A 129,840-nucleotide genomic window follows, 5' to 3' on the forward strand; every position below is an offset into this window, starting at 1 on the left:
TGCATCCTGGTTTAGCCAGTAATTCATCACATGACTTTGGACAAGGCAAAATTTCTCGTAACCCAAATTTCTATAAAGCTACAGAATTTGACTCAACCATCTCTATGGTTTTATAATTTTGTGCTTAAAAAAATTTTTTTTATTTGTACCAAATCTTCTAAATTAAGATGATCTTCAGGTCCTTACAAGAAAATCAAAAAGCAAAGTCAGCTCTCTACTTCAAAAAAAATTAAATTTTCCTTTGTTGTCCTCTGAGATTTTATCAATAAATTTTTTTGTTTTTCAAATGGCCTTCTATTGAAGTATTCTCCCCTGATGTTCCTGATTGTGCATCTGACCAAACCAATGTGATGTCATCTGTGTCATGAGGGTTGCTGTCATTAGCACTGCAGCCCACGTGGGCTGGGCTGTCCCCAGGGTCTCTTTAATGGTACCCAAGAGTTCTCCAGCTACAGATCAGCCCTACATCTGTTGAACAAGGTTGAAAATGTCATCAGAAGTGACATTTTCATGGTGTTGCTTAATGTGATTCTGCCTCTTTCTCTCTCTTGGTGGTGCCCTGGGAGTTCTGATCATCAAGGCAGACGTAGAAGGTACCCCTTCAATCTGGGACCGTCAGCTCTGAGTGGTCAGTTTCACTATCATCCTCAGGCCTTTCCAACCACTGGTTCCCTTGGCAATGACATCACCAACATTGCTTGGAGGATGGAAGCTCCTTGAAGGTAGGGACTGGGTTTGTTTCACTCTCTAGAGTCCGGCATGTAGCAGACACTCAGTCAAGTCCCATGAACAAGTGAAAGGCTGAGTGTAAAGCTAGCACTGCCTTCTAGAAGCTGCCCTTGATGGGTCTGCACTCTCAGGATGAGAAAGCCACGCTGCTCAGCAGCGTTTGTTGCACACATGGGTCTAGGGAATCCTGGGTTTGCGCCCCTGCTCCCAGACACCACGACCCAGCAGGACAGCACCCATTTGGGAGCCAGTGGAGCTGATGTCTGTTGCATTGTCATTGATCTCTCTATGGTTAATGCCTGACTCCCACATAGTCTGTAAGTTTTTGAATAAAAGGGCTTAAGTGGAATTTAACTACTAGACTTGGAGCATCTGGGCTTTCAAGTGCTTCCAAGTTGGAAGGGGCTGGTGTGTACACCGTTGCTGTAATGCTGTCCCATTTCTTGCCCTATAGTAATACCAAAACAAAAAACAAAAAAAAAAGATGCAGGAGAACAGAGGCAGAGTGATGACTTCTAATGGAAGGAGAGGCTTCTCAGATGACACATTTAACCTGTGACACTGAAAGATAAATGATGAGAGCATCAAAGAAGGGAGGCTGGCTTGTGAGACTCCTGGGTGAGGCTACAGCTGGAGGGACGTGGAGGCTGGAAAATTTGTGGAAAGCAACTGGTCATGCATTACCAGCAAAGAGGAGCTGAGTGAAGTCTGGGAGAGGATGCAGTAAATTTACATTAGAATCAGATAGTGATGGACCAAGCATCACTTGGCAAGTGCGTTCGGACTTAAGTTTGTCAAAACAAAAAGCCATCTAGGCTTCTATATAGAAATCTGTGTTTTGGGAAAAAAAAAGAAAATTGCTTAATCAGCTTTGGAACCCATTGAATGTGATTAGTGAGGGAAATGAGTCGCATGCCATTAAAGTTTCTGGTTGAACTAGTAGGTGGATGGGGATGCAACTAATCAAGGTCCAGCAGAGGCGAACAGGTTCGAGAAGGGAAAGATGGGAAGGATGATAATGTTGTAGTGTTAGACATATTAAATATTGTTTTCCTATAACCCAGTACAGAGACCAGTGTGTTGTGAACATTCTGTAAATATTGATGAATATGATGATATTTACTAGAAGATCAAGGCAATAAGCAGCTTCATCATTCAGATTATGAGCGTGGAAACAACTTACATCTGAACAGGTTTTCATAGAGCATTCCATCCTCCGGAAACCCGGTGAGGTAGATATGACCCTGTCACAGAAGAGGAATCCGAGACTCGGAGAGTTTGTAAGTGTTCAGTGACTTGCCCCAAATCACACAAGTAGTCAGTGTCAAGGCCATGGTCCCAATCTGAGCTTGGGAATTCCAGACTTGGTCATTTCCCACAGCATCCTGCTGCCCATCATGTCAAGGTGGGGCCACAGGGGCAGAAGGCAGGTCTCCTGGCTTTGCCATGTGCCAATGTGGCTCATCGAGGGGTGGGCTCTTAGGGCTCATGTCACTGACAGATGTACACATCTTTTCGTGGGAGTTTATAGTGTTTAAGGCAGGAAAATGAGGACCCATTGGGTTCCTTGCTGCTTCTCAACTCTGAAAGAAATATATAAGGTATTGCTGAGATCTTGGAGGCCGAGGAATTATAGATGAAGTAAGTATAGGTCATCATCTCCCAAAAGTGCTGGATCTGTTGAGATGCTGGGAGGAGAGTTAACCCTTAACAAAGGGAGATGTCATTCTTTGACATCAAGATCCAGGTGAATTAAGGGAATTGAGGAAATAGGAATGAGAAGACTGGATGTAACTTCTCTGTAGCTTTAGACTCTAAGTCCTAATAACAAAAGCCAGGAGAGAAGTGGAGGAAGGGAGAGGATCAGAAGTAATCCAACCATTTCACCCACACACGCCCCACAAACAAGTCTTCTCCTGGAAAACCCCCTGAAAACATGGCACATGGATGAGACCTTCTTCAGTGCCTCGTGGTTCAGCGCATGCCATTCCCCAGAGACTGGAATTGTAAAGATTTTTGGCCTCTCTCATGCCAAGAATGCTCTGCATCTCTGAACATAAAGAACTGCAGGTTGATAAAGATTTTGTAGTCACCTTTCCCTTGCCTCTGTCTTCAGGGAAACTAGCCCAGGGCTGAGGCATCTCAGCTTCTAATATCAACCACACGTGTTCCTAAGCCTTCCCAAGTCTCCTTTCCAGCCAGTTTGTACCCAAATCATATGAAAAGCAAGCCCCCAGAATAAATGGCATAATGACTTTGTTACCATATTGATAGGGATGTTGTGACTGTGTTTGTTGAGTGTCTCGGGCCAAACTCTCAACTTTGTATTTCCAAAGCTTTTGTTTTCCTCAATTCCATTCTCCTCTATAATCTTTGGCCCATTCCCTGGGACTTTTTTCTACAGCCCGGGGAAGAAAAAGTCAAGGTGTGGTGCCAAAGCTAATTTATTTTTTCTCTCCAAATGCTCCATTTCCCACTTAGTACAAGCTGGCTGCATGCTGACTTGCAAAAGTTGATGCCTCCCAGAAATCCACTCTTAAGTACAGAGTTAGCCAAGCACATTTCCTGTGAGGACCCCCCTGACCTGACAGAGCAGGATGGGAATCCTTCCTTCCTGTGTCCAGGTGGGCTTATAAAACCTTTCTGATCATAGACTTACAATTATGCTCAAACCTAACTTGAAAGAGATGTGTTTTTTTCATTCCCACTTCCTGTGGCCTAAAAAAAAAAAAAAAACCCTGACAGTTCCTGACAGTTTGAATTTTATCTTTCCACTCTGGGAGCCAGCCACACGGCAGAATTAGATTCCTTAGTCAAACAAACGAGCTACAGAGGCTCCATTATGTTGCCGCTTCAAAACAGGAAGCTGGGGTGAGTGATGGTGGAGGGCTGGTTTTACATAATGAGGGAGGCTGGGGGCAGCCCTCACCGCCCTGCGGGGTCCAAGCTGGAGTTTGGGAAAGCGGGGCCCTTTGGGGGGTCTTCTTCCCACCCCGGGGTCTCTATTCAGCTTGGGCAGTTGCCCCCTCAGACCCGGATGGCCAGGCTCCTTGCCCTGGAGTAGGGCGGCCCCCATGTCTGGCACAGAATCCACTTGTATCTCTGAGAGTCCACAGTGCTGTGGGGAAGTTGCCAAACACCCTCCCCACTTATCCACTCTCCGCCGGGCCTCTGGGGTGAGTTTGCCTCCGGACCCCGTGTAGGTGGGCCCAACCACAGAGGGGGAGCCCCGCTGACCTCCAAAACCACCAAAGGAAAGGGGAGCATCCAAAGGGTCCAGATGTGAACCATCAGGATGCATAGAGGAAGACTGGTGCTCACCATCCTCCCGCGCCTCTGCGGTCGCCCTACCCAGAAGAGGCTAGGGCTTCCCTTTGTACCCATGGCTCCCACGACTACAAAGAACCTTCCAGAAGGCCACTGGGAGGTCCACATTTGAGAAATCCATCATTTCCCCGCCTTGGAGAATCGGCCAGAGCAACCTAACCTTGGCTTCACCTTGGGTAGCTGGACTTGGCTTGCATCTCTTTGAAAGAGTAAACCCCAGATAGGCCCCCAGAGAGCCCTGTGCTGCTCATTTATGAAGCTTTAAAACAATCTCACGTCCTCTGCAAATGGCCTTCAGGGGCCACCCACACGGACGTGAATCACTGGCTTGTGCATCGCCTTCATCTTCCAACAATGCCACCCACAGGCTGGGGGACCCAGGGGCTTTCAAGGGAAGTTTCAAGCAGGGAAAGGAGCCGGATTCAGGTCCAAGTTCTCTCTGCTCACTGGGGGGTGTGTATCCTTCAGGCCATGGAGGAATCAGGTCAGACCCCCTTTGAAATCCTTTCTAGGGACCCACGGGGAGTGAGTTAAACCAGCAGGAACTTGGTTTCCTTCTTTTCCAGCCCTGATTGCCTATCCAAAGACTGAGACGGAGAGCACAAGAGATTTATGACCAGGGTCCTAGAATCCGTGGTAACTTGTGAATTTTCCCATCAAAGGCTGTTAAGAATACAGCTTTATAATATGGCATGTGTGCACATTTGTATTTTTACTTTTAAAAGGGACCATATGCTCAAAAAACATTGGCATCTCTGGTCAAAAGTCACCATGAGAAATCAGAAATCCATTCTTCCCTTAAAACTTGAATAGCTGAATCAGGTCCTCCACTAAGCCCAGGGTTCCCAAGCAGAAATATATTACTTAATTGGTTTTAAAAAAAAAAAATTAGGCAAGTTCCAGAAATGCAAACCTCAAGCTATGGGCACAACTGATTTATCCCATGTTCCTTCCCACCTAAAGAATGTGAAAATAAGCTTAATTTTAGTATGAAGGGACTTACACGCCCACCCCAGGCAGAATTTCAGGAATCACCGGGGGGACAAGATTTTGCTTTCAATACTGGGAAATAAACTTTAATCTGTCAGGTATAGAAATGTTCTTTGGAATTAATAATGTTAATAGCATAGTGCTTTCTAAGTATGGCTATAAAAGACTGAAATGACCTCCTGTCATATCAAGCTGTGGATTAACTTCATTTTTCAGAAGATCCCAGGATCTGAGAGTCAGGGTTTGAACTCTTTCTGAGAAAAACCAATGCTAAGCCCTAAACGAGCACTGTGGAGGAATTCTAGTCACCCGCTGCATAGCAACCATTACCAGTGCGCAAAGGGAGATCCTACTTGTGCAAAATGAAATGCCCAGAAAGTTTAACATCACTGAAACTAGTATGTATGAAAACTCCATGAATATTTTAAATGCTTAACATCTGGTCAAAAAAAGATGCACACTAAGCCTTGGGCAGATTGTATAGGAATCATTGCACTTCCATCATCATTTTTAGAGAAAGGGATGAAGGCAAAATTCAACTGGGGTGACATTTTAATTCATCAGCTATCAGGTTCCCATTTGGGGACTCCATCTGGCCAGGCTGGGCTGACTAGGACACTCTGGTTATTTGGTGGCATTCCATAGTGCCAGCTGACATCTTAGAAATAACACTGGGAGCAAGAGCAGAGAGCAACAGGATTTCGTGGCAAGAATGACACAGAGGGTCACGGAACTGAACAAGAGGGATTCAGGGGTGAAGTTACAAAAAGTAGCCACACACCGAGATGCCAGAGTTGTCTCCGCCCCCGGGCCACTGCAGAGAGTCTCTTAAATTTAAAAAGAAATTTCCAAAACAAAAGAAGGAAATGAGAGACTTCCCTGGTGGTCCAGTGGTTGAGACTCTACCCTCCCACTGCAGAGGGTGAGGATTCAATCACTGGTCAGGGAACTAAGATCCCACATGCCTCAGCCAAAAATAAATAAGCAAATAAATAAATAAACAAATACAATCCTGTGAACCTATATATCAGCAGTCCCCAACCTTTTTGGCACCAGGGACCCATTTCATGGAAGACAGTTTTCCCATGGACCTGGGCAGGGGGATGGTTTCCGGATGATTCAAGCACATTACCGTTATTGTGCACTTTATTTCTGTTATTATTACATCAGCTCCACCTCAGATCATCAGGCCTTAGATCCCGGAGTTGGGGACCCTTGTTATACACTAAAAAAAAATAGGGAAATGCGTCTGAAAGGATATCTCCCCAAGGCCCTCGGCCTTCCCAGGCCCACAGGCCTACGTTCTCAGAAGGCAGATGCCCATGACTTTGGTGGGATTTCCCAAAGTCTCCTGCCAGGAGATGCACTCAATGAGATGGAGTTTCAGGGGTCAACCTGGGGCTGACTCTGAACACAAGAGTCTGCAGGTGCTTCGGGCAGGAAATGCCTCCTGCAGGTTGTCTCCTCTGCTCCTCTGACAGCCTGTGCTGGAGAGATGCTCAGGCCTCTGCTTCCTTTACTGCAGCTGGTTGGTAAATTGCCCCTTGGTAAATTCTCCTAAGGGTGAAATCAAACAGAAAAAAAATAAAACTGAGGGATGTGGGGAGACAGAAGTGAAAACAAATTTGTTTGCAAAATATGGAGAAGATAAGGGCAGGATCCCTTCTCCAGGCCTCCGGATGACAGGCTATGTCCCCATGAGCCACAATGGTGGGTGTTTACACGGCCATTCCAGAGCAGGGCGAGGCTGCTGGGGACTGAGGCCACGTCCTTGGCATTTGGGTTCCCCGTGTCTTACTCATGCCTGGGACATAGTTGAAATGTGGCAAGTGCTCCTGAATGTGCAGGTATTATATTAAAGAAGTTGGAGTGGATTTTACTTGAAAGTTGGAAGTGTTAGTTGCTCAATTGTGTCCAGCTCTATGCAACCCCATGGACTATATAGCTTACTAGCTTTCTCTGTCCATGGAATTCTCCAGGCAAGGATACTGGAGTGGATTGCCATGTCCTCCTCCAGGGGATCTTCCCAAACCAGGAATCTGCATTACAGGCAGACTCATTACCATCAGAGCACCAGGGAAGCCCTGGATTTAACTTAGAAGATGGTTAAAAGGAAGGTGTGCACTATGCCCACCCCTGTAAATCCGCAGAAAGTGATTCAAATTAAGATCAATGTGAAGGCAAGATTTCTGGGGGAAAGACTTGGCAGACAGAGGAGGTAGGACTCTAGATTGTTCCTATGATCTCCTCAAAGACCTTTTCAAATACAAACTCCATCTTCACTTAGGATGGGCAAAGATCCACTTTCTCAGAGGTAGATCTTGGGATTATATTTACTGGCAACCTCTTTCACCCAGTTAAAAGGGACTTCAATAGGATAACTAAGGCTGTGGGCTGGGGACCTCCTCCCCCCACCAGAAATCTTTATTGTTGGGACTGGAATATTGGCCAGGGCAACTCTCCTAAACTAATATGCTGTGTTAGCTTTTTGTTCAGTTCCCCCTAAAATGATTTATAATGTAAATGTATATACTAAATATTTATATACATTCACATGTACACTTATATAAATACATCTATTTGTATATGTATAAAATACATTTTTAAGTTCAAGATTTGGCCTGTGAAAAGCCATTTTCTTTTTTTTTTAGAAGAATTTTCCACAGGAAATTGAATTTCAAAGATGTTTTCTTTCCAAATGGGAAGCTGAGCCATAAAACAAAAAATCTTCATTTTAATAATTAACTTTTTATCTAGTCGCTAACATACTGAGAGATTTTTTTTTCTTTGGTCCATTTTTGGGAGAAGAACTAAAAATAAACATTTTCCCTGAATTTCAGTCATCTCAGGATCAAGTTTGGTCCCTCATTTAATGTTCTGCTTCTTAGAGCTTCCCTGGTGGCTCAGACTGTAAAGAATCTTCCTGCAATGCAGAGACCCGGGTTCGATCTCCAGGTCCAGAACATCCCCTGGAGAAGGAAATGGCAGCCCACTCCAGTATTCTTGCTTGGAGAATCCTCTGGACAGAGGAGCAGCCTGGTGGGCTACAGTCCATGGAGATGCAAAAGTCAGACACAGCTGAGCAACTAATATATTCACTTTACTTTTCAAAAGACTTTTGCATCTCCTGTCAGGAATGCTACAATCTAGAAGGACTCTGGGAGGGTTCTAGGAGGATGACTGAAGTACACAGACAGATTAAAACAAAGGAAAAAAAGATATGCTATCCAGCTTCTCCATGCTCCCAGCATCCCAAGAGTCCCTGAAGTATGAGAATACTGAGACAGCTAAAGAAGTTGATCCCCTGAGCCCTGTTTTCACAGAACTTTTGCTCACACGTGTCATTTCCTTGTAGGCTTTTCTCAGCTGAGACCAGCTCTTTGACATAATAGCTTCAATGTCCTTTTTCATTCTTTGTTGCATGCAACAATTCTGTGTTGCATTACACAGCAATGCTTCTCCTTATCTGCTCATTAGTCCTAACACAGTTCATTCATCCATTCCATAACAGTCATTATGAAATAGTGACATAGCAATTGTGACACAGGATCCCTGGTGTCATGGAACTTGCATGCCATCAGCAGCCAAACCATAAAACAACAACTAGTTATAAGGAAATTTTGGAGGTTTACTACAGGGTGAAGAGAAAGCAATTTAATTGACCCCAACGGAAAATATGGGGCTTCCCTGGTGGCTCAGTGGAAAAGAGTCCATCTGAAATGCAGAAGACTCGGGTTTGAGACATGGGTTTGGTCTCTGGTCAGGAAGATCCCCTGGAGGATGAAATGACAACCCATTCTAGTATTCTTGCTGGGAAAATCCCATGGACAGAGGAGCCTGGTGGGCTTCAGTCTATGGGTCACAGAGTCGGATAAGACTGAACAACTGAGCATGCACACACATTGACATACATACACTGCTATGTGTAAAACAGATGCTAGTGGGAAGCTGCTATACAGCACAGGGAACTCAGCCTGGTGCTCTCTGATGAACTAGAGGGGTGGGTTGGGGGAGGGGTGGGCAGGAGACTCAAGAGGGAGGGGAAACATGTATACATGTAGCTGATTCACTTCATTGCACAGCAGAAACTAACACAACATTGTAAGGTAATTATACTCCAATTTAATTTAAAAAAAAACAACAACCCTCATTTTAAAGATGGTTGTTGAAGACCAGCGGTGGGAAGCCACCTGCCCAAGGTCACCTGGCTTGTTGGAGACAGATTTGAGGGTCCTGACTTCCAATTCCCAATTTGAGATCTTCCCACTAATTGCACTCCAACCCATGGAAAATGTAAGAATACATACATGTAGCCCCTCCCTCTTGAGGCTCATCAGATCATGGATTCCTTATTGCAAAATTCAGACTTAAATTGAAGAAAGTAGGGAAAACCACTAGACCATTCAGATATGACCTTTATCAAATCCCCTATGATTATATAGTGGAAGTGACAAATAGATTCAAGGGACTAGATCTGATAGAGTGCTTGAAGAACTACGGATGGAGGTTCGTGACATTGTACAGGAGGCAGTAATCAAGACCATCCCCAGGGAAAAGAAATGAAAAAAGGCCAGATGGTTGTCTGAGGAGGCCTTACAAATAGCTGGGAAAAGAAGAGAAGTTAAAGGCAAAGGAGAAAAGGAAAGTTATACCCACCTGAATGTAGAGTTCCAAAGAATAGCAAGGAGAGATAAGAAAGCCTTCCTCAGCAATCAGTGCAAAGAAATAGAGGAAAACAATAGAATGGGAAAGACTAGAGATCTCTTCAAGAAAATTAGAGATACCAAGGGAACATTTCAGGCAAATATGGGCACAATAAAAGACAGAAATGGTATGGACCTAACAGAAGCAGACGATATTAAGAAGAGGTAGCAAGAATACACAGAAAAACTATAGAAAAAAGATTTCCATGATCCAGATAACTGCGATGGTGTGATCACTTACCTAGAGCCAGACATCCTGGAATGCAAAGTCAAAGTGGGCCTTACAAAGCATCACTACAAACAAAGCTAGTAGAGGTGATGGAATTCCAGTTGAGCTACTTCAAATCCTAAAAGATGATGCTGTGAAAGTGCTGCACTCAGTTCAGTTCAGTTCAGTCACTCAGTCTTGTCCGACTCTTTGCGACCCTATGAATTGCAGCACGCCAGGCCTCCCTGTCCATCACCAACTCCCGGAGTTCACTCAGACTCATGTCCATCGAGTCAGTGATGCCATGCAGCCATCTCATCCTCTGTCGTCCCCTTCTCCTTCTGCCCCCAATCCCTCCCAGCATCAGAGTCTTTGCCAATGAGTCAACTCTTCTCATGAGGTTGCCAACACATTGGAGTTCCAGCTTTAGCATCTTTCCTTCCAAAGAACACCCAGGGCTGATCTCCTTCAGAATGGACTGGTTAGATCTCCTTGCAGTCCAAGGGACTCTCAAGAGTCTTCTCCAACACCACAGTTCAAAAGCATCAATTCTTCGGTGCTCAGCCTTCTTCACAGTCCAACTCTCGCATCCATACATGACCACAGGAAAAACCATAGCCTTGATTAGATGGACCTTTGTTGACAAAGTAATGTCTCTGCTTTTGAATATGCTGTCTAGGTTGGTCATAACTTTCCTTCCAAGGAGTAAGCGTCTTTTAACTTCATGGCTGCAGTCACCATCTGCAGTGATTTTGGAGCCCCCCAAAATAAAGTCTGACACTGTTTCCACTGTTTCCCCATCTATTTCCCATGAAGTGATGGGACCAGATGCCATGATCTTTGTTTTCTGAATGTTGAGCTTTAAGCCAACTTTTTCACTCTCCACTTTCACTTTCATCAAGAGGCCAGCAAATGTGGAAAACTCAGTCGTGGCCACAGGACTGGAAAAGGTCAGTTTTCATTCCAATCCCAAAGAAAGGCAATGCCAAAGAATGTTCCAACTACTGCACAATTGCACTCAATCTCACATGCTAGTAAAGTAATGCTCAAAATTCTCCAAGTGAGGCTTCAACAGTACGTGAGCCGAGAACTTCCAGATGTTCAAGCTGGATTTATAAAAGGCAGAGGAACCAGAAATCAAATTGCCAACATCCACTGGATCATAGAAAAAGCAAGAGAGTTCCAGAAAAACATCTACTTCTGCTTTATTGACTATGCCAAAGCCTTTGACTGTGTATATCACAACAAACTCTTCAAGAGATGGGAATACCAGACCACCTGACCTGCCTCTTGAGATATCAGTATGCAGGTCAAGAAGCAACAGTTAGAACCAGACATGGAACAGACTGGTTCCAAATTGGGAAAGGAGTACATCAAGGCTATATATTGTCACCCTGCTTATTTAACTTATATGCAGAGTACATCATGTAAAATGCCGGGCTGGATGAAGCACAAGCTGGAATCAAGATTGCCAGGAGAAATACCAATAACCTCAGACATGCAGATGACACCACCCTTATGGTAGAAAGTGAAGAGGAACTAAAGAGCCTCTTGATGAAAGTGAAAGAGAGTGAAAAAGCTGGCTTAAAAATCAACATTCAGAAAACTAAGATCATGGCATCTGGTCCCATCACTTCATGACAAGTAGATTGGGAATGAGTTGAAACAGTGACAGCCTTTATTTTGGGGGGCTCCAAAATCACTGCAGATGGTAACTGCAGCCATGAAATTAAAAGATGCTTTCTCCTTGGAAGAACGCTATGACCAACCTAGACAGCATATTAAAAAGCAGAGACGTTACTTTGCCAACAAAGGTCCATCTAGTCAAGGCTATGGTTTTTCCAGTAGTCATGTATAGATGTGAGAGTTGGACCATAAAGAAGGCTGAGCACTGAAGAATTGATGCTTTTGAACTGTGGTGTTAGAGAAGACTCTTGAGAGTCCCTTGGACTGCAAGGAGATCCAACCAGTCCATCGTAAAGGAAATCAGTCCTGAATATTCATTGGAAGGACTGATGCTGAAGCTGAAACTCCTATACTTTGGCCACCTGATGCAAAGAACTGACTCATTGGAAAGGACCCTGATCTTGGGAAAGATTGAGGGTGGGAGGAAAGGGGTCAACAGAGGGTGAGATAGTTGGATGGTACCCCCGACTTGATGGACATGAGTTCGAGCAGGCTCCAGGAGTTGGTGATGGACAGGTAAGCCTGGCATGCTGCAGTCCATGGGGTGGCAAAGAGTTGGACACGACTAACTGAACTGAACTGAACGGGGAGCTTAGCCTGGTGCTCAGTGATGATCTACCTAGGGGGTGGGATTAGGCATTGGATGGGGCAGGAGACTCAAGAGGGAGGAGAAATATGTATACATATAACTGATTCACTTCATTGTACAGCAAAAACTAACACATTGTAAATGAATTATACTCCAATTTAAAAAAAAAACAACAACACTCATTTTAAAGATGATGTTGAAGACTAGAGGTAGGAAGCAGCCTGCCCAAGGTCAGCTGACTTTTTGGAAGCAGACCTGAGGGTCCCGACTTCCAATTCCCAATTTGAGATCTTCCCACTAATTGTACTCTGATCTGTGGAAAGTTTATGCAGACAGACAGCAGAAATGTACACTCCTTCTGTGAGGTGTAGCTTGAGCAAAGTGGCAACAATCCCACTCAAGGCCCTAAAGAAACTCTTACTTCTCATTGTCAAGATTAAAAAACAAAAGGAGCAAAATGCTTCCATATTCCCATCACAATATAGTCCAGAGAAACATAGATGAGGCCAAAATCGAATTATGTCTTTGCTCAGTCCTACAGAGTACTTGGCATTTCTATTTCAGCATGTTCTGGTATTCCCATATGGAATTAAACACATAGGGCACATTTAATTTCAGACTTAGAACAAATCAGATGTGCCAAACCACATAGCTCCACCTCAAGATAATTTCCCCCAGTGGGAGAAAATGTAATACAGCAGCAGCCAAAGGGTGTTCCTGGGCTGAAAACACCCACATTCCTAACCTAGGTCTTACGACACTATCATCTGTGCATCTCCCCACCTCTTCCCAACTCTCTCACAATCCCCTCCAGCTCTTTGATTCCACCAGAAGAAGAAAGGAAACTTTCATGCCAAAACCTCGATGATGGATCAATTGGCCTTGAAATCAAGTTCAGTTAATTCATGACTGTGACTCTGTGAACCTGAATAGTACAGATAGCTGCTGGAAAAAAGCTTTTCATACTAAAGGGCAGAAAAGCAGGAATGAGAGTAAGGTTTATTTTCTCAGTCTACTCAACCTTGATATAACTCTTAATCTAGAAAAAAATGCATTTTTGGATAACAGACCTTAACTTTTTAGCACAGTGATGGCAAATTCAAATGGTTCATTACTTATTATTTGGCAGACAAATAATTAACAATCAGTCTAAAGACCAATGGGATTCTCAGGAAAAAAACAAAAAAACTGCCCTAATTACCAAAGGAAATAAGGGCAGTTTCAAAAAGCATAATAGATTGGACGAGAACTAAGATAGCTTTTAAAAGCTGTTAATATATCTAAGCTATACAGCATCTATATAATATTTTCATGATTCATCATAAGTTATATCCAAAATGATATATAATGAGCCTTAGATAAAATCTCATGGTGACATTTTATTAATAATTTTACATTTATTATTTTGCCTGTCTTTGTCTTTTCCCCTGAAATGAAATGGTAGTAAATTGGCACTAATTAACATGTATTTGAAATATGCCAGGTTAAGCTGACAAGCCCATGTCAACTTATCCAGGCAATGCTTTTGCAGCACTGAGACCAGAGTGAAGGAATGAAATCCCCAGGGACCCGCCTTCATCACTGGGTCCTGGCCCAAGCCAGCACCTGCCCTGGGTCTGAACGCAGAGCTCAGTTGGGGTAATAGACACAAAATATACATTCATTCAACAAAGTCACAGAGAATCATAGTGGAAATACAATAGTTTAATAGAAAATGTATTTGTAACTACATTAATATTATCAGGAGATAAAGTCTCCCCTGCCCACCAAAACTTGATGTTCAATACATTCAAAATATTTGTAACTAATTCTTTCAGAAGAGTTTTCCCTGAAAGAAGAAAGGCAGAAGAAACTCCACCTACCGGTCATGGTATGATAGTACTTTAGGGCGATCATCTCAGAACTGGGTTTGTGCAGCTCTGGGGGCAGGGAGGAGAGTTAAAGGGGATCCATTCTCAGATTCTCAGCTTCCACGATGTATTCTTCCTTAAAACCACCCATGAGCATTTTGCATTTTCTGATTCTCTTTTTCTGTCTCCTCTTTCACAGTCACTCTTTTCTCATTTGACTAAGGTAACTCTTGCTTCCTCCCATTTCACATCTTTGTAGGTATGCATTGCCCTAAGGTATAACAATGTATATCAAACACAGGATCATTTAAAATATAGGGGTAAAGGATATAAAAGAGGATGTACATATGTGTATAACTGAGTCACTTTGCTGTACAGAAGAAATTAACACAACGTTGTAAATCAACTATGCTTCAATTTAAAAAATTAAAATATAATCTTTGGGGTAGGTGAGGCTTCTTGTTAATCAATACCCCAAATCTACTCCCTTTGCAGCCACCCCATTAAGAGGCATGGTTCCAATACATTTTTACTATTAAGTTTAATAATTACTTATAAAAGTATGTAAGATAGTTATGATATTTTCATAGACATCTCACTAATGACAGTTGCATTGAAGAAAAGAAATGAAAGCATTTTTAAGCTTTGATTTTGTAATCATATTTTTGCTTCAGAGAAGCAGGAGGGTTACCAATATGAAATTTTCTAATGAAAGTATTCCAAGGTGGTATTTGGGCTTCTCTACTGACTCGGAGGTAAAGAATCCACCTGCAATGCAGGAGCCACAGGAGACTCAAGTTCGATCCCTGGGTTGGGAAGATCCCTTGGAGGAGGGCATGGCAACCCAGTATTCTTGCTTGGAGAATCCCATGGACAAAGGAGCCTGGCAGGCTGCAGTCCATAAGGTCACAAAGAGTTGGAAATAATTGAAGTAACTTAGCATGCCTGTAAGGTGATATTTAGGGAAGAAAATGGGATAAAAATATGGTTTTAAATAAAATTTCCCACTCATGCTTGCCCATGCATTTTTTTAATGAACAGGTATCAAATAACTGTACTATTCAGATTCTACTAGATATATTTAAAGAGAACTATAACAGGTTTATTTTTCAATGCCAGTGTTTAGACTAGAGATTTACATCTTTTGTAATCACTTAAATTTTAGGTGTCAGCCTAAAGATGGGCCAGCAGATATATAATTTTTCTAAATCATTTTAGGGGGAATTGAACAAAATGCCAGAGGACTACTGTTCAGGAAGGTTAGTGGACAGGGCAGAGAGAAAGATGAGACAAAAGCAGGTTATATCAGATGTTGAGCTGAGTGGTTAACTTGAGGCCCCAAATAGTAACAGGAGGGGAAAAGGTTGTAAGAGTGAGATGCTCTTAATGAAGAAGCAGGAATGAACCAGGGGCAGGTTACTATGACTTGAAATTGAGGAAAAAAGCACATCAAGACATGTGTCATCAATGATCACTCAGGAGTAACAGTCCATTTGTAGCTGATTCTTGAATGTAACACATTCCCTTCCATTTTGGACAAAAAACAGAAAGTGGATTCAAAACCTCATCGTAAAATCCAGGGTTAGGAACCAACAAATGGAGTGGTTATTCACACACATAAAAATTTATGCAGAGGTTCTTTCAATTATGGAAGCCTGATCTCAACTCTAATGTTTATGACCTTCCTCTTAAGAGCTGAAATAAAAACCTCAGGTTGGTGAGAATATTCATAGCCTAGACTTCAATACTTCCAGTTAATTGCTCCTGTCTGGAAAAGAAAATACTGTTTTCACAATAGGCAGTTTCACACGTGTATTGAAAGCCACTGATTAGAAAAAAATTACGACTACAACTTCATTTTCTTCTTCCCTAATTTGGATTAAAAAGAAAATAACTGGTCTTCACACTAAAATTCATTCAGCAGACAGATTCACTTCAAAAATGTAATTAAGGCCATGTGATATCACGAACATGTGGAATCTAAAATAAGACACAAATGAACTTATCTACGAAACAGAAACACACTCACAGAGAGAACAGACTTATGGTTGCTCATGGGGAGGGGGCGGCAGAGGGATGGAGCGGGAGGTGGGGTTAGCAGATGTAAACACTTTCCTCTCCGAGAGCCAGCGGGGAGAGTGAGGGCTTATACTCTCAAAGTCCACCACCTTGTGAGTTTAAGATGAGTGGGAGTGCTTTGGGGGCCTGGGAAGTGTGGGATCTTGCTGGGCTGGGTCTCCTATTCCAGGCCTGCTCTTCAGCAGGACAGTCTCAGTTACGGCGTAAGGCCAACTGGGGTCCCCATCCCGTCTCTGACAGTTCCATGTCCACAGTTTCTTAGGGGCACAGTGTCTCTCCCTAAGCCATGAGTAGGCTCAGTCACCCCTTCCTTGCCCAGGAGCTTCCCTGCTTTCTTGAAGCATTTATTTATTGCATGGGTCCTGGAAACCTGGGGCACAGGGAACAGGATAAGGAGGGTGGGGGACTTCTCCTGTGCTGGGACAATTCCCTGGACTCATGGGCAACTTGGGACTCAGAACTCTGGGAGGTGAAGATGCATCTATACTCTAAGCAGGGACCCAAGAAGGCAGGTTGGGAGACAGGGGTCATCCTAGGTCCATCCTAGGGGTCATCCTAGGTCATCCTGGGTCATCCCAGGTTTCTCCAGGCCAACCAGTCTAGGAGCCAGGGGCCTGCTCCAGGCCCAGGGGGACAAGTCCCTGGAGAATCAGGCTGGACATGGTAGACCCCCTTCCTTGGGGTCCTGTGTCCTGTTGAGATATGAGAATAAAGTGCTATTGCTTTATTTACACTTGAGAGGAGAAATTACAAGGACTTCTGTATATATGAAGAACTGTCAATTTAAAAAGTCTTCAAGCTTTCTTGAAAAAAAAGATGGGTAGGAGTTACCTGAGAAGGTCACAGGTGCCATAAAAGTCATGTGTCCCCCATCAGCACCCAGCTCTCAGGAGAGGCCAGGATACCAAGATGGGAGGCTATAAGCAAGGATCAGCAGGAACAGAGCAAAGCGGACAGGAGAAGGTAATGACTTCATTCTTAGAAGATGAAAAAAAAAAGGAAAGCAGAATGTGAGGGTTGCCTCTTGAGAAACCTGTATGCAGGTCAGGAAGCAACAGTTAGAACTGGACATGGAACAACAGACTGGTTCCAAATAGGAAAAAGAATACGTCAAGGCTGCATATTGTCACCCTGCTTATTTAACTTACATGCAGAGTACATCATGAGAAATGCTGGGCTGGATGAAGCACAAGCTGGAATCAAGATTGCCAGAAGAAATATCAATAACCTCAGATATGCAGATAACACCACTCTCATGGCAGAAAGTGAAGAAGAACTAAAGAGCCTCTTAATGAAAGTGAAAGAGGAGAGTGAAAAAGTTGGCTTAAAGCTCAACATTCAGAAAATGAAGATCATGGCATCTGGTCCCATCACTTCATGGCAAATAGATCAGGAAACTGTGGAAACAGTGACAGACTTTATTTTGGGGGGCTCCAAAATCACTGCAGATGGTGATTGCAGCCATGAAATTAAAAGACGCTTACTCCCTGGAAGAAAAGTTAGTGACCAACCTAGACAGCATATTCAAAAGCAGAGACATTACTTTGTCAACAAAGATCCATCTAGTCAAGGCTATGATTTTTCCAGTAGTCATGTATGGATGTGAGAGTTGGACTATAAAGAAAGCTGAGCACTGAAGAATTGACGCTTTTGAACTGTGGTGTTGGAGAAGACTCTTGAGAGTCCCTTGGACTACAAGAAGATCCAACCAGTCCATCCTAAAGGAGATCAGTCCTGGGTGTTCATTGGAAGGACTGATGTTGAAGCTGAAACTCCAATACTTTGGCAACCTCATGCGAAGAGTTGACTCATTGGCAAAGACTCTGATGTTGGGAGGGATTGGGGGCAGGAGGAGAAGGAGACGACAGAGGATGAGATGGTTGGATGGCATCACCAACTCAATGGACATGAGTTTGGGTGAACTCCAGGAGTTGGTGATGGACAGGGAGGCCTGGCATGCTGAGGTTCATGGGGCCGCAAAGAGTTGGACATGACTGAGCGACTGTACTGAACTGAACTGAGAGTTGTAAGACCCACTGTCCTGAACAATTCCCTTCAAGGCCACTGGGTTCTGTGTGCTGCCTTCACCTTCATCCACACTGATCTGGTGCAGAACATCCTCAGGATTAGACTCCTCATCTTCCCCAGGGGACCTTCCCTCCTGGAAGGACAGGCTCTCTCTCCCTCAGGGCCTTTCCTGTCCAGTGGAGGCAATCCAGGTGTCAGCTGTGACATAGAGTATTTCCTGCCACAGCAATACACAAGGATGTCACAGTCATCAGCGATTCCAGCCCTCCATAACACTCAAGAAGGAGGAGGATCCCTGAGCTTGGCAGACATCAGGCTGCAGCCACTCCCTATGGGGAGCCCTGAGCAACTAAGGATGTGAAAAACACAGGATGCCTGACCCACATAGCTGAGATGCATAGGAAAGGAATGATTTCAGTGAGCCCAGACTCTTGCATCTTTCCTTACACAGGAAAGCACTAAATTCGTTATCTTGGGATATCTGCTTTTCTTTAATTAACAAAAACACTCTTCATGTTCAGACTACTTGCCCTTTTGTTGCAAACTTCTGTATAACCTGACTCTTCCTGGGAACAAAATTCTCTCATAATCCTCAACTTTTAGGTTGTCACTGTTTTTTAAGTCAACACAACCTTCCTCCCACACATGCTTGGGGCCACACAGGTGGGGCTGCCGCAAACATCCAACTTGCTTGGAATCCTAATTAACCTTCAGGATCCTTGGTCCTTGGAGAAGGAAATGGTAACCCACTCCAGTGTTCTTGCCTGGAGAATCCCATGGACAGAGGAGCCTGGTGGGTTACAGTCCACGGGGTCACAAAGAGTTGGACATGACTGAAGTGACTTAGCACATCCATGGTCCTGTCTCTTCTTTCCAAAACCAATCTTATCCCTGGACCTGTGCTCTGATGCCATCTCCTCGAGCTCTGCAATTTGGCAAGTCCACGAGATAAAAACAGATCAGCTGTTTCAAGAACTCAGAGCTGTTCACAGTAATAAGATGTAAGTGGGAAGTTTCCAATGAGGTCCTTCCACATCCCTCTGTAATGAGGTCATTCATCAATGTCCCTGCAGTGTAACCAGATGACCTTTTTGAGACTGGACCCCAAATCTTTCTTTTTTAAAGCTTGATAAATTAAATCTCAAAACATTCATAAATGAAAAGCCACATGTGTGTTTTTCAAATTAGCAAGAGATGACCTGATCTCACATTCTGGACCCGATGAAATGTCTTTGTTCTGGTGTTCTGGGGGTTGCCCTTAGTTTTGTGATCTCTTAAGAATTTCTTGATTTGGGAAGGAAGAAACTATTAGTTGTGCCTAAAATTAAAGTGTTGATTGTTTTTGTCAAATTTCAATTAATTGTTCTCAAGAGACACGCAAAGTAGTTGAATTCAGGGTAAGCTTACAGGAACCGTCTTCACTACTGCCCCTTCCTTGGAAGGTAATGTGTCCTAAATGGGGTGAGGGTGGGGCTGCTGATGCCCTTGTTAATTTGTATTTAAGACCTAACATCCCAGAACAAACTCCTGATGGGGCTCTGCATTTTTTGAGAAATTGCCTTTAGAGGCCAGAGAGAAGATGATCCCACTGTCCATCAGCCTGAGAGCCAATCCTGGCACAGGAATTGTGGTTTGGGAGGAGGGTTTTACCTTGAAGATGAGGAAATAAGCTTGGCCTTTCTGTGGGTCAGGGTCTCCTGGTGCAGATACACTGTGGCAAACAACCCCCATGAACCCCAAATCAGCTCTGGAATGCAGGCCGGCATGTCGGCAGTTCACAGAGAAGGACTGTCAGATCAACACCTGTGAGGATGTAGAGAGCGGAACTGAGCAGAGGGGGACGTGGGCTTGCCACCAACACAACAAAGACCTCAGCCAATCCTATGATGTGCCCACGACCCAATGTCCTGCAAAGTTGTTCCAAATCATGGCCTTTCCTCTCCCTAGTGACTCATCAAATGAGGCACGTCCACGCCAGCTCTGGGGGGATCTGAGCTCACCACTGAGAGAACTCTCTTTGGAGCCAGGATGTGGGCTCTTAGCCTATGGCCTTGGGCAGGGTGTTTCGCCTCCACAAGGCTTGGTTTCCCCATCTTTCATGAAGGAAAAGGTGGCACATCTTTGGGGCTAGGGGCAAGGATTCACTAAGACTGCAGGTGCCAAGCACTGTCACAGAGCAGCCAGTGGCACTCAGTACAGACACATCCTGGGGAAGACAGTGACACAGACAGGGATGCTTTGGGGACAAACGGGACAGTTCTTTTTTATTTTAAGATGGGGTGGATATTTGAAATGGAGGAGGCCCTGGAGGAGGCTGTCTGAAAGGGAGAAGGATCTGCAGATGGAGGCCTGGAGAGGACCCCGCGAAGTTCCACCAATTTCAGTTTCCCTGAGCAATCTCTGAAACCCATGATTCAGTTTTTCAGAAATTGTGTTTTAAGACGTGACCAAAACCACTCTCCATGAGCCTCAAAGCTGGGTTAGGGAGAAGGAGCTACCAGAAAACGCATCCAAATGAACATTTCCCGGGGAAGCCAGGTCGGAGCGAGGATTTACACCTCTTCTGAAAGCCTGAACACATTTGCCTCACACATCATCCAAAGGTTGGCGGCTTTGCTGCCAAACCCAACACACTCGGGCAGGCAACAGGTCAGGCTCCAGCCTGGCCGCGTGGGTTGTGTGATCCCACGATTGGGAGCCCTCGGTCCACATAAATCACAACAGCTCCAGACTTGGTAGAGGAAATGAGCTCAGAGAAACGCCATGTGTGATAAAAAGTGAAACAGATTGACATTCCAATAAAATCAGCTCTCCTACCCTCTGTACACTCTTGGGTCCCTGGAGAGGCGTATATACCAGAAATAGCATTGCAGTCACATCATATTCTTGGTTCAGAACTACCCGGGCTCTGCTCTCCCATCACGGCCAGAGGGCAGCTCTGATTGATGTCAAGTCCGCCTGCTCCATGTAATGCTGCCTGTTATTATTACTAATGGTGACAGATCCTTACCAGGGCACTGTTTGCAGGGAATGTGCAGCCTTGAAAACACAAAGGGAAACAAACTCATTCAATGCTGCAAAAAGCCTTACGCTCAGACAGCAGATCGTGACATTGACCTTTCTCAGCACAGGAGCAGATGGCAAGGTCAGGGAAGGTGGAGGTTTTTACTCGCTGTTAGGAGATCTGGGTTCCACCCCCCTTTTTTTTTTTTAAATTTTATTTTATTTTTAAACTTTACAATATTGTATTAGTTTTGCCAAATATCAAAATGAATCCACCACCCTTTTTGATGCCAATTCATTCTGTGGCCCAGGGCTCTTTGTCTCTCCCCAGGTTTCCTGCAAGCTTTAAGGGTCAAGGAGCCAATGATGGTGCTATTTGGAGGTGAAGGACGTGGAATTAAAGGGCGATCTCTGGGTTTCTGAAGGAAGGGTTGTCAATGTTGAAAAACTGTCTTTGACAGGGTGTAGTATGTCTTGTGTTCTGTGTCCTGCCTGTGACACTCAGCACAAAGGTCAGCCTGCTCTTTTCTTCCCACCACCCCCATGATTAAATAGCCAAGAGGGAGTAAGGGGACGAGGAAGGCAGGTAATCACATATTCCAGAAACTTCACCCTTTTCTGTTTCATACACAAGTATTGGATATGAGAGTCAAAATCCAGTGAGATTGCTCAGGATATAAGATTTCTACCTACTTAAACCACAGGTTCAGAAAAGGGAGATCTGGGAAACACCCTTTAACTGATGTGGGGAGGAAAGATGGAGGAGGGGAAGTCAGGAAAACATTTCTGATTGATGTCTTTTTTAAAAGCAGTCTTGCTAATGTAAAAAAAAAATTAGGCGATAGATCTGTAATGTATGCCTCTGCCTTGGAATCCCCTCCCCTTTCAATCTAGTAGAATGCCACCTCTTGTTCTTTTGCATTCTTTTATTTTTAGAAGTATAAACAATATGATAGAAAAAATACAATTGAAGACCTATGGTCACCCTTCCAAATTTACCCCTCTTTTAGCCAAAGGTAATTTACTGCAACAGCATATCTATACAATCAGAAATGTGAATGCACTTAGGGTCAAGTTTAAAAAACAACAACAACAACAACAAACTATTATTGATATCATACTGTCGATTTTGGGTTGGATTGAATTGTATTTGACTGGACTGAATTATATGGATTGGAATGGATTGGACTGCCTGACATTGGACTGGATGAGATTGACTGGATTGGACTGGCCTGGATGGGACCGGATTTGATTGTATTGCATTGCATTGCACTGAGTTTAATTAGACTGGCCTAGCTTGGATTGAATTATATTGGACTGTATTGAACTGTTTTGGATTGCATTGTATTGAACTGGACTGAACTGAACTGAAGAACTATGGATGGAGGTTCCTGACATTGTACAGGAGGCGGTGATCAAGACCATTCCCAAGGAAAAGAAATGCAAAAAGGCCAAATGGTTGTCTGAGGAGGCCTTACAAATAGCTGGGAAAAGAAGAGAAGCAAAAGGCAAAGGAGAAAAGGAAAGATATATCCATTTGAATGCAGAGTTCCAAAGAATAGCAAGGCGAAGTAAGAAAGCCTTCCTGGTGATCCATGCAAATAAACAGAGGAAAACAATAGAATGGGAAAGACTAGAGATCTCTTCAAGAATATAAGAGATACCAAGGGAACATTTCATGCAAAACTGGGCATGATAAAGGACAGAAATGATATGGACCTAACAGAAGTAGAAGATATTAAGAAGAGGTAGCAAGAATACACAGAAAAACTGTACAAAAAAGATTTTCATGACCCAGATAATCACGATGGTGTGATCACTCACCTACAGCCAGACATCCTGGAATGTGAAGTCAAGTGGGCCTTAGAAAGCATCACTATGAATAAAGCTAGTGGAGGTGATGGAATTCCAGTTGACCTATTTCAAATCCTAAAAGATGATGCTGTGAAAGTGCTGCATTCAATATGCCAGCAAATGTGGAAAACTCAGCCATGCCCACAGGACTGGGAAAGGTCAGTTTTCATTCCAATCCCAAAGAAACACAATGCCAAAGAATGTTCAAACTACTGGACAATTGCACTCATCTCACATGCTAGCAAAGTAATGCTCAAAATTCTCCAAGCCAGGTTTCAACAGTACGTGAATTGTGAACTTCCAGATGTTCAAGCTGGATTTATAAAAGGCAAAGGAACCAGAAATCAAATTGCCAACATCCATTGGATCATCAAAAAAGCAAGAGAGTTCCAGAAAAACACCTACTTCTGCTTTATTGACTACGCCAAAGCTTTTGTGTATATCACAACAAACTGTGGAAAATTCTTCGAGAGATGGGAATACCAGACTACCTGACCTGCCTCTTGAGAAAATCTGTATGCAGGTCAGGAAGCAACAGTTAGAACTGAACATGGAACAACAGACTGCTTCCAAATAGGAAAAGGAATACATCAAGGCTGTATATTGTCACCCTGCTTATTTAACTTACACACAGAGTATATCATGAGAAACGCTGGGCTGGATGAAGCACAGGCTGCAATCAAGATTGCCGGGAGAAATATCAATAATCTCCGATATGCAGATGACACCACCCTTATGGCAGAAAGTGAAGAAGAACTAAAGCTTCTTGATGAAAGTGAAAGAGGAGAGTGAAAAAGTTGGCTTAAAGGTCAACATTCAGAAAACTAAGATCATGGCATCTGGTCCCATCACTTTATGACAAATAGATGGGGAAACCGTGGAAACAGTGACAGACTTTGTTTTGGGGGGGCTCCAAAATCACTGCAGATGGTGATTGCAGCCATGAAATTAAAAGACGCTTGCTCCTTGGAAGGAAAGTTATGACCAACCTAGATAGCATATTCAAAAGCAGAGACATTACTTTGCCAACAAAGGTCCATCTAGTCAAGGCTACAGTTTTTCCAGTAGTCATGCATGGATGTGAGTTGGCCCATAAAGAAAGCTGAGCAGCAAAGAATGGATGCTTTTGAACTGTGGTGTTGGAGAATACTCTTGAGAGTCTCTTGGACTGCAAGGAAATCCAACCAGTCCTTCCTAAAGGAAATCAGTCTTGAATATTCATTGGAAGGGCTGATGCTAAAGCTGAAACTCCAATACTTTGGCCACCTGATGCAAAAACTGACTCATTGGAAAAGACCCTGATGCTGGGAAAGATTGAAGGTGGGAGGAGAAGGCGATGACAGAGGATGAGATGATTGGATGGCATCACTGATTCAATGGCCATGAGTTTGAGTAAACTCTGGGAGTTGGTGATGGGGAGGGAGGCCTGGGGTTGCAAAGAGTCAGACATGACTGAGTGACTGAACTGAACTGAACTGGCCTCGCCTGGCCTGGACTGGCCTAGTCTGGCCTATTTTGAACTGCTCTGTCCTGGCCTGGATTTGATTGTGATTTCATGGAGTGGATTGGATTGTGCTGGATTGAATTCCATTGGACTAGACTGGATTGCACTGGCCTAGGGTGGATTGGATTGGATTGGACTGGATTGGATTGGCATGCATTTCACTAGCCTGGATTAGACTGGCCTGTCTTAACCTGGATTGGATTGGATTCAAATGGCCTGTATTGAACTGTATTGGCCTGGCCTGAAATTTATTGGACTGTCCCAGATTGAACTGGACTAGCCTGGACTGAACTAGATTAGATTGGATTGGATTGAACTGGCTTAGGTTTGCCTTCTCTTGACTGAATTGGAGCAGATTGAATTGGATTGGATTTTCATGTTTTGTACATATTTATCATCTATTTCCCTTAATGGTATGAGAAATCTTCCTGTCTCTCTTTATCCTTATTCCTTTAGAATGCTGATCAAGCTCTGGCTCTTCCATGAGCTCTTTTCTGCCACCTCCAACCCGTGCGGTTTTTTGAAATGAGCTGCAATAGCACAGAGGGCCCTGTCCACCTCTGGGCCCTTGCCCCACACCGTGTACTTTTTGTCCTGAATCTTCACCAGCACCTTGCAATCCTGGTGTTAGATGCCCATTTTGAAGAGGAAAATGAGGCTAAATGGAACTCATCACCTTGCATCTCTTTATTCCCTGGAAGACGCAGATCCTGACCCAAGTGCGTCCCAAGCCAGTTCTTTCCATCTCCAGCCCTAGGCTCCATGTCCTCACTCCACCTACTCATTCAGCAGAAGAGTTTTGAGTATCAGCTACATTTACATGCATTATTCTGGGTCTAGAGATTCAGGGGTGAGCAAAACAATTCTCTTGACCTTGTGATACGTACTTGTTTCCTTCCTTGTAATATGCCCAGCCCTATTGATGGGTGCAATCTGCACAGGTATGATAAAGAGTTTCTGCTGAACCAAACTAAGACTCATTTTGAGAAATGCAAGATGCCATGCCTGACCATGAGACCACAAGGGGAAAAACACACTATTTTGTAAAAAGCCAAAATGTCATGTTTATCTCATGTGTTTGGGCTTCCCAAGTGGTGCTAGTGGTAAAGAATCTGCCTGCCAATGCAGGAGACATGAGAGACGTGGGCTCAGTCTTGAGGTTGGGAAGATCCCTGGGAAGAGGAAGAGGAAATTGCTATCCACTCCAGTACTCTTGCCTGGAGAATCCCATGGACAGAGGAGCCTGGTGGGCTACAGTCCATGGGGGTCACAAACACATCTCGTGTGTTTAAAATCACTGGAAAAAGCAATCAATAACTCTTTTCTAAATCATATTTGTCTTAGTCTGCTTGGGTTGCTGTACCAAAATACAATAGACTGGGTAGTTTCAACAGCAGACATTTGTTTCTCACAGGTCTGGATGCTGGAAGTCCAAGATTAAAAGTGCTGGACAATGTGGTACCTGCTAAGGACCCTCTTCCTGGCTTTCAGGGAATCACTTCCTTTCTAGTCCTCACACAGCAGGAAGAGAGCAGTCTTAGCCTCATCTTCTCATAAAGCCTCTAATTACCTGCCAAAGGGCCCATCTCCAAGTACAGTCACATCAGGGCTTAAGGTTTCATCATATGAATTTAGTGGGTGGGGGGACAGTTTAGGTCACCACAATATTCTTCTCTTATCTAATCCTTATGATAAAAACTATCTACTATTTGAGAAACCAAATCCCTTTTAAACTCATCTCCCTCTCAGTATTTCTGTCCTCACCATTCAGACCTGGCCTTTTAAGGTGCTCACCGCTAAGTCATGTTTGTCTCTTTGCGACCCTATGGACTGTAGCCCGTCAGGCTCCTCTGTTCCTGGAATCTTCCAGGCAAGAATACTGAAGTGGGTTGCCATTTCCTTCTCCAAGCAATCTTTCTGACCCAGGGATTGAACCTGTATCTTCTGTATCTCCTGCACCGGCAGGTGGATTCTTTATCACTGAGCCAGGAAGGAAACTCTTTTTAAGATAATTACCCCTCCAAACCAGATCTTCATCTAGTAAAGCAAGTCAAATCTGAAACCATTTCTGTGTTTCCTCAGGTGCTCTTTCCAGTAAAAGTCAAGCAGGAATGCATGTCCCTGAGCTATACCTCAGGGAGCCAGAAGTTCACATTAAACTCAGGTAATGTTGCCTTTTGGAAGCTTGAGGAATCCCGCCACTGACAGAAAGTGAGATGGATGGAAGGAAGCAAAATGATCCGTTTATAAAATGTAAATTAATCAGAGCAGACAAATTTAAATTACATAGAAATATTTGGTCCCTGGAAATTACATCTCAGGGTGAGGGCCCAGGGATGACCAATAGGAAAAAATACAAAAGATGTATAGTATAAACCTTGATTCGTTGAGGGTGAGCAGGAAAGATCTTGAAAAATGCTAAGCTAGCCAATACGTGAATGGAGGCATTGATCTTCAGTAGCACACACTGTTTTTGATTTTTCAGTTCAAAAGTTAAAATTTACATCCAAAGTTTTGTTTCACTACCTCACACGTTGGCCAAATATCTCAGGGAGTCTTTTTCACCTAAGATCTCTCACAATTGACCCTATTATGAAGGACAATTTCCACTAAGAATACTCCTTTTTTAGGTTTTCCTTCTTTATAAATTCTTCAAAAGTAGACACACCATTTGAAACCGCTTTGCTTGCTATCTGTAACATAAAAGCAAGTCTAAGCGTGACAGAGGTCGCTTGGAAAGTATCTCCCAGCTTGTAGCTGTGAGCTCTCAGAAGGGGAGCAAGTTGCTCACACAAAACTGAAACCTTATGGTACAAATGGCATGGCTGTCAAATCAGGGCTGTTCAGTCATGTACCAAATAATTCAACAGAAGGACTGGGCCCGTGGGCCACCCAGAACTAAGTGCAAAGGCTGAAACAGAAAGTACACGGGGATGTAGCCCTGTACCCACATTCAACATAAATTTCACAAGTGGGTGGGACTTCAATGTGGTCCAGTTGTTAAGAATCCACCTTGCAATGCAGGAGACATGGGTTTGATCCCTGGCAGTCAGTTCAGTTCAGTCACTCAGTCATGTCCGACTTTTTGCCACCCCATGGGCTGCAGCACACCAGGCTTCCCTGTCCATCGCCAACTTCTGGAGCTTACTCAAACTCGTTTCCATTGAGTCGGGGATGCCATCCAACCATCTCATTCTCTGTTGTCCCCTTCTCCTCCTGCCTTCAATCTTTCCCAGCATCCGGGTCTTTTCCAAGGAGTCAGTTCTTTGAAGCATCAGGTGGCCAAAGTATTGGAGCTTCCGCATCAGTCCTTCCAATGAATATTCAGGACTGATTTCCTTTAGGATTGACTGGTTTGATCTCCTTGCAGTCCAAGGGACTCTCAAGAATCTTCTCCAACACCACAGTTCAAAAGCATCAATTCTTCAGCGCTCAGCTTACTTTATGATACTTTGCGGACAAAGGTCCATCTAGTCAAAGCTGTGGTTTTTCCAGTAGTCATGTATGAATGGAGAGTTGGATCCCTGGTTGGGTGGTCGGGGTGGGAGGAATTAAGATCTCATATGCCTCGGAGCATGTGTGCCACAAGTCTGTACACTGCAATGAAAGATCCTGCATGCCACAACTAAGATCCGATGCTGTCAAATAGATAAATTTTTCAAAAGTGAGTCACCATGGGCTGGGGTGAGGACAGCTCCATGTACTGAAAAGAACTTTCCACCAGCCCCCGACAACTGGGAATACTTTCTTTGGATTAAGGCAGCTTGTCTCCTGAAAGTTCTTAATAAAAGGAAAAGAAAGTACTTGGGTGATGGATGCATGAAGCCATCATCACCCAATATCACCTTCACACAGGGTCATTCATTCAATAAGCGGTGTCTGAAATTCCATTTTTAGAAAGTCCACACTGGGCACTGAGAGGATGGATGGGATGGCTCTAGGATCACAGAACTTAAATGAGAGAACCTACATCCATGTACTTTGGAACCTTGGAGCTTCTTCCGGATGTTGTTCGTTCTGATGGGATTAAGAGCCTGACTCTGGAGCGCGACCACCTGGTTGAATTCAGGCTCCATCAAGACCAGCTGCTGTCCTTGGGAAAGTGAAATAGGCCTGATAAGAGTGGTTGCTTGAAGGGCGGCTGCAGCAATAAACCTGATACTTGGGAAACACCACAACAGCCTGTGTATCCAGCATGTGCCCTGTTTTTGTGGTTGTTTGTCCTGTTGGCATTACTTTTACTACTAGAGTGCCTCTGACATAGTCTAAGAGACCCATACATTGCTGGCTCATGTTCTTTAACAGATGATCTAAAATAACAATGACTACATAAAACAAATAGAACAAAGGTACAGACGTCCAAAGCTGAGTGGTGAAGGTTAGTGTTGGGGACAGTTGTGTGACCACATTCAAGTTCCTTAAACTTTCTAAGGTTTAGTTTGCAAACCCATGAGATGGGGAAATTAATATTTATGTTGTTGTAGTGATTAAATGAGGCAATTTATGCAAAATGTTTGGTAAGTGCTATGACAGTGCATTTCTTCAAGTGTGGCATCGTTTTGAATTAAAAGACAACCATGCTGGCTGACCTGGGATACCCACTGGCTGGTGCTAGGAAGCACTGCCTAATGGGCTAGACACATTCCACATCCCTTTGGAACTGACACCTGCTCTTTAGGTTCTCAAACGTTTCTGCTTGACCCTGCTTTCTGAGTAAGATCTTCACTCAGCCAACAAACAAGTACTGAGTGCCTCTTTTTTTTTTTTTCTTTTGAACTTTCGGTTTTGTTTTGGAGTATAGCCAATTAACAATGTTGTGATAGAGTCAGGTGAACAGCAAAGGGACTCAGCCATACATATACATGTATCCATTCTACCCCAAACTTCCCTCCCCTCCAGGCTGTCACATAACATTGAGCAGAGTTCCCTGTGCTATTCAGTAGGACCTTGTTGGTTATTCATTTAAATTAAATAGCAGTGTGTTCATAGGAGAAGGCAATGGTACCCCACTCCAGTACTCTTGTCTGGAAAATCCCACGGACAGAGGAGCCTGGTGGGCTACCATGGGGTTGCTAAGAGTAGGACACGACTGAGTGACTTCACTTTCACTTTTCACTTTCATGCATTGGAGAGGGAAATGGCAACCCACTCCATTGTTCTTGCCTGGAGGATCCCAGGGATGGTGGAGCCCGGTGGGCTGCCATCTATGGGGTCGCACAGAGTCAGACATGACTGAAGCGACTTAACAATAGCAGCAGCAGTGTGTTCATGTCCATCCCAAACTCCCTAACTATCCCTTTACCCCATCCTTCCTCCTGGCAACTATAAGTTCATTCTCTAAGTCTGTGAGTCTCTTTCTGTTTTGTAAGGAAGTTCATTTGTATAATTTCTTTTTAGATTCCATATATAAGATTTGTTATACGGTATTTCGTATATTTAACTTATATGCAGAGTACATCATGAGAAACGCTGGGCTGGATGAAGCACAAGCTGGAATCAAGATTGCCGGGACAAATATTAATAACCTCAGATATGCAGAAGACACCACCCTTATGGCAGAAAGTGAAGAGGAACTAAAGAGCCTCTTGATGAAAGTGAAAGAGAAGAGTGAAAAAGTTGACTTAAAGTTCAACATTCAGAAAACTAAGATAATGGCATCTGGTCCCATCACTTCATGGGAAATAGATGGGGAAACAGTGGAAATAGTGTCAGACTTTATTTTGGGGGGCTCCAAAATGACTGTAGATGGTGATTGCAGCCATGAAATTAAAAGACGCTTACTCCTTGGAAGGAAACTTATGACCAACTAGATGGCATATTAAAAAGCAGAGACATTACTTTGCCGACAAAGGTCCATCTAGTCAAGGCTATGGTTTTTCCTGTGGTCATGTATGGATTTGAGAGTTGGACTGTGAAGAAAGCTGAGCGCTGAAGAATTGATGCTTTTGAACTGTGGTGTTGGAGAAGACTCTTGAGAGTCCCTTGGACTGCAAGGAGATCCAACCAGTCCATTCTAAAGGAGATCAGCCCTGGGTGTTCTTTGGAAGGAATGATGCTAAAGCTGAAACTCCAGTACTTTGGCCACCTCATGCGAAGAGTTGACTCATTGGAAAAGACCCTGATGCTGGGAGGAATTGGGGGCAGGAAGAGAAGGGGATGACAGAGGATGAGACGGCTGGATGGCATCACCGACTCGATGGACGTGAGTCTGAGTGAACTCCGGGAGTTGGTGATGGACAGGGAGGCCTGGAGTGCTGCGATTCATGGGGTTGCAAAGAGTCGGACATGACTGAGCGACTGAACTGACTGACTGACTGATACGATATTTCTCCTTCTCTGTCTGACTTACTTTACTACTGAGTGCCTCCTGTATGCTCAGTGCTGGAGATACAAAGATGACCGGGACATAGTCCCTACCCTGATCATGAAATCACCTTGAACTTGCTAATGTGAGGTTTCTATGGTGCTTCCAGGTGGAGCTGGATGTTCAGATCTAAGCTTTGAAGTGACGTTCAGACTGTAGATTGTAACTGGGCAGACATCCCAGGTTGTAGCCGATTGTAAGTGGGAAACACACGGCCCAGGACTGGGTGTAAAGTGAGAAGCACTATGAGCAGCAGACGGGCTCTGGGATGTGGGTGTCCAGCAAGAGCAGAGGGTCCCAGAGTCAGGAGGGCAACTCAGGGGACCGTGGTCAGAAGCAGGGCAGGGGAGTGTCCAGAAACATGAAAGGACAAAGCAAGAAAGCCACCAAGAAGATGGAAAAATGGCCCTTGGATTTTCAATAGGAAGAAGCCCCTTGACAGTTGCTCTGGGATGATCGGGGTGACAGTAAGAGAGATGGCCCAACACAGGGGTCCTTTAAGGTGCATGTGTGAGAAGAGAAGAGATGTGCGGTGGGTGGTCCTAGGAGGGCACTGAGGGTCCCTGGGGAAGAAGGGCTGGAGGTTTTATTTCTGGTGATTTTTATTTTGGGTTTGGTTTTTTGTTTGTTTGTTTCCATGGGGAGAAAATGATCTGATGGTGTTTATAGGTGGAGGGAAACAGCCAGTAGGGAGAGAGAGGCTAGCTGTAAGCCCAGGAGGAAAAACTGACTTCCTCATGCCCTCCATCCCAGACAAGCCATGTGCTCTGGGCCCCTTCCTGCCTTCGCTCATTCTCACACTTCTTACCTATACAGCTTACTGAGTAAAAGGGAGAACTATACAGAAGTTTTCTCCATTCCCCAGCTTGAGCCTCTCAGATCTCCAGACTGCAAGGGAAGGAATTATACAGATTAAGTGTGTTTATGTAACTTTCTTTGAAATAGTAACCAGCCTTGCAATTGGACATCAGCAGATGAATGCATCTGATAAAGTGCAGCCGGTTCAAAGCAGTCACTCACTAGTGTGGTTGATATGTAAGTGAAGACTGTCTTCCTTCTGCACCTGAAATAGTGGCAGGGATCACCATCTACCCATTATTCCCCAGTTGAGTCTTCATATTTCCATGCCTGAACACTGGGTAGTGTGATTCTAGTATAGCCCTGTTCCAAACATGAGGTTAATGCTTAGATTTATAAATCATCTACCTAATTATAACAGAGAATTTGTATGCATGTGAAGATATTCAGGCATAGAGTAAACAGTCTCTCTATGTGTATGTGTGTGTGTGTGTGTGTGTGTGTGTGTTTATAGGTAGGTAGGTTTAGTTGCTAAGTCATGTCTGAGTCTTGCAACCCCATGGACTATAGCCTGCCAGGCTCCTCTGTCCATGGGAGTCTCCAGGCAGGAATACTGGAGTGGGTTGACATTTCCTTCTCCAGGAGATTTTCCCGACCCAGTGATTAAATTCAGGTCTCCTGCATTGCAGGTAGACTTTTTACCAACTGAGCCACCAGGGAAGCCCTATATACAAGATTCTACAATCTTGATTATTGTAGAAAATATATTTGGATGACTTTCATTAAAGCCAGACCATGTTTAATAGGCCCATTTTAATACAAGAAGTATTGACTACATCCTTACAATTTACTCAACAGAAACCCACAGTTTTCTAGTTTGTGAATATCATAAACCTCAGGCCATGAAGCCCTTGGCAGGAGTGGGTTCGGCCCCTGCCATGGAGGGAAGTGGGATCTTTGTTGTCTCGATGCAGAGACATCTTAATGTCTTTATCTATATTTTCAGGAGCCTCAGGGCCCTGCACCTAGATAGCTGATAGCAGGTCCCAGGGCCACTTAATAAACAGCTTTGAATTGAGTGGCATAAACAAGCAGAGAACAAACCCTACTACCTCCCAAGACCTAAGAAAGCACCAGTATACTGGTCCCTTCTGGCTCCTTCAGGGCCTGACAACATGCAGGGGTCAGTCTGGCACAGGGAGCCAGGCCTCCAAACAGAGGAGTCTCTCAAAAAAGACACGATTCGGTGACCATGTGTCTCCATTTCCAACAATCTTAACACACGTGCGTTTGGGGACAGCATTAGTCATGACAATGGCCAAGTTCAGAGGTCACTCAGAACCCCTGATGTCCTGTTTGCCCCTCTCCCCTTCCCGTGAGGCTGCCTTCAGATGGGAAAGATGAAAAGCTGAAATCAAACTGGTCACTTTGTTTCCACAGTTAGTTCTCAGGTTGAGAGACTCGCTGGCAGGAGAGTCAGGGGCATTTGTCCAGGAGAAGATGCTGCCGTATGTCTGTCTCCCCCACCCCCCTGCTCCTCTGAGGGCCTCTGTCTGTCTGACACCAGCATGCGCTGGCAATGATGTGCCCCGCACCTTCCATGTGTTCAAACACTCAGCAGTTTTAATTAACTGACTGCTGTTCCAAGAACCGACATCAAATAGTCTTGTGATCTTTCCTGGTGAAGCAGGAACCACTAGGTAAGGAGACAGGAAGCAGCCCCGCCCCCACCCCTGCTGGTTCCACTGAGCTAGGGCCAGAAACACCCCATAAACCCTCGGCTGTCATTTAATAGAAATAATGTCATTGGGGAGTTGCCACGGCCCAGTGGCCTCCCGCTGAGCCCAGACTCCAGGGGAGGAGGGGGTGATGCACGCCAGTTCTCACTGATCAACCGGTAAACCCTGGCCCCCATCCTACAGATAAAGCACAACAAAGGGGAGCTGCTGACCGCTGTAATAAAAAGGCGGTTCCAACCAGGTTTCTTTTTAACTCAGTGGAATGAATATTGTGAAAGAGTTGGGGAGCAGAGAAGTCAAATCAGGAGCTGAAACAAAATGACTTAATTGCTTTGCCACATCCACGCATTTTTAAAATGAGAGGTGCAGCGGGCAAGATTGCATCACCGAGATTTTAAAGCCTTGGTTACTGCAAGCAAACACAGCCGCAAACCTGATGGAAAGCCTGGCCAAGTTGAAATGGATGCGAGGTTGGCTTTATTACAGACGGGTAAAGAGGTACAATTCGTGGGGCAGACAGCTTTCGCATTCCTCTGGCCTGATGTCGTTTTTTAGACAGACGTGGGGTTGGACGTTCTGAGCCAAAGGATACGGATGCAGATCGCCCAGGCATGTGGTTCTGTTTTTCAGCTCTTCTGGAGGTCTCATTACCTAGTGACCCACTCTCTGGTTTTTTGTAGCTGAGCCTCGTCTGAATATTCATTGGAAGGACTGATGTTGAAGCTGAAGCTCCAATACTTTGGCAACCTGATGCGAAGAAAAGACGCTGATGCTGGGAAAGACTGAGGGCAGGAGCAGAAGGGGGAGACAGAGGATGAGACGGTTAGATAGCATCACCGACTCAATGGACATGAGTTTAAGCAAACTCCGGGAAACAGTGAAGGACAGGGAAGCCTGGTGTGCTGTGGTCCATGGGGTCGCAAAGAGTAGGACATGACTTAGCAACTGAACAACAACTCATCTTCCTGATTTAATTAACAAGCCTATGCTAGTCTCCCTCTGCCATGACTTTTCACCTCCAACATACAAAATGCAGAGCTGAAAGTGATTTGTGGGGACTAGTGGACTCTGGCCCTTCCAGAGAGTGAAGCCCTGCCTGTTCCATCTGTGGTGCAGGAACTTAGGCAGGTCAGTTTCTATGAGTTTCAGGTTCATTATCTCTGAAATCGAGTGAATGATATTAATACTCAGTGTACTCGTTATCTATTGATGCCCGAGCGAATTACCAAAACTTAGCCGCTTAGAACCCCAGACATGGATAATATCCCACATTTTCTGAAGGTCAGGCATCAAGAGCAGTTCAGCAGGGATGTACGGGTTCAGGACTTCCCACAGGGCAGGTGTGGGCTGGAGCCGCTTCTTCTGAAGGCTCGACTTGGGCCGGGGCTCTGCCTCCCCACACACGGGTCCCTCCTGGGGCCACGCACCCCCAAGCCTCAGTTCCTTCGCTGTGGGCCTCTCCTGAGCCATCTAGGTGTTTTCATGACATGGCAACTGGCATCCCCCAGGGTAGGTGATCTGAGGGACAGCACAAAGAAGCCACCATGTCTCTATGCTGAAACCTCGGAAACGACCTCGGAAATCACTTCTGCTGTGACCTCTTGGCCACGCAGACCCACCTGGAGAAGATAAGAGATGGGGAGGCTACAAACGCTTGAAGCCCAGGGGGCAGGGGTCATGGGGGCATGGTAGAGGCCACCAGCCCTGCCCCCAGAATGGGGCCTTGGAAGCGAGTTTTGACCCTCAACCAACAGCAGAGACAGGGAACTGATAGAGAAACATATACAGAAAGGGGCAAGTGAGAGGCAACACTCATTCAGCCAAAGGCAATGGCACCCCACTCCAGTACTCTTGCCTGGAAAATCCCATGGACGGAGGAGCCTGGTAGGCTGCAGTCCATGGGGTCGCTAAGAGTCGGACACAACTGAGCGACTTCACTTTCACTTTTCACTTTCAGGCATTGGAGGAGGAAATGGCAACCCAGTCCAGGGTTCTTGCCTGGAGAATCCCAGGGATGGCGGGGCCTGGTGGGCTGCCGTCTATGGGGTTGCACAGAGTCGGACATGACTGAAGCGACTTAGCAGCAGCAGCAGCAGCATGTGCATGACAGTGTTCGGGGAACTTGGATCATATTAATACACAAAACCAAGACCACTGTGCTCATGCAGCTGACATTCCAGGGAGGGACACGGGCCATTAAAACAGACATAGTAAGTCAGTAGTTACGCAGCCTGTCACAAACAAGGGAGGACACACAGATGAAGGGCCACAGTAGAGCACGTATGGGAGATGCAGGTAGACATACTAAAAACATGGAGCTGGGATCGGCCTCCCTGAAACAGGAAGTGGAGAAGGGGTTTGATGAGGGACCGAAGCCAAGCTAATCTTCAGGGAAAGCGACCCAGGCGGAGCAAGTGGCAGGTGCAGGCCTCACAGGGAGATTACCTCTCACCTGTGATGGGAAGACGACTTGGGCGTGAAAGTCAAAGAGAAAAGTCCCGGGGTGGGACAAGATCATGTGGGGTGGTGGTTTAGCGGGGGCCTCCCAGACTCCCATTCCATGAGGGTGAAACTGTGCAACTGTAGAGCACAAGGAACTCAATCTTTTATAATAACCTACAAGGGAATTTTCAGTTATATAAAAGAATATGTATACACCCATTGTGCGTGCATGGGTATATATATTCTTTTATATATCTGTATTACTGCCAGAATGTGAGACCCAGTTCTGTGCTGAGGCTGTGATTCTGAAGGCTGCTCCTGACCAATGACGAAGCAGAGAAGGGCTCCGAGGCACACACTGGTCTGGGAAACACGAACCCCTCTGCAGGACAGGAGCGGGGAGGGGGTTGCCAGAGATATGCGTACCTTCAGAGCCAGTGTCCTCCTGGCATCTGTCCATCTCCCTCTCCTCTTCACCTGGGGGCTGACTCACTTGGCAGCTTCATGGCTTTCCCTGCGTCCTCTTCCCTTTCCCGATGTTTCCTCGTGGGCAGATTCCCTCACAAAATCTTCCCTCATTTAATGCCACCTTGGTGTCAGCATCTCAGGAGACAAACCCCTGGGAGAAATAAAAGTGGAAATGAGGCCGAGCGGAAGCCCCGCGGTGATCCAGGCAGCCTGAGGCTGGTGGGGGCTGGGGTGAAACATGGCGGGACTCTGCGGGTCCCAGCACAAATCCTCTCCATGTCTCCCCCACCCCTGCACCACCACTTCTTGCTTGGAGGAAATAAGAGTTCATTCAGACCCCTTGATCTTCCCTGAGTTCCAAAGGGAAGGTTCACACAGTTGCTAATCAGGGAAGGGAGGGGATACAGAGACAAGGGAGGAGCTGACAAGAAACAAAGTGCATCAAAAAGTCTGCCCAAAAAAGTCTACAAATAATAAATGCTGGAGAGGGTGCGGAGAAAGGGGAACCTCCTACACTGCTGATAAGAATGCAAATGGGTGCAGACACTGCAGAGAACAGCATGGATGTTCTTTAAAAAAACTAAAAATAGAGTTACCGTAAGATCTAGCAATCTCACTCCTGGGATCTAGCCGGAGAAAACTATAATTGGAAAAGATACATGCACCCTTATGTTCATGGCAGCACTATTTACAATAGCCAAGACATGAAAGCAACCTTCACGTCCATCAGCAGATAAAGAAGATGCGGTGCATATGTACAATGGAATGCTACTAAGCTATTAAAAAGAAGGAAATATTGCCATTTGCAGCAACATGGATGGACCTGGAGATTATCATACTAAGTGAATAAATCAGACAGAAAAAGACAAATAATCATATGATACCACTCACATGTGGAGTCTGAAAAAAAGTTACACAAATGAACTCATTTACAAAGCACAAAGGGACCCACAGACATAGAAAACAAATTTATGGCTACCAAAGGGAGAGTAGGGGAGGGATACATTAGGAGGATCAGATTAACATACAAACCTTACTATGTATCAAATAGATAACCAACAAGGACCTACTATAGACCACAGGGAACTCTACTCAATATTTTATAATAACCTGTAAGGAAAAGAATCTGAATATATGCTATGGTGTGCTTAGTCCCCCAGTCACGTCCGACTCTTTGCCACCCTAAGGACTGTAGCCCACCAGGCTCCTCTGTCCATGGGGATTCTCTAAGCAAGAATAATGGAGTGGGTTGCCATGCCCTCATCCAGGGGACCTTCCCAACCCAGGGATCAAACCCAGGTCTCCCGCATTGCAGGCAGATTCTTTACCATCTGAGCCACCAGGTAAGCCCATTTATGTGTGTGTGTGTGTGTGTATAATTTTATGTAACTGAAACTAACATGACATTGTAAATCAACTATACTTCAATTAAAAAAAAAAAGCAAATACAAACCTTAAAAAAAAATGGTGCAGTCATGGGACAGGGTTCTGTCTCCTCCTCAAGAAATACACATAGCAATATCTTTGGGTTCTTCTGTAGGAACTAAGGCCCCCACCCAGGTGGAGGATGGTGAATGCATGCTAAGTACGAGATTCCTGGAGCATCACCCTCTTACCTTACCACCAACCAATCAGAAGAAAGTCTACAGACAGTGGAAGATAAGGGAGACTCTGATTCCCTCCCGCAAACAATTCTCCCTTTAAAAACTTTCATGTTGGAGCAGAATCTTTGAAGTTGGGTTTCTGACAGGAGTTCACCTTCTCCCAGGTTTCTGGCCTCCTGAATGAAGCAGGCTTTCCTTTCCAACTCACAATAATTTCTCAAGAGCGGGAAGTAGCCAAACCTGAGTCTGGTAACAGCAAGCAGCCAGGAGGTAAGGAGTGATCTGATTCAGAGCATAGGTTGAAGGCAGAGCCTTTGGAATTCCTGGAGCATTGGAGGTGAGATGTGAGAAGAGGAGTCAAAGATTTTGCCTAAGAAGCTGGACTCGTACAGCTGCCGATGCCTGGGATGGGGGAAGGTTGTAGGTGGGGCAGATATGGAGGGAATTTGTACACATCCAGGTTGCTGTCTCCTGAGCATTCATGTGAAGGTATCCAGTAGGGAGTTGGATACACGTATGTGTGCTTTGGGAGAGAGGTCTGGGCTGGGCTAGACATTTGGGAGTTACTATATGGATGCTGTTTACAGACAGGGGGCAGGTGAAACCTCAAGGGAGCAAGTGGGGACAAAGAGGGAAGAGGCCAGGGATTCCAAGACAGACTGTCGGTAGCAGCGGGAGACCCAGCATGGAAGAGGCAGGACCAATGGGACAGCGAAAACAAGAGAGGGAAGCCAAGTGAAGACTGTGAGTGGGGGTGACAGGCCCCTGAGGTCAAGCAAGCTGAAGGCTGAGAGCCGCCACTAATTTAGCAACATGGAGGTCAGAGGTCATTAGTGACAGTTAAGGAAAAAGATGGTCCTTGTCTTCCCTCTGGGGCTTCCCTGGTGACTCAGTTAAGAATCTGCCTGCAATGCGGGAGGCCTGGGTTCGATTCCTGGGTCGGGAAGATCCCCTGGAGAAGGAAATGGCAACCTGCTCCAGTATTCTTGCCTGGAAAATTCCATGGCCAGAGGAGCCTGGTGGGCTATGGTCCATAGGGTTGCAAAGAGTCGGACACGAAGAGCCCACCACCCTTCCTACATGGGGGTGCTCCCTCTCCGCCCCAGGACCCTAGACAGGTCCATACATCTGCCTTCCCAAGCAGCACTGAATGACCTAAACTCCCCTGCAGGGAGAGCCTTCCACTAGGACAAGTCACCAAGTCACCCCCTGCAGGGGGAAGGGGGGGAGTGGGGGAATGGGAGGGGGGACAAAGTGCCCCGAGTGGCAGCCGCCCTGCACACCTGAACAGATGGCTTCCGGACATGGCATGTCTCAGTCAAAGGAGAATGTTTGCATGGATGGACTTTCACCTGGGAGAACTCGTCTGTAGTCCTGGAAGCAGCACAGGCTGGACCAGAAGTGACACAGGCTGGACCGGATGTGACACAGGCTGGACCGGATGTGACGGGAGCTGATGGGAGAATGGCCCAGCTCTTCCAGTTACCAGCCCTGTTGCTCTGCTCTCTCACCTCACCTTTCTGGGCCTGGGCTGCTTCCTCTGTGAAATGAGGGCTTTGGGCTGAGAGATTCTCCTGAGTCCTGAAGTGCAGCCAGCCATGTGAGCTCCTCATGGAGTTCTGATAGATTTCATTTTATCATAAGAAATTGTTTTAAAATTCAAGCGAAAAAAAAAAAAGGAAAAGTAGATCTTATCTCCATAGTCTTATTAGACTGGTTGAAATCTCTGCGTTTTATTTGAGTTTTGGGGGGAGGAGGAAGAGAGCAGCTGCTGACCCCCATTCATCCACCCCCAGAGTCTCCATCTCAAGTCTTGTTGCCTGTTCAGTTAGACACGGGCAGTAGATAAAAAGATTTAAGAAGACTGCATGGGAGAAGACTGTAAGTTGAGAACATTCTACTCATTATTTTTTTCCCCAGGACTTGGGGAAAAGTTCAACCATCAAGAATTACAGTTCTGGAGCAATTCTAGCCACAGTAACCTAGTTTTCTAGGCTAGAATCACTGGTTTATTGTTTAGTTACTAAGTTGTGTCCAGCTCTGCGACCCCATGGACTGTGTGTAGCCTGCCAGGCTCCTCTGTCCATGGGATTTTCCAAGCAAGAATACTGAAGAGGATAGCCATTTCCTTCTTCAGGGGCTCCTCCCAACCCAGGGATGGAACCCATGTCTTCTGCCTTGGCAGGCAGCTTCTTTACCACTGAGTCATCTGGGAAGACCAGAATCACTGCTAGACAATCACTAATGCCCCCTCCAACTTTAAGTGTTTGAGATTATGCAAAGGGACCCCTTCTTCCCATCAGCAGAGGGCCGTGGGGGCAGGCGGCCAGAGACGAAGCTGCCTTCAATACTGCAGTCTGGGCTCCTGAGGCTCCTGTGTCCCCAGAAGCTGATTGTCTTTATATTATTTTAGTTAATGAATTAAATAAGGTTCCAGGACTGGAGACAAATGGGACCTCCTGTTACGTTAAAGTGAGGAAGCCAGAGAAGAGCATAGAAAGACCATTTAAACTTTCAACACCAGAATCAAAATATGTGTAGAGACACAAACATAATATGTGTAAGCATCCCTTAGAAAGTAAAGCAGAGAAAGAAGAATCAATTATTTTTGCTCTCCCTGCAACCCCTTCCTCCTCTCCAGCTTCTCTGCTAAGGTGTTATTACCCTGATTGGCCTGTAGATGGCAGCCTAGGAAAGCAAAGATAAAATGATCGGATTTAATAAGTTGAGCCCATTAAAAACTCAAAAGGACCAGATTCAAGATTCCAAAGCAAACATCACTTTTAAACTCATTATTGACAGAGGGGTTTCTGTCGAAAATAAGACCTGTGGCAGGCGATTTTTATTTTGGCTGGCTAAAAATTAGTTTTTTCACTAACACTTGCAGGTTATTATATTAGTTACTGCCACATCTGCAAAGTCGTCTCCATCACTGTTTCATTTTCACTCTCTGTATCAGAATCAGTCACTAAGGTTTTTGTTTTTTTGTTGGTCTAATATTCACATTGTCTGAATCAGAACTATATTCTGAAGAGCTATCATTTTTCGAGACACTAGTATATAGGTCGCTCAGACAATTAGAGAAAGTATCTGCTTAAAATTCACCAAAAAATTCTTCTTCACTCAAAATTTTGTGGTGTATCATTTTTGAAATTTTTATGGCAATAAGCTTGTGTTTATAATATATATAAGGTTAGAACAAAACCCCAACAGAGCAAAATGTGAATGGTAACGACAATCGTAAGTTATACAGTGAACCTTTGATCAATTTTAATCTCTAACACCTACAGACAGTGATGTTAACTGTATCACTCTCTGAAAACGTATCGAAACATCTCTAGTCAATAATGTGTTAAAATACAGCATCATAAGAGCATACAGGTAAAATATGAAGAAAAAAACTAAGACAAGGAATTCTTGCATATAACCAACCACTTAACAAAAATCCCATTCAAATTCTGCCTAGAATTCTGAAACCACACCAGATCTACAGCTTACCTGGGATACATTTTTGCTAGTTCACAGTCACAGCACCAGTATGGATGCCTTGTTTTAAGCAATACATGCCAATGCAATAGGTGATTTCTTAAGTCTCTTAAGTTCTAAAATTCCCTGAATATATAGACTCCAGAAAAGCGGGGCAAATTCAGTTTTGTAACCTGAATGGTGTTTGCTGATAGATTTCAATGCAGTGTTCATTTTGACTATTCTGTACTTGCCTAGCAGCTCCTAACCTTTGGACCTACTGTTTGTAAGTCAGTGATACTTCCTGGATCCGCACACTTGTGGGAGAGCCTTGCGTGGGTGTCTCCTCCCCTGGGCTGGCTGCTCTGGGCACTGTCAGTGCCTTAAGGGACTGGGGCCTGACACAGAGCAGGTGTTAGAGGTGCTGGGTGAATTGCACTGACTGCAGCGGAACCACCATGGGAATCACAGGTCCTTAAATGAGGCCACATCTCTGCTGCGATGGGTGTGGATTGCTGGAACCAGGGTTTCTGCGCCAGTGCAGGCCTGTAGTGTAGTAGCTTGGGCTGGGACCACCTGGGTCCACATCCCCAGAGAGACCTGAGTGCTGAACAAGGCACTGAGGCCAGAAGCCTCTTGGAACCAATATCCCAAAGGAAGAAGCAGTCCTCACATCCAAGGTCAGCCACACCTGAGGACAGCCAGCTCCTCAGCCGCAGTGATGGACCTGGTAAAACCAGGGCCAAGGATCCAAAGGACAAACTTCTGGTTTCAGGGATGAATGTCCTCCTGATGGTTTGCCCACTTAAAACCCTACTAAGTGAAGAGGAACTAAAAAGCCTCTTGATGAAAGTGAAAGAGGAGAGTGAAAAAGTTGGCTTAAAGCTAAAAATTCAGAAAACTAAGATCATGGCATCTGGTCCCATCACTTCATGGGAAATAGATGGGGAAACAGTGGAAACAGTGTAAACTTTATTTTGGGGGGGGCTCCAAAATGACTGCAGATGGTGATTGCAGCCATGAAATTAAAAGATGCTTACTCCTTGGAAGGAAATTTATGACCAACCTAGATAGCATATTAAAAAGCAGAGACATTCCTTTGCCAACAAAGGTCTGTCTAGTCAAGGCTATGGTTTTTCCAGTACTCATGTGTGGATGTGAGAGTTGGACTGTGAAGAAAGCTGAGCGCCGAAGAATTGATGCTTTTGAACTGTGGTGTTGGAGAAGACTCTTGAGAGTCCCATGGACTGCAAGGAGATCCAACCAGTCCATTCTAAAGGAGATCAGCCCTGGGTGTTCTTTGGAAGGAATGATGCTAAAGCTGAAACTCCAGTACTTTGGCCACCTCATTCGAAGAGTTGACTCATTGGAAAAGACTCTGATGCTGGGAGGGATTAGGGGCAGGAGGAGAAGGGGACGACAGAGGATGAGATGGCTGGATGGCATCACCGACTTGATGGACATGAGTCTGAGTGAACTCCGGGAGTTGGTAATGGACAGGGAGGCCTGGCGTGCTGCGATTCATGGGGTCGAAAAGAGTCGTACATGACTGAGTGATTCAACTGAACTGAACTGAACTGAACTGAATATGCAATTCAGAGAAAAAAAGTGTACTTGACAATCCAAAATGTTCACTGTTGAAATTTCTTTTTTAAAAAACGAAGGAGCTTTCATAACAAAAGAATTCATAGAGTTGGGATGAATCCTAATAACTCACCTGGTTAATTCCACATCTCCAGGCAGAGCAGCTCCTAAGCCATGCCCAAAACTGTAAAGGGACAAACCAAACACCCTTTCCTTTTCACTGAGCTTCCAGGGGAGATCTGACCAGATAGGTCCTCTGCCTCTCTGTCTTCACTGTCTGCACCTTTTTGTTCATGTTCAGCTGTGAATTGAAACAGACTTAACTCATATTCAGGCTCCTCTACTCTCTGGCTGTGTGAGTTTAAAAGCAAGTTACCTGCCCTCTCTGAACCTCGCTTTCTCCATTTGTAAAACCACTGTTAGAATACACCCCAATTAAAGGCGTTTCAAGGCTTGAATAAAGAAAAGCTAATGAATATAACAAAAAAGAAACAAAGTTTAAAATACAGAGAACAAAGTAGAGATTACAATTGGAAAGAGGGGAGGCGGGAGGGGCACAATAGGGGAAGGATTACGAAGGACCAACCACTAAGGTTTAAAACGGATAAGTTACGAGGGTCTATTGTACAACACAGGCAACGTAGTCAATATTTTTTAATAAATGTAAAAGGAATTTCCCTGGCGACTCAGTGGTAAAGAATCTGCCTGCAAATGCAGGAGATGCAGATTCAATCCCTGGGTCAAGAAGAACCCCTGAAGAAAGAAATGGCAATCCACTCCAGTATTCTTGCCTGGAAAATTCCATGGACAGCGGAGCCTGGCGGGCTACAGTCCATGGGGTCACAAAAGAGACATAACTTAGCAACTACACAACAACAATAACAAAAAGAGTATAACCTTGAAATTTTGTGAATTGTTATAGTATACACCTGTGACTTACATAATATTATTCATCAAATTTATCTCTATTAAAAGATGTATATAAACCACTACACCTATAACTTGGTTCCTAGAGCTGATCAACAAAATATGGCCCCTCTCTCCCCTCCTCCCTGCGGTGGGATGGTGGGGTTGTCATAACAACAGGGGAAGCAGTAATGAAAAATGATGGTCTAGGGTACCAGACACTATTTTGCTCCCTTCAGCCCCTCGACATTAAAATCACCCCATGGCCCTGTATGGTTGTCAAATAACTGAACATTCATGAAACTGACAAACCCAGCATTGCCCAGCCCGGAACATAATTCCATTTCACACACAAGTGCGAGCATTTTCCACATGGTTACAAATACTCTGGATGTTCTAGTACATGTTGTTGCTAATCAAAGGAAGATAGTTTTCTGTGCTATTTTTTACTTTGCTAAGAGTTGTTGGCAATTTTGTAAAATCTCATTAATCATGTTGAGTCTACACTACAGTCAATGAGTCACCCACACTAAGTACCTCTGTCCATCCACGTGGGAGCAGGTGAATTCCTGGTGGCTTTGAGCAGAGGGGCATTGATACCATCCATGGTATCATCCATCTTGTAGACGTAAAAATGAGCTTCGAGTGAAGGAGGTTCTATTAACCATTCATTTTGAGATAGAAAAAGAGTTTTTAACAAGTACCCTATTATCAAACAGGGGCTCTGGGTCTGATTAGCCCCTGTCACAACTGGTATTCCCAGCCTTCAGCCCTCAGGGGTCTCCTGGGCTGTGCCCCCTGCCACATGTACTCCCAGGAGCCAGCCCTTCTCTGCAAGGGTCCCAGAGGCTGCAGGGACCCCTCTCAAGGCACCTCTGGCATCAGGCCTGGTTCCCAGCAACAACCAGTTTTTCCTATTTTGTAATTGAAGCCTAGTTGATTTATAATGTTACATAGTTTCAAGTATACAATATAGTGATTTGATATTTTTATAGATTATATACCTCAAATACAGTTATACAATATTGGCTATATTCCCTGTGCTATACATTACTTGTTTGTTACCTATTTATTTTATACCTAGTAGTTTGTAGGAGGGCATGACAACCCACTCCAGTATTCTTGCCTGGAGAATTCCCACAGACAGAGGAGCCTGTGGGCTACAGTCCATGGGGTCACAAAGAGTCGGACGCGACTGAGTGACTAAGCGAAGCACAGCACAGCAGCTTTACCTCTAAATCCCCCTCCCTGATCAGCCCCTTTCCCCACCTCCCCTGGGAAAACCACTAGTTTGTTCTCTGCATCTGTGAGTCTGTTTCTATTCCGTGGAATCTAAAACAAAACCAATGAATGAAAATAACAAAGCAGCAGCCAGCTTTGAGTGCAGCCCCCAGGGGAGTCCCCTAGCACTCCCCACTAACCTGAACTTACCTTCCCTCCAGCTCGGGCCTCAGGGAACCACCTGCTCTCTCCCCAACTGAGAAAGACCCCTGGGGCAGCCAGGGCAGATGTTTCCCCCTCCACCCCCTACGCAGAGCTCCGTGCCCGGGCTCCAAAGGCTCCATGCCCCACCTGTATCACTGCTCCAGGATATCTGCTTTTTGTAACTCCCTAGACCATCCTTCTACCTTCTAGATCCATCTCTGGCTTCATGGCCCCTGGAATCTAGATAAGAGTCCTTGCTGCCATCACGGCCAGGAAGGCAGGGTCACGCTGGAATTTACTAGAGTTTCAAAAACTAACAAGAGCACCCGGGTCCACCCAGAAGTTTCCATTTCTGACAACCTGGTGAAGAAATCCAGTAGAACTTTTGAATCTTTCCACCCGGCTTCAGAAAGTTCACCAGTGCTAAGAGCAGAGAAAGAATGCAGGATAAATGAAAGAATTCTTGTTCTGTATTGTGTTTCACAAAGACCCATTAAGGCGAGCAGGAATCCATGCTACAAGGTCATGAAGGAGCCCTGGCTGGTAGACAGGGCAACTGAAAGAAAAACAAGCCAAAGTTTTGTGGAAAGTCCACTGGACAGAACAGACCAAGTGGATGTGGGGTGAAGTGTCATCTGCCGGACCCTGTTCCTTTTCCTCTTGGGTAGTGGTGGGAAACCACAGACTTGCAGAACTGAGCCATGCGTGCTGCAGAGGGGACAGCATCCTGTGAGACTGGCAGGTGGAAGCAGATGACATAGCACGGGGAGGCAGGGGCCCTGGTGGGGAGAGTGAGACAAACATGGGTTTAGCAGGAAAGATGGAATCTCCACAACCTAAGAACGATGAAGCTGTTTTTGCAAAGCAGGTGTACTTCATGAGTTGGGGGACACCAAGGGTTTTTCTGACTCGTACAAATTATACTTGGGTTGGGTGACCCAATTGTTAAAAGGGATCTCAGCCTAGACAAATGAGAAGAAGTTTCCAAAAGCTAATCCCTCACCAAGCTTCCCCAGGGCCAAATCGCCTGGTGAGGATGTCCACTGTCTGGCCCCAAAGGCATGATTTGTCCTAAGGCTCTGGAAGAAGGGCTTCCCTGGTGATTCAAACAGTAAAGAATCTGCCTGCAATGTGGGAGAGCTGGGTTTGATCCATGGGTTGGGAAGATCCCCTGGAGAAGGGCATAGCCACCCACTCTAGTATTCTCGCTGGAGAATTCCATGGACAGCGGAGCCTAGTGGGCTACAGTCCATGGGGTGGCAAAGAGTCAGACATGACTGAGAAACTTTCATCTGGAAGAAGAGAGAGGTGGTTTGATTTTACAGACATCTTCCCCACTGTACATGGGTGAGGCCCAGGGAGGAGGTCCTGCCTCAATGGCCACCACCACTGACCTCCAGAAACACGACTGTGTTGCGGGTGAGATGCGCAATCTACCTTGGGCTGTTATAACAAAAGAATGGCAAACTGGCGACTTAAACAAGCATCTGTTTCTCACGGTCCTCAGGGCTGGGCAGTCCGAGGTCAATGTGTCAGCAGATTGGGGGTCTAGCAAGGACCAGCTTCCTGGTTCCTAGATGGAATCTCCTGCTGTGTCTTCAAGTGGTGGCAGGGGCAGGCAGCTCTCTGGGGTCTATTCTCTAAGAGCACTAATCCTATCCCCACATGCTTTTATGAACAGGATTGTATGTGGTTTTATAGGAATCTATTTTAAGAAAACAAAGTGCCCAGCACCTTGAACAGACTCCACATGACACAGAATGATAGTTCTTTCATTTCCCCTCCATTCTTCCTCTGCTTTTGGTGCTGGGGACCCTTCTGAAGCCAGGTGGAAAGATTCAAAGGTTCTGCTGGGTTTCTTCACCTGGTTGTCAGAACAGACTCGCTCTCCTGTCACTCCCAAAGCTCTAGATCAGTAGTTTGGGCTGTTGGAGTAGTGTTCCTCAAACTGTAAGACACCCAGGAACCTCCAGGATCATGTTCAAACAAGGATTCTGATTCAGCAAGTCTGGGGCAGAGCCCAAGAGTCTGCATTTCTACCAAGTTTCTGGAGGGTGCCAGGGTTGCTAGTCTGTGCTCCATACTTGGAGAAACAAGAAGTCAGGCTGTCCACCCATAATTGATGTGATCTCGGGTCTAGCTCAATGGCTGTCGCTTTCACATTAGATCTCAGTACTGGTTCCCCCCTCCCTCCTTTTTTAATATATAATTTAATTTATTTATTTTTAATTGAAGGATGATTGTCCTACAACATTGTGTTGGTTTCTGCCAAGCATCAGCGTGAATCAGCCATAGGTATACATGTGTCCCCTCCCTCTTGAACCTCCCTCTCACCTCCCTCCCCATCCATCCCCTCTAGATTGTTACAGAGCCCAGGTTTGAGCTCCCTGAGTCACACAGCAAATTCCCACTGGCTATCTATTTTACATATGGAGTGTACGTTTCCATGTTACGCTCTCCTTACATCCCGCCCGCTCCTTCCTCCCCCCACCCCTGCCGTGTTCCAAGGTCTGGTCTCTATGTCCGTGTCTCCATGGCTGCCCTTGCAAACAGGTTCATCAGAACCATCTTTCTAGATTCCATATACATGTGTTAATATACTATAATTGCTTCCCCACTTTGAGGGCTCCCCGCAAACACAGTCTAATGAACCAGTGTCCTATCCAGTAGGTCAACATCTCCAGACCTAAATACGACTTTGCCCAAACTCCCAAGAAAAGACTAGGTCCAGACCCAGTGGAGTAGAACCAGTTTGCTCCCTAAGATGCCCTATAGATGAAATAATGAGGCGACCCATGAGGAAAACACAGGATCACAGAGACTTAATGCTCCCATAGTTTTTCCTAGATCCTTTCTCTGGCATCCGAGACCCACATCCTCAGAGGAGACAAGACTGCCTACCTCCAACCCACAGTTGCCAGAATTTAGAAATCCTTTAGGAGCTTGAGATGGTTGGATGGCATCACCAACTCAATGAGTCTGAGCAAACTCCAGGAGGTAGTGGAGGACAGGGAAGCCCAGTGTGCTGCAGTCCATCGTGTTGAGAAGAGTTGGACACAACTGAGTGACACAACAACACGGAACTTGAAATTAAGGGTTGTTGGTTTTTCTCCTTTTGGATTTTTGAAAGTTAAAACAATTCTAAGCTCACAAGCCAGACAAAATGGATCTTCATATCAAAACAAGAAGGGCAGACTTCTTGTGCCAGAAAATAAGGAAAACTCAAGAGAATGGCAGGGATATGTCAAAAGGATATAGATGCTAGCTTGGGATTCCCTGTAAGAGCCATTTCCCTGTTTCTGTAGTTGGTGCACTGACATCTGTGGCCTTGCTGACTTTGGAGGGACTGTCCCTCCCAGGATTAGCTAATTCCTAGAGATAGTCAATAACTCCTCCAGAGCCTGTTTTTCATATGCAATCATATGAAAATCAACCATTTCTTATGCAAATCAACCATTCTGGAGCCCATACCCCAACCACATCCTCTATTGGGCTCTCAGCGTCAGGGTCCCTATTCTCCTGCCTGAATCACCCCAAGGCCAGGCTCTCGACAAGGAAGGGCAGTCCTTGGGGCTCAGAGCCTGCTGAAAGGGTGAAACCGGCCCATCCTGACCCTACCCACCGCACCTCACCCATTCCTTCCTGTGGAAATGATAATAAAGGCTCCCACATTCTTCCCCCACTTCCTCTGTCTCCTGACTGGCCCTGTATGGTGCTTCCCCACATGGTCTCGTGAGCATCCTCCCATGTCTAGGGATCCATGAGGAAGACACAGGTCTCCTTTCATGATAGTCATTGTCATATCTGTACATCCCACCATACCTGATTAAAACAATCCTGCTGCTGCTGCTAAGTCATTTCAGTCGTGTCTGACTCTGTGCAACCCCATAGACCGCAGCCCATCAGGCTCCCCAGTCCCTGAGATTCTCCAGGCAAGAACACTGGAGTGGGTTGCCATTTCCTTCTCCAATGCATGAAAGTGAAAAGTGAAAGTGAAGTCACTCAGTCGTGTCCGACTCTTAGTGACCCCATGGACTGCAGCCTACCAGGCTCCATCCATGGGATTTTCCAGGCAAGAGTACTGGAGTGGGGTGCCATTGCCTTCTCCAAAAACAATCTTGGCCACCCTTAAACCCCTGCCTCTGGTCAAAGTGGAGACAACTGACCATCAAAGTAATGGTAATGATAGATTATGCCCCATTGCACTGAATGACAATCCATGAGTTTGTGAGTTTTCATAAACAAAATGGGCTTCCCAAGTAGCACTACTGGTAAAGAATCCACCTGACAATGCAGGAGATGCCAGAGATGTGGGTTCCATCTCTGGGTTGGGAAGATCCCCTAGAGTAGGAAACGGCAACCCACTCCAATATTCTTGCCTGGAAAGTTCCAAGGACAGAAGAGCCTGACAGGCAGAGGAGCCTGGAAGGCTGCAGTCCATGGGGCCACAAAGAGTTAGACACAACTGAGCACACACACACAATAAAAAATAATAATAATAAATGGGGGAAAGAGATAGCCCTTTCTTATAGTAGAGTCACCAAGGGATGTAGAAGGAACAAGGGAATCAGAATCCATTAAAACAAACGGTTAAGGCTTGATAGGAACAGGATACTTATGCAGTCTCAAAGTATCTCCCCACAAATTACTTTTTAATCAGAAAGGAGAAATTTGAAACTTTATGAAAGAGAAACCTGGTAGACACCACATTAACTAAAGAGGAAGTTCGTTCAGCATAGTGGAGAAGGATAAAACAAGCAAGAGGCCACGTGAAGCTTGGAAAAATCTCTAAGAAGGTTTGTGTCAGTAAGAACTTTTAACTGAATCTTGGAAAATATCAGAAAATCAAATTAAACACAGGATCTTTGCCCCTGGCACTTCAGCTGATTGAATCTCTCTCAACTCAAACAAGCTGAAAGTGGTGGTGCAACCGCTACTTGACATTTGGGTAATTCTGTTATTTCCAAAGTTCTTTTCCAAATAGTATCTCACTTAGAGCTGTTTTTCACAGCAGTTCTGTGATGCAAGGTATTGTGACCTCCTATTTCACATACAAGCAAACTAAACCCAGAGGCTCATGATCTGTCCAAGGTCACCCAACAGAGTCAGGACCTGATCCTAAGTTCCTGCCATCACTGCCCCAGGGTCCCCACCCCCCCCCCCCCACAACTTCACTGTCATCTGAATTCACTAGCACTATCTGTGTCCTTTGAAAAATGCCAGGCGACCCCACATTACAAAGGAAAATGTTCTTGAGGGGGTAAGAAAAAAACACTTTCACACTTACTGGAAGACACCTCCACCACCATCACTTTTTCTCTGGGGATCACAGTGACTTATAATGTTAAATCTTTCAGAGCTCTATTTTTAGAAACATTACTAAATTTCAGCGCTAGTTTCATCAACTTTTCTGCATGGTCTTATCATTTCCACATCTTATATGAAAAGCAGGAGGTTTTGGAGCCTACTAGAAAGCTATTATTTTTGTATCTGTGAGGGAGCTGGCACAAGGAAAGGAAGGGTTTGAAAGCAGAATGGCACCCCACTCCAGTACTCTTGCCTGGAAAATTCCATGGACAGAGGAGCCTGGGGGGCTGCAGTCCATTGGGTCGCTGAGGGTCAGACATGACTGAGCAACTTCACTTTCACTTTTCACTTTCCTGCACTGGAGAAGGAAATGGCAACCCACTCCAGTGTTCTTGCCTGGAGAATCCCAGGGACAGGGGAGCCTGGTGGGCTGCCGTCTATGGGGTCACACAGAGTTGAACACGACTGAAGTGACTTAGCATACCAAACAGGTGCAGAACTTGTGAACAGAAAGGCCAGCTCGTATGGCCAGAGTGGACCACAGGCAGACCTGGCCAGTTTCCCTGAAAGTTAACTGGACAATCAAATTATTTCATCTGCTGGTCTGAAGCTGTTTACTTGGTGGTTAAACATTTCATTGCAGTGCTGTGATGTCTCAGAGCTATTTTTGAGGTGGAGCAAATGATTTAGATGTTAGTATCTTTATAAAACTATTGCTATTATCTCTGCAAAGCAGTCTTTCAGTTCCTCAGATACGTCATGATGCTTTAGTGCAAGGACGCTGACCACACAAACCTACCTTCAACCCTTGGTTCAATACTTATTACTGGAGAGAGCTTGAATGGTTATTTACTCTCTCAAAGACTTAGTTAACTCACCTATGAAATGGGAATATTAACATTACCTACCTCACAGGGTTGTGAAGACTAAAGGAGATGTTAGGCGCATAACACAGTTCCCTGTACATAGTGAGCGAGGGATAAGCACCATCCATGTTGATGATTTTGATGACAGTCATTTGCTTTGTGCAACGCAGAGGATGATACCAACTTACCATCAATGGGGCGGGTGCTCCAAGACGTGTTTCTAGCTCTGATGGGAGTGATGGTGATTCCCAAAGGCTTATACCCACCTTTCTCACCAAGTCAGTAGCCTTGTGCATGTCTACAAGAGAATTAATGGCGACAGTTAAAGGAAGTCAAAGTGACGCAACACAAAACAGGACACCATCATGCCAAAGGGCCATCTGTTCCTTCTAACTTATTCATATTTTGGTGATCTCACAAAACAGCTGTACTGTGGTAGACTGGATAAGCTGTCATGAGATGCTAGATGAGCTGTAGGTAATAAGCACATGTATGCATCAGCTTCAGGCTTTAACACTCCATTGAAGGCCAATTTGGCAATAAAAATTTGAAACATACAAAATATCCATTCCCTTTAACCCTTTAGTCTAAAGAAATAATTACAAAGAAAATAGTTGGATGTGCAAAATTATTTCCAGCAGGAGTGTTTATAAACATGAGAACCTTATAAACAGCATATAAATCTAACCGGTTGAGAAGATTAAGGAAATTATAGGGTATTACTTGATGAAATTGTGTGCAACCATTAAAATGATAAATGTGAAGACTGCATATGGAGTGGTCAGGATACAAGACCAGTATACAAAAATCAAGTGTATTTCTATACATTTGCAATGAACAGTATAAAAATGAAATCTTAAAAATGGCTCCACCAGAGACAAGAAAAGGGTATCCCTTCTCATTACTCCTTTTCAACATCATACTAGAATTCTGGCCAGTGCAATGAGACAAGAAAGAGAAACAAAAAGTGTATGGACTGGACAGGAAAGGAAAACAACAGTCTTTGTAGATGACAGGATTGTCTATATATTCCAAAGGAGTCAACAACAACAACAAATTCCTTAGACTAACAAATAGTTACAGCGAAGCCGAAGGATGTAAGATTGATATATAAAAGTCAGTTTCTACATACCAGTAATGAACAAATCAAATTTGAATTTAAAAACACAATACCATTTACATTAGCATCTAAAAATGAAATACTTAGGTATAAATATAGCAATACATACAAAATCTATTTGAAAACACTACAAAACTCTGATTAAACAGGCCAAAGAATAACTAAATAACTGGAGAAATATTCCATGTTCATGAACAAAAAGAGTCAATGCTGTCAAGATGTCTATTCTTCCCAACTTGGTCTAAAGATTGAATGCAATCCCAATAAAAATCTCAGAGAGTTATCTTATGGATATTGACAACTTGATTCTAAACTTTGTATGGAGAAGCAAAGGATTCAGAATAGCCAACCAAATACTGAAGGAGAACAAAGTTGAAGGATGGTAGCTACTTGAATTCAAGACACAAATATATCAATGGGACAGAACTGAGAGCCCAGAAATAGACCCACATTCATGTATTGAGCAGTACAGACAAACACAATCTTTTCAACAAATGTTGCTAGAAAAATTGGACATTCAAGTGCAAAAATATGAATCTAGATCTCTGTCACACCCTCACACACTTCACAAAAATTAATTCAAATGGATCATATACCTCTGTTTATTTTTTATTCAAGTACAGTTGATTTACAACTTTGTGTTAATTTCTATTGTATAGCAAAGTGACTCAATTATACATAAATATACATTCATTTTCATATTATTCTCTAGTATGGCTTATCATGGGGTATTGAATATAATTCCCTATGCTATACAGTAGAAATGTGTTGCTTATCCATTCTACATATAAGAGTTTGCATCCGTTACCCCCAAACTTCCAAACCATCACCCCCTCCCCCTTGGCAACCACAAGTCTGTTCTCATGCACAGATCTATATTTAAAATGCAAAATTATAAAAGTAGGAGAAAATCTAAACAACTCTGGGTAAGCTGATGATTTTTTTAGATATAACACCAAAAGCCCAATCCATGAAATAAATAATTGGTTAGCAGGACCTCATTAAAATTAAAAACTGCTCTGAGAAAAACACTGTCAAAAGAAAAAGACTATCTGTAGACTGAGATAATGTATTTGTAAAAGACATCTCTGATAAATGACTATTATCCAAAATATATACAGAATTCTTAAAAATCAACAATTAAAAAAAACCTTAATTTTAAAAAAGATAAAAGACTTGAACATATAGCTTACCAAAGACAGATAAATGGCAAATAAATATATGAAAAATTGTTCAACACCTTATGTCATCAGGGAATTGCAAATGAAAACAATAGTGAAATACCACTACACACCTATTAGAATGGCCAAAATTCAAAACGCTGACATGCTGGTGAGGATGCAGAGCAAGAGGAACTATCATTCATTGCTGGTGAAAATGCAAAATAGTACAGACACTTCAGAAGTCAGTTGGCAGTTTCTTACAAAGCTTAACGTACTCTTACAATACAATCCAGCAATCAAACTCCTTGGTATTTACCCAGAAGGGCTGAACTTTTATGTCCACACAAAAACCTGAACATGAATGTTTATACTACTTTTATTCATAATTTTAAAAACTTGAAAGAAATCAAGATGCCCTCTAGTAGGGGAATGGAGAGATAAACTGTACATCCAAACAACAGAACATTGCCTGTAGTTTTAGTTATTAATTACTCTTTCCAGACAGTCAAGAGGTGGAAGAAGAAGGGATAATATTTTGCTATTTCCATTTTATTCTTCCAGTAAAACTGGAATAAGAAGGGAGGACTTCCCTGGCAGTCCAGTGGTTAAGACTCTGCCTGCCAATGCAGGGGACACAGGTTTGATCCCTCTCCCAGGAAGATTTCACATGTTGCAGGGCAACGAATCTCATGTGCCAGAACTACTGAAGCCCACACGCCCTAGAGCCCGTGCTCCAAAACAAGAGAGACCACCGCAGTGAGGAGCCCACACACCGCAACTAGAGGGCACCCCCCACTTGCCGCAACCACAGAAAAGCCTGTGTGGCAACAAAGACCCAGCACAGCCGAAAATAAGTAAAGGAAGAATTTTTGTTTAAATGGGAAGAACTGGGAGGTGGGAAGAGGGCCACTGCTGTCACATGTTCTGATTTACTTCTTGGTTCTCATAATCCACAGTAAGCATCTATTTGCCAGACCTTGACCCTTTTTTTCCCCTTTATTCTTTCTTCCTTTTTGGGCTTCCTGCCTGTTTAGGAACTGGACATTCCTAGATCCACACAATCCACATTTAACCCCAGCCCCACACTCCAAATACACAAGAGCACAAAATGATCACACTTCTGGGCTTCTGGTTTTGCCTGTGTCTTAGCTTGGAATACACTTCTTTCCCATTCTCATTCTACCAAAGTCCTGCTCATCTTTCAAGGGATGGTGTAAAAGCCACCTCTTCCAGGAAGTCTTCTCTGATTTCCCTGACCAAAATTATTTCTTCCAGCTTCTACATTCCTGTGCAACATTGCTGGTATCAACTTTATTTTTAATCAATATTTATTTATTTATTAACTCCACATATATAACTGTAGATTTACATAAATACCATCATCAAAACATCAGCAAAACATCATCTATCTATTATTGATAGACTTCTTTGGGAGTTGATTGACTCACAAAACATACATACACTTTAGCCTTGGAATCCTTAAGTACTTTCTTTTAGATCCTAATTTTTCTGTTTTTAATTTTATCACTGTATTCATACCAAAGTTTTTAATGACATAACACCTTTTGATATCAATGAGGAACTAGTTTTTCTTACAGCAATCAGTTGTAACAGATCCAAGTTTATTCTTTCACCTCAAGTGAAGTCTCTGTATGACTCAGAATATATACAGTCTATCCTGGTGAACGAGCTTCCCTCATTGCTCAGCTGGTAAAGAATCAACCTGTAATGCAGGAGACTCTGCTTTATATAGAAAATACAGAATAAATGCTCAAGTTTTACCTTGTTATTTACAGCATAATAAAAATGAGTTGGTCCCGTAGTATCTTTGAGAGATGACTTTCAATTCCTTGGTCTGGAAGATCCCCTAGAGAAGGGATAGGCTACCCATTCCAGTATTCTTGGGCTTCCCATGTGGCTCAGCTGGTAAAGAATCTGCCTGCAATGTGGGAGACCTGGGTTTGATCCCTGGGTTGGGAAGATTCCCTACCCACTCCGGTATTCTGGCCTGGAGAATTCCATGGGGTCACAAAGAGTCAGACATGACTGCACGGAAAAAAAAAAGAAAAGATCTTGGTGAATAGTCTATGAACACTTTCAGTTTATTTTTTTATCATATATTTTATTCTGTTTGTATCATAATTTATTGTACAAATATCTTTGACTCTCACTAGGGATTAGGTTCCTTGGAAGCAATGACCTTTTTTGATTCTTATTTTATTTCCCTGAACTGAACTTAGTGCCAGAAACACAGGAGGTGCCCAAGAAATGTTTATTAAATTGTCTTGCTCTTTAATCTGTAATACTTCTTGCATGATTATTAAACATGCCTAGCATCCCACTCCAGTACTCTTGCCTGGAAAATCCCATAGATGGAGGAGCCTGGTAGGCTGCAGTCCATGGGGTCGCTAAGAGTTGGACACGACTGAGCAACTTCACTTTCACTTTTCACTTTCATGCATTGGAGAAGGAAATGGCAACCCACTCCAGTGTTCTTGCCTGGAGAATCCCAGGGACGGGGCAGCCTAGGGGCTGCCCTCTTGTGGGGTCGCACAGGGTCAGACACAACTGAAACAACTTAGCAGCAGCAGCAGTAGCATCAAAATATATTTACTCATGTTGAAAGCTACATGAACTGTGCTCTTATTTTTCTGCTTTTTAATTTTTAACAAAGAACATTTTCCCAAAAGAAAATTTCTATGTTTTCCCCAAATTGTCTGGCACATAAGAAATAGTTGTTCAATTTAGCTCAGTAAACAACTGGCATAGAGGTGTTTGGGAAGGTGGGGGAGGGGAGATATTTAAACAATCACAACGAAGAAACATCCCAAGATAAATGAAAGTGCCCCCCAAGAATTTCTTGCAGGTAATTTCAATGTATACTTGACCAGGCCCCGTGATCTATGTTTAAGTGTTACTAACGATTTGTTCTGACTTCAGCAGGATAAATAGAGAAGGGCTTTTCATCTGGTTTTATGACAGGTCTTTCAGGCGTAGATCGACAGAGAATTCTCTCTCCAGTACTCTTGCCTGGAAAATCCCATGGACAGAGGAGCCTGGAAGGCTGTAGTCCATGGGGTCGCTGAGGGGTCGGACACGACTGAGCGAGTTCACTTTCACTTTTCACTTTCACGCATTGGAGAAGAAAATGGCAACCCACTCCAGTGTGTTTGCCTGGAGACTCCCAGGGACGGCGGAGCCTGATGGGCTGCCGTCTATGGGGTCGCACAGAGTCGGACACGACTGAAGTGACTTAGCAGCAGCAGCAGCAGCAATGGGGGCAGTCCTGGGCCAGAGGCACCAAGCCGCTGCTGCATCAGGGAAACCTCAGCAGAGCCGGTTCCGGCTGAGCGAGTACACTGCCACCTCCTGGTAGGAACCGGGAAATGCAGATCATTCGGGCCCCGAAGGCATCACCGTGATAAAATGCTGATGGGGAGTCCGCCTGAAGGTTAGATGCATTTCCAACCCACACAGGTAGCAGACAACCCGGAGCCCTGGGTACACAGCTCTGCGTGCACTCTGAGAGACTACTCTACACAGAGACACAGCAGTGGACAAAACAGGCCGAAATCCCTGCTCCCGTGGAGCATAAATTCTAATGGGGAGACAGGCAAGCAACAAACACAATAAATATGCAAAATATTTATATAGAAGGCACTGATGCAAAATATTTATATAGAAGGCACTGATGCAAAACCAGGAAAGGGGGCAGGACAAGGAAGTGGGGGCTGCCATTTTACGTAGAGGGTCCGAGAAGGCCTCCTTTCTTGGGGGGAGGGAGGTGGGAGAGGTATCATGTCAAGAGGAAGCCTGAAATGTGGTCCTCAAAGGGTGTCGCAGGTGTCTTGTGGAGCAGGCAGGGCTCTGTGCCCCAGAAAGCCCAGCACAGAGGGCTGTGAACAGGGGGATATGAAACCACTTTGCCTAGAAGCCACACAGACAGATGAGAGGCCCTGTAGGCTTCTGACAAGCCAAGTGGTCCCGATGAGCTTCTGGCTTTGCTAACCTCATTTTCTTCTTCTATAAAAAGGGATCTGAGTTCATATCATCACAATGTTTCTGAGATAAGTGGGTGTGTGTTAGTTACTCAGTCGTGTCTGACCCTTTGTGACCCCCTGGACCGTAGCCCACAAAGGCTTCTCTATCCATGGGATTCTCCAGTCAAGAATACTGGAGTGGATTGCCATTCCCTTCTCCAAAGGATCTTCTCGACCAGGGATCAAACCCAGGTGATATCCAGAGATAAGTGGGTAATGGATAAAAGCACATCGTCCAAGCTCAGTAAATCATAGTCTTTTTGAAAATGAAATCGCAATGAAGTCTCTCTTCTACAAACATTTCCCCATCACTTTCTCTGGCAGGGGGTGGTCTCCTGCCAGAGAAAGGGAAGGCACAGGAAGCCCACCTTTGAGATTCAAATCTTCAGATTGGCAGAGAATCGGAAACATCCATTCAAAGCCTTCCAGCTGCTCTGCCTTGCAAGCTAGTTCTGATTGATGGGTGGGGCTTGAGGTACAGCAGCTCAAATCTGGATCTCAGTTCCCTATCCTGGAATCAAGCCCAGACTGTGGCACTTAGAGTGCCAAATCCTAGCCACTAGTCGATGAGGGCCTCTGGGTGTGATGTAAGTCTCTCCCTGGTCCTTGTCTTCTTTGGAGAAAAAAAATTCAACATAGATCCCTTGGCTTATTTACAAACAGAAATAGACTCACAGACTTAGAGAACAAACTTACGATTACCTGAGGGAAGGTTGGGGGAGAAGAGATAGATCAGGATTTGGGGATGGACATGTACACACTGCTATATTTAAAATAAGGACTTACTGTGTAGCACCGGGAACTCTGCTCAATATTATGTAAGAACCTAAATGGAAAAATAATTTGAAAAAAAATAGATGCATGTATATGTATAATTGAATCACTTGCTATACACCTGAAACATGGTTAATCACCTCTGCTGCTGCTGCTGCTAAGTCGCTTCAGTGGTGTCCGACTCTGTGCGACCCCATAGACGGCAGCCCACCAGGCTCCCCCGTCCCTGGGATTCTCCAGGCAAGAACACTGGAGTGGGTTGCCATTTCCTTCTCCAGTGCATGAAAATGAAAAGTGAAAGTGAAGTCACTCAGTCGTGTCCGACTCTTTGCAACCCCATAGACTTCAGCCTACCAGGCTCCTCCATCTATGGGATTTTCCAGGCAAGAGTAATCACCTCTACTCCAATCTAAAATAAAAAGGATTTAAAAATTCAACTAAAAGACTGAGTAGTGTAACAGGTTAAGTGTTTATCAGGAGAAAGTACATGCGGATGAGTGGGCTTGGAGGACTTCGTGCTTTTAGGATGGCTTGTATTGTCTCTGTAGGGCAGCTCTCTAGGTTCCCTCTGGCCAATCATCTTGCTCGTTGAGCATTTCTGATCTGACTCAAAGTCCTTCCTGATGTATGTGCACATCTTTTAGCCAAGATGGATTCCAGTGCCAAGGTCTCTAAGAGGTTGGCAAGACATATTGTAGGTTGGCGCCCCCTCCCTTTTTGACCCCCAACATCGGAAAAAAATTTTTTTAATTTTTAAGTAGGTTTACATTTTTAAAAAATGTTTCAAAGCATGACAAGAGTTCATGAAAAGGGAAAGTGCAAATGTTAGTCACTCAGTTGTATCCAAGGCTTTGAGATCCCATGGACTGCAGCCCACCAGGCTCCTCTGTCTATGGAATTCTCTAGGCAATAATACTGGAACGGATAGCCGCTCCCTTCTCCAGGATATCTTCCCGACCCAGGAATCAAAAGTCACCTGTCAAAGGTAGTAGGCCACCAACTCATTTTTATTTTGCTGTAAATAAAAAGGTAAAAATTGAGCGTTTATTCTTCATTTCCTATATAAACTGACCCTCAGGGTAATCAAATTTTTGATGAGGGTAATTTTCTCTTTTTAGAAGCATTATGTCTAATAAATGAAAAAGAAATAATAGAATATTACCATTTTACAAATCCATAATGACAGTGGGTCTAAACAATGATAATCTATGGCTGCAAACATCACAACCAGGAGACAACCAGCCTTGTGTGTCTAGAAGAACTCCACTCCACCTATGAAGGATTCTTGCCAAAATATCAAAATTGAATCGGATCAAACCCAACAACTACCAAGTTACAGAATCAAAATGAGACAGAAAGAGGTAATAAACACCACCACAGCATGCAGTGATGAAGGTCAGACCATGGGAAGTTCTGTAGAATAAATATCCAGTTCAACAACCAAAAAAATAAAATAACATTTCAGTGAGGAAGAGAGAAAACAGGAGGGGAAAGTGCTAGGAACTGGGAAAGGGAGAAGGGGAACCTTCAGGTTAAAAAAACATTTCCGAACCCCTGTGGATCTTATTTAGATCATAATTCAAGCAACTTCCAATATCTTAAACCTTTGAGACAAACCAGGACTTCCCTGGTTGCGCAGTGGTAAAGAATTCTCCTGCCAAAGCAGGAGACACCAGAGACTTGGGTTTGATCCCTGGGTCGGGAAGATCCCCTGGAGGAGGTAATGGCAACCCACTCCAGTATTCTTGCCTGAAAATTCTATGGACAGAGGAGCCTGGTGGGTTACAATCCATGGGGCTGCAAAGAGTCAGACACAACTGAATACACACGCCTATGAGACAAGCAAGGAAATTTCTATCTTCAGGATATTTGCTGCCAGTTATTATGGTTAAGCTTTAAAATGTTATTATGGCATCATGCTTATATTTTAGGTCTCTGTGTTTTAGACTTACATACTGAAATATTTTCAGATGAAATGGTAGCATGAAATAAAATTCATTTTTATGGCAAGACAAGAAAAATTTAAACATGAAAGAATTTTCTCTGCCCTTTGGCCCACTCTCTCCCCACATTGTGCATTTTGTATCTGCGTTATGCATCAGGCAGACTCCCCCATCAGCAGAAATACCTGTTTAACCGCAAAGGGCAACCTTCTCCCGGCACCAACAAGACAACTCCTTAAAGAAAACATTCCTCCTCCATATTGTAGGGGCCGCAATGACCCATCACTTTGTACTTACAGATCTGGGCTGTGTAAACTGTCAATCACATGTCATCCAATGTGCCGCCCTCGGTCTCCAAAAACTCAGACAACTGTGCTTTGACCTCTAATGGGTGGAACAGTTCTCAAACCTTTCTGAGAGGCTCTTCCTGGATTAGAATCCTCAATATGGCTCAAGTAAAAATTTCCATTTCTTTCCTAGGCCACCTGATTAATTTTTTGTTAGCAAGAAGATACAGAGTTGGGCAGAGGAGGGTGGAGTGGGCTGGGAGGGGACAAAATTGGCTGTGCGGCCCTCGTGTACAGTGCTAAAAGTCAGGATGGTCATTCCTTTGGGAGGAAAGTGATTGGAGTGAGCCCAAGCATGCCTCTGGGGTGCTGGTGATACTGCATCTCTTGGTTTGTATGATTAATAAATATAATTTTAAATTGGTGGAAATTTACAAGCTGTGCAGATATGATTTACATGTTTTATACTCCATGGTGATGCAGTGGTAAAAAATCTGCCTGCCAATACAGGAGACACAGGAGACGTGGGTTTGATCCCTGGGTCAAGATCTCCTGGAGAAGGAAATAGCAATCCATTCCAGTATTCCTGCCTGGAGAATCCCTTGGGCAGAGGAGCCTGGCGGGCTACAGTCCATGGGGTCACAAAGAGTCAGACAAGACTGAGCACACACACACACACACATATGTATATATGTGCATACAAATATATACATGTATTTGGCTCAAGTAAAATTTCCTGTTTCTTTCCTAGATCAACTGATTAATTTTTCATTGGCAAGAGGATACAGAGTTGGGGATGAGGAGAGTAGAGTGAGTGTATTATATGTATACAGTTAAGCCCTCTACAACTGAACCAGTTCCATTCCAAGAGCATGTTCATAAGTCTACTCTATTCATAAATCCAACAACTAACAACTAACCTACCCAACTAACATGTTCGGCTATACAGTACTGTACTGTAATAGGTTTACAATACTTTTCACACAAATAATACATAAAAAACAAACAAGGAAAACATTTTTAATCTGCCAGTACAGTACCTTGAAGTACAGTACTAGAATACAACAGCTGGCACACAGGGCTGGCATCGAGTGGACAGGCAAGAAGAGTTACTGACTGGAGGAGGGAGAGGAGGTGGGAGATGGTAGAGCTGAAGGGTCATCAGCAATAGGAGACGGAGGGCGAGATGCAGTTTCACTCATGCCTGACGTTGATGGAATACACATTTGAACATTTGCAACCTGAAGGTTTGTATGTAGGGGACTTAACTATTCAAGCTGGATAATGGATACAAGGGAAGTTATTACACTATTACCTCTATATTCGTTCATGTTTTAGATTTTCTATTATGAGCTAAAATTTTTATAGTCAAGAGTCTGAAAATGAGGTTTGACTCAAACTTTATCTGGGAAAACTAAACTAACAAAGGCAAAAACAAGTTTATTTAACACTTAACGAAAGCAAAGTGCTAGTCGTTCATAATCTGTTCATAAATCTAACAAAGTTCATGTCCAACTCTGCAACCCCCATGGACTGTAGCCGGCCAGGCTCCTCTGTCCATGGAATCCTCCAGGCAAGAATACTGGAGTCGGTTGCCATTCCCTTCTCCAGAGGAACTTCCTGACCCAGAGATCAAGCCTAGATCTCCTGCATTGCAGGTGGATTCTTTACCACCTGAGCCACCAGGGAAGCCAGCCCTACATGATGTAGGTTAAAACTATCCATGCACCAATTTTCAGAAAGAACAGAGTTAATCCTAGGTAGATCTATGATGTGCTTTGCTGCACTCTTGAGTTTCACAGTGAATCCAGAAAGCTAGTTGGGTGCTTTTGCCCAGTTCAAGTGTTTCATCCCTTTCCCCAGGAGCCTTCCCTAATTCTTTGATAGTAAAGTCACACTCATTGATGCAACATCTGAGGTCCTCTTTGTTGGTTTCTATTACCAACTGCTCTAATGCAGCCAGGTCCTCATGTGTCAGTGACTTGGCAGATGTTTTGAGTAGTTCTTCCAATACCACTTGCAAACTTTCATGAAATCCCAACCTCTTTTGCAAGAGTTGAAATCCACTTTGCAGTGATGTGCATTCTGTTGAGGTCACACTCTCCGGAAGTTGACCACATCAATCACGTAGAAAAAGAGAAAAATGGGTGGGGATCAACTCTACTTCTTCATTTTAGGTAGAAAGAAAATGCCTACTTAAGACAAAATACAAAACATAATTCTGGAGTGAAAAATGGGAAGCATTGACTGATTCTCTCTGGCCACTGCATTAGGGAATGTTAACGCTAGTTAGCTTGGACTTCCTTCAACAAACAGGCAAATGGGTGCCATCTACTCCTTCAATCCCATTCCTGGGCATATATTCAGACAAAACTATGATTCAAAAAGCTACATGCAGCCCTAAATTCATAGCAGTACTATTCACAATAACCAAGACATGGAAACAGCCTAAATATCCAACAACAGATGAATGGATAAAGAAGATGTGATTATATATATGTATATGTATGTGTGTGTGTATATATATATGTGTGTGTGTATACACACACACAATAAAATACTACTCAGCCACAAGAAAGAATGGAATAATGCCATTTGTAACAACATGGATGGACTTAGAAATTATCATACCAAATGAAGTAAGCCAGACAGAGAAAGACAAATATTATATGATATCACTTACATGCAAAATCTAAAATATGACTCAAATGAACTTGTCTATGAAACAGACTCACAGAGAACAGACTTATGGTCACCAAGAGGGAGGGAAGGGGGGGATGGATTAAGAGTTTGGGGTTAGCAGATGCAAACTATTATATATAAGATGGATAAACAATAAGGTCCTACTGTATAGCACAGGGAACTATATTCAATATCCTGAGATAAACCATAGTGGAAAAGAAAAGAACCGGTAACTGGGGGGACTCATAATAAATAGCCAGGTAGCAAGGATCCTATGTTTAAAGAAGAAAAAACCTACTCCCTCAAAAGCATTAGTGACTGATGAAGAATATCCTGGCTTTTGGGGAAGAGTCTCAGAGGACACGGGATGCACCATGTATCTCACACTAAACCAGAAGTCCTCTCCAGACACTACAGCTTTGAGAAATTTCTCATCTCCCTGTCCCTCCTGCCATGGCCACCTCTCTTGATCCTATTTTCCTCCTCCTAGTTTGGCATCTTGCTCCTTCCCAAAAGAGACCTCAGAATCCTCTCCCCTCTTTTACATAGAAGAGTTCAGCTTTTGATCCCGTGAATCTGGAAGTGCAGATTCCATTCATTGCAACTTGAAGCACAAAATGACACACCTCCATCCTCCAACTCATCTCTGCTTAGGGGCCCCCAGCAGACTGGGTATCTGTATTTGAGTTTATCCTTCATGGCCTCCAGTGATCAAACCATCTGTATGTTCCTTCCAGTCACAGACCATGTTCTCCCCGCAACAAACTGGTGAATGCTGTTCTCTTCATATAAGGAAAGAAAACTGATGGAGTAATTGTGAGAGATGAGTATTTTCTTCTTTGTTCTTACCTGTATTGTCTGAATGTTCTATAATATAAGCATCTATTTAAAATATGTTACTTTTTTAAAAGATTGCATTGAGCATGAAAAGTTAACATACATAATAGTGACAATGAAACTGAGTTTTTACCTACAAATTATATCTTTAAAGAGAAAAGTGTATATTTTTTCCCTTTATGTCAAAGTGAAGAAGCATAAAAACTTTTCTATTCATTGTGTTTTTCCTGGTTAATCACCTGTATGCTCCATTGTTTGATTTTCCTCACATCATTTTTGGGAAAATGCTATTTAACAAGAATTCTGATAAATGTCATGAAAGTAGCCAAGGAGCAGTTTGTATTCAGCACATTGCTAATACAATCAGGAGGACTTTAACCATTCAGGAAGGAACTCCCTGCCCTTTGTTTAACTAAAACAGCTTCTCTTGAACATTAAAAAAAAAAAAAAAACTCTTTCCTGACTAATATTTACACGAAGAGCTGCCTGTGTTAAAAAGTGTACAGCCCATTAAGCAAAATTGTTATGCCAACTACATATTCCATTGTGTCAATGACCACCCTCAAAGAGCAGCAGACGGGTTCCCTTCCTCTGAAGCAGGGAGAGAAGCCCGCCAGGCCAGTCTGATCGTGAAGTGAGGCTTAGTCTCCGCACACGGCAATAACAACTTCTGCGAAATTTCCTCTGGGCCATGTATCTATCACTTGCTGTAAACTGACAACTTTTCAAATGATGGTGTCACGTTTTTGAGCAAGGCTTGATTCTCTTCCTCATCCTGCAGCCAAAATCCTCACCTTGCACAAAAATCAAGAAGGGAAAGACCAATTCCAACAGGATGAACTTGACTGGTCATCTGTCCAGCAAACCAAACCAATGACTAATGACTCTGGTGTCACGCTAAGAGGGTTCTGCCAAGGCTGGAGCAGTCTCCTCCAAGGCTGGTGATGGTGACCCACACCCCTTCCTGTGTCCCCATGTCAGGGCTCTGCCACCCACTCCCTCACCAAACAAGAGCCCGGAAGTTACCCTTCACTCCTTCTCTCTTACCTCCACAGCCAGTCGACTGCAAGTTCTCCCAACTCAACTTTCTAACCATTTCTTCATTTATCTCTTATCACTCCTGCCCCTTGGACATTGCACTTCTTTTCACCTTTCGTTTATAAAATTTATTCTTTACAGCCAACTAGGCTGAAGAAGCCTGGGAATAAAGTTTGCAACAAAGTTAGTAAAGTCTTTGCCCCATAACAACAGCAAAGCTGGCACTATCCTATTTCAGTTCTTTGTTCTCGATCAGATATGCAAGGGTAATGGGCTCTGATGGTCTCCTTGTCCTTCCAAACCCACCACCATATCTTACTTGAACTCCTCCAGCGGCTCTCTCTGCTTTGCACAATGAAGTCCCTTCCTCAACCTGGTTCTCTAGAGTCTCTGACCAGTGGCCAGGCTCTGTGCACCTGCCTCCTCATCATGCCCTACTTCACACTGTGTGTTTTCCTCCCATAACTGCGTCTCAGCTTGTGGCCCCAACTTCAGCAACCCATTGACATCACACATGCATCTCATGACTTACTCCTATTTGTAACCTACAACCTAATCCAGTATCTCCTTCTTCAGACCTTTTCTTATTCGCAACTGGCCCCAAACACACACATAGACCTCTGAACTCCTGGAACGCCCTGTGTGTGTCTATTATGACACTTAGCTTGTTGAAGTAGTATTATTATCTATCAACATGCTTTCTATCTTGAAGGCAGAGTTCTGTATTCATCTTTATATCTCTAAGCCCCAGCCAAGTATACAGAAAACTTATATTGAATATTTAGTGACTAAATGCAGGAATGTCACAGAAAAACCACAATGATGTTAAAGTTTTGACTGAAAGATATGACTTTTCAGATAGAAAAGATGAATCTTTAATAAGAAATGCATTCTATTCATGAAATTTAAAGAACCATTGGTGAGCAAGTGTTTTATAGCTAACAACTTTCCCTATCGTGCAATTCTGAATTTTTTTCATATTACCAATTGCTGTCATATAGGAGACAGGGTTCTATACAGAGATTTATATAAATAATATTGATAATTTCAGATAATTGTAATGCAAAGATTACATATTTAATTTGGGGGAGAAATCAAGGAAAACTTTAAGAAATCTAAAGAAGATTCTTCTTTCTTAATTAAGCACAAACTCCAAGAAATTGAAAAGAAGAAGTAATTGAAGCTACATGTGGAAGAACCATGAGCATCCACAAAGCAAAGGAAATTTCAACATTCTGGTGTTACCCCAAGTACAGAGAGGAATTTATGTGGAGTTAAAATATCTAATAAGACTATCCTCACAAGAGAAACTAAAAAGAAGAGAAGGGACAAAAATAGAAAGACAAAAAAATAATAGAAACAAAACTGGAGTGACTAAAGGAAATTATTTCCATTCAGCTTTGTGGAAAAATAAACCCATATATTCAAACAGAATATTAGCAGCTGCTCTGTGGCATCACTGGGAGTTCTGAGTGAATGGAGGCAGGGTTGTTATGTTTCTATTGATGATTTCTTCTGTACTGGCATCAGTTGTGATCTTCTTAACAGTGAGATTCCCCTTATTGTATCAGTTGCCTATTGCTGTATAACCAAATATCAGAACTTTGTGGGTTATTCATGACTCTCTGGTTGGCAACTTGAGCTGGGCTCAGCTAGGTCTCCTGCTGGTCTCACCTAGAGTCACTCACGAGGCCCAGTCATCTGATGGATTGTTTGGCATGATTCCTCCATGGTAGCTTCACATGTCTGTCTGCCGTTCTCCATGTGCTCGTTCAATCTTAAGGAGACCAGTCCAGATTTCTAGAGGTCTAGGGGAGGTCTAGGGGAGCAGGAAAGACCGAACTCTGATGCACAAGTGCTTTTTGAGCCAACCTGTGTCCCGTGTGCTAATGTCCCACGAGCTTAAGCAAGTCGTATGGCCATATCTCTATTTCAGGAGGGAGCAAACATACTCTTTCTATCTTTTTTTAAGATCTTTGGCTGCACTGGGTCTTAATTGCAGCATGCAGGATCTTTAGTTGTGGTACGTGAATTCTTAGTTGCAGCTTGTGGGATCTAGTACCCTGACCAGGGATCAAACGAATCTGGGTCCCCTGCATTGGGAGTGCCAAGTCTTAGCCACTGGACCACCGGAGAAGTCCCAGACATACTCTGTCTCTTGAAGGAAGGAGCAGAAAAGTACAGGGCACACACAGAGGAAGAGGAGGAATTTGTGATTGTTAAACAACCTACCTCAAATGTCTCTTCTAATTTATTTCTGAGGTATCTGCAGATGCTCAAGAGGCCAGTAGAATCTGTATCTGGCACATCCAAAAGTTGGTTCAGCCTAGTGGAGGCTGACAAAGGAAACCAAACTGAGCAACGATCTCAGAGACCAGGATGCTGTCCTTGGACTGGAAGGAGTGTCCCTTTCTCTCCACACGTGCACTCAGCATGCCATGCTCTCTTTAAAAATCATCCTGTTTCTGCAGTAACAGGCCCAAGCTCCTTGGTGTGGCGTTCCAAGCCCTTCACTATTTTGCCCTCTCTGCCTGTGGTTTGTTGGTTACAGTAAGCTGGCTGATGTGTATTTAGTAAGTACATAGTAAACTACTGTGTTTGATACATAATGAATCAATGGCAATAGAAGCTATTTCTTGCTCACTTAAAAATATCAGAGGTGACATACTGGTGGGGCAATCCTCTTTTACAAATGTGTTACAGTTGGCAGGGTGACAGTCTCTGCCATCGCCAAGCATGCCTTTCATAACCATGTGGGCAGTGTCCCCATTCCAGCCATCCAGAAGGGAACTAGGGCAGGGGAGACCTGTACGGGAGGCTGAAGCCCAAATCCCAGGCTTGGAGTTGTGCACATCAGTTCTGCTTAGTTCTGTTAGATCCCAGTCGTGTGGTTACCAGAATACATCCTTCATACCCACATTCCAAACCTTTCACTGCTTCACCACATCTTGGTGTCAAACGCTCTTCTTTCTTTTCTCCAACTGACAAACTCATATTTGTTATGAAGACCTAGCTCTATTTTGTCACTTCCTCTGTGAAACCATCCCCAGCTCCAGAAAGTTACTCAGGCTTTGTACTTACCCTACTAAAGCACCAAAAGTACTGATTAACTAGACTTCGCTAGGCTTCAAGGTCTTCCTTCAAGGTGGGAAGATGCAATATTCACCATGGCATGGGGAGCACACAGCTCACCGTCTAGATACAGCACAGAAGATTTGAGTGAAGGAAGGTGGTTTCTAATTCAGGTCATCAGGCAAATCCTAAAACCTTCTTTGCCTTCAGTATTCCCATCTAGTGGTATTCCACAATATTCCATCACACTGCGGAGTGATCAGAGAAGGGTAGCAACTACCATTTCTGAGCATCATGGCAAAAGTGGGCCTAGCCCACACTTTTTCTTCATGTTCTTTCTTATCTGGGCGATTCTAGGGCTCTCGCAGGAAAGAGATGCTTTGTAATAGCCAAACCACAGCTCAGCAGTGAGCTAGAGGCCAGACCACCACGTCAGCTGTGCTTGTTCCCCCATCACAAAGCAGCAAAAATATATACCCTCACTGGCAATGAAACACAAATTAAAATAGAGACACTTTTCTTCGTACCATCTTAGAAAATATTTAAAAATTTTTTAAATTTGCTAAAAAAGGTGATACATTTCCTATCAACTTAACAAAGCCTTCAACAAATTTTAATGCTTAACACTCACCAAGACATGTTGAGACAGGGAGTGTCATCGTCTTCAGATAGAAATAGATGCTGAGTAATATACCTAGAAAGCAACCTGGCAGAACATAGCAAGAGACATTACAGTGTTCATATGTTCTGCTCCAAGCTTCTATGTCTAGAAATATACACTCAATAAATGAGCGAAGAGATCAGCAAAATCTTGTACACACATTTGTTCATTATAATATTCTTTACCATACAACAAAAAGGAGTAACCTAAATGTATAGGTTTAAAACATGTAAGTTTTTAAAAGATTTAAAAAATGCATACAAACTTTAAATAACGCAAGTCCCGGCTGATATAAACACTTGAATGTAAAGGGAGAGAAAAGTCAAATCTCTCATGGAGAAGAATTCCAAGTAACATATGGAGATTCTTCATTTTCAAGAGGGTAAGCCTAACTCCTACTCCTGAGGTGTGGGTAGTAACAGTGGCTGCCTTCCAAAGATGACAATGTGGAAAGGGGTCATGGTAACTTTACAGGGGATCAAGCCGGTGACCAAAGTGAGCATAACAGCAGCCATTATGTTGACACCATCTGCCCTTGATATGATGTGAAGAGGATGATATTTACTTCTCTGGTCTAATTCCAAAAACCCATGGCCCCAGGCAACCATGAGAAAAAAAATATCAGACAAATCCCATCAGAGGAATGTTCTGTAAGATACCCGCCAAGGTCTGCGTGTCTTAGGGCCTTTGGGCCTATCTCAGCCTGCATTCCTGGAGACCGCCGGCTCCTTCTGTTCTAGTCCTTCCCGGGTCTGCCTAAATGTCCTTCCTCTGTGACATCAGCCCTGTCATATCACCTGCTGTTGTGCAGGCTAGGTCGATAAATCACCTCAGTTGTGTCCAGCTCCTTGAGACTCCATGGACTGTAGCCCACCAGGCTCCTCTTTTCCAGGCAAGAATACTGGAGTGGGTTGCCATTTCCTTCTCCAGGGGATCTTCATGACGCAGGGGTTGAACCCGCATCTATTATGTCTCTTGCATTGGCAGGCAAGTTCTTTACCACCAGCACCACCGGGGAAGCCCTGGAAAGCACCTGCTATTATTTCCATCAAATGCCATGTTCCTTCATCAAGCTCAGCATTTTGTAATCAGGTATTTGTCTGTCCATTTATTCATTATCTGACTCCTCTGTTAGTCCCTTCGCTTCTTGACAAAGAAAATTATGCTTCTCTCACTATTTTATACACTATAAATATACAAATAAATAAAATAATGGCTTTATATCAAGATCTAGATATCTGGAAAGAGCTATTGAATGAACAATAGTCATTCTGCCTGAACTAGGATATCATTTGCTTTCTTTTTGCTTTCCAGTAATTTTTTAAAAATTTAGTATACATATGTATTATTTTGTAGTAAGAGAAACAAATGCATATAATTAAATGAAATATATATTTTAAATGAAAGCAGTGGGAATGCTTCAAAAGAATCCTAGCCTCCAATCTGGGCACCTACAAAGGCAAGACCCATCCAGCACCAGGTCAGGTCCCCAGGCTGACACCATGGTGAGGGGCCTCATTGTTCACAATGGAGAGGCCTCAGTCCCATTTGTGGTCCAGGGGCATCTGAGGCAGGTCTTGCAGCTGGTATCATCCTTGTGGTCCCTCCCAAGCTCCCAAACATCAAAGCCTATAAACCTCTCAAGTGCGTTCCTGATCCCTTTCAAAGGATCAAGTGGGTCTGTCTCTCTGTCCCAGAAGTCTGACCATACTCGGCCCACTGCTCCTCCAGCCACAGATCTGGATGGAAGAATATTGCAGGTGGGTGGCCTCTCTCCTGCAGGCAGGAAGAGGCAGTGAGGATTCTTTCCCACAGAAGGAATACAGACAAGACTGGTGAGTTTCCCAAACATCCGTACTGGCAAAAGCAGGCTTGCTCCAGCCCAAATCATTAAATTCTGGCAAGTCAAATTCTCCAGTTTAGGAGCTGGGACACTCTGCTTCCTGCCCAGGCAGTGCTAAATTGCTTCAGTGGTGTCTGACTCTTTTCGACCCTTTGGACTATAGCCTGCCGGGCTCCTCTCTCTGTGGGTTTTTCCAAGTAGGAATACTGGAATGGGTTGCCATTTCCTTTTCCAGGAGATCTTCCCAGCTCAGGGATCAAACCTGTGTCTCTTACTTCTCCGGCATTGGCAGGCAAGCTCTTTACCCCTAACGTCACCCAGAAAGCCCTGCCCCAGAGCTGGCAACAAACTCAGCAAAGAGCACAGGTTCATGAAGCTTTGTAAACCCCCCAAACAGGGGCTTGAGAATGTAATTTTCCCCCCAAAGAGTCCTCAAAAGACCCCCAAAGTTGCCAGAAAATGCACTTTCCAGCTGGGACGGCAAAGAGTTTTGTTCTGAGTTACAGCCAGAAGAGTGAAAAGGCAGCAGCGTCCCCGGCGAAACTCCTGAAATTTTTCAATGTCGGAGAAGATGTGGCACCTGAAACTATCCTTGAGTTCTCTTTAGTTTGCAGTTTCAAAAACGCTCAGGAGAACTTAAAACAGGAAGTTCTCGTAGGTCTTTGGGCCAGAAATGGGAATGCGCTGGGGGTGAGTAATGACTCTCAATGTCCTGACCTCTGGGACACGAAGTAGTCTGGAGATTGTGAAAAAACAGCAATGGGGAAAGTGTCAGCATTTTAACCACAATCTGGGGCAGAGGCTACGGCTGGAGCCAAGGCTGTACTGAGTGAACACTGACGCTAGCCTAGAAGACAGTGACTCACCAGCTTCTGATGAGCACAGACGCTTCTTAAGCCAACACACTTCTGTTTTACTCATCAGGCTGAACCTGGAAGTCAAAGGCGAGGTGTCCAAAGTGACACTGAAGCAATGGAGAAATGGCATCGCGAGAGTTGATAGAGCACTGCTCTCTGTCCTGGGCTATCTGCTCAGTTGGCAGCAGGTACCTTCAATGACTGCCACCCTGGATGGTTAAGTAGCAAGCAAACAAGAACATTCAAATAGTCGTGGTGTAGCACAAGGAAGAACCAACGACACAAACACACCCAAAGGTGGGAATGAAAAAGAAAAGCATATCCGGTTTGTGGTCCTGTAATGTCCAGAACCGCCATAAGTCTTTCCTCTCCATCTAAGTATGATTAGCCTTTGGAAGAGTTTTCTGAGTTTTTTCCACTTTCCACTCAATCTATGGTGGATGTTTGAACACTCTCTCCATGCCCACAGTAAGACTCAGAAGCAAATTTGTACAGATACTAAAGTAAGAAGTAGGGAGGTGAGAATTATAAATACCAAATGAATTATAAATACCAAACTCATTCTAAATAAAACTCATTCTAAAGGATTTCGGAAGCATATGGATAAAATGCTTTGCCAGAAGGGACAAATGAACTTTTTCCTAAACCAAATACGTGGGGATGTTCAATCCAATATTCACCTTTTAAATTTTACTTAAATTTCTGGAAGTGTACCCAAGAAACTAGCAATAACAATTTCTTCTGGGAGGAATAACTCTGATCAGAAGAGGAAAGAGCACCTCGCTTTGTTCCTTTGTTCTGAGTTCATCTCAGAACAAAGAAATTTGACTTTTTCTTTTTGACTTATTCTATAATTTGACTTTTATGATGAAGATGCATCTTGCCCAAGCAACCTGCTCAGCATTATCTACCATGCCCAGCAGCACGTAATTTCAAGAATATCTAATGTGAAAAATCCCTGACACAGAAGATCCACTGGTGAAAACCTGCCACTCAAAGTAGGCTGAGACATGCTTCACATCAGTTTGAATACTCTTCTTAAACAGACTTGAAAATGCCGACAGCCATCACCAATACCAGGGTTACGGAAGTTAAAAATACCAGACAAAATTGTTTTTACGACAGAGGTAATGTGAATTTCAAATGAACTTTTAGTGATAATTCTGACAGTCCTTGAAGGTTGGAAGGAGAAACTTTCCACCAAAGCCTGGGCTTATCCATCTTTATCATCTCCTGTAAAACTGGTAGCACACCATAATGGAAAAAAACCTCAGATGGGGAGTCAGTAACAGCTGGGTTTGCAGCCAGAATTTGTCATTAACCAGCTGTGTGACTATGGGCAAGTGACTTAACCTCTCTGAGTTTCAATTACTCATCTGAAAAATGGGGATAAGAATACCTACCTCCCCTGGAAGGCTGTAAGTAAAGAGTGTTCAGTGATTCGTCACGGTGCTGACACAGGTAGGAATCACAACTTACTTGTTCTCCAGAGCATCAGGCATGCTGAGTCATCAGCTCTTGTTTGCTGAGGACAATTTGTACCCTAAATCGAAGCCCAGTGCCCACTCAGAGCAGAATGCGCAGAGGGTGGACTCTGGAGTCACGCCACCTGGGTTCAAACTTCCACTCCACCGTGTCTAATTGGTGACCCTGGCACATTCATAACTTCTCTCTACATTAGTTTCCTGCCCATGAAGTGGAGCAGAAAACCAGCCTCCTACAGGAAAATGAGAGTTTGCCTGCCATTTAGCCCTAAACAGTTGTTATACAAATAACACTGATAACTAGTATTATTAAAAGGGCAAGTCTGGAAGTTGAGCAGAATTATTCCCCAAGCCCGAAACTGAAACTGATCGGGAAATGCAGATGTCCTGTTTAGACACAGAAGGGTCTCAATGATACAGGCATTTAGAGGAACTTGCTGAGAAGAGGTTGCTGCCAGAACGGAAGGGCTGAACTCCAGAGTTTCCTGTGTTCTTTTTTGTGTGGAAGAGTAAGCCGGTTGTCATTTCAGCAGCCTTTTTGGAGTCCTTCCTCTGAGCCTGGTTAATCAAAGTTGTTGATTTGCTTTTTAAAATGCAGCAGTGGAAGACCTTAAGCCTTTGGTAAGGAGAGGAAGCCCCTTGGGAGACACCACTAAATGTAAATGGAATCTTCCATACTAAAAATACAATAGACCTTTATACGAGCTGAGGCCCACAGATCACAAAACTGGTGACAATGCAAACAGCTCTTGAGCAGACATGATCTTTTCAAGCATCACATTTCTTCCAGAGTCATGCTTTCTTTGCGGGTCTTCAAAAGTCTCGTGAACTGTAATTTAAATTTTAAGTAACATTTCTCACATTGAAGGGCCATCATTTTTAATCAAAGAAATACATTTTTTCAACTCATAGGGCTCCTAAATGCACTGTGGGCCTGTAGCTGGGCTGCCAACTGTGCTTACGGGTGGAGGAACAGGGAACCAGTGTTTTCCTGCCTCGGGTGTCTTGTCCTGTAAAATAATAGTCCCTTCTTCTTGGGCTCCCCTGGTGGCTCAGACAATAAAGAATCTGCCTGCAATGCGAGAGATCCAGGTTCAATCCCTGGATCTGGAAGATTCACGGAGAAAGGAATGGCTACCCACTCTAGTATTCTTGCCTGGAGAATTCCATGGACAGAGAAGCCTGGCAGGTTACAGTCGATGGTGTCGCAAAGAGTCTGACACAACTGGGCGTCTTTCATTCACTCACTCCCTTCTTCTTAGTCATGTTTTTTTAAACTCAAAGCACAGAGACATGTGGTCAGAGCCCCGCCCCCCATCCCCCATCACCACCCTCCAGTTTAACACCTGCACCTCCGTGAAAGCTTCATTTACTGTGTGACATGCATCTTCACAGTTACTACTAACTAATAATAAGACAAAGATAATGTGAATCTGCAAATCTTACAGTGCAATTAATACCATGTGCTGGGATATCCTGTATGTTCTGGGTGCTCACTTTATTATTTCCAATCTCTCCAGCCCTACTCGAAGATTATTATTCATCTCACAGAGAAGGCCATTGAGGTGCAGAAGGATGAACTGCCTGCCAAAGGCCAGCCAGCCAGAAACAGCTGATGCAGGGCAGCCCACTCTGAGCCTCGCCCCTGCGGTCAGGTCATCTGGCCTGTCCAGGACCCAGTCCACCACCTGCAGAAAACACGTGCTTGCCAAGTCTCCCACATTGCAGGCAGATTCTTTACTGTCTGAGCCACCAGGGAAGCCCTAGAATACTGGAATGGGTACCCATAACCTTCTCCAGGGATCTTCTCAACCCAGGGATCAAACCCAGTTCTCCCACACTGCAGGCAGACTCTACCATTTGAGCCATCTGGGAAACCCATACATGTGCAAGGCATGCTTTTCCAATCCATGTAACTTCATTTTTTCCAATGCCTGCCACAACCTACTACATTATTTCATCATCCACTCTTCACACACAAAAAAATGTTTATCATAGAAAAGCAAGGATTATGTCCATCTCAATCACCCTCACATGCCCAGAGCTGGGGGCTATGAGTGCGTTGAACATATGAATGGATAATCAAATCAGTCAAAGCTACATGGGTCCTCTTAAACATTAGAAAACCAAGAAGTCAGATTTCACCACCATGTGGAACAGAATTGGACTTTGGGACTAATTCTTTTTCTTCATTTGTTGCATTAATAAGGAAGGAAGAGGGACTTCCTTTCCTGGTGGTCCAGTGTTTAATAACCTGCCTTCTAACGCAGTGGACATGGGTTTGATCCCTAGTCAGGGAACTAAGGTCCCACGTGCTGAGGGGCAACTAAGCCTGCATGCCACAACTACTGAATCCCACACACACTGGAGCCCACGTACCACACCTAGAGAGAACAATGGGCTGCGAATAAGACCTGACCCAGCCAGATAAATAGCTTTTAATATTTTTTAAAAAAAGAAAGGAATAAAGGTGGATATCAGTTTCCCACTCATCAGTCACCAAATAGAGTTCTTGGTGGAGAATTAGGATGTTCAGATCAACAAAAGTCAATCTAGTCAAAGCTTTGGTTTTTCCAGTAGTCATGTATGTATGTGAGAGTTGGACTATAAAGCTGAGCATCCAAGAATTGATGCTTTTGAACTGTGGTGTTGGAGAAGACTTTTGAGAGTCCCTTGGACTGCAAGGCAGGTCAGGTGGTCTGGTATTCCCATCTCTTTCAGAATTTCCCACAGTTTATTGTGATCCACACAGTCAAAGGCTTTGGCATAGTCAATAAAGCAGAAATAGATGTTTTTCTGGAACTCTCTTGCTTTTTCGATGATCCAGCAGATGTCGACAATTTGATCTCTGGTTCCTCTGCCTTTTCTAAAACCAGCTTGAACATCAGGAAGTTCATGGCTCACATATTGCTGAAGCCTGGCTTGGAGAATTTTGAGCATTACTTTACTAGCATGTGAGATGAGTGCAATTGTGTGGTAGTTTGAGCATTCTTTGGTATTGCCTTTCTTAAAAAGCCTCTTGATGAAAGTGAAAGTGGGGAGTGAAAAAGTTGGCTTAAAGCTCAACATTAAGAAAACAAAGATCATGGCATCTGGTCCCATCACTTCATGGGAAATAGATGGGGAAACAGTGGAAACAGTGTCAGACTTTATTTTTCTGGGCTCCAAAATCACTGCAGATGGTGACTGCAGCCATGAAATTAAAAGACGCTTACTCCTTGGAAGAAAAGTTATGACCAACCTAGATAGCATATTGAAAAGCAGAGACATTACTTTGCCAACGAAGGTCCCTCTAGTCAAGGCTATGGTTTTTCCTGTGGTCATGTATGGATTTGAAAGTTGGACTGTGAAGAAGGCTGAGCGCTGAAGAATTGATGCTTTTGAACTGTGGTGTTGGAGAAGACTGTTGAGAGTCCCTTGGACTGCAAGGAGATCCAAGCAGTCCATTCTGAAGGAGATCAGCCCTGGGATTCCTTTGGAAGGAATGATGCTAAAGCTGAAACTCCAGTACTTTGGCCACCTCATGCAAAGAGTTGACTCATTGGAAAAGACTGTGATGCTGGGAGGGATTGGGGGCAAGAGGAGAAGGGGACGACAGAGGATGAGATGGCTGGATGGCATCACTGACTCGATGGACGTGAGTCTGAGTGAACTCCAGGAGTTGGTGATGGACAGGGAGGCCTGGCATGCTGTGACTCATAGGGTCACAAAGAGTCGGACATGACTGAGCAACTGAACTGACTGACTGGACTGCAAGGAGATCAAACCAGTCCATCCTAAAGGAAATCCATCCTGAATATTCATTGGAAGGACTGATGCTGAAGCTGACCTGATGGAAGAACTGAGTCATTTGAAAAGACCCTGATGCTGGGAAAGATTGAAGGCAGGACGAGAAGGGGATGACAGAGGATGAGATGGTTGGATGGCATCACAGACTCAAATGGCATGAGTTTGAGTAAGCTCCGGGAGTTGGTGATGGACAGGGAGGCCTGGAGTGCTGCAGTCCATGCGGTCGCAAAGAGTCGGACACAACTGAGCAACTGAACTGAACTGAACCCAATAACAGAAATAGATCAGTCAGTGCCCACCTTTCAAGGGGGATATCATTTGAAATACAAAAGGACGTATGGCTTTGAGTAGAGCTATCACAGATAACTCGTCCACTGGGTTAGATATAATGTAGTCAGACCGTAAACATAGTCAGACAGTAAACAGATGAGCAGAGAATGCATGTGACCTTTCAGGGACTCCTGGGTCTGTGCTGTGCTTCTGCCCCGGCGCGGCATGGCTTTGACTGAAATGGTTCCTTCTCTTCCTAGTTCCAGGATGGTGTGTGTCAGCCTTGGAGAGACCTGGGAAATGCGACAGCGAGCCTGGATTTTTGAAAACTCATCACCAGATGGCGTCACATATTTGTCAGGTCACAAAAGGAACTGGCTTTTCTGTGTTCTTAACTGTAAGGAGTTAAGCTGAAGCTCCAATACTTTGGCCATCTGATGTGAAGAGCTGACTCATTAGAAAAGAACCTGTTGCTGGGAAAGATTGAGGGTAGGAGGAGAAGGGGACGACAGAGGATGAGATGGTTGGATGGCATCATCAATTTGATGAACATGAATCTGAGCACACTCCGAGAAACAGTGAAGGACAGGAAAGCCTGGCGTGCTGCAGTCCACAGGGTCCCAAAGAGCTGGACACGACTGAGCAACAACTCTAATGTAGGAGATGCAGTTGGATGTTTCTGGTGCAGTATTTTCCTTAGTGGTGGGTAACCTGTTGTGGCCATTTCTTTGAGGGGTAGTTTTGTAATCAGCAACCTTTAATCCTGAAGCAAATGTATGAGAGGCTTGTGAGAATCCTGGGTGCTGAATATGATCCCCACGTGTGACCTGGTTAAGAAATGGCTCTCCATAAACCACAGTTATCAGTCTTCTACACAGTTCACTTTCATGGGCAGACCTTGAAGAACGAGACCAGAAAGGTGTATGCAAACCGAAGAGTAAACAAAATTCAGCTCAAAGTAATACCGTGCAGGGTTCAGAATTTGTGACGTGTGTGGCTCAGACAGTTAAGAATCTGCCCGCAATGCAGAAGACCCAGGTTTGATTCCTGGGTCAGGAAGATCCTCTGGAGGAAGAAATGGCAACCCACTCCAGTAGTCTTGCCTGGAGAATCCCATGGACAGAGGAGCCTGTGGGCTATAGTCCTTGGGGTTGCAAAGAGTCAGACACAACTAAGCGACTAACATTTTCACTTTCTTTAGTATTATCTGTGCCTTTTTGTGACAACAGGGAAAAGTCAAGGTTTTCACTGGGTCACAATAGGATGGTTGAGATATCGCTTCTGTTGTGATTTCTCCTCTTCCTCCCAATAGACCTTTCCTGAAGGGAGAATTTCAAGTTTGTGAAGACAAGTCATGAGTCTCTAGTGACCCATCAGACTTAGTCTCTCTCATTTATTTGGGGTGCTAAGAATGATACTCATCGAATATGTGTCCAGCCAAAACTATCTACTACTCTTCAAGTCTCTTGCATGAGCGTCAGATATGCAGATGACACCACCCTTATGGCAGAAAGTGAAGAGGAACTAAAAAGCCTCTTGATGAAAGTGAAGGTGGAGAGTGAAAAAGTTGGCTTAAAGCTCAACATTCAGAAAACGAAGATCATGGCATCCGGTCCCATCACTTCATGGCAAATAGATGGGGAAACAGTGGAAACGGTGTCAGACTTTATTTTTCTGGGCTCCAAAATCACTACAGATGGTGACTGCAGCCATGAAATTAAAAGACGCTTACTCCTTGGAAGGAAAGTTATGACCAACCTAGATAGCATATTGAAAAGCAGAGACATTACTTTGCCAACAAAGGTCCATCTAGTCAGGGCTATGGTTTTTCCAGTGGTCATGTATGGATGTGAAAGTTGGACTGTGAAGAAGGCTGAGTGCCGAAGAATTGATGCTTTTGAACTGTGGTGTTGGAGAAGACTCTTGAGAGTCCCTTGGACTGCAAGGAGATCCAAGCAGTCCATTCTGAAGGAGATCAGCCCTGGGATTCCTTTGGAAGGAATGATGCTAAAGCTGAAACTCCAGTACTTTGGCCACCTCATGCAAAGAGTTGACTCATTGGAAAAGACTGTGATGCTGGGAGGGATTGGGGGCAAGAGGAGAAGGGGACGACAGAGGATGAGATGGCTGGATGGCATCACTGACTCGATGGATGTGAGTCTGAGTGAACTCCAGGAGTTGGTGATGGACAGGGAGGCCTGGCGTGCTGCGATTCATGGGGTCACAAAGAGTCAGACATGACTGAGTGACTGATCTGATCTGATCTGAAACAATTCCTAAGCTGAAAGTAATCATGATTAACATTTACTGAGCACCTACTGCATGCCTGGTCCTGTGCTGAGTCCTCTGCATGCATATTTCATGCTACAAGAAGCCTTTAAAGAAGGTGCTGTTAACATCACATCCAGGACTTCCCTGCTGGTGATAAGAACCTGCTTTCCAATGCAGGCGACAGGAGACACAGGTTTAATCTCTGGTCGGGAAACTAAGATCCCACATGCTGCTGGGCAACTAAGCCTGAGTGCTGCAATTAAGACCTGATGCAGCCAAATAAATAACCATTAAAAAAATAGTTGTATATCACATCCATTTCATGGTAAGTGGAGAGGGTTATTTAGATCATGCTCCCAGTATCAGTAGATTTGGGTTCAAGTCCAGGCCTAATTAACCTCTACATGATACCAGCCCCTCAAGACCAATAAACTGCCATGAAAAACATTGTTTTTAACACTTCATGGAATTTTCCTGTAATACAACAAGGAGGTTTTCAGGGGCTCTTGGGCAAAGCTGATCTTGGAGCTTTTCTGCCATCTGCCTGCTATGAGACCTCCAAGAGGCCAAATCACATGTCCCCTTTATAGCAGGCTGTTATGGCACCGTAGATAAGCTGTTTCGACAGAGTCGGGAAATGGAATATTTACCATTGGGTGTGAAGCCCTTTATACGTGTGGATCATGTTAAGCCAACATGATATCTTGGATGTAGGAAACTGGGCTCAAGTAAAGAAGCACCTTATTATATTAATCAATACACACACACACATATACACGTATATACATATTTATATACACACACACATATATATATATGATACAGAACTTTTTCAAAATACTTCCTCTGATTCCTCTTTTGGGTCTCAGAACAGAGCTGGGAGCTAGAAGAGAGGCATTATTATCCCTTTCTTATATACACTAGTTAATAGGTCTGTGCAGGACCAGCCTTGTGGCCAGCCTTGTAGTCACACAAGGCTTAGCACTCTGAGGTCTCAGAACCTGAGGACTAATTTATTATCAATTAATATTCTTAGCAGTTTGGTCTTTGAATTTGTGTTTTGTCAGGGAAGTCCAGTAAGATGATAAAGATGTTTAGGGGGCTGGAGTCACCTACTGTCCCAGCCCTGCTGCCTCCCTGCCCCCTCCGGGTTCTTGGCTACCTGCTCCCTGGCTGCCACCACCCACCAACCCTACTGTCTGCCACCGACAGCCTGGACACGGCCTGAAAAGGGCCAAGCTGCAGGCATACACAGTTCACCCTGTCACACGGTGGGGTCTGGGGGTCTGTGAGTCTGAACTCACCTTCCAAGTGTCCTCGTGCTTAAGGGAGTGAGACCTTAAACCAAAACTACAAAGCACCACAGCGGGTGGAGAGGGAGGCTCCCGGGGAAAGAAAATAGCTTTTTGCCTGCTTTCAGGACAAGAAGTCCCACTTTTTCATTTTGCACTGGGCCCTCAAGTCATGTACCCAGCCCCGGTTCTGTGAATTGCTTGAGGCTCCAAAATCAGTGTAGACATACGAGGGTCTCCTACAATGCTTTCCACTGCATTAGGCTAGGAAGTAGCCAGTGTCTTACAAAATAATTCAGTAGGTTTCCTCAAGGAGTAGTCTCCCTTGGGGGCATTTCAAAGCCAGATTCTCTTGGGGGAAGTCAGGAAGTGTTAGTCACTCAGTAGTGTCCGACCCTTTGTGAGCCCATGTGCTGTAGCCCACCAGACTCTTCTATCCATGGATTTTTCCAGGCAAGAATGCTGGAGTGGGTAGCCATTTCCTATTCCAGGGAATGAAACCCAATCCAGGGATCAAACCCAGGTGTCCTACATTGCAGGCAGATTCTTTACCATCTGAGCCACCAGGGAAGCCTTCTGTTGGCGGGGCTGGGGTAGGGTGGGGAGGAGCATCCAATTCTGTTTCTATGTTGGAATTGTTTTTTAAACTTATTTTTCATTGCTTTTGTCATTATAATCATACATAATGGTCTGCCTCAGAAAATCCTGCCCCTCTGTCTGACTATTAAAGTGTTTTTGTTCAGGACCCTGTCCACCTATAGATGCCAGGAAGGAAGAAATTAACTCATCCCCTGCCTGAGGCTTGCCATTCTAGGAAATGCTTGCAACATTAATGGTCTTTTTACTTTTCCTCACCTCCCTATCTCTGATCTACAGAAAAAGCTGGCATCCAGATCCAGATGAAATGGTTATTTTGAGACATTAGTCTGCCATTTTCTTGGTCAATCAGCTTTCCAACACATTCGTATTCCTTGCCTCAGTACCTCGTCTCTGATTTATTGGCCTGTTGTGTAGCAAGCAGAGCCAGCTTGGACTCGGTAACAATTCTGAGAATAAAAATGCATGTGCGGATACCTAGGATGGCTGTCCTTCAGGGCAGGGATCCTTGTTTTGGCTTGTATCCCAAATGCCCACATCAAGACCTTGCACATAGTTGATGCTCAAAAAATATTTGTTGAATAAATGAATGAAAGACTGCAGAAATCCGTCTCTAGAGAGGTGTTTTCCAGAGGCAGGGCCTGTGTCTTGCCTTCTTCTCCTCTCTGAACAAAGGACAAGGTTGAGTACTATAGGGAAACCAAGTTCATTCTTGCTAGAGGATCAGTGGTTATCTTATTGAAAAGGCAAAAAATCAACAGACCATCTTTTCATCCAGGGACATCTTTACATGTCTCTGCTCCCCCAACAGTCACCAGGAGCCTCAAATAACACCATGACCATTGCCCTAAAGTTCACTGATGAATGACCACAAAGTAAGTGGCCAAGGTGCACCCTTCCCAGGAAGAAAAATGAAGATCTGGGTCTTTCCTCAGCCTCTGGCTGGCCAAGTTGTGTTTGGGTGGAAGACTGGTGGGGGTGTAGGGGGGTGGGCAGGCACACCCAGCCACATGAGGCCTCAGAGAAGAGCATCCCAGTCAGGGAGGCAGGAAGTTGCCGTGGTGAGCCGCGGTACCTCCAGCCTGCAGCATCTCACAGTTTTCACAGAACGCGGATGCAGCTCTCGTAAAGGGCTGACCACAGAGCCTCAGAGGCTTGTATTCTCTGACCCGGTTACCCGAAACATCATGCCAAGGGGTCCATGACGCACGGAGAGTTTCAGTAAAAATGCCTGGTGGGCGAGTCCCCTTTCCAAGTCCTTATTAAGTGTGCTGTTTCTCCTGGAGCACAATCAGATACATGGAACTGTCAGAATAAAACCTTAACCATGCCACACCCGACTCCATGAAGTATATTTCTTTACGACTACAGCAATGATGCTGTTTACTCTAGAAAAGAGGTGCTAAAGAGCCATGTTAATGTCATTTAAAAACTTGCTTTTTCTAATGTTTTAAGATTTTTATTGAAGTGTTAGGTTTACAATGTTTAAAAGCTTAGTTGTTTTCAAAATGAGGAAACTGCCAGTTGCCTATTCTCCATATTCAGAGGTCAAAACAGAAGGAAATAGATTCATATTTTTGAAAAGAAATTTTGAGTAGATGGAATGGGACCTTTTGAATGTACAGATGACCCAATATATAAAACAAGCTCTCAAAAACACTTATAAAACCTCTCTCACTAGAGAGATAAGAGAAGGTATTGTATATTCATTCAACAAGTATTATGATAAACCCCAAACAAGTACAGCACACTAAGTTAGGTGCTAGGATAGACATAAAAGAAATGCAAAACAGGACTAATGGAAGAGGTGGAATTCACACATGGCACAGCAATCTCACATAACTTCAACATACATGAAAGAAATAGATTCGAGATTCAAGAGCAGGTTATAAAATTAAGTTCTGCTTTTAGGAAGAAGATGGACCAGAAATCCTGAAACCCTTCTGCTACAAAATCTAAAAATTTAGATAAAGTTCAATATTTTAAGTGAGTGAATAAGCTTGCAAGAAAGGAAGGAAGCTCCCATAAGAACCAAGTAGAAGCACAAGTTCAGCGAGGCAAGCCAACACTAGCTCTGAGGCTGATCCAGAGGGATCTATCATTCAGGCTGATTCAGCCTCTGTTTAAACAGCCTCACATAGAGACAGAGGGGGCAGGGTTCTGCATCATTTGAAAAAATCACAGACATAGAGAATGAACTTACGGTTGTGAGGGGGATGAAGAGAGAAAGGATGGGAGGATGGGATAGTTAGGGAGTCTGGGATGGGTATGTATGTGTGTGCATGCCAAGTCACTTCATTCGTGTCTAACTCTTTGTGATCCTATGAACTGTAGCCCACCAGGCCCCTCTGTCCATGGGATTCTCCAGGCAAGAATACTGGAGTGGGTTGCCATCCCCTCCTCCAGGGGATTTTCCCCGCCCAGGGGTTATACTCACATCTCCTGCACTGGCAGGCAGGTCTTTACCACTAGCACATGATGGATATGTACACTGTAATTAAAATGGATACTGTATAGCATATGGGACTCTGCTCAATGTTATGTGGCTGGATGGAAAGGCAGTTTGAGGGAGAATGGATACATGTATACGTATGATTGAATTTCTTCGTTGTTCACCTGAAAGGATCACAGCATTGTTAATTGGCTATACCTCAAAACAAAATAAAAAGGTTGAAAAAATAAAGAATAAGAAGGGAGTCAAAACAATGAACACCCTTATAACCTAAACACACACACACACATGCAGGCACAGCCCAGACTCAGGAAAAGACTAGATCCTCTCATGAGGAACAGGTGAAGTAAGAAAAAAAAAAATCTACCTCACAGAAGCATAAAACAAAGGATAGGCCTATTTCTGCTTTGTTTCTGGAAGAAGGTTTTTAAATCTTCCCTGAATATTCCCAGTCCCTAACCAGCCCTCAGGTTAGAGGATTTGCACAGCCTGGAAATGCATGAGCAGAGACTTTGGTTTAAAATAGCTGTGGTTGGCAATGTCTTCAGTGCCAGAAAAAAGTAAATGCAAATCCTCCCTGAAAATATGTGTACTCAAACCAACTAGGCTTTAAATAATCCCCATAGCAAAATGACAGAGATCAAGGGCTCACATTCAAAAATTATGAACAGGCATGGAAACAAGACACCATGAACAAGAAAGAGCAAAAAGAAGAAATAGAGGAATCTTCAAAAGGACTTTGACATTGTAAGCAACAAAAGGTATAATTAATATAAGCAAAATTTGAAGAGTAAATCTTAGACTCAATCAGAGAACAAGTTAGTAAACTGGAAGATAGTTCTAGATCAACCACCACAATATACCCTAGAGGGACAGAAAATGAAAAGAAAATATTAAAGCCCAAGTGACAGAGTGAGAAAGACTGACATACATTCAATCAGGGTTTAAAAGCAAAAATAAAGGAAGCAGGGATGGAGGAATATTGGAAAAAGTGAGTCTGAGAACTTCCAGAACTGATGTGACACATTCAGTAAGTCCAACAAATCCAAACAGAGTAATTTTAAATGTATACCTACAGAAACCTTACAGCAAACTTCAAAGTTACATAAACAAAAAAGATCTTTTAAGAAGTCAGAGAGAAAAGACAGACTTTCTACAGAGGAATTAAAATGAGTTATTTTTCAACAGCAAAAGTGTTATTAAGACAGAAAACGGTATTAATAACAATATTAATGCTATTACAGAAGAAAATGAATATCAACCTAGAATCACCTGTGAAACTATCTTTTAAGAAAAAGAGGAAAATTTGGCTTCCCTGGTGGTCCAGTGGTTAAGAGTCCACCTTACGATGCAAGGAATGCGGGTTCAATCCTTGATGCGGGAAGATCGCTCAAGCCACAGAGCAACTAAGCCCATGAGCCACAACTACCGGGTCTGCGCTCTGAAGCCTATGAGCTGCAACTGCTGAGACCACGTGCTGCAACTACTGAAGCCCATCCCGGGGCCATGCTCTGCTACAAGAGAGGCCGCCGCAATGAGAAGCCCACGTATGGCAACTAGAGAGTAACTCTCGATCGCCGCAACTAGAGAAAACCTGCGCGAAGCAACAAAGACCCAGCGCGGTCAAAATAGTAACTAAACTAAATAAAAAAGATTTTTTTAAAAAAGAGGAAAATGGAGACATTTTTTAAACTGAGAATGATTAACATAATAGATCCTCAAAAAGAAATTCTTAAAAAACTGACTTTAAGAACAGATATCCTTTGGGGGTGCTCTTGGAAGACAGAGCGAAGGTCTGAAATACAAGAAACCTGATGAGTAGACAGGGCAGGCAAGCCCTGCAGGAAATCTAAACAATCATAGTCTGTACAAACTGATACAGTGTTCAATGTGTGAAGTTCAAAGTGACTGGACAGCATCCGCTTGGGAACTGGGAGTGAAGAAACCGGTGTTAAATCATCAAGATTCTCTGATTTGGTGGTGGGGGGAGGGGGGGGGGGATGCATTACTTAACTTTGTCTTTTGTAAAGTTTTCACGTTAAATCATCAAGGGCAACCAAAGAAAGAACCAGTAATTTACCAATGGAGGGGAAAAAAATGAACAAAAAACATGCCCCACTTATGTGGTCGAGTCTCAGAAGCAATTTTATACCAAATCAAGTTCACACAGTAAAATCGGACTTATATAAAGTTTAGAGAATAAGCAAAACTAAGCAATACACTTGTTTAGGGATTCATAAAATGTTGGTAAAATTGTTCTTGAAAAAGGCAAGAAGGCAAGAAAAAGATGACAACATTATTTTTTAAAAGAGCAAAGAAATGATCGGGATTATAATTAGCTCTGGGAAAGGAATGTGGAAAATGTATATGGCGATGTTTATTTCCTTAATTTGGGGTAATGCATGTATGCTCTTCTATTAGTTTTGATGCAAGTGTGAAACGCTCATAGGCATTATAGATACTGTTCTAAAATCTGAAGTGTGTTTATACTTAAATTAGCTTGCCATTGCTGAGAAACACATCAAAACTCAGTGGGTTTTAAACAGGAATCATTTATAACTGCTCATGCATCTGCAGATTCTCTGGGTTTGGCTGGTTTGACAAAGGATACAGAAATATGCTCTGTTGGTTGGGAGGAGTGGTAGTCAGATGGCAAAAGTTATGAATAAAGAGAGAAGTGAAAACTTGAGGTCGATAATATACCATATCAAGCTCTTGGGGGATTAGTTCAGTAAATCAACACATTTCTTTTTTTATTATGGTAAAATACACCTAACCCAAAATGTACCATCTTATCCATTTTTAAGTGCATAGTTGTGTTATTAAATATATTTACATTATTGTGCAACATTATCACCATCCATCTCTAGGACTCCTTTCATCTTAAAAAAATTGAAACTCTTTACCAACTAGGCAGTAATTCCTTCAGTCCTTCATTCCTCCACCCCTGGAGACCACCATTCCACTTTCCTGTTTTGATGAATTTTATGATTCCATAAGTGGAATCACATGGCATTTTTTTCTTTTTGTAATTGGCGCGTTTCACTTAGTGTAATGCCCTCAAGTTTCATCCATGTTGTAGCATGGTTCAGAGACCGCTTCCTTTTGAAGACAGAACAGTATTCCATTGTGCATATATGCCACATTTTGTTTAGCCATTCATATGTCAATGGATGTTTGCGTTGCTTCCACCTTTCAGCTATTGTGAGTAATGCCGCTATGTACAAGGGAGTACAAATATTTCTTCACGTTTCTGCTTTCAAATCTTTGGGGTATATACCCAGAAATGGATCAGATGGTAATTCTATTTTTAATTTTAGAGGAACCACTATTCCGTTTTTCATTGCAGCTGCAGCATTTTACATTCCTTCCAATAGTGCACAAGGATTCCAGTTTCTTTGCATATCCACCAACACAGTGTTTTCTGTGTTTTTATATATATATTTACCATTCTAATGAGTGTGAGGGATTCTCTCTTTGTGATTTTAATTTTCATTTAGGCAATGATGAACGATGAGTGTATTTTCAGGTACTTATTGGCCATTAGTATATCTTCTTTGGAGAAATGCCTCCAAGTTCTTTGTTCATTTAAAAAATTTTTTATTTTATTTTAATTGGAGGATAATTACTTCCCAATATTGTGATGGCCTCTGCCATACATAAACATGAAGCAGCCATAAGCATACATATGTCCCCTCCTTCTTGAACCTCCCTCCCCATTCCACCCACAGGAGGTCACAGAGCACAGGCTTTGGATTCCCTGTGTTATAGACTAAATTCCCACTGGCCATCCTTCTTACATATGGTAATGTATATATTTCAATGTATATGCCATTCTCTCAAGTCATCCCACCCTCTCCTTCCCCCGCTGTGTCCAAAAGTTTGTCCTTTATGTCTGCATCTCTTTTGCTTCCCTGTGAACAGGATCATCAGTACCATCTTTATAGATTCCTTATATACGCATTAATATACGATATTTGTCCTTCTTTCTGAGTTACTTTACTCTGTATAATATGCTCTAGGTGGATGAACCTCATTCTGACTCACATGTGTTCTTTTTTATAGCTGAGTAATATTCCATGGTGTAGATATACCACAACTTCTTTATCCATTCGTGTGTCGATGAATATCTAAGTCACTTCCATTTCCCGGCTCTCATAAGTAGTCCTTTGCTCGTTTTTAAATCAGGTTATTTGTTTTGTTATTGTTGAGTTGTAGGAGTTCTTTATATATTCTGGATATTCATCTCTTATCATATAAATTATTTACAAATATTGTCTCCTACTTTGTGGTTTATGTTTTCCCTGAATTGATTGTGTCCTTTGATGCACAGAAGTTTTTAATTGTGAAGTAGTCAATTTATCTTTTCTTTTTCCTTTGCTGCCTGTGCTTTCGGTGTCATGTCAAAGAAATTATTGCTAAATCCAATTCCATGAAGATTTTTCACTATAGTTTTGTCTAAGAATTTGGTAAAATTAATGCCAAAAATAGATATATTGTGTAGTCATAGAACCCTTAAAGAATTTGGTAGTTTGAGCTCTTACACTTTATCTAATTTTTGTATGTGATATAAGATAAGGGGCTTCCTTGGTGGTTCAGATGGTAAAGAATCTGCCTGCAATGCTGGAAACCCAGGTTCAACCCCTGGGCCTGAAAGATCCCCTGGAGAAGGGAATGGCTATCCTACCCCAGTAGTCTTGCCTGGGGGATTCCACGGACAGAGGAGACTGGTGGGCTACAGTCCATGAGGTTGCAAAGAGTTGGACACAACTGAGCAACTAACACTTTCACTTCACTTTCATAAGGTAAAGGTCTAACTTCATTCTTTGCGTGTAGATATTCAGTTTCCCAGTATTTGTTGAAAAGACTCTCCTTTCCCCATGATCTTGACATCTATGTCAACAATAATTTGACCATGTGTATAAAGGTTTATTTCTGGGCTCTCTATTTCATCCCACTGGTCTATAGGTCTGTCTGTAAGCCAGGATCATAGTTCTGCTTACTGCACCTTTGCAGTAAGTTTTGAAATCAGGAAGTGTGAGGCCTCCAAGCTTACTCTTCTTTTTTAAGATTGCTTTGGCTCCTTGGGGATTCACCAAACTCTCTCTTGAAATTTCATTTAAACTTTAGGATAGATTTTTCTATTTCTTAAAAAAAGCATCATTGGGGTTTTGATAGGGATTACACTAAGTAGGTAGGTCAATTTGGGTACCACTGACATCTTAACAGTCTTTAATCTTCTGATTCATGAATATGGATTGTGTTCTATTTACTGACATCTTTAATTTCTTTCAGCAATGTTTTGTAGTTTTCAGTACGTAAATAGCTTTCCTCCTTAAGTTTATAGTTAAATATTTTATTCTTTTCTTTTCATTTTGTTTGTTTTAATTTTTTTGATGTGGACCATTTTTAAAGTCTTTATTGAATTTGCTACAATACTGCTTCTATTTTATGTTTTTGTTTTTTTGGGCCACGAGGCATGTGGGATCTTAGCTCCACAACCAGGGATCAAACCTGTGCCCCCTACACTGGAAGGAGAAGTCTTAACCACTAGAATGCTAGGGAATTCCCATCAGTTTATTGTTAGTTGATAGATTAACTTCCTTTTTAAAGCATAGTGACTTCAACATATGCCAAGATAAGTAACTCATTCATTTATCAATTATTTCTTGAGTACAAAAAAATTAATGCCAAAAATAGATATATAGTCATAGAACCCTTAAAGAAAATTAACCAATAATTGAGTATCATCTCACAAAGAAAATTCAGGCCCCAAAAGTTTAGAAGCAAGTTTTACCAATTATTCAAGGATTCAAACAATTGAATATACTAATTCTTTAAGAGAATATAAAATCAGAAAAAGTCCCCAAGGAATCCAATGAGATTATTATAACCTCCTCATCATTGAATCAGAGTATGAGAAAGAAAATATTAATCCTGAACACAGTCACAGAAATTTTATACAAAATATGTACAAAATTAATCCAAGAACATACTTTAAAAAAAAAATCATCACTGAATTCATGCCAGGAATGCAACCAGATGGTTTAACATAGAAAGTCACATGTTTTATCATTAAATACATTAAAGGAGAAAATTTTGTCTATCTCATAGAAGGGATAGTAAACGTGTATGATCAAATTCACCAACAATTCATTTTTAAAAACTCATTATATTTGTCAAGATCCAAGCACACTCTAATGGGATATTTGAAAAACATTTTATGATTTACAACAGCAAAGGCATAAAATGAAGGGAAAACAGTTGAGATAGTACGTGTCTTAGACTGAGTTCCCTTAACAGCAAGACCTAAAACTGAATTCAGATGCAAGTATTGAGAGTGTTTGGGGGGGTGGTGGGAAGGGAAGTGAGGGAAGCAGGATGTGGCAGGAAAAGAAACTAGCAAGAATGTGTTCTACAGGAAGTCTACCTGGAGTCTAATCCCATAGGAAGTTCTGGAGCATCTGTTGTACCAGAGTTGGTCCTGCCTTTAGGAAGCCTAGGGTGTCAGCCTTAATTTTACTAGGCATGTTAATTCTCATCATACATCCAGGAATTCAGGAAATTGCCACTGGGTGAGTCTGTGCCTTAGTAGACCCGCTATGAGATGGACCTGCTAAGACTGCATTTACCACCTAATCTCCACCTGCCCCTACTCCACCTGCCCCTACTCACCTGACCCTATCAGGTCAGCTTGTCCTGCATCCAATAGTCCTCAAAAGGTGTGGCTCCATGACTTTCTTCAGTATATGGTACCCAGGTAAACCTTTGGGAGAAAGACCAGGAAAATCACCTCTTTACACAACTGCCATGATATTTTGGGGTCCTTTATGGCAAGCCAGCCTCTCTTTCAATCGAGTTTTACATCTAAAAGCTATTCAGAAAAAGAGCAAGGTCCCTACCTTGCCATTGTGGTGACTGACCTCAGCCTTATGCTCACCTGTTTTTGAGGTTCTTTGAATTTAAACATTGACTAAGACCCTCCAAGTCTGCCTATCTCTCTTGTCTGAGGATCAATACATTCTAGTAAACATCTCTATGTACCTCTATGCTGCTGCTGCTGCTGCTAAGTCACTTCGATCGTGTCCGACTCTGTGCGACCCTGTAGACGGCAGCCCACCAGGCTCCCCCGTCCCTGGGATTCTCCAGGCAAGAACACTGGAGTGGGTTGCCATTTCCTTCTCCGATGCATGAAAGTAAAAAGTGAAAGTGAAGTCGCTCAGTCGTGTCCGACTCTTCGCGACCCCATGGACTGCAGCCCACCAGGCTCTCCGTCCATGGGATTTTCCAGGCAAGAGTGCTATTCAAATTCTGTGGCCCGCTCTGGTCATTACACCCACCTGGTTTCCGAGATGGTGTTCGGTGCTTCCACCTGGCATCACCTTGACTACTAGGGATCCCAATTCTGGAACAATGTCTGTGTCCATTATCCCTGATGTACAAAAGACAACCTCTACTGAGCTCCCAGAAATGTCAGTGCTTCCGTAGCCAGCACGTCTCTTATCATCTTAGTAAATAGATATCCTTTAGGATCTCCTAAATGTTAGCAGTGTCAGCTGGTGAGTTCTCCATCTTAAATAGCAAATCATTGCAGCAGGCCCACCTCTCAGGGCCTTTTGATCCCTTCCTCCATGGTTGCCATGGCAGTTTCAGCATCTCTGCTTCATTGACCATGGCCCATCACTTTCTCTGAGCAAAGCAAGTCAGCCAACTCCTCGTTCTTGGGCTCTTGCCAGGTTGGGCCCTCCTAATTAACAGGAGTCGCTCCATATTGACAAATACCCTTTTTATCCAGACACACATGGATTCGGCTTGATCCTGAACCACCAAGAGTTACTCTCAGATGTAGATTTCCTGTCCCTGCCAGGACTGAGTAGCCAGGGCCTGGAGTGATTTGAGGGTACAAATTCCTTCCCATGCCTTAGCATGTGCCAGCCTGGGATTTAACCTCGGGTGCATCTGGTGGTCTGGAGGGGAGGGAAGAGCAGGTGCCATACAAAGACAGGCATTAGCCTGACCACACCAGCCTCCACCTCATTTAAAGCTTCTGCATGGTCCTCAGGAAGGGAGCGAGTGCTGTTTTTATAAAAGAGAAAGAGCCCTTTTTTCTTAATGGGGGAAGGGGTGGGCCACTTCCCAGGCTACAGAAGGCTAGGGGATTTTGCATATCTACTGCTGCTGCTGCTGCTGCTAAGTCGCTTCAGTCGTGTCTGACTCTGTGCAACCCCATAGGTGGCAGCCCACCAGGCTTCCCTGTCCCTGGGATTCTCCAGGCAATAACACTCGAGTGGGTTGCCATTTCCTTCTCCAATGCATGAAAGTGAAAAGTGAAAGTGAAGTCACTCAGTCGCGTCCGACTCTAGCCACCCTATGGACTGCAGCCTACCAGGCTCCTCTGTCCATGGGATTTTCCAGGCAAAAGTACTGGAGTGGGGTGCCATTGCCTTCTCCGTTTTGCATATCGGTGGCTTATAAATACAAATACCCAGATTGCCCCAACCCAAGCTTTAAGGTTCTACTTCTTTCCTATCAGAGTCCTGACTTTGGCAGGAGACTTGCCAGGGCTAAGAATTCGACCTTCCATAAAGCTCTGCTAATCAACTGATCAGTCCCTGAGGCCGGAACTCAGCTCAATCTGCCCTCTAACTAAAGGAGAAACTAGGATTTGTTTAGGAGCTTCCCAGGTGGCGCCAGTGGTAAAGAACTGGCCTGCCAACTCAGGAGACATAAGAGACGTGGGTTCAATCCCTGGGTTGGCAAGATTCCCTGGAGAAGGGAATGACAATCCACTCTAGTATGCTTGTCTGGAGAACCCCATGGACAGAGGAGCCGGGCAGGCCACAGTCCATAGGATGACAGTTAGACATGACCGAAACAACTTAACATGCACGCAGGATTTGTTTAATGCTGCTGAGGAAACCCTGTCTTCCACACTTTGCTTTGAATTGATGACTGATAACCCCAAGCCTAACATTTTCTTCCTTCAAAGCATCAGTGCAAGCCCCTGCTTCAAAGCATCAGTGCAAGCCCCTGATTCCATAGCTCTTTGATGACTAAGGTATAACTTTCAAACAGATGAGATACTATATAAGCCAATGCATCTATTTCCACTTACATTTCAACCCAGGGTAAGAGAGGTAAAAATCTGTGCAGCTGCACTGGTGCACACCAGGGATCAGAAATACTGCATCTTCTACCAGGGACACTGCAGAGAAATGTGTATGAAATGGACTATTCATTAAAAAGGGCTACTAATTAAAAGGGGTAGTTATGTATTACGAGGAGGAAAAAATGAGAAAATGGATTCCTACTGTATACCATACCCAAAATGAATTACAGGTTAGATTATAAACCTAAATGTCAGAGGAAAAGCAGTGAGCTTTAACAAATATTCTTACAACCTCAGAGTACAGGAGGATTTTTAAACTACATACACACACATGCAATTGAAGCCCAGAGAATCTCTTTCACATGTACACCAAAGGACATGAAAAGAATGTTCCTGGTATTATTGTTGAAAAAGCAAGAAAGTGAGAAACAACCCAATTGTTTATTGATGGGAGAATGGATCAATCATGGTATTTTCTTACAACAGAATATTATACATCACCAGATTCATAATGAAATCAATGACCTACAGCCACAAACACCAATATGAATGAATCTTCAACTTTCTGAAAACAAGTGGCTGCTGAATACAAACAGTGCAACATTGTTTCCAGTTGGCTCTAGTGGAAGGAAGGATGTGTGATCAGAGAGCAACCCCCAGGATGGTTAATAATCTCAACCTCGTGAGAACATGTGTATTTGATTCTTTTCTACATGTTTAACAGGTCATAATTTTTAATAAAAAACTAAAATTTATTTAACTGTATCCTTTGCCTCAAGCTGTTTGCAATCTAGGGAGGGAAGTGAGACATATTTTTTTAAAAAGTAAACTGAGACAGAATGGTTAAGAAAACTGCATCGTGGAGGAGTGGGGTGGGGGGTTGGAATAGAACTAATCATAACTGGGAAGATCAGGGAAGGTTGGTGACATTTGAGATGAGCCTTGTGAAGATTTTTAAGGAGATGAGAGAAAGAGAAGAAAGTTACCATCCAGGGCAGATTAGAAGAGTTTGCAGAGGATGCTGGGATATGAGGGCCATGCTACGTGATCCCACCCCTTAGGAATTCCTACAATTCCGCACCTTTAGAACAATCTCCGCTGTAACCTGGGGCTACTCATCTGCTCCAGTGAAATAGAAAGAGCTCAGCTGAAGAACGCTTTGAGCTGTAGCTTTGCTGCGCTCCCACTCTATGATCTGGGATGGCCCCTTCTCCCTCTGTGTAAAATGGAGATGCCACAGTTACCACATAGTTATTTAAGGTATGAAAAATGTGAGTCAACCGTGGAGAACGGTATGGAGCTTCCTCAAAAACTAAAAACAGAGCTACCATCTGATCTTGCAATCCCACTCCTGGGCATATATCTGGGAAAGATGAAAAGCATAACTCAAAAAGATACACGCACCCCAGTGTTCATTGCAGCCACTGTTTACAATAGCCAGGACAGGGAAGCATCCTGGGTGTCCATCAACAGATGAATGGATAAAGAAGATGTGGTGTATATATATACCCTGGAAAACTACTCAAGCATACAAAAGAATGAAATCATGCCATGTGCAACCACATGGATGGACCTAGAGATTACCATACTTAGTGAAGTAAGTCAGAAAGAGAAAGACAAATATATGATATCACATATGTGGAATCAAAAACATGACACAAATGAATCTATATATTGTAGAAAACATAAACAGACGCACAGATACAGAAAACAAATTTATGGCTACCAAAGGGGAAAGAGGGGTGGCCACTGCTGCTGCTGCTGCTGAGTCATTTCAGTTGTGTCTGACTCTGTGTGACCCCAGACACAGGAGCCCACCAGGCTACCCCGTCCCTGGGATTCTCCAGGCAAGAACATTGGAGTGGGTTGCTGTTTCCTTTTCCAGTGCATGAAAGTGAAAAGTGAAAGTGAAGGGGGGTGGAGGGAGGGATAAATCAGGAGACTGAGAGTATCATATACACACTACCATGCATAAAACAGATAAATAACCAAGAACCTACTGTATAGCACAGGGAAAACTGTACTCTATATTATGTAATAACCTATAAGGAAAAAGTATTTGAAAAGGAATATACATGTTCATGTGTATATATGTGTATATGTATATATATGTTATACATGTTCAGTTATACACACACACATATGTATATGTAATGGGATGGCTGTGCTATACACTTGAAACAATACTGTGAATCAACTATACTTCAATTAAAAACAATTATTTTCTAAATATGGGCAAATATTGGCTCGTCTCTTCTCAGGACACAGTTATGTCAATGGCTTGATTTTTATCTTTGGCTTGATTTGTATCTAAATTCTATGTAGAGTGGACATTGCTTCCTTGGGTTGAGAGAAGCGGACTCAAGACCAGACTGGCCCTCACATGGAAAGCTTAAGGAAGGTGGTCCCACCCCCACCCCATCCCGAGGCTCAGGCTCCAGACTGAAAAGCAAGAGGAAAACTGACTTGGGAAATCTTCTCAGCTGTCCTCCAGGGCAGCAGCTGCCTGCGCACCGAGCAAGCAAAGTTTCTGACCCCGCTTTTGGCCTCCATGGAAGAGGAGGTCCTGACCCATTCATGTCTGATCAATGGGTCAAGATCAAGGGCAGTGGCCTGTCCTGGTCTATGGCCCTGTGAAGTCAGAGGCCCAGTGACATAGCTGGTCCACCGTCAGGACAGTCTGAACAGCTGAGGTTACCATGAACTCCCCGTTCACCAGGCGTTTCTCTCCTGTAAGTAAACAAGTCAGCTTATGGTTTCAGCTGATTTTTTAACCCTAAAATGAATGTCACCAAAGAGCTTAGTGTACTTCTAGGAAATGTCCCCTTTTAAGTTCCTAGCTTGGGTGACATCAGATAGAAGCTTCCAGATGGAAAATAGGCTTCTCTGGAGGAAAGTTGTGACCTTTAAAGAAGGTGTGAAATAGCCTCTCCTCATTTCAGCCAGGCCTTTGGGTTCCAACCTTGATAAACAATGCCCAGAACAGTTAGATGTGAAACTCTGATTTGCTGTATGAGTCAGCCAAAGCCGGCCTGGGACAGGGGAATACCCGGTCCACTAGACAAAACTTCACTGTGGCCCAGGAGCCGGGCTGAGTCAGCCCACAGCTACTCTTGAGAATCTCCGGCCTAATAGTTTTTCCCACTTGGCTCAAGTACCTGAAGGGCTTTTCCTTTGTTTAAAAACGAAAAAAAAAAAAAAGTGCTAACATACCAAATGGTATTTCAGAAGCTGGTCTCCAAACTGTTAAATCCTGAATCCTTTGAAGTAAACTTCTTTGTTTGTTTGTTTTCACTTTTTATTATGAGACATTTCAAAATTATTTAGTACGAATTGCCAGGTACTGATCACTCAGCTTCAGCAGCTCTGAATTCATGGACTATCTCACTTCATCTCTACCCTCCCTTACTTCCCCCACCCCATTCCCTGGGTTATTTCAAAGTAAATCCCATATGTCATATCATCTCATCAGTAAATTCAATGGGGGTTTTTTAACTCTTGTTTCAGAAGTTAAACAAGCTATGACCAAGCAAGTGGACTCTGTCAACAGTAAGAACCCATCTGTTACTACTCACCACTTACGGACAGCGACTTGTCCTAGGTAATGGGGTTGGTGAGTCACAGAGCCAGGGATAAACACAGGCTGTCCAGCTCAGCAGAAGATAAACGATTGAAACTTGGAGCCCTGGTCAAACTGTAAGTGACTCTCTAATAAGAAATACTGAATGGGGTAGGTTACTGCAGGCTTGCATAATAGGTTTAATCAATAATTTTTCAAGCACCTGCTATGTTCAGAATAAACACTTCTCCATAAGGAGCGTTTTGCAATGTGCAAAGTCCTTTGAACATCCTGGTAGTCCTCCTAGAGTTACCGTTGTGCATGCTCTAGGAAGGAACAAGCAAAAGCTCTGAACAGCCAACCAAATCTCCCAGACATTCACTGGTAAGAGGCCAGTTCTTCCAATATACAGCTGATATGTTGCTATCAGCAAACATGCCAAGAAAAGCAAAAAGCATTAAACAAATATAAGTCTCCCTCTCTACCAAAAAACAAGCAAGCACACAAAGAATGAGCCATTTTTACTGAAGGAAAGTAAATAGAGTGTCAGCTCCTGGACTACAAATTACCTATGATAACTAAAAGGCTGCCTATCTCATGGATGACTGGACCTGCAATCTATGCTGTCGTAAGTCTGAAAAGATGAAATATGCCCCCAGAGAAGAGGAGATCTCTTATAGGAAATTCTGAATTACTATTAATAGAAGCTTCTGTGTCCAGCTCAGTCACCCTCCCTGACCCCACCCTAGAGCCATGTGGCCTAGCCCATCCCCCAGAAGGAAAGGGTATTTTCGAATGTCAGACACAACCCAGAGCCACACAGAGAAAGTCCATCAGAAGTTCAGCCTCAAGAAGGGGGGGGTGGGAATGCAATAGATAAAGGAATTTCAAGAAGTCATAGGGGAAAAAAAACTACAAGCACTGAAATTACATTTCCTGTAATTTCAGGGGAAATATTCACTGTCATCATTCGGTCAATCGCGTCCACAATTCTGCTCGTACGCAGGGAAGGAGAGGAGGCTGGCAACTTTCCTGCTGTCTTCACTCCTTCTGGGAACTCTTACAAAACCACCCGTCCAGGCTTTTTTTTTTTTTTTTTTTTATGGCAGTAGAGTTGATTTACAGTGTTGTGTTAATTTCTGCTGTACAGCAAAGTGATTCAGTTATACATATATATCCTTTTTCATATTCTCTTTCATTATGGCTTATCACAGGATATTGAATATAGTTCCTTGTGCTATGCTGCAGGACCTTACTGTCCACCCATTCTATATATAACAGTTTGCATCAACTAACCGCAAACTTCCAGCCCAGTCCTCTGCATCTTATGTCTTGAAACCTCTCAACCAAAATATTTATCACTCATTTAATAAAGCACTCTTCCTATACACTGAATAACAATGCATGTATTAATTATTTCAGTGTACCAAAAGGAAAAAGTGCGTACTTTACTTATTAAGGCATACTTCCTTGAAATACTTTTGCATGAAGTATTTAAAATCTACTTCTAAACAATCAAACATGTATGACAAGCACATTTTCAAGCAATTTAGTGTTTAGTCTGTTCTAGTGAATGATGTCTTTTATTGTAGATTTAACCAAAGAGACCTTTAAGAAGCCATGCTTGGACTTTCATGGTGGTCCAGTCATTAAGACTCCATGCTTCCAATGCAGGGGGTGAGGGTTCGATCCCTTGTCTGGGAATTAAGGTCCTATATGTCACGTGACACAGGCAAAAGGAAAAAAAAGAAGCCACAGCCATGGTTATTTTTAAACACAAGAGCTAAATATTCAATCAACTTTCTGAGTATCTTTGTCAAATCATGATTTTTAACACTTCTTCGACTTCGCTTTTTCTCAGATAGAAGCCACTGCTTACTCGGAGAAACTGTTTAAACTAGGGTAAAATCACCAATTCTGAGGTGGCAGATCCCAATTTCAAGTAAAATGACCAATTCCAAGGAGGCAGTTTCTCCTCTGCGAAGGGGCTAAGATGTGTGTCTTCTATTCCAGGGGCCCAGGAGGAAATGGTGTGGGAGGGGAAGGCATCATGGGAATGCCTTTAAATGCTAAAGACCCTTGTTACCGAGAGACACAACGTTGCTTGCGTCACTGATCTTAGCTCCCAGTCTTCAGAGGGTCATTCCTCACTGATTTCCTTAAAATGGAAGGTCAAAGCCATCCCAACCTCAACCCCTTTGCCCTCAAAAAACTAACAATCTAGATTCAGTTCTGCAGTTGTCGTTATTCTAAAGAATCTGACCAGACATTTTTTTCTCACAGGAGCTTTGTAAACACTCACTCACCATCTTCCTCCGATGCTCCCGAGCTGTGAACCAGGTTGGGATCTCATGTCTGGTGGGTTTCTTAAGGGCCAATAAGCAGTTGATGTGGGTTTGGAGTTTAGATTCTATCCTGAAGTTTAGACGATGCTGACCATGAATTTATTTCTTTTTAAATACACCCTTCAGCAACGGTCTAGCTTGTGTCTGTTTGGAAGAGCAGAGCTCTACTAACTAAACGAAAACATTTATTCCAGATGTGTCTCTGCTCTGAAGGAACCAGAATCAGTTTTCCAACCACATCTCCTTAAATTCCCAAACAAGGACATGAAGAAGTGATTCAGTGAGGGGACACCGTCTGGGATATTGACCACTAACTGTAAGCGAGGTCAAGCCATATTCCCAACATTTTGTATGCATTACCTCATCGAACCCTCATAACTCTTTGAGGCAGCAAAATTATAATCCCATTGTACAGATAAATAAAACCAATATATGGAGAAGTTAAGTAACTTCCCAAGTCACAGAGAGATTCAAGAGTGTCCAGCCGAGACTCAAATTGATCTCGGGTGGCCTTGGCCTGCAGTAACTTGAAGCAAGCAGAGATTTTGTTCTTGGCCAGAGACTGAGGTCAGGTCATGACCGTGAGAGTGCTGAATCCTAGCCCCTAGAGCAAAGGTCAGCAACAAGGTCTTGGCCCTTCAGCTTTGCAGAAAAGAATTCCCACAAGACAGTAAGTAGTGAAACAAGTAAAGTATTTATTAGGAGGAAAAGAGTACAGTACCTATTGGTAGACACATGGGCAGACTTAGTGGGAGAGTCACACCCTCATGGGTGTTTGAGTCACTTTTAAGGGGCATTTCTTCCAAGTTTCCTTGACCAATGATTTTGATTTGCCTGTTTCAGAGTCTGTATTTTGTATAACTCAGGATCCTCCTATAGCTACGTGTTCATCTCTCAGCCAAGATGGATTCAGGCGAAGAGGCCTATGGGTAGGTTGACATCACTCCCTTTTGACCTCCAAGGATACTTCCTGTACATGTGCAGTTGGCTAGGTCTCCTGACTTCAAGAATGAGAAATACGTGGTCTCCTCTATCTGGGCAGGGCCCATCCTCCTCTCTAGAGTGTTCTGCTGTTCTCATCTTGGAGTATCAGTCCACAAGGAATGAATCTCCAGCTGCTTTCCCTTGGGGGGAGGGGGGGCGGGCAGTTATGTCCAGGAGGCTACCTGCTCCTTTTCTTCAGTTAGTGTTATCTGGTACTATCTCCATGCTGGGGCCATGATGCACTCTTGACCCATGTTATCTAACAGCAGCCCTATGAGATAACACCATAAGTATCCCCATTTTCCATGTGAGATTCTGAGGAATCTCAGTTAAAAACCATGCCCGTATGCCCACCACTGTCAGTCAGCTTCGAGCATCCAACCATTAAATATGAGTGAACAGCCAAGGATCAGCAGGCATCAGAAAAAGCCTTGTAGTAAGAAAAACAGAAGTCAAAGCAAACTAAGCAAGAATAAAAATGTATAAAAAGGAAGGAAAGAAAGCTTAAAAAAAAAAAAAAAAAAACTTTGTGAATTTCTTCAGAACAAAATAAGAGAAGATATTCTATCCATAAAATAAGAACAATGTTTTAAAAGAAGTTTTCCTGAGACAAATGTTGTGTTTAAACTTAATATATAATAGGAGAAAAAATGTTAATTTCTGAAAGGTTTTGAAGTTAAAATTGAGAAAATGTCCCAGAAATTAAAAAGGAAAAATAAGAGGAAAAAATCATAAGAAATTTATAGGTGCTAATTAAGAGTTGAAGAAAAAAGCTGAGAAAATAAATGAGAATATAACACTAAGGAAATTATGCATATAAATTTCCCCAAGTCTCAAAATGAGTTTCCAAATTAAGAACCCCAGGATGCCTGAAAAATGTGCTGAGACACATTACCACTGTGTTTCAGAACACTGGAGCTAAGGGTCAAGAACTGGAATGACTTTAAAGTTGTTAAGAGCAATACTAGAAGGTAGGAGAAAACAGAACAAAATGCCTGCAGAGTTTTGAAGGGAAGTTATTTCTTATCTAGATACCTATGCACAGCTGTTTGTTAAGTATGAGAGTTCTTCTGGAGGGAGAAATTTCCTCTGTCCCTCTACGTATCAAACAAGAGTTTAATAACACGCATACACAGGAGAGGGGCTGCTCTGGTGGCTCAGCGGTAAAGAATCTGCCCACCAATGCAGTAGACAAGGGTTCAATCCCTGGGTTGGAAGATCCCCTGGAGAAGGAAACGGCAAACCACTCTAGTATTCTTGCCTGTGAAATCCCATGAACAGAGAAGCCTGGAGGTTCATGGGGTCACAAAAGAGTCGGACATGACTTAACTACTAAACAGCAACAACACACATAGGAGAGACTCAGGAAAACTGAGTAATTTGCCAAAATGGCCAAAGCTCTCATCTTAAAGAGCATGTTCAGCTGAAACCAAAAGAGGATGTTGGGGTAGTGGTTTTGGACTTTAAAGGGGAGGGAGCAATCGACATGAGGATGAGAAAACAAATGTTTGGCAGACAAATGTTTGCTGGGTCAGCAGAGACAATGGGACACAGAGTGGACTCCGATTTCTGGGCCCTGCCAAATTTCCCCAACCACACCTGGCCTGTAATCTTTGCAAACATCTCCAGTAATAGACCTATTCTGGAAAAAGGCCCTTTATCTAAATTCTTTAGGCAGGTAAGGGGAAAGGGGAAAGTGACTTTCTGTGTCTTTGGGGCCTCGATTGCTTTCAGCTCAAAATAATTTGTATGCCAAGGAGACATTTTGAGGTGGCAAATTTTCCTTCCCTGTAGAATAAAGACATTTTCAGAGATGCAAGCTTTCAAAAACTCATGGACTCTTCCTCAGGAAGCTACAGAGAAAGAACTCAGATGAAGAAGCAAACAGCTAAGAAATAAGATGGAAACCATGAGATGGTGAAAGTTCTCAAGGTCTCCAGCCTCATTTTGTGGCCCTTTGGAGCAGAAAACCAGGAGCCATTCCAGCCTGTAAAGATGTGGGATGGCTGTTCAGCCCTTCCTTCAGGCGATAACTTGCAGAAGGGAAGCAGTCAGTGACAGCTTCCAGCTGGCGGCTCCCAGACAATGCCTCAGCATGGCAGTGTTAGGGGACCATTGAGCGAAACAGCCTGCCTTGGCCAGACATGATGATAACCACTTGGATGAGTTGTCTCACAGCAGGAGGTCCTGATAAGGAAGATGGTGCTGCTGCTGAAAACTAACTGGGAGAATTTGGGAGGGGCCAAAAGGAGGGAGGAGGCACCAGCCCACAGTATGTCCTACCAACCTCCCAGAATCCTTCACATGAGAATCCATCTCAGCTGGGAGATGCCAGTGCCACCAAGAAGAACCCTAAGTCAGACCGACTTGGGCCAAACAAGATGATGGGCCAGAGACAACCCAGAAACTAACCCCATCACCATAAACCCTGACACTGTGAGCCACGTGGCAGAGCAGCCCTCCTGGTTTCCCTTAACCTGCTGCTCTCCGCCTGGGTGCCCCTTCACAATAAAATCTTTGTTTTGTCAGCTCATGTGTCTCCTCGATGAATTCACTTCCAAGTGTTAGACAAGAGCCCACTCTCAGGCCCTGGAAGGTGTCCCCCTTCCTGCAATTGCAGGGTTCCTACAGCTGGTCTCTTCTGCCGGACATAGCATTCTTCTAAGGAGACTCCGGCTGCCACCCTGAGGTTTCCAGGAGCCACAGTGCAGTCTGAGATTCTTCCTACCACACCTTCCTTCCTTCCTCCTCTCCCTTCCCAGGTGTCAGACCTGCATCCCCGTCTGAAGGCTCTCCCTGCCTCCTCCTGCCCCTTTATGTTCCCCTCGCCCAGGCAATTGTCCTAATAAATCTCTTTGCCCTTCAAATACCATCTTGGTGTCTGCTTCCTGGAGAACCCAAATTGGCACAAATCGAGAACAAATTTAGGTCAGAAGTTTCCTGGAAAAGCTTTTTCAAGAAGAAAAAATATTAGAATACCCAGGATTGATTTTATTGAGCAATACTAACACACGTGGAAGTGAGAGGTGGATAATTAGTGATAAATACATAAGCAGTTAGCCTCCTGCCTGCCCTCTATAAAGGCAATAGTTAACCCTAGTGAGGAAAAACCTAGTTTACTATGTTGACTGAAAAATGCACAACAATAGAAGTTGAGAACTATGTTTTATTCAGCAGACATACTGCGGACTTAAGCCCAGAAGGCAGCCTCTCAGGTATCTCTGAGGGACTGCTCTGAAGATTTCAGTGAGGAGCCAGGACCTATAGGGGGGATTGTAACAAAAACCAGTTAGTCAGAACATCCAAAGATGACTGTTAGTTAAAGAAAACCGGATATCTTAAGTTAATGAATTTGACACTTTGCATATATGGGAAAATACAAGAGTCTGGGCTCACTGAATTCATTCCTTTGACATGAACCTTAGCTGTCTAGGGCCAGTTTCCTACTTTCTCCATCCTGAATCCCCTCAGGGTACACACAGTCCGGCAGCTACAGTGGCTGCTGGCTTGATGGCAGCAACATCCTTTTTCACTGATACAGCAGGCAACATTGTTCATCCACAACCATTTGGCTCAGCTTTAAATAGTAACATAATAATAATGCAAACACCACACAGTGTAACCTAACTGAAATTATAACTCATGTTGGAAGAATAGGGAATTAGAAAGTGTCCAAGGATATCGCAAAGGTTTGTTCGGGAGGAGAATTAAATCCTCATCTTTCATATGGAGAAATCAATAGATGACACCTAAACAGGAAAATTAAGTAGTTAATATGTTATTTAGTAAGTAAGTATGTTAGAGGAAAAAGTTGGTTTAAAACTCAACATTCAGAAAAGTAAGATCATGGCATCTGGTCCCATCACTTTATGGCAAATAGATGAGGAAACAATGGAAACAGTGACAGGCTTTATTTTGGGGGGCTCCAAAATCACTGCAGATGGTGACTGCAGCCATGAAACTAGAACACGCATGCTCCTTGGAAGAAAAGTTATGACCAACCTAGACAGCATATTAAAAAGCAGAGACATTACTTTGCCAACAAAGGTCCATCTAGTCAAGGCTATGGTTTTTCCAGTAGTCATGTATGGATGTGAGAGTTGGACTATAAGGAAAGCTGAGCGCCCAAGAATTGATGTTTTTGAACTGTAATGTTGGAGAAGATTCTTGCTAGTCCCTTGGACTGCAAGGAGATCCAACCAGTTAGTCCTAAAGGAAATCAGTCCTGAATATTCATTGGAAGGACTGATACTGAAGCTGAAACTCCAATACTTTGGCCACCTGATGCGAAGAACTGACTCATTTGCATAGATCCTGCTGTTGGGAAAGATTAAAGGCGGGAGGAGAAGGGGACGACAGAAGATGAGATGGTTGGATGGCCTCACCGACTCCATGGCCATGAGTTTGAGTAAATTCCAGGTGATGGACAGGGAGGCCTGGCGTGCTGCAGTCAATGGGGTCGCAAAGAGTCAGACACGACTGACTGACTGAACTGAACTGAACTGAACTGATGTTATTTAGTGATGAAGTGAATGTTACCAAAAGAATCAATTAAAACTGCTGAAAGTAGATGCCTTAGGGAGCAGAAAATGGAGGGGGAAGTTCAGGGAACTGGGATTTGGGAGTTAAAAACCGTGAAAACAATTCAGCTCTTAAACCATGCACAGCTATAACTTTTATTTAAAAATACATTGCCAAGGGACTTCCCTGGGGGTCCAGTGATTAAGAATCTGCCTTGCAATGCAGAGGACATGGGTTTAATCCCTGATGCAGGAACAAAGATCCCACATGCCAAGGGGCAATTACCCTTACACAAAACCAAAGACAGTCTGAGAACCACAGTGAAACATCTCACACGACACAACTAAGACCCAATGCAGCCAAACAAACAAACATGTACAAAGAATTAATTTTAAAAATATATTGCCATACAAAAATATACAATAAAAAGAACCAAGTAAAAAGAAAGGGACTTCCCAGGCCACACTCATGGTAAAGAACCCACCTGCCAATGCAGGAGATGCAAGGGACACAGGTTTGATACTTGTATCAGGAAGATCCCCTGGAGGAAGGCATAGCAACCCACTCCAGTGTTCTTGCCTGGAGAATCCCATGGACAGAGGAGCCTGGCAGGCTACAGTCCATGGGTTCACAAAGTGACTGAAGCAACTTAACACACACACAAGTAAAAAGAAACAGGAAGGACCCTAGGCGACCTCGGAGGAGAGAAGAGTTAGGTAGGTGTGAGGTGAGAGTTAACCCAGTGAGCTGGACTGAGCATCTCATGTGTGTCTGACATGGGGTTGGGCAAGGTGAGTGTGGTTGGAGTGTGGCGAGCAGGGAGGACAAGGACGCAGGGGAGGCAAGCAGAGAAGTGAGGACACAGATGACCTTGTCAGCCACATCATCTCGGGATATTTTCTTAGGAGCCACGGGAAGACTGAATTGTTCCCTTTGCAAAGATGTCTCAGATGAACGCCTACGATTCGTGTCTAGGATGCTGAGAACTTGTTGGAGGTAGACAGGGAAAAGGAGGGAGAAGAAAACGGGTGTCCTGGATGTTGGCCAGCATCTTGGAGGATGGCTGTGCATCTTGGATAAAGCACATACCTAAGTGCAGGATGGGAACAGAAGGTGTGAATGTGTTCCATTTTTGTGATGATGGTTACGTTGTCTGAAAGTTTTCTGGGTCAAGATGTCAAGTAAGCAGTTAGATTCACAGACTTAATAGAAAAATCTGGCAAATTTGAGTCATTAACACATAGACGCGTGGTAATTCAAATCCTTGGGAATAAGTGAGGTGTTTCAGGAAGAGAGAACCAACCTTGGGCAGAGCCCTATGGAACCCCACAAGGGCTGAGTATGGAGCAGCCAAGGAAACAAGGGAGGGAACAGTCAGAGAGTAGAGAGTGTGTGTGTGTGTGTGTCGAACAGTCTCTCACTGGAAAATTCACTTTGATACATCATTCAGATATGCAAATGCAACTGTCTTGTGATAACTGAAATTTGGCCACATAGAGGGGGTGCAGGCTGACCCCAGAGCTACTAAAGCACTGCTGTGCTGTGCTCAGTCATGCCCGACTCTTTGCGACCCCATGGACTGTAGCCCACCAGGCTCCTGCATCCATGGGATTTAGTAGAGGCAGAGGGAAAAGAGGATGCAAAGTCCCCAGCAGCTTTGTGCCAAAGAAGCCTGATGCTGATCCCAAAGGCTGAGATACAGAAAACGGCTCAAAGGAAGCAGAATAGTAAAAGAGAACAGCAGGAAAAAAATGCTGTTGTGGGACTTCCACGGTGATCTAGTGTTTGGGACGTCACCTTCCAGTGTGGGGAGAGTGGGTTCAATCATTGGTTAGGGAGCTAGGATCCCACACGCCTCAGGGCCAGAAAATCAGAACATAAACAACAGAAGCAGCATTGCAACAAATTCAATAAAGACTTTAAAAGATGAGACTTCCCTGGTGGTCCAGTGGTCAAGAATCCACCTGCCAATGCAAGGGACAGGGGGTTCGAGCCCTGGTCTGGGAAGATTCCACATGCCGAGAAGCAACTGAGCCTGTCCACCACAGCTGCTGGAGCCCACAGGCCCAGAGGACGAGCTCTGCAGCAAGAGAAGCCACCACAGTGCGATGTCCGTGTTCTGCAACAAGAGTAGCCCCTGCTCTCTGCAGCTAGAAAAAGCCCGTGTGCAGCAACAAAGACTCAGCACAGTCAAAAATAAAAAAAATTTTAATTTAAAAAAAAACTTTAAAGAATGATCCACATCAAAAAAAAAAAAAAAAAAAACCCTTAAAAAAATGGTACTGTGATAAACTGTAAATTAGCTAAACTTTCAGGAGTTTTGAGACTTGTCTTAATAGGTGAAAAACAGTTGTAACCAAAGGTTTATAAGAAACCGTTTGATGTATAAACACTAGACTGAGTGATTTCTTTGGTTTTTCGTCATTCATTTGGGCAAATTGATGCAAATCCCCAAACGGCTTAACCCTAGTGTGTGATTTCTGGATGGTTTCTCCTCACAGTGGGTTGCCCCAGGCAGGTATTGTCAGAACCTCCAGCTGTGCCAGCCCTGCTTATCACACCCTGTGACTGAGGTCTTTCCAAGTGCTAAAACCACTTCCTAAGTACGAGAAACGAGATGTTTTTCTACTCAGGTAAAATACAAAATATAAACACAGGCTCTCTTGAAAGGGTACCTGAATAAAATTATGCCAAACTGGAACATTTACTTTAAAAGTCTGAAGATAATGACCCCTTTGTTGAAACGGTCTTATCAGTTGCTACGTTTGCTTGGCACGCTGTCTTCATAAAGCAACATCAAAAACCTGATGGGAAGGGGTTATCATTCTTTTACTTCAGCAAAAAATAAATAAATGAAGATTCTGGTCTTTGTGTCCCAGTATCCTCTGGGTATTGTCTGCATCTATTTTGAATTTTGTCTTGATTGCTGTGGATGTTAAATAAATAGTAAACGCCTTTTAGGAGAAGAATAGTTAATGCTGTTGCTGCTGCTGCTGCTAAGTCGCTTCAGTCGTGTGCGACCCTGTGCGACCCCACAGACAGCAGCCCACCAGGCTCCCCCGTCCCTGGGATTCTCCAGGCAAGAACACTGGAGTGGGTTGCCATTTCCTTCTCTGATGCAGGAAAGTGAAAAGTGAAAGTGAAGTCGCTCAGTCGTGTCTGACTCTTAGTGACCCCATGGCCTGCAGCCTACCAGGCTCCTTCATCCATGGGATTTTCCAGGCAAGAGTACTGGAGTGGGGTGCCATTGCCTTCTCCTATAGTTAATGCTAATAGATGCTAACTCATAGCAGTGAAAATAGGGCATCAGAAAAATCAGAGAACGGTAGTTTGACCACAGAAACTGTGGTTGGTATGGTCACTGCTGTAGTGAAAGGAAATGCAAACTTCTTTTATTTCCTGTCCTGAAACAAAGCTTATCAAAGAATACTTTAGAAAAAAGTACCTTAAAAGAATAACATATATATTTCTCTTTTCATCTATTCCTTTTAAAAAAATTTTATTGAAGTATCAGATCAGATCAGATCAGATCAGTTGCTCAGTCGTGTCTGACTCTGCGACCCCATGAATCGCAGCACGCCAGGCCTCCCTGTCCATCACCAACTCCCGGAGTTCACTCAGACTCATGTCCATCGAGTCAGTGATGCCATCCAGCCATCTCATCCTCTGTCGTCCCCTTCTCCTCCTGTCCCCAATCCCTCTCAGCATCAGAGTCTTTTCCAATGAGTCAACTCTTCGAATGAGGTGGCCAAAGTACTGGAGTTTCAGCTTTAGCACCATTCCTTCCAAAGAAATCCCAGGGCTGATCTCCTTCAGAATGGACTGGTTGGATCTCCTTAGTATAGTTGATTTAAAATATTACATTAGTTTCAGGTGTATAGCAAAGTGATACAATATTTTTCTAGATTATACTCCATTTAAAGTTATTATAAAATACTGGCTCTATTCCCAGGCTGTACTGCATAATTTTACAGCTGATTTATTTTATACATAGTAGTTTGTTCTTCTTATGCCTATTTTTTTTACCTCTCTTTTTTATCATTTTGCATTTTTTGTTGTTTATTTAGCTTCACAAGATCTATGATCTTCATTGCAGCATGCAAAATCTTAGTTGCTGCAGGAAGAATCCAGTTCCCTGATCAGGGATCAAACCGGGGCCCTCTGCATTGGGAGTACAGTCTCAGCCACTGGACCACCAGGGAAGTCCCCATTTCTTTACTTTTTTTATTTGGACATTGGAGTGTCCCAGACAAGGGAGTGCTATAGCGGCTTCACTCTGAGGACCTGTGCTGCACACAAGTCCCGAGATGGCAGAGTCCGCCCCTGAGAATGTGTAGTCCCTGGAGAAATGGGCTTCTGTTGGAGCACTCTGTTGAATTCTGAAGATAAATCCACCAGGCTGAAATCTTCATAGGTTCCCTATTACTATCACATTAAACTTTTTATATCTTTCTTTCAAAAATATCTATAATTTGAATGCATCCATCCTCAGCCTCCCATTCTAAACTATGATATAACAGACTTTCCTTCAGTGTCTTTTGAACCATGTTGTTCTAGAAGCAGGATGGAGCCAGCTGTCAGAAACACCTAGGCTCTTCTGGTTTGGGCCCTCAGCAGCTGTGGGGTTTTTGGACCATCATCTTACTTTCTTGGAAGATTACCTCTCGAGCTCTGAATTAACAGAATCCTGGTAAATCTTCCCCAGACCTCTCTCTGCTGTGATCATCGATCCTTTCACCTTATAGCATATTTTCAATTCGTGGTTCAGGCATTTGTGGCCATGAAACTAAAAAAAATACATAAGATGATGCTAAACTCTTCCATTTAGTTCTGAACAGCTATTGGACTCTAAGGAGATCAAACCAGTCAGTCCTAAAGGAAATCAGGCCTGCATATTCATTGGAAGGACTGATGCTAAAGCTGAAACTCCAATATTTTGGCCACCTGATGCAAAGAACTGATTCATTGGAAAAGACCCTGATGCTGGGAAATATTGAGGGCAGGAGAAGGGGAAGGCAGAGGATGAGATGGTTGGATGGCATCACAAACTTGATGGACATGAGTTTGAACAGGCTCCGGGAGTTGATGATGGACAGGTAAGTCTGGCTTTCTGCCGTCCAGGGGGTCGCAGAGTTGAACACAACTAAGCAACTGAACTGAACTGATAAGTTCTAACTAGCCAGTTCTATGGGCTTCCCAGGTTTTGCAGGTGGTAAAGAATCCACCTGCCAATGCAGGAGACCTAAGAGATGTGGGTCTGATCCCTGGGTCGGGAAGATCCCCTGGAGGATGGCATGGCAACCCACTCTAGTATTCTTGCCTAGAGAATTCCATGGACAGGAGAGACTGGCGGGCTATGGTCCATGGGGTTGCAAAGAGTTGGACACGACTGAATGACTTAGCACTCATGCACAGCCAGTTCTATAGGCAATAGTTTAGAATAACACTTTTTTAGATGAGGAGAATTCATTTCTCTGAAGACTTAGGTGTTAATACTGTAGTGTTTATAGATTGGCAGAGAAAGCAAGGGAGAGCGTGGGAAGGAAGTGGTGAGGGCAAGGTGCCCAGAGTCCCTCTGAGAAGTAAACAGTGGTCAGCACTGGTCTGGGGAAATTTCTCTCTCAGGCCATGTGAACAGAGCTGCACGCTAGAGTGATTCCCCAATACCCCTTCCAAAAATGCCCTGGGGGCCTCCACTGGGACCAGTCCTGACCTTGACTGACCAGATGGTTCGCATCACATAGCCAGGAAGATTCAATCTCTCTCCCCCTTTCTCTCTCTCTCCTTTTGAAATGAAATTTCAACTTTTCAAGCAGGAATCCAGCTTTTCAAGCAGGAAAACTGTGAACAGAGCTTGGTGCAAATCCCAAATCTCATCCATATATAAACTTTCAAGTTTTTTCTTCTGTTAATGCAGGCAAATCAGATTTCCAGAGCAATAGTGCATCCATCTGCTTGCATTTCCTGACCCAGCAAGGCTACTCACAGTTCAACTGTTCCAGGGAGGGACCTTTTCATACACTTTCTTTAATCCCCAGGCTTCCCTGGTAGCCCAGCACAGAAAGAATCTGCCTGCAGTGCAGGAAATGCAGGAGATGCAGGTTGAGTCCCTGGGTTGGGAAGATTCCCCTGGGGAAGGAAATGGCAACCCACTCTGCGTTCTTGCCTGGAGAAATCCATGGACAGAGGAGCCTGGGTGGCTACAGTCCATGGGGTTGCAAAGAGTCAGACATGGCTGAAGCAACTGAGAAGAGCAGAGCAAAATCAAGAAAAACTATTCTCCATCTACACCCAAGTTTTACATTCTATACTTTGGGGAAATCTGAGAACATAGACCAGTGAGGAAGATGAAGAAAAAGGAAACCATGGGACAGTGGCGCAAGCCATCCAGGGACCAGTCTCCAACAAGGGCTTTAGGGTGTGCAGATGTCCTGCAGGCACCTGAAAGCTGCTTTAAACCAGCCTGTGCTAGAGCCAGTAAAGGTGTGAGATGCAAAAACACCACACCAGCATCTTCACACTGCTTCCACCTTACAGATGACTGAGCACACAGCTGCCCACAGAGTGTGCTCTGAGGGACTTGGGAGGGATTACTGTTCCTGTGTTCTTCCTGCAGAACAGCCTTCCCCACAAGGCCAGAAATGTCACCATCCATCATTCACTCCCTTTCCTCAAGCACTGCCCTCTTTCTAGTTTTTTGTTCATTTGGCTGTACCGAATCTTAATGGTGGCATGCGAACTCTTAGCCGCAGCACGTGGGATCAAGTTCCCTGACCAGGGATGGAACCTGGACCCCCTGCATTTGGAGTGCAGAGTCTTAGCCCTTGGACCATCAGGGAAGTCCCTCCCTCTAGTTTTTATTCAAATTATAAATATGCCACACTCACTCCCTGGTACTTTTCTATGCATAAGTCTACTAAGTGGAACCAAGAAGCAGGACAAGCCAGCGAGGATGGAGACCAGGTAGGAAGGGGAGATGGTATCTCAACTGCACAAAACCTTTTCCTACATCAAAGATTTTCTGGGTCCAACCCCATCCTTTTGACATGCACTTCACTCCCACTGCAAGGAAAATTCTGAGCCTGTGGGTATGTTTTCATGAATTATTAAACCATCTTTCCAAGACGGTCTAGAATGGAAAACACTGTGGCAAAGGAAAGACACCAAGTGAGCAAAACAATGTAAAGCATCTCACATGGCACATATCACTTAATAGATGTTCAATAAATAAATGTTTCCTTCCTTCCTTTCCTAGAGTTGCAGTATCTCCAGTGTATTAATTTTTCTGCATGTGGTTACATTCCTCAGAAGTGTAGGTTTCATGTCTGGAATGATGGGAAATACCAAGTAAAGTTCATAAAACATCAATCTTAGGGAGGAAATGACAGCCATGGATATCAGGGGGTCTCATACCTGTTGGCTAGATCCAGCTTATAGTTTCATAAGAGGTGGAAATTAAAGAAAGTCCAGAGGGTTGAGATGCTTACTGACCAGAAGAGCATGACTGTATGTTCAGACCTGAATCACAAAGGCTCCAAGGAGACAAGGCAGCACCTCCACCCCAGGAAAATTGGGTGTGTTCTAAGCGGCCGAGGACCACATGGATTGCATTTCCAATGTGTGTTGTTAGATGTGCCTCTCTAAATGAAATTCCATGTTCCACGTTGGGGGGCAGGGCCAAAAAAAAAAAAAAGACAGAATAATCAAATAAGTTCAGAAGGTCCTGAATTTAACTGATCTTTATTTCAAGGTTTCTGAGGCCCTTTACTGTTTTAGGACTCAAGGTTGATTTCCTAACGGAAGGGTTTCTTGGAAAAATCTCAAGGACCAGTGTGTTCTTTATGATCCACACATGCATCACCATGAACATCAGGCTACCATGGTCCTAGCTGCAGGTCTGCCATTGTCTGGCTGTGCAGGGACACCACAAGCCACTTCACCTCCTTGGATCTCATCTTCCTTGTCCTGCTGAGCTAAGGAGTCAATCTAAGGTGTTCATATCTTTAGGATTCGGTGTCTATCCCAGAGTTAGGGTTGACCAGAAACCTTGAATTTCTCAGGGTAAAAAGCACAACTTCAGAACAATAGACCCCTCAGAGGGCGACCTGGTGCTTTCTCCCTTGACCAGACCTTAGTCCTGAACTCACTATTCATCATCACTGCACAGCTCTGGTCCCTGGCAGTGAAACACACTGACCTGAGTGTCTGCGGCAAGCTCACCCAGCCCCAGATTCTGCCAGGTCTGGTTCTACCTCTGTGACTCACTCATCTCCATCTGTGACACTCGAGTGTTCCCCAAAGTCATCCCACTGTGCCTGGGACCACGTGTCCTGTGTTTGGAGCTCACCAGACCTCACCGGCAGCTCCACCCATTCTGTCCTTGGCAATTTTCTTTTGGATGCTGATTTTCTTATTTCCAAATCATTTGATTTGTTTCTTATATCTTCCTCTTTTTTCCTACCGACACTGGCCAGCAGTTTTGCTTTTTTCTTTCTTCCCCAAATGGCCACTTCCCTCCTCCTCCTCCTCTCACTGCTCTCTGTGGCTTCCCTGTAGCTTTCAGGGCAAAAGTTGCCATTGCCCTTCCATGTTAGGACGCTGAAATCCAACCCTCCCTTCCATGGTGACACAGGATCGAGTTAGCCATTCACTGGGGTGACCATAGAATTTATCCTTCAAACAGATACTTTTTGAATGAAGGAGGGAGCTGTGAACAATTATGCCCAAACAATAGTATACCGGGACAGTTGCTGGTGGGGTTCTATGGTCACCCCATTGTGTGCAGACATATGATTTGCTCTATGGCTGACATTTTATATAGTTTTCTTTTACGAGTTGCATTTATGTCCTAATCTTGCAGATTGGCAGCACTATACCTTGAATATAGTGCTTGAGTTACGTGCATTGCATGTGTCTGACCATCCCCAACATCAGCCAAATTCCTCCTCTAAATGATGAGCTCCCTAATTTGGTGGTTAAAACTGCTCTCCTGTTCATGGTCGTGGTCACGGGTAATAGCAGCATCTGCATCTTGCTGGTGCCCCCACCTGCTTCCCAGCTCTTTTAGGTACCTCCTTTATTCACCCTGTCCCAGCTTTCTAGCTTGATCTAGTTACCTACAGCAGCATTCACTGGGATAATTCCAACGTCAAGAACTTCTTGCAGGGCAGGAAGAGAGACTCAGATGCAGACAGCAGAACTGTGGACACAGCTGGGGAAGGAGAGGGTGGGATGAACTGAGACAGTGGCATTGAAACATGTACACTAGCACGTGTGAAATGGATAGCTAGTGGGAAGTTGTTGTATAACACAGGGAGCTCAGCTTGGTGTTCTGTGATGACCTAGAGGGGTGGGGTAGAGGAGTAGGAGGGAGGGTCAAGAGGGAAGGGATTTATGTATACATATAGCTGATTCATGTTGTACAGCAGAAACTAACAGACATTATAAAGCCATTATCCTACAATTAAAAATAAAAGAAAAATCATTTTTAAAAAGGCAAGAACCTCTGGGTCCTCAACTCCCACCAGATCCTTACTAGCCTGCTTCTGTTGTTAGGTTTGTGCTCCTCTTCCTTGGCAGCTAGATGCTTTTCGGTGAGTGCCCAAGCTGATTTCACTAGCCTCTGTGTGTTGTTGGGCTGGTAAGAGACAGAACTCCAACTCAAGCTAGTTTAGTTCCAAAGGGGAATTCATAGACTCAAGAATCTAAGAGAAATTTTGGTGATGAGATGCAGCTGAGCCTGAGAATAAACTGGAACAAGAGATCTGAGTGGCCCCCCAGACTATCTGCATCTCTTGTCCTACTTAGGTCATCAGTTTGAGTCTCTCTGCTTGACGACCAGCATCACCCCATGCCAGGAAATGTGATTTCTGTGCTCCTAGGTTTTACACTCTAGTGGTGTGTGTGTGTGCAGCCAAAGCCATATTTCCATCAGCTCCAAGGTGTGAACTTGGGGCTTGACCACTAGAAGCTCTGGAGGTCACACTCGGCCAGGGACAGGGAGTGGGCACAGCAGGTATCCTGCCTGGAGTAGTGATGACATCACTGCTCAGACACAGGGCGAGATCTTGCAACAGCTTGGTTCTTGAGACAGAGAACAGGTTCACTGGTAGTGTACATACACAGGTGGTTTCTGGTGCATTCTCAGATTCTTCTGTCCGTTTTTGTTGAGGCCTGGGTGAGGAAGTATTCATTTTACTTAACTGATATGCTTGGTGAACATCTGACACACCTCAGTGCTTTTGACACTAAGATGATTAACTGCATGGCTTTGGGTCTCCAGTCCCAAAACTCAGACAGGAACCAGCTTGGATCTGACTCTCCAGCCCTAAAGAGGATCAGCCAGAGCCGGAGCGAGAAGGGCAGGGGCTGTTTCCAGGAGATCGGAGTGGCTGGCGGGCAGTCCCACAGAGTCCTCGACCCGAGTCTCCTGGACCCCACAGGGCCCATCCACCATCTTCCATGTTTCTTCTCCTGAGCCCTGGGGGACATGCTTTCTCTTGCTGAAGGTGGAACACTCTGTCAGTAAAACTCGCCCTGATTTCCTTTTGTGCTGTTGTTTTCTTTGTGATTATCAGCTGCTGCTGAGGTTATGTTATTTTAGGAAGGTCCTTGGGAGTGGTCATTACATAACTGCCCCAGCTGCCGCCCAACAAGTCAGAAATTGTTAGGGATGCTCACCTCCACCCACTGGTTCTAGTACAACAAACAGCTTCTCATCTCCACCCCCGCGTCCCTCTCCCCAGTTCCTCCCTCCGGGTCCCGCGCTGGGGTAGTCACATGCCTGCTGACTTTCAGCTGAGTTTCATCACATGGGAGATTGATTCATCTGAGTTGAACTCCCAAGTTTCCTTCACCTTTGACACCTTTCTTTTGTGTACCTTGAACTTCTTTTCAGATAAATTATGATGATGCCTTTGGTCAAGTTGAGTCTCCTTCTTTGACTTTCTCTTGGGATCTTTTCTGAGGACCTTGTTTGTCCATGTGCCCTAGATCCACAGATCCACACACCCCCACCATGACCACCTCCATCATCTCCACTTGACCACTTTTCCCTCTGGGTTTCCCTCTCCCTCTTTCCCTTCATGGATCTAAATCATGAGAGCCCATCCTTGCCTGCCTGGAGATTATCTGCTCCTGCTTGTCCTTCGTTCTCCTCATGCTTTCCCCAGCTACTTCTTCAGCATCCCTTCAATTTCCTCCGGATCCACTGATCCACCCCTGTTCCTGTGCAAAACTTGTCTTGCAAGCCTTGTCCTCTGTCTTCCAAGGAGCAGTCTCCTGCCTGCCTCCCAGCAGATGCCACCAGCCCTCTGTTTCATTTCCCCTCTCACTCTGGGCCCATCTCCACTGTGGCCTACATATGAGTCGTTTATATAAATGCAACTTCCCTCCACCCAGAGATTACCACAGCCTTTTTTTTTTTTTAACTCAAATCATAGATATAGGTACTATGCTTGAAACACCATTCTCAACAGCACCATTGAATTCAGAGAGTTTCCTCTTTTCTCTTTGTTTTTGAAATAACAAGAGTATCCTTTGGGGGGGGGGTGTGAAAATAATACATGGCGGCAATAGAAAATTGGCAATTGAAACAACTTTTTGTTGTACAATGTATCATTTCTGTTGTTTGAAAGTTTTTTTTAAAGGAATGGTTGTAATTATATTATACATACAACTATGGATCCTCCCATTTTCACTTAATATTAAGACTTTCCGGATATTCATCGAGTGTTTTGTGTGTGAAGGATTGTTTCAGGTCCTGGGGATACAATGCTGCTCACCCTCTTTGAACGTGTGGTCTAATGTCAGAGGTAACAGGGCAGTTATGATCCTGTATAGATAGCACAAAATCTTGTCCTGGAGGGGGTGGTCAGGGAAGGTCTTCTCCCCACCCCCCACCTCGTGAAGTGAGATCCCAGCTAAGACAGAAAGAATTATCAGGGGTTACCTGGGAAGACTCTTCTAGGTACAGGGAATAACATGTATGCAGCAAGGAGGAGAAGGGCACAAGAGAAGTGTAAATGCTGATTCTAGAGAGGCAATAACAGATGGTATGAGCCAGGTTATTGAATGTGTATTTTATCTCAAGAGAGCCAGACACTTCCTTTTGAGTCTAATTAGATTTTCCCATAAGACAGCTGTAATTACAGTAATGAAGCAGGGATCAACTCTTTTGTCTAATTATTAACTCTTCATAATACACCTTTTCTTGATAATGGAGATTCACAAGTAGAGGTACCATCACTTACTTAATCCTTTCCCTGCTGTTCCTGATATTTCATAGTTATAAATAATGTTGCAGTCAACACATTTCTCCTGGTCTCTCCTCTGCATTAACAGAAACCCTTTGCAGATGCTAACTCAATAGCCTCTTCTACGTAATTCACCCTAAGTTCTTTTTGTTCCAACTCTACTCACGTTTCATGCTTCCAATCCAAGCCCTTAACTAGCCTACATACTTGGTAGGAACTACGGGGCTTGCCAGGCTTCCCAGCTGGCGCTAGTGGTAAAGAACCTGCCTGCCAGTCCAAGAGAGGTAAGAGACCCAGGCTTAACCCCTGGGTCAGGACGATCCCCTAGAGCAGGGCCTAGCAACCCATTCCAGTATTCTTGCCTGGAGAATCCCATGGACAGAGGAGCCTGGAGGGCTACATTCCATAGGGTGGCAAAGAGTTGGACACGACTGAAGTGACTTAGCATGCACACAAGGGGCTTCCCAGCTGGCACAGTTGGTAAAGAATCCACCTGCCAATGCAGGAGACAGAAGAGACAAGGGTTTGATTCCTGGGTTGGGAAGATCCCCTGGAGAAGGAAATGACAACCCACTCCAGTATTCTTGCCTGGAAAATTCAGTGGACAAAGGAACTTGATGGGCTATAGTCCATGGGGTCGCAAAGAGCTGAAAGAGTGGACAGGTTCTCCTGTGTTTCTGAAAGGAGCTGGGAGTCTTAGTGTGAGAGCCCATAGTGGTGTATGGACAGCACACACACACAAACTGAAAATGGACTGAAATCTCACATCAGCCGTTTCCACACACTTCCTCTTTTTCATTGTACCTTTTTTTAGCTTTCCCAGCTTACTTCTTAATTACCATCAGTGAGTGCAGAAGAGGAAGGAAGCAACTATCACCCTTCTTGAGTTACTGGGTTATTTTAGATTCAATGTGATGGATCCACAATTGAAGCTTTGAAACAAAAGTTCTATTAAGTTTCACAGCAGTGCCATAACACACATAAGAGTTTCTATAACTATTCAGATAACGTGATGTCCCTTCTTTTTCATGTTGTTTTCTGCTGATTGCAGTTCTTGTTACTGTGTCATCTTTCCTAACAACTTAGCTTCCTCTCAAATTAAATTTTATTCATTAAAGGAACACCGTTTTCATGGTTCATACTTTCTTGCTAATTAGACTGTATATAACCGCGGTATTAAAAACCACACCAAAGTTTATAGAGCTCACAAACCTTACACTAATAAACAATTTCATCCTTTGTAAATTTTGTGTGTGTGTATTTTTAAATCTCTTTTAAATCCTATTAAAATTCCACAAGCTTCTTTGTGCAGAAGGGGATTGCCAGAAAGAAGAGTTTTTCATTCACTTATTCATTCATTTACTTCTTTTTAAAAAGTGTTTATTGAAGAACCCATCATGAGCGAGGTTTGTGATACACTCTACTGTCCCAGGACATGGAAGATGTCAAGTATGACCCAGGTCCCAGCTCCAACCTCAAACTTTGATCAAGAGTTAAGAAGATACAATATTCTGAATATCTCAATTAAAAAAGACCTCTTTGTGCAGCGTGCGAAGACGACTCTATCACAACCGCACTCCTAACATAATGCCTAGAGCAGATCATGTTTTAACACTCCCTTCCTCTATATGACAAAATTATTTTCAGTCATAATTATGAAATGAAATAATGTGTAGTTATGACCAGAATAGAAGCACAATGAAAATGTTCTTTCATTAAATTTCATAATATATACATGGCTGTATAATAGCCATGCCCATAAAAAAATTAAGAATGAAATAAGTATTACAGTTCAAAAAAAATGTCACTCCTGCAGGTCATCACAGAGCACCAGGCTGAGCTCCCTGGGGCTGGATGGAGGGTGGGAAGGAGGCAATATATGTATATCTATAGCTAATCCACGTTGTTGAACCAAGGAAATCAACACATTATAAAGAAATAATCCTCCAATTAAAAATAAAAATTTATTTTTAAAAAAAGGAATGATTAATATTTTTAATTGCATTAATTTATTTTTAAAGAGATAGAATTTCTACTTTTCACTGTTGCAGTAGACAATAATAAATTATAGTTTCTGCTTTCCAGTCATAACTCCTGCAAATCTGTCAATAACAGACTTAGCTTTGATTGATCTTCTTCATGAATATGTGCAATACATTCTATGCTATGGTCAGATTTTCCATTTTTCTTCTTATAGTTGAATTTGAGAACAATGCTTATTAATTGTAATTGCAAAATGCTCCTTCCACATGAGACAATAGATATACAAACAGTTAGGAAAAGAATACAGTTTAGCAGATATTTCCATGAATCCCATTTCACAATAAACTCCAGAAATAGCAACACTGCCAGTATTTTTGTTCTTGGGAATTGATCCCAGTGGCTTTCAAAAGTCTTCATACTAAGAAAAACTTCCATTGTCTTCCAAGTATCTTCTCCAGAAGACACTATACATTGCCTCCATATTTGCTAAAATCTTTCGAAGTTTTTCTTCCTCTCCAAAAATCAGAGAGTAAACCTTGACATTACCTGCTCTGTTCCTTGAGAACAAGTGTTTAGTTCTTGGGGAAAATGACTGGGATATTTACACATTACACTTTGGGTTTCTTGTGGCAATGTAGGCCAGCATCTTTTGTCATTGCTATGTATTCTTCTTCAATATTTAATTCTATTTTCTATGTCAACATTACTTGTTCATTTTTTGTTGTTGCAGAGTTAAAGGCCATTTTCATAAAATCTAAGCAGATCTTCCTAACTTCAAAGTCAGGATTAATTTTTCAAAATAATCTGTGGCATGGACAGCTTCATACTGACCCCATCTTCTTTGGGAAAGGCTTTTTATTTGATATCTACAGTCTGCACCATTTTTCACTGATGGGGTGAGACTTCTAAGAATTCATTAAAATTTCCCATAATTCCAAAAATATCCCACCTGAAGAAACACAGCCAAGAGAGTAAACTTGGCAAAGTTGTGAGAATGATTTCTTACAACTGTGCTGGGCACCACTGTGCACACTGATCAGAGCAATAGAGGGGACATTGCCCTGACCATGGCAGAGGTTTATGCTCAGTCCATCCATGTCCAATTATTCCAAGATCTCTTTGATGCACCCAGCAGCAATCTGGGCCCCAGAATGGTAGCTTAAACTTATATAATGCTATATGTCAATTCAGTTCAGTTCTGTTCAGTCACTCAGTCATGTCTGACTCTTTATGACCGCATGGACTGCAGCACTCCAGGCCTCCCTGTCCGTCACCAACTCCTGGAGTTTACTCAGATTCATGTCCTTTGAGTTGGTGACGCCATCCAAACATCTCATCCTCTGTCGTCCCCTTCTCCTCCTGCCCTCAATCTTTCCCAGCATCAGGGTCTTTTCAAATGAGTCAGTCCTTCTCATCAGGTGGCCAAAGTATTGGAGTTTCAGCTTCAGCATCATGTCCTTCCAATGAATATTCAGGCCTGATTTCCTTTAGGATGGACTGGTTGGATCTCCTTGCAGTCCAAGGGACTCTCAAGAGTCTTCTCCAATACCAGAGTTCAAAAGCATCAATTCTTTGATGCTCAGCTTTCTTTACAGTCCAACTCTCATATCCATACATGACTACTGAAAAAACCATAGCTTTGACTAGACAGACCTTGGTTGGCAAAAGAATGTCTCTGCTTTTTAATAAGCTGTCTAGGTTGGTCATAATTTTTCTTCCAAGGAACAAGCATCTTTCGATTTCATGGCTGCAGTCACCATCTGCAGTGATTTTGGAGCCCCCAAAAATAAAGGCTGTCACTGGTTTCACTGTTTCCCCATGTATTTGCCATGAAGTGATGGGACCAGATGCCATGATCATAGCTTTCTGAATGTTGAGTTTTAAGCCAACTTTTTCACTCTCCTCTTTCACTTTCATCAAGAGGCTCTTTAGTTCTTTTTTTGTTTTCTGCCATAAGGGTGGTGTCGTTTGCATATCTGAGATTATTGATATTTCTCCCAGCAATCTTGATTCCAGCTTGTGCTTCATCCAGTCCAGCATTTCTCATGATGTACTCTGTATATAAGTTAAATAAGCAGGGTGACAATATACAGCCTTGACATAACAGGTCAATTACATCTCAATAAAATCGGAAGAAAATAGTTTTAATAAACCACCTATGTTCTCTGTAATCTTGGTATTTAGTAGACATTTATGAAATCATAATATTATCAAATATCAACTGCCTGTTTTATTTTATTTTTTCGTTTCCCTTAAACAGAAGTGAAAAGTGAAAGTGAAAGGTGCTCAGTCGTGTCCGACTCTTTGCCACCCCATGGACTGTAGCTCACCAATTTCTTGGTCCATTTTTTGTTTTACAACAAACAGTAATTAAAAGAGAAAAAGTAAATTTTAATTATAACAATCAGTAATTACAAGAGAAAAAATAATTTTAAAAGATTTTTTCAAATTTAAAATATTTCATGTGTGAACCAAATTTTACACCTACCAGACAAAAATATTTTACCTCATAGTTCACATTCTATTTTACTATTTCAAATTTTAAACACAAATAGGAACTCCAAGTGGTCACTCAGAGTGATAGAATTGAAGTGACTCAGATCTATTTCTTCTTCTCTAAAACTATTCTCTAAAAGTCATTGTTTATTTTGAATTGGTTTAAACGTGGATATACCTAAGACCACAGAGGCTGCAGACACCAACTGTGACTGAGTAATGTCAACAATTATGTCATGTTGGAAACTTACTCTTGAAACTATATAGGTAACTGAGTTCTCTGTGGGGATAGCTTTGCAATTAGCTCCATAAGTTAGCACCATATGTTTATTATATAAAGTAATGACTGTGCTACTATGAGGTATGTAGAGCAGTCAATTCATAGAGACAGAAAGTAGAAGGGTTGTCATCAGGGGCTGGGGGAGGGGAACAGGAAGTTAGTGCTTAATGGGGATGGAGTTTCAATTTTGCAAAAATTGAAAAAGGGTTCTGTGTATGGATGGTAGTGATGGCTGCACAACAACATGAATGCACGTAATGACACTAACTCTATTCTTCAAAACGGTTAAAATGGGAAATTGCCTATTTTATGTAGTAAATTTTACCACAAGTTTTAAAAATAACTAATTTTTTAAAAAACAAAAAAGATAAGTAATTAAAATATGATAACTTTTAGCTTACATATATTATAGAAAGCAGCAATCACCACAGCAATTGTTTAGAATTTAGACCAACAAAAGATTTTTTTTAGGAAGGATCATTTCATCACGCAGGGTATAGTAGTAGTCAAAGCACAACTGCTTGTATTGAGTCCATCATGGTTTGTGAGGTCTCTGTAGACAATGCCCCGCCATCCCCTGCATGCTGGAGGAGAGCTCCCACTATCCCATCTGAAACTGAGCAAGACACTGTGGGGCTTCTAGGAACAGAAGCCTTTCTGTCCCCCATTTCTTGTTTGTAGGGAATAAGCATCAGCCTCCATGACCTTCCCTGAGTCCCAAAGTGAAAGGGAAAGGTGCTGAGTCATGTCCGACTCTTTGTAACCCCATGGAATTCTCCAGGCCAGAATACTGGAGTGGGTAGCCTATCCAAGGGATCTTCCTGACCCAGGAATCAAACCAGGGTCTCCTGTAGAGCAGGCAGATTCTTTACCAACTGAGCTATCAGGGAAGCCCCAGAGGGCATATTCAATGGTTGCTAATCAAAGAAGGAAGAGGATGTGGAGAAAGAGAGGAGCTGTCAAAAAACAATAGTGCAGATTTGTGGCAGGTCCTGGTTCCACCTGAAGGGATACACATAATAGCATCTTTGATTTATTCTAGAGAACTAAATGGAGAAGGCGATGGCACCCCACTCCAGTACTCTTGCCAGGACGGAGGAGGCTGGTGGGCTGCAGTCCATGGGGTTGCAAAGAGTCAGACACGACTGAGCGAATTCACTTTCACTTTTCACTTTCATGCATTGGAGAAGGAAATGGAAACCCACTCCAGTGTTCTTGCCTGGAGAATCTCAGGGACGGGGGAGCCTGGTGGGCTGCTGTCTATGGGGTCACACAGAGTCGGATACGACTGAAGTGACTTAGCAGCAGCAGCAGCAGAGAACTAAAGCTGCCACCAAATGGAAGATATTAGCATTCTTCATTCCAGAGAGAAGATCATGGTTTGATAGCCCCAAGAACCAGAGAAGCTTGTCAAGAGACCACTTGAGGCCCGATTAAAGGAATGTAGGCCCTGCACACACACTAATCTTATCAGCAAACCCACCCTTGAATAGTTGCTGTAAATCCTCCACCAGATCCTCCTGGGTTGAGACACACAGTTTTTGGAGGGCTCAAGCCCACTGTGTGCCCCTTCGCCTTGCAAAGCAATAAAGCTATTCTACTTCACCTGAACTCTGTCTCTGAGCTTTAATTCAGCACCAGTGCATAGAGGCCTAGTTTTCAGTATCACATCCTTGGTCTATTCTTTCAAAGGTAATATCCTGGGTTGCACATGTCAGGATAAGAAGAGATGGTCAAGTGGTGGGTTTTCTCAGTCCCAGCCCTCACTTATGGATTTGAGTGAAGTGCTAAACTGAGGTAAATGGAACCTGATTAATCAGAAACTGCCTAAAGGTACCTGGAGACTGAACCCAGCAATGCAGAAAGGCCTACACTCACAGGCAAACCTTGACCAGCAAGACAGGACACCTGTGTCTTTTCCTGAAGCTGTAGCCAATTCAGTAATACACTGATTTGCTTCTCATCATTTTCTGTCTCACTCCCTCTTCCCTCACTCTACTGGCCTGGAATTATACCACCCCCTGACCTCTTAGGAGAGGAGAAGGGCTGGAGGTTGAGTCACTCATCAATGGTCAATGATTCAGTAAATGCATCTGTGAAACAAGACCTCCATTATAACACAAAAGGGCTTCCCTGGAAGTCCAGTATTAAGACTCTACACTTCCAATGCAGAGGGCTACATTTGATGCCTGGTCAGAGAACTAAGTGCAGTAGGAAATGACAACCCACTCCAGTATTCTTGCCTGGAGAATCCCATGGACAGAGGAGCCTGGCTGGCTACAGTCAGTAGGTCGAAAAAGAGTCAGACATAACTGAAGTGACTTAGCACACACGCAGAGAACTAAGACCCCACGTGCTGCACACTGCAGCCAAAAAAGAAAAAAGAAAGAAAACCTCAAAGGAGGGGCTCAGAGAGCTTCCAAGTTTCCAGCCAGACCCTTCCCTTTGCCACCATGCAATGTCCCAAACTCCACAAGGACAGAAGGACCTCCACAAAGGTCCCTTTGTTTGGGACCTCACCCTAAGGATTGCTTCATCTGACTGGTTATTTCTTCAGTATGCCTTGTAATAAACAGGTAATCTAGTAAGGAAATGGAGAAGGCAATGGCACCCTACTCCAGTACTCTTGCCTGGAAAATCCCATGGATGGAGGAGCCTGGTGGGCTGCAGTCCATGGGGTCGCTAGGAGTCGGACACGACTGAGCGACTTCCCTTTCACTTTTCACTTTCATGCATTGGAGAAGGAAATGACAACCCACTCCAGTGTTCTTGCCTGGAGAACCCCAGGGACGGGGGAGCCCGGTGGGCTGCTATCTATGGGGTCTCACAGAGTCGGACACGACTGAAGTGACTTAGCAGCAGCAGCTGCAGCAGTAAGGAAAATGATTCTCTGAGTACTGTGAGCCACTGTAGCAAATTAATCAAACCCCAGGAAGGGGTTGTGGGAATCCCAGAAACCCAGGGATCTGGGAGTCGGGGTAGGGGGCAGTCGTGTAGGACTGAGCCCCTTACCTTGGGACCTGATGCTATCTCCAGGAAGAAAGTGTCAGAATCGTGTTGAATGGTAGGACTACTAGCTGGCGCCTGAGAACTGGGGGGTCTTGTGGGGAAAAGCATCCCCTGCATCAGAACTGGTGACTAGAAATCTGGTCAAGGTCAAAACTACAGTACGGTTTGCATCAAAAGGAGTTTGAATACCATAAAGTTCACTCCTTGGATTAGGACTGTCTGCTCCACTACATCCCACGGCTCTGGGGAACAGAGGGCACGTAGCAACGTACTTTGTCATTGCTAACATCAGTGAGAAGCTCATGACTTTATTTCTGCATCAAACACCAGCAATTCTTCCCCTTTAATATCACCTTGATATTTGTCTCCATGTCTAGAGTCCCTCCTTCCTGTGTCCTTTGCCCCAGAGCCTGTTCTTGTGGGTAGCATCTCATGACCTCAGCTGGAGACAGGATCCAGCCTCAAGAAGAGAACTTGATTGATGGGTCCAGTCCAGCCCTGTCCATTCAGCACAGCCCAGAGCTAATGGGTGTGTAAAGTGTTGTCTCACTTCTGCTCTGGGATTCCCCAGCCCCTCAAGACAGCCATGTGGTCTGAAGGCAAGAACCTCATGTTAGAAGTCAGCAGCCTTGGTTCCCATCTTGCCCTGCGAACAATTCGATTCAGACCTTTGGCAGCTCCATAAACGTGGCCTGTTCAATTTCCTTTCCTGTTCAATGAATCTTTGTTGTTATTGTTGTTACTTAGAGTCGTGAAGTCATGTCAGACTCTCCCACCCATGCATGGACTGCAGCACTTCAGGCTTCCCTGTCCTCCACTCTCTCCCAGATTGTCTCAAATTCATGTCCACTGAGTGGGTAATGCTATCTAACAATTTCATGCTCTGTCGCCCCCTTTTCCTTTTGCTTCAGTCTTTCCCAGCATCGGGTTTTTCCCAATGAGTCAGCTCTTTGCATCAGGTAGCCAAAGTATTGAAGTTTCAGCAATAGTCCCTTCAATGAATATTCAGGGAACCTAAAAGATATCAAAAGCTGGGAGTGAATAGAGAGGCCCTCTGGTCCAACTCCTCTGGTTCCACCCCTCCATTTCCAAAAGCAGCTGGAAGTACACTGGGGTGGGGCAGATTGAAGTCTCCCTCCACCAGGCAGAAACAGCTAGGGAAAGTTTTGTCTAAGACGAATGCAAGACACTTGTTAAATATGATCACTCTTATTTAAATGCTTCCTTCTGTCACTGCTGGGAAATATTTCTGTCAAAAACCAAGATGTAAAATTAAGTAGACATTATGTATTTTGTTGTTGTTGTTTTCCAAGGAAGGGTGCTAGCTAAGTGTACATGTGTGTGTGCCCAGAATATCGCTAGGAGCAGCAGCTGTTTCTGGAGAGCTGGCTGGGGCCTAGGGAGGGCCACAGAGGAGAATGAGGAAGGTATTTGCCAAAATCTTTCTGTTCATTCTTGCCTGCTGGCCAGGGGACAAAAGGAACTTGGGGTTTCAGAGACAAAATCTGAATTAATTACCCTGTTTGCACTCTCTCTTTCCTGTATAGTTTAATTAAGATAGAAACAATTGGGGCTTTCTTGCTCACGGGCTCTGGAGAGGACTCACAGATAAGTCCACACAGGGAAGTTGTGAGAGATCCAGGGCGTCGCCTGGGCCCCTGAGGCCCCACCCAGCCTTCTCATCTTTTGGAAGCAAAGCTTTGGCAAGACCTGAATTTCCAAGCAGAAGAAATACCCAGGCAGAGAGTGGGGAGGCTCTGCTGAGGCCCAAAGTTGACGCCAGCCCTTGTCATTCTATAACCTCTCCTTTATCCTTACTGCCTGTGGGTTCATGGTCCCCGGAGTCCACCCACGTGCTTTCGTGAGAAGCCATGTTGACCTAGAGATCAGCCCCACCCCTCGGGTGCACCGCTCTCTTGTTCCTGAGATTGTTCTTCTTCCTTTTCATCCCTTGGATGCCTTGCAAGAATGTTAGGCTCAGAAGAACCAAGTCAGTTGGAGTTAGTTGGACCACTAAGGAGACATGTTCCAATGAAATGCAAAATGATTCCTACTCCTGGAGTTCTACATCCATGTAGGAAAAAGAGACCTGAAGTACTCTAAGCATCACAGAGAGGAAATTTAGCATGAGTTTAGGAAATAAGAATGATAGTCAACAGTTGAAGAGCAATTGCCCAGCTCTTCTGATTTTCAGGGTTATTCCAAGGATAATACAATTACCAAGACAACTCAGGGCACCTCTGCGTGGACAGAGGGCTGTAATGAGAAGAATATTCTGCCCTCCAGCTGATTCCTTGCTGTTTGTATTTCCAGTTCACTTCACTTGTACGGTCACCAGAATTAACAGGATCTCATGAAATCAGCGGAGAAGGCAATGGCACCCCACTCCAGTGTTCTTGCCTGGAGAATCCCAGGGACGGGGGAGCCTGGTGGGCTGCCGTCTATGGGGTCACACAGAGTTGGACAGGACTGAAGTGACTTAGCAGCAGCAGCAGCATGAAATCAGCTTTAGTGCTCTGGACACCCAGATAAGCTCGCCTTTATCACTTCTATCTCTGCAATTTCTGATGAAACAGATGTCTGAAGGTGAAGTGCTTAGAATTTACCCCAGCACTGATCATAAGTGAAGGACATGCTCTGTCCTCATATGTGATCTCACTTTGTTTTGTTTTTAATTTTTGTTTTTTATAGAAGTAGAGCTGATTAACAATGTTGTGGTAGTTTCAGGCGGACAGCAAAGGGACTCAGCCAAACATGTACATGTATCTGTTCTCCCCCAAACTCCCCTCCCATCCAGGCTGCCATGTAACATGGAGCAGAGTTCCCTGTGCTATACAGTAGATCCTTGTTGGTTTTCCATTTTATTTATTTATTTTTGGCTGCTCTGGGTCTTCACTGCTGGAAGGGCTTGTCTCTAGTCACGGTGAGTGAAGGCTACGCTCTGGTTGCAGCGTGTGGGCTTCTCTCTGCGGTGGCTTCTCTTGCCGTAGAGCACAGGCTCTAGGGCGTGCGGGCTTCAGTGGTTGCAGCTCCCAGGCTCTGGGCACCAGCACAGTGGTTGTGGCACATGGACTTAGTTGCTCCATGGCATGTGCTATCTTCCCAAATCAGGGATCAAACCCATGTCTCTTGCATAGACAGGTGGATTCTTTACCACTGGACCTCCAGGGAAGCCCCAGTTATCCATTTAAAATATAGCAGTGTGCACATGTCTGTCCCAAATTCCCTAACTATCCTTTCCCCCCATCGTCTCTCATTTTGACTTCGGAGTGAGACAAAGCAGATTTCCCATAGCTTCTTCACTGGGACCCATAATTGTGTGATGTCCCCTCCTCCTGACACTGTCACCTGCCTGCCTTCCCTAGGGGGAAGCCAAACAAAAGTCGCAGCAAGGGCATGTGAGATCTGGAACAAAAGTGCTCTGTGTGCAGCCACTTTGCATCCTCATCTCTGGCTCAAAGTGATGTTTTGAAACCCTGTTACTGCAATGATCACTTTCTGGTGCACTTGAGATTAAATCAACATTTAAAAATCTAGCTCCCAGGCAAAAGGTTAGTCTTGGTCAAAAAAGTATTTGGGGAAACAGAAAGTCATACATTAAAACAAAGAAACTCCTAACAATTCCAAAATGGGATATACTTCCTTTCAGCAGGGACTGGATTGGTCCGGCGCGCTGGAACCTTCTCCTACTTGTGTCCCCTGTAGGGGCCAGCCCAGTTCTTTGCCCAGAGAAAGTCCCCATAAGGCTTTGACTCAACTGCCAGCCTGCTGGGCAGCACATTTCTTTCCGATTGCCCCTAGGTCTGGCCCTGGACGCTGGCATCAAACAATCTTTGTTTCCAATCATGCTGCAGATCTACAAAAAATAAAAAAATCCCCCAGGCCCTCTAGAAAACATTGCTTTCACATTCAGTTACGCCACGGAAAAGTGCTATCAATGAAAGATCAATTGACTTCGGTATGTCAGATAGTGGAGGAACTCGGTGGCTGATAGAAATCAGCCCACTGCTTCAGGTCTTGCTGTGTCATGACATGGCATACATCCGGTAGAACTAGCACCAGGGGTGTGGATGTGTTGGTTGACCCCCTAGATGGAAGCCGTTTTTCTGAGGCTCGGCAAGCCCCCATTAGGTCCCGCACATTCTGGGTGGGCAGTCTTCATGATCTGTTTCAAGTTATTTTCAGACCTCAAGGCAGACATAAGGGCGTTGTGATCATCAGAGGATCAGGTTCCAGCGTTGCCCATGTGACCCCCCGCCCAAACAGGTCTATATACCAGTCTAAGAGCAGCTTAGACAAGACCATCTCCAAGCCCCAAATGGAAAGGTCCCATCCATCTTCCATGCTGCTGCTAAGTCACTTCAGTCGTGTCCGACTCTGTGCGACCCCATAGACGACAGCCCACCAGGCTCCCCCATCCCTGGGATTCTCCAGGGAAGAACACTGGAGTGGGTTGCCATTTCCTTCTCCAATGCATGAAAGTGAAAAGTGAAAGGGAAGTTGCTCAGTCGTGTCCGACTCTTCGCGTAACGCATTCCAATTCCCCCACACAATCAGCCTTGCTGCCTGAAGCAGGAAGTACCCGGGTGGGCAGGTGTTGGTTTCAGGATATGATCATTCTGTCCTCATTACCCTAGGGTCTGACAGCCCCACTGCCCATCTTCCAGGAAGGAGGTGAGCAGTGGATTCCCTCAGAACCTTCTTGGGGCCGCCTGGCTTCTCTGAAGCTGATGTTCTGTCTGGTGGCCCATCCCAGCCACAACTCATGGCTTTCTGGGTGGGCAGTTGTGCAAGTCCTCGGTGCTCACGTCCCAGCCCTGAACTCCCCTGGGTGCTCTTCTGACCACCTTCTCAGCCCCACTACCCTTGACCACCTCTTAGCAGACAAACATCCCCAGATCTTTCCATGAGAGCTCCAGTTTACTTAAAAGAAATGTTCTTCCCCAAGTGGAATTTGTTAACTGGACCTCAATTCACATGGGCTGTTTAGGTTTTTCAAGAAAATCATCAAAAGTTATGCACCTTTGGGACTTTCCTGGGGGTCCAGTGGCTAAGGCTCAGGGCTCCCAATGAAGGGGGACCAGGTTCGATTCTTGGTCAGGGAACTAGATCCCACATGTTACAACTAAGATCCAGTGCAGCCAAATAAAAAAGGACATTGTGCACCTTGACAGCTCTATGCAAGTCCAGGTGTGTTGGGCCCAGCCTGGGAGGGCACAGAAGTTGGCATAGGGCCACAGAGGGGTCCCCACAAGCAAGGACCCCTGAGGCCAAAGCTGTATCAGCTTAGTGGTAAATCTATCTCTGCCC

General features: G+C 43.9%; 2 long non-coding RNA genes and 1 other non-coding gene across 6 annotated transcripts; 1 reads left to right on the top strand and 2 right to left on the bottom strand.

The window, feature by feature from the left end:
• Nucleotides 1–6,183: 6,183 nt before the first annotated feature.
• On the bottom strand, nucleotides 6,184–96,761 carry LOC113903509. 4 transcript variants are annotated; one of them, XR_003514154.1, is made up of 5 exons: nucleotides 96,675–96,761; nucleotides 90,666–90,756; nucleotides 36,320–36,512; nucleotides 19,840–19,992; nucleotides 6,184–6,603 (listed from the first exon to the last, which is right to left on the bottom strand). It is a non-coding gene; the product is annotated as an uncharacterized LOC113903509 (long non-coding RNA). The 4 variants fall into 4 exon arrangements; XR_003514155.1 differs by lacking the exons at nucleotides 6,184–6,603; nucleotides 19,840–19,992 and adding exons at nucleotides 33,906–34,233; nucleotides 51,707–51,816; XR_003514156.1 differs by lacking the exon at nucleotides 19,840–19,992.
• On the top strand, nucleotides 95,600–102,520 carry LOC113903510. The gene is made up of 6 exons (XR_003514157.1): nucleotides 95,600–95,831; nucleotides 96,607–96,795; nucleotides 98,942–98,998; nucleotides 99,198–99,319; nucleotides 99,847–99,932; nucleotides 101,782–102,520. It is a non-coding gene; the product is annotated as an uncharacterized LOC113903510 (long non-coding RNA).
• Nucleotides 102,521–111,274: 8,754 nt separating this feature from the next.
• Nucleotides 111,275–111,347, bottom strand: TRNAW-CCA. The gene has a single exon. It is a non-coding gene; the product is annotated as a tRNA-Trp (tRNA).
• Between the last annotated feature and the right edge of the window lie 18,493 nt (nucleotides 111,348–129,840).

The sequence above is a fragment of the Bos indicus x Bos taurus genome, chromosome 13 (genome assembly GCF_003369695.1).
Source record: "Bos indicus x Bos taurus breed Angus x Brahman F1 hybrid chromosome 13, Bos_hybrid_MaternalHap_v2.0, whole genome shotgun sequence".
Lineage (NCBI taxonomy): Eukaryota > Metazoa > Chordata > Mammalia > Artiodactyla > Bovidae > Bos > Bos indicus x Bos taurus.